The sequence below is a fragment of the Ctenocephalides felis genome, unplaced genomic scaffold, assembly GCF_003426905.1.
Source record: "Ctenocephalides felis isolate EL2017-DRISC unplaced genomic scaffold, ASM342690v1 CF-g0.4_SCAFFOLD_01492, whole genome shotgun sequence".
Classification (NCBI taxonomy): Eukaryota; Metazoa; Arthropoda; class Insecta; order Siphonaptera; family Pulicidae; genus Ctenocephalides; species Ctenocephalides felis.
In genome coordinates this window covers 46,895,907-47,037,733 of record NW_020537646.1, presented here as the reverse complement: position 1 = coordinate 47,037,733, position 141,827 = coordinate 46,895,907, and the positions used below count along the sequence as shown (strand labels likewise).

Below are 141,827 nucleotides of genomic sequence, written 5' to 3'. Positions count from 1 at the left end.
GCTCCTGGCTTTCTCCATGGCTTATCTTCTAAGGAGTCTATACTAAATTCATGTACTTGTATTCCATTAATAATTCCAGCTTGTTCAAAATCATCAATATAAATTTTCCTTGTACCTGTTTAGGTTTATCGCATTCGGAGCACCAGCAGCAAGTAGAGGTGCCCTTTGCTAAAGGCATTGTTGGTGTTATAAATATAAATAAATACACACACACGCAATATATATATATATAATATATATATATATATATATATATATATGAATAAAGTCTAATAATAAGGCATAATATCATAAAAAAAACATTTTATATCAACTTTAAACATTTATTTTTTATTTCACTATCCATAAGATTTAGCTATAATCCCAGCCTTCATTCAGTGGAAATACTTGCTAATCTTAATGCTAAAAGCAGAAAAGTTAATAACCATGGCATGGGATATGTTAATACACTACATAAAAAGTACAAACAGAAACATGAAATAAGATTATATTGGTTGTTGGGAAAGGACTTCGTTTTTATAGACATTTTGTCAAGTTATTTTCATATCAAAAACAAATAAATCATGTATTGGCTGTTCTGATTGAAATTTTTTTGTCATATTTCTGGTAGTAGCATAATTCCTATACCATAAACTTTTTGGTCGTTATTGGCAAAAAACTGATCAGTGTTTTTTGAACTCATTTGAGGTAAATGTTTTACAGCTAACATTTTTTTTAGTGACCAGAACAAATAATGGTCCGATGATGCCAGGTTTGGAGATTTGATGGATGTTGCAATGAACGTTTTTGGCGATGAGCAAACTTATGTGAGGTGGTGTGTCTTGCAATACTATACTTAGCAATTGCTTGCTTCATCAGCAATTGCGCGAAAAAAATTGATAATTTTCATGACTTTTCAGACGGGGAACGCGGACGCCAGTGCGGCGACACAGGTTTCTTTCTATGAGAACCATACATGGAGCTTCAAGAAAAATTCCATATCTTTTAAGTGGTGATGTATTATTATAGGGTTAAGTATAATGTTAGCTTGAACAAAATACAATGAATCCTCTGTTGTAAAAAAAAACAAAGTGGCTTTCCGAACAACCTTATATATTGACACAGTTTTTTTCTTGAGTCAATTTTTGTTGTTATATAAGTATTTACGTCTATTATTTATAAATGAGTTTATAATGTTCATGGGGATCAATATGTTGATATCATTTTCATCAATTTCTGTCCATGAACATTTTTGACTGAATTTTGTTTGAGATTTTTTGCTGAACATATTTGGTTAGATATTTGATGGATTTGAAGGAATTAAACTTTTCCCAATTTGATCAATTTTCTTTATTTTATTTTTTCACAATGTGGCATTCAAAATACATGTAATTAAATTTTCCACATTATGTAGAAATAATGAAATTTATTTTGACAAGTAATTTGCTGTTGTTTCTAAAATAGCTCAAACACCAAACATTTGCTATCTACTATAATAAAAAATGGCATTTTTGTTCAGAAATGATTGGGCACAGCTAGTAATTATAAATATTTTTTCAATATTTAACTATGCAGATGTAAAAATAAAATTAAAAAAAAAAAGGATAGTCAATACGTCAGGTGTATGTATAACGCACTGAGAGATTCGTTTTGACTATAAACAATATCATCATGCAATGTTTCATTAAAATCCAGTTGTGTAAACCTAAATATCAGTTGTTTTAATTGATTTAATTTTAAGAAAAGTTGTGAAAATAAGTTTGAAAAATTACAACTGATTGTAGCTATAAAAGTAATAGATAAATTATTTATACCTTCACATTTATCCCTGCATATGAAGGACCTGATTTGATATCTCCTATAACAACATTAATATCATCATCGGATTCACTATCACTATCTGCATTTGAATCATGTTTGCTTTCTTCTTCTCCATTCTCATTATCTCTCTGGTCAATAGGTTCCTGAACATCAAAGTGTTCCTATAAATGAAAGTATTATAAGGTTACTATGGTTTTTCTCATCATGAAGAACAGGGTCATATTTTCCAAAATATAATTAATTTACCCAATACTAGGGAGTACTCAATACTAGATATATATACCCAGTAAAAACCGGGCGGCGGTAGCAATCTGAAGTACACATTGATTATACATGGGTGTCACAGCACCGAAGGAATGCTTGGAGATTTCACAGTGCCGACGCTCACGTCACACGGTGTTTACTGGGTATATATATATATATATATATATATATATATATATATATATATATATGGAAATGGGAAAAACTCTCACACTACTTCTTTCCTGAATCGAGTCGGAGTTTGACTCAGCTCACGGACCTGCCCTAGGGCAGCACTACCCATTATTATTATTATAAATATATATATATATATATTATATATATATATATAAATATAAATATATAGTTTTCTTAAAAAATATTTCATAAAATAGTTACTATTTACTATTGACGACTAGATAGTGTTACAGTAAAGCTGTAATTTTTAATTACTTTAGTTCTGTCACTATTCCCAAAGTAAATACTCTCAATTTAAATTTAATTAAACCAAAATAAACTTTAAAACTGCACATATTTTCCACCTCACTGAAAGGTCGTTTATCATTACGAGCATGGTACTGAAATTATGATGGTAAAATATATGAAGCAAAAACTAAAAACATTTACATGACGTTAAAACAAATCTCAGTTAAGAAATTTTGGCAAAATTAGTTCCAGAATTGTCAATGATAGAATTAGTTACCTCATCTACATGTTCATTATGTGACTCTTCTTTCTCCTCCACAGGTTCTCGCTCACAATTATTTTCGTTTGTTTCTTCTTGATTTATTATCATTCTCTTTTGCTACATGATCTTGAGAGTCAGCATTGGATTCCCCATAAAGCCAGCTATCTTCTTTCCTGAATCATCAGCCATCTCCAGAGAAATATGACTTATTCCACAACTTAACACATTTTCAGAATTCAACAAATGCACTTTTATTCGCCCCGAAAGCTACAAACTTTTACTAATGTTAGAGCCCTAAACAATACTAAAATTTAATTTGGTAAGAGCCAATAAAAGCGGCAAAACTGCCGGTAATGCTAATTTATGTCTGACATTAACAGACAATGTAATAATGCTTTTGCCGATATTTTCATTTGCAGGGTTACCAGAAAAGAATCGCTATGTGTGTGACAATGAAATTGTATAATGGCCCGTCTCCATAGATAAGTAAATATAAGTAGATCGCTATCTGAGGCCATTTGACATTACCTCCATTTTAATATTTTTAGCGATCTGAAGAAGGCAGCACTTGTTCAGTATATAAATCAACCGCTGGTACTATTCCTAGATATGGTTCGCATACGTAATTCAAAATAAGAAAACCTAAATAATTACTTATATTGGAAATGAGAAAAAAAACATACGAAGTACAAAATATATTTTCAAATATATCACAAACATTTTTACATAACAATTAAAATTTTTATAAATGTAATAATCAATATATACATAATAATAAGTATTATAATTTTACAATTATAAGTAACTAAAAAAAGTATTCACAATGGTATGATAAATTTACAAGGAACGATCAATATGAATTACTTAATGATCAACAATATATAACAACTACACAGAAATATTGTAAAAGCTTTCATAAGTATAATGAATTTACACGAACTGACTAATATTCATTTCTTACTGACTAATAATAATATATTAAAAAGAGAAGAGAAAAGTATAGAGTCTAAGTATGTATAGTTTATAGAGTATATACTATAGATAATGGAATAGTATAATTAGAAGAAATGATAAATAATAAAAAAATTTAAAAAGTTAAATCCTACAGACATAAAATATATATATTGATATCAAAATTGATGAAAAACTAAATTCCAAGAATTAAAATTCATTTATGAGTCATTCTTCTTTAACATTAACTTTGCATTTGATAGTTATTTTGCTTTCCAATCAATCATTAATAAAGCTGCATTCTACAAAATCTTGAATTTCTTATGATTCGATTGTGTCAATAGAACAGTGCAGCAGTTCTTTTGGCTGGAATGTTAAGAATATTTCTGAGCATCTTATACTCTGTTGCAATTTATACCTTGAATTGTTGCATTGTTTGTCTATCCTTCTTAACTCCCTCAACATATAATGGATGTGTCATACATTTTGCATGCCCTCGGCATCCTTAGTCACTAGATTCTGCTGCAATTTGTATTCCCAAGAACATCTAATAAACATAACATGTAATATAATATCAAGTCGTAATAGCAAATGGTATTACAATATTCAGAATTATTATTACCCTTTCCACTGGAGTTGCAGAGTGTTCTCCTGGGCATATATCAGATTGTCTTTCTCTTCTTATATCACTAATATTACTATACTGTGAACTATAGATATGAGAACTATTCTGTTAAATATAATTGGACATTTCTAATTTGTTTACTTCATAAAACCGGAAAAAAGTGCATTTTTTTATTAATTCTGAAGTTACTACAATTTGGTGCGTTACATTTTCTTGTTATTATCTCTCTATTTAATAGTTATTTTGCTATCTATTCGATCCATAGATAGAAGAAGAGTATCAATGAATCAATCATTAATAAAAATAATTTTAATAAATTAAACATACTAAATACAAAATATATTCTCAAATATATCACAGACATATTTTTGAAGAATTATAAACTAAACAGAAATAACTGACTACTATTAATTAAAGTATATTACAGACATATTTTTAAATTACTACAAATTAAAGAGAAATAACTTATTAATATTAATTACTTAATGACTAATTAGGTAAGTAATTAATATATTATATATTAAAAACTTAAAAACTAAGAAGTGAAAAGCGCAGGAGTATTGACGGTGGAATGACAAATTTAGAAGGAATGACAAGTAATGCAAAAATTTAAAAGCATAAAAAGAACAGCAAACTTTTAAAAAAGAACCAATACTTCCCAAAGAAAATAATCCTAAGAACAAAAAATATATATATTGATATCCAAATTGAGAAAAAACTAAATTACTAGGATTAAAATTAATTTACGAAACATTCTTTTCTATTATCTCTCTATTTAATAGTTATTTTGCTATCTAATCGATCCATAGATAGAAGAAGAGTATCAATGAATCAATCATTAATAAAGTTACATTTGACGAAATCTTTGAATAGTTTCTGTGTATGAGTGTGTTTTAAACATCACATTTACCCATTTTATGATCATGATGAATACTTTAACACTAAAACTTCCATAAAAGATAAAAAACTATAAAGCCAGGTGTTTTCAATAAACAGAATAAAAATTTATGCATTTGATGCCTTTGCGGACTTTTGGACAGTTTCAAAGCAAGAATTATGTCCTTCGCTGTGAACTTTTTTATTTTCCTTGCTAATGGTATTTAAAATTAAAATTACTTGGCCATTTTACTGGATTTGCACACTTTTGTGGTTTTGTTTACCCTCTATCAGAATTATCAGAATGTTTTCCTAGTCATGACTGTGTGAGAGAAGAACTCTTTCATAATTCCCGTAAAGGAGATTTGTCTAAACTAAAGCTCAAAGAAGCCTAAACAAGAAGCATATTATTATATAAATTATTACAAGAAAGACAGATACTTGATTTAAAGATACAACCACATTATTCAAAATCAATATCTAAGCAACTTGACCCTGGTAGAGTTGTTCTGAAGTTTTCTCGCGAGCAAGTTCGGGTTATCAGCTAGGCGATTTCTATATTTGTGTGAGTAAGCGATTATTTCATCCTTAACTGTGCTAGTGCCTGTGTCTTGGTGTATTAACCAATTTGGAATATACTTTGGTGCTTTCAAAATTTCTTTTAATAACTTGTTTTGAAATCTTTGAATTAAAGGAGATTTGTCTAATCTACCTACTTCCATAAAGCTCAAAGAAGCCTAAACAAAAAGCATATTATTATATAAATTATTACAATAAAGACAGATACTTGATTTAAAGATACAACCACATTATTCAAAATCAATATCTAAGCAACTTGTATTTAATTACCTGAAGTAAGATTACTATCCTTCGACAATCTGTCACTGCTTCTACGTCATTTTTACAAATTGACATTGATACACCAAGTACTAAAATAATTATTATTAAAATACATTCATATAGTACAAACCCGGCATATTTAAGCTCCGGAGAACGTGAACTTTAGGATGCTTTATTGAATTGATTGAAAAGTGTTAGACTTCTGACATTTTCATCGTATTATTATAATACATTTTCATTATATAAATAAATACAATATACCTGGCCATCACTTGCAAGAAAGACGAGCAATTCAATATTCATTAATTGAAACAACTTGGTACGTGACCATACTAAATTTATTTATTAAATATTCACTAAAACAGAAATATTTAGCAAGAACACGGTTATACAAACATAGGTTTTTTTATCATTTTAATAATTTTTACAACTGTCCTGAAACGGACAACAAGTAAAATATTTGACATGAAACTGAAGGCGTTGGCAAAATACAAATCATCTGACCATTGCCAGTGATTTGTCGAAGGTCTTATCTATTGTTGATTAATGCAGAAGAAATTTTCTTTTTAATCGGGCCCTGGTAGAGTTGTTCTGAAGTTTTCTCGCGAGCAAGTTCGGGTGATCAGCTAGGCGATTTCAATATTTGTGTGCGTAAGCGATTATTTCATCCATAACTGTGCTAGTGCCTGTGTCTTTGTGTATTAACAAATTTGGTACTTTGTGTATAAACATACTTTGGTGCTTTCAAAATTTCTTTTAATAACTTGTTTTGAAATCCTTGAATTATTGAAGCGTTTGAGTTGGAAGTTGATCTCCATAGCTGTATGCCGTATGTCCAAATTGGTTTAATGATGACTTTATAGAGGTAAAGTTCATTATGCGTGTCAAGTTTTGATTTTCGTCCAAGGAGCCAATGATATCTTCTTCTTATTTCTTCAAGCTGCTTCCTCTTTTTCTTAATGTGTTCTTTCCAGGTTAGTCTCTTATCCAGGTGTAAACCTAGATATTTGTCTGCATCTGTTTGATCTATAATTTCGTCATTAAGTCTTACTGCAGGACAACTCCCTTTGCAAAGAGTGAAAGTAATGTGCTTTGACTTGCTACTGTGAACTTCTATTCTCCACAAGATTAACCATTTTTCTATCACGTCAAGATGATCCTGCAGCATTTTTGATGTGATTATGGGATCTTCATGTGTTTCCATTATGCCTGTGTCGTCTGCATATGTTGCTGTCAAAATGTCATTTTTCTGTGGTAGGTCCGCAGTGTATATGAGGTATAATAGTGGCCCAATGATTCTACCTTGAGGCACTCCCGATCTGACAGAATGTGATGAGGATGTTTTACCCCTTACACTAACGAAGAATGTTCTACCTTCCAGGTAGGACTTTATTATTAGGTATATATCAATCAATAATGCATTTTTTATTTTGTAAAGTAGGCCGGGGTGCCACACTTTATCAAATGCTTGACTAATATCGAGAAAAACAGCTGAACAGTAGTTCTTGTTTTGGAAAGCCTTGTTTATATTGTCGACAATTCTATGAATTTGCTCTGGTGTGCCATGTTTTTTTAAAATCCCAAATTGATGCTCAGGGATAACGTTGCTATCATAAATAAAGGGTTTTATTTTACTAATTAGGACCTTTTCAAATATTTTGGATAACGTTGGAAGTAAACTAATTGGTATATAACTTTGGACTTCATTCGGATTTTTACAAAGCTTCGGAATAATCATGATTTTAGCTATTTTCCATTGATCGGGATATGATTTAAGTCTTATTATACCGTTAAACAGGATTGTTATAAAACGGTAAGCTTTGTAGGGTAGTTCTTTAACTTCTTTAAGTATGTTAATATTAATGTTGTCAACGCCAGATGCTTTTTCAGATTTTGCTCTTCGGGTTTCATTAGTAATTTCTGATTATGATGTTTGATGAAAAATTTGACTGAACTTCTTTCAAAGAATAAATTTTTCTTCTTGTTCCGAGGATTTTAAAGAATTTGGCGTAAAAACTTTCTTGAAGTAAGTCGAGAAATATTTTGCTTTTTCTAAATCACTGCATGCCCAAGTGTTATCAGGTTTTCTAATTGGAGGTATAGTGATGGCAGGATGTTTTAGGTTTTTTGTGGCTTTACAAATCGAATGATCTGATATCGTTAAATGGGATAAAAAGTTTTGAAATTGGTCATTTTTGAACGTTGTTATCTGTTGTTTAATCAATTTAGACATTCTGTTCAATTGCATTTTGTCTTGTGGAGATCTGGTTAGCTGCCATCTTTTTCTTAGTCTCTTTTTCTCTGCAATAAGAGCTTTGGTGTCTATGGAGCAAGTGTGGATTTTCTTTTTAATTTGTGGGAGGGGGGGTACTTTTTCTAGCTGCGTCTATTACAATTGCACTAAATTTATCAACAGCATTTTTCAAGTCATGTTTGTTATTCAATGGTATATTACAGTTAAGACTTTGCTCTATAATGTTTCGGGATAATTCCCAGTTTGTATACTTATTAGTTATAAAATCATTTTTCTTGCCTTCTAAAATTTTTGTACTGTAGGTGACTATTATCGGTGTGTGGTCAGAACTTAGATCAAGACAAGATTTAGCCTAAATGTGTTCATTTGCTATACCTTTCAAGACGCAGAAATCCAATAGATCAGGTAATTTGCGCAGATCACTCGGCCAGTATGTGGGCTCGCCAGTGGATAGGGTCGTTAGCCCGTGTTTCTGGACGGTTTTATAAAGTTCGTTCCCCCTTGGATTTGCCAATCGAGATCTCCAAAAGGTATGATTCGCAATAAAGTCACCTCCCGCAATGGATTTTCTCTGAAGTGTTCCGAAAAAATTTTCAAATTGTTCATGGGTGATCTTGTGTTTTGGTGGATAGTAAATTGCAGATATTGTTAATTTTTCAGTTTGTTGTTGAATTGTTAGTGACGTAGCTTGTATAAAATGCTCATTGACAGATTTGTTTTGGTAATATTTGATGTTTTTTCTTATTATTATAGCAGTTCCACCGTGAGCTTTTCCATCCGGATGATTAGTATTGTAAAAATTATAATTGTTTAATTTGAAATAGTTTAAGTTTGTTAAGTGGGTTTCTGAGATCAACATAATATCTATTGAAAATATTTCTAATTCTTGCCTATGTTGAGCAGGACCATTGGCATTTCAGATTCTAATTATTAATGAGTTATTATTCATTTTAATTTTTTACTAAATTTATTATCATAGATTTTATAGGTTATCATATATTATAGGTTGCAGACATTTGGATCTGGGACAATTTGGTCTATTGGGTTTGTGGCTTGCGCGTACGATTTATTAGATTGAACATATGACGGTCTGTTTATAGTATTTTCTGTTGGATAATATCTGGTTCGAATTGGGGGAAATCTTTGAGCAAATAATTGTTTGTATTCCTTACAACCTTTGTAGTTGGCTGGGTGGTTTTTATTACAAAGTGCGCTTTTGACGTTTTTGTTGATGCGATCTGTCCATTCCCATTTTTTACTGAGATGATCGCCAGCACATTTCACACATCTTGCGTCTCTGAAATAATACGATTTAGTGTGACCATAACGTTGACATTTTGTACACTGTACAATTTCTCTTGTTGGATTTTTAGGCTCAATATTAACTCTAATTCTATTTAAAAATTCTATGTTGAAGATATCTCTGTTGTTAATGTGTTGTTCCAATTCTACCATAAACAGTGGTAGAATATGCAGTGGAGCACGTGTAAGTGTAATTCTGTCTTGAGGCAATTATGGCATCGTGCCTTAAGGCAAATTGCTGGAACTTTCCGCACCGTAACAAAATGTTCGAGGAATACTGAATGTTTTCAAATAGCTTAGTATAAATATTGTAACATTGTCTAATATTTATAAGAATTATATAAACTGAATTGCAAAGTTGAAATTATTTGTAAAGTATATTAGAACTATAGTCAGAATTGAAAATAAAATCTGAATTATTTTCAATATACAAAAAATTAAAAAAAAAATTGAAACAAATTTTTTTTCCAAAATCAATTATTTTGTTAAGACAAGCAGAAAGTTCTTTGAATCATTTAAATCGGACGCTTAGTTCTCTCAGAAACTGCCATTTTTTACATATTTAGCTCCGTATCTTTGAAATGGCTGGGCCTGCCTTTGCCAAAAACTAATAAACACTTCTACCAATCATTACTAATTGAATGTTTTTTAGACAATTCAAATCGAATACTCCGTTCTCTCAAAAAGTCGATTTCTATTTTCTGCACTCTTTGCTCCATATCTCCGAAATGACTGGACCTGACTTTGCCAAAAACTAATCAGCTCTTTTCCCTATCAATAGAAATCGAATGTTTTTTGAACCATTCAAATCGGTTGATCCATGCGCCCGAAAACGTGACTGGAAATTTGTATCCATGCATACATACACACACACACACACATCAATTTTTTCTGAGGTATGCCAAAATGTTCAGAAACCTTCAAAACGTCGAGAAATGTAAAAATTTTCAATTCCGATTTTCGGCCCATTACAATAACTTACCTTACGGGAAGTTAAAAATTGGCGGTGGTTTTAAATCTACTTCTTTCTCCGTTGGCTCTTGAACTTCATTCAAAATTTCAAAGGAATTGCTGGTTAATGTAGGGTTTAACCAATATTCTGCAGGTTTATTTGCTTCATGTTTTTTGTACTTAACCTCGATCTGTTCTTTAAAGCTCATGACTTTTGATCCTTGTTTGGAGATCGATGGTGGTTGGTTGTGTGAAATCGGCACAGGATGAACATTGTCTAAACAAGATAAAGAATCGTTTAAAAGTGAGTTTTCTGTTAGGGTCCGGGTTGTGGAATAGTTTGTTCAATATCCATATTTTCTTGACAATTAATCACATTTCCGTTTAAATTATTTGATAAATTGAGACGTAATTTTTCTGTGGTTTGATCCAAACATGTTTGCAAATATTCATGTAATATATTATTTGTTTTGGTAAGAGAAAGTTTGTTCATTGTGCCTCCATAAGGGTGACACAAAAATATGTTATGTCAACACACTAATTAATATACAAGTTAAGTACACTGTTATAAAAAATCACTTATTTAATGTTTGTATAGGAACAAAACAAGCTCAGAAAAAAATAAACTACATTAATTTCATACTTTGATTATGGTTTACACACACAGTATAATAATTTGACGCGGGAGCATTCACTTTCACACGTCCGTTCGCGTCGAGGGTTCAACTTGAACCATATTATATTGTCTAGGACTTGAACTGACAAACATAGGTTATTCGCAAATTCGTACAAAGGCTGTGCGCGAACGAGCGTTGTTGAAATTGAGCGTATATAAGCCATCTATAATCAAAGTTTGGCAATACTCAATGTCAAAACACGGTAAAGCGTATTTGTTCAGAGATAACCCCCTATGTATAATTGCGCAACCTGTGACTTGCGCATGTATTCTGTAGCATCTGTGGGATGTTTTTAGCGCAACTTGACAGACTGGTACACATGGGGTGCCATCTTCGAACAAACGCGCGTTGCACTGCTTTGTTTTTAAGTAGTGTCAAATTTTAAAAATAATTAGCTCATGTGTGCGCAATTTCAACTACAAATTGTTTTTGGTTCGTACAAGTAGTATTATTTATCTAGAAGTCTTATTTATCTATGCTGTCAAGTATTTGATCGCTGTACGAATAACCTAATTTTGTGAACTCGTGTTGTTTCTAACTAATTAATTATGTTTAAGTGAACATTTAAGTGAAATTCAATATGGCAAAGTGTTTTTATAGTACCGACACTTTTTTCGGTACTTTAAAATACCAATACCAGTTCCCGCAAAGGTATTTTTTTATAATAAATGCAGCAATAATTATATATAATCAAATATGATATTACAACATGTTATTATAATGAATAGGTGTCTTGAGGATACCTGCAAATTGCTGCAAAATATACGAATAAGGCGCAGGAGTACTTTTGATGTCAAAAGTACTCCTGCGCCTTATTCGTATAAGTTTTAAATATGGGCCAGATAAGCCATACGTACTCCTGCTGCTAGGTACTGTGCTGCTAACTATAAGCACGTTTTGTCATCAAGGAATGCATGGCACTTTCAAAATTTCATTCGGAGAGATAGGATAAGAAAGATTCATAAACAATGCAATAATTTAAGGAATAAATTGTGACAGAGTATTAAATGTTCTAAGAAGTGTTCAAATTTAAAAGGAAGAAAATTTACAGCCGAGGACATATTTCTTGCTTTCAGTCTGTACAAATAGTCTCCAAAGGCCTACTATTTCTGGAGACAGATATTTATTTTTATTGCATTCAGAGATACAATAGTATAGCGGTATTAATGTGTGTGTATTTAAAACATTAAGTTCAGCTATTTCTCTTAAAAAGTATTAGTAGCAAATACTGTGTTTAGATGTTTGATGAAATATCATTATCTTCAGAATTATTATATGATTGGATTGAATCTCATATTGTTGATGTTGCAAAACAGTTATTTAGTATTGGTTTAAATGTTCATGGACGTAAGTTCATTGTTATATTTAATAAGATTATCTATTACATTAGCAAATGTAAAAACTTATAAAGCGAGGTTATACCATACATAATATTTTAATGTATTTTGATTGAAAATTAGTGTAATAATATTCTCCAAATAAAACTTGAGCAATATCCCAATATAATGTTTAAATTTAAGATATATTTGTTACCGACCTTAGGAATCAAAAATATTTCTTTGATCTTTCAATTGATAAACAATTGTATGTGCATAAAATATTATTCTGTTCATTGTAAACACTTTGTTGATCTTTTATGGCAAATGCAATGAATATGTTTTTATAATGAAACATGGTTAAATGTAATTTTATAAAATACTCATACAGAAACTATTCAAAGGTTTCGTTAAATGCAATTTTACTATTAATTCATTAGATAGCAAAATAACTATTAAATGCAGAATTAATAAAGAACAATTTCCCATAAATGAGTTTTTATCCTTGGAATTTGGATTTCTCTCAATTTCGATAACAATATATATTTTATGTTTCAGGACTTTTTTGTTTGTGAAGTGTTTATACTTTTTAACAAATTATCTGTTCTTTTTAACCTTTTTAATTTTTGTATTATTTGTCATGACTTCTAAATTTGTCATTTCATAGCGTGCTCCTGTGCTTGTAGTTTCTTCTTAGTTTTGAAGATTTTAATATATTAATATTAATCATTAAGTGATAAATATTAATCAGTTATTTCTGCTTAGTTTAGTTAAATACTTCTGTGGTTTTCTCGACTTAGATCATTAGTTTTTGAGATATTATTTATGCATAATTATGAAATTATAATACTTATAATTATGTATAATAAATATTATATTTTCAAACATTCCATAACTTTAATTATAATTGTTAATATAAACATAATTTTAATTGTTCTTTAAACATATGTAATATGATTTGTTCTTATTTCCAATTTGATATATTACCAATTACCAATAATAGTTTGTTAACAGTTTATGTACAGAGATAGCTTATCGCGACAACTACCCGGGACCGACTGCCTGTTCTCTTATCCGTACGCACTATCCGGCACAACCCTTAACATAGCGACGTTGCCATACGCCTACAGTACTCCCCTCTAGTGACGAAGTTCACGAAAATCCGGCCTGCCAAAAATCCAGAAACCGAACTCGGCGTCCTCGTCTTGTTGAAGAGTTTGGTTGTGCAATTGGCTCAGGCTCTGTCGGGCTCAACGGCTGAGATCTGCTGTTGTTAACAGATTCCAGCTGGATTGTTCGCGGAATCTCCTTAGACTGCGACGGAACGGATTCAGCATTTTCTTCTGGCGCTAGTGTGTATGCTGGTTTCAAACGGTCGATAGATATGGTGACATCTTTGCCACGCATATATACCACAAAAGTCTTTGCTGATCTGGATTTCACCTCAAAAGGACCTTCATAAGGATTCTGCAGAGGTCTTTTTGGGCCGTCGTTTCTAACGAAAACGCTTTCCGCAGTCGATAAGTCTTTAAATATAAATGTTCTCTTCTGGCCATGTCGCGTTCCATTGATGGGACATATCTTTTGCATGTGATCACGCAAGTTATTCACGAAGTTTCTTTCGCCGTAATCACTTGTCGGTGTTAAGTGTAGCATTGGTCCAGGCACTCGCAAGGATTCGCCATATACCATTTCCGCAACAGTAACTTGCAGATCCTCTTTCCATGCTGCACGAATTCCCAACATAACCGTCGGTAATATTTCTGTCCATCTTTCACTGCTATGGCATCTAATAGCTGCTTTGAGCTGGCGGTGGAATCTTTCAACCATCCCATTGGCTTCGGTATGGTATGCCGTAGTCTTGTAATGACTCGTTCCAAGCAGCTGATTCAGTTGACTGAATATTCGTGACTCGAACTGCCTTCCCTGGTCTGACGTTAGCCGCAGCGGTATACCAAATCTTGCAATCCAATTAGAATTGAAGGCTCGCGTTACCGTGGAAGCTACTTGGTCTCTAATTTGAATTGCTTCCGGCCATCTCGAAAATCTGTCGACGCATGTCAGGCAATACCGATATCCTTCTGACAATGGCATTATCACTATATCGATATGCACGTGCTCAAATCTACCTGTTGAAAGTTCAAATTGTCCAGTTGTGGCCTGCACGTGCCTACTGACTTTTGCACGCTGACATGCGATGCAACATCGAGCCCACTCGCGGCAACCCCGTTTGATGTACGGCCACACATACGGTCTAGCTGTTCGCGTAGAGATGTCGCACAAGACTGACACGTCTTGGTCCTCAAATCGAATAAGTTTCAGTTTGAGCGACGTGTTGTTTTCGGTGCGCAACTTAGCTATTTCTTCATCTATTCTCTGCTCCGCTGCTAATAACTTCATATCTATTCCGGCACTTCTTAGAGACTCCACCCGCGATTATGCGTCGGCGACGACATTTTTCTCTCCCGACATATGACTTATATCGGTCGAAAATTGGGCGATAAAGTCTAAATATCGGAATTGACGAGGCGAACACTGACTATCCTTCTTGACAAATGCGAACACTATTGGTTTATGGTCAGTAAAAATTGTAAAAGTTCTTGCCTCAACCATGTGACGAAAGTATTTCACCGCTTCATACACTGCAAGTAGATCACGATTGTAAGTTGCGTATTTCCGTTCCGTTGTGCTCAGTTTTCGCGAAAAGAATGCCAAGGGTTGCCAGCTGTTAGCGACCTGCTGCTGTAATGAGGCTCCAATAGAATGTTCCGAAGCGTCGCAGAAGATAGCTAAATGAGCATTAGCGCGTGGGAGGGATAGTAGTGCTGCTTGAGCCAGACTCTCCTTACACGCTTCAAACGCAGCTGACGTATGCGGTGTCCACTCTACCGGGGTTTTGCTCTTCGGATCTCCACGCAGAAACTCATTTAACGGTGCTTGAATTTGAGCGGAATTTGGTATGAACCATGGGGAGTTATCTTCGAACAAATGCGCGTTGCACTGTTTTGGTCTTGAGTAGTGTCAATTTTTAAAAACAGATGGCTCATGTGTACTCATTTCAACTACAAATTGTTCGTGGTTCGTGCAAGTGGCTGTCAAGCATAGACCTTATACAATTTCAATGTATTGTATAAGGTCTATGCTGTCAAGTATTTGATCGCTGTACTGTACGAATAACCTAAGCATAACATAACCTAAGTTTGTGAACCCGTATTGTTTCTAATAATTTAATTGTGTTTAAGTGAACTTTTAATTGAAATTTAATATGATAAAGTGTTTTTATAGTACCCAAAAAAATGTCAAGTGCGGGTTAAAATATTCAACTTTTCCAATACCAATTCCCGCAAAGATTTTTTTTTATAATAATTGCAGCAATTATTATATATAATCAAGATATTTCAACATGTTATTATATTGAATAGGTGTCTTGGGGGTACCTGCAAATTGCTGCAAATGCACGAACAAGGCGCAGGAGTATTTTTGACACCCAAGGAATGCATGACGCTTTCAAAACTTTATTCAAGGAGATAGGATAAAAAGAATTCATAAACAATGCAATAATTTAAGAAACAAATTGTAACAGAGTATTAAATGTTCTAAGAAGTGTTCAAATTTAAAAGGAAAATTCACAGCCGAGGACATATTTCTTGCTTTAAATCTGTACAAATAGTCTCCAAAGGCCTACTATTTTTGGTGACAAATATTTATTTTGCCATGTCCTCAAACATTGAGAAAGTTGCATTCAGAGATGCAAAATCAGAGATACAATAGTATAGCGGTGGTAATGAGTGTCTATTTAAAACATTAGGTTGAGCTATTTCTCTTAAAAAGTGTTAGTACCAGATACTGGTGTTTTAATGTTTGATGAAATATCATCATCTTCAGAATTGTTATATGATTGGATTGAATCTCATATTGTTGATGTTGCAAAACAGTTATTTAGTATTGGTTTAAATGTTCATGAACGTAAGTTCATTGTCATAATTACTAAGATTATCTATTACATTAGTAAATGTAAACACTTATAAAGCGAGTCTATACCATACATAATATTTTAATGTATTTTGCGATTGAAGATTAGTATTATAATATTCTTCAAATAAAACTTGAGCAACATCCTAATATAATGTTTAAATTCAAGATATATCTGTTACCGACCTTGGGAATCAAAAATATTGCTTTTACCTTTCAATTCTTAAACAATTGTATGTGCATAAAACATTATTCTGTTCATTGTAAACACTTTGTTGATCTTTGATGGCAAATTCAATGATAATGTTTTCATGATGAAACATGGTTAAATGTAATGTTATAAAATACTCATGCAGAAACTATTCAAAGGTTTCGTTAAATGCAACTTTTCTCTTTGAGATATAATTTATTCATAATTATGGAATTATAATACTTATAATTATGTATAATAATTATTATATTTTTAAACATTCCATAACTGTAATTATAATCGTTAATATAAACATAATTTTAATTGTTCTTTAAACATATGTAATATGAAAATATATTTCGTATTTCGTATGATTTGTTCTTATTTCCAATATTAAAAATTATTCAGGTTTTTTGGGCTGTATACGATATGTACAAATTTAGAAGTGATATTAGGGGTTAATTTAAATATTGTACATGTGCTGCCATCTATGTTTAAAAATTTGTATTTCAATCGAGGTAACGTCAAATCGCCAGATATAGCGATCTATTATACTTGTTTATCTATGGTATGAACCTTCTATAAAAGTTTAGCATGCCCAAAAACCGCCTCAGCTCTTGCATTGTCGCTGGCTTTGTGAATGTCCTAATAGCTTCAACCTTCTCTGGCAAGGGGCGAGTACCCTCAGCCGAAACCTCATATCCCAAAAACTTTACACTTGTTTGGCCGAACACACATTTAGTTGGGTATATTACCACTCCAAATTCCAGAAGTTTACCAAACAGTGTCTCTAGGTGTGCCATATGTTCTTCCTCGGACGACGAAGCTACAAGAATATCATCGATGTAAGCGTAACAAAAATCTAACCCTTGCAACACCTCATCGATAAATCTCTGGAATGTTTGCGCGGCGTTGCGCAACCCAAACGTCATGTACGAAAATTCATATAGTCCAAACGGTGTTGTAATAGCGGTTTTTGCGATATCTTCTTCCGCCACCGGAATTTGGTTAAACGCCTTCACCAAGTCTATAGTCGAGAATATAGTTTTCCTGTCTAAGGCTTGGGCGAAATCAAGAATATGGCGTACTGGATATCTGTCAGGCTTCGTACGCGCATTCAAACCTCTATAATCGCCATATGGACGCCACTCATCACACTCTTTTGGAACCATATGTAGCGGGGCTGCCCAACAACTTTTCGATGGTCGAGCCGTTCCTAATTTCAGCATAGCTTCAAACTCGTTTCTAGCAGCAATTAGTCTGTCCGGAGCTAATCTCCGAGATTTTTGAACTACCGGCGGTCCAGGACTGGTTTCTATATGGTGCTGCGTCGCGTGCTTGCGTAACCTAACAGCGCCGTCTGGTCGTGTTAAACCAGGAAACTTTTCAAGCAACTTATGGTACGCCGTTGAACCCGTTACCACCTTTATAGTCGCTATTGCTCCCGCTGTAATATCCGCCTGCGCCGTTAATCCTGTCATAGCATCCGTTATTTGACGACTTTTCACATCCACAATCAAACCGTAGTATGCGAGAAAATCTACACCAATTATTGGTTGCGTAACGTCTGCTATAATGAAGTTCCATGACAGGTCGCGACGTAGCCCAAGATCAACCACCATTGCCACCGTACCATAAGTTGCAATCGTCGTATTATTTGCGGCGGCTAGCTTATATGCAATATTCTTCCTATTTGGATTGCATAATAATGAGCGCGGAAACGCTGAAACGTCTGACCCCGTATCAATCAGGTACGACACCTGACCCTAGACCTTATACAATTTCATGGACTGCTAGTCCCCATACATTTCTCAAGTAAAAAAGTGTCAAAAGATGTTCTATGGTATGAGGGCAAACGAGGGTAATTTTGCGGCCGAGATATGTCAAACTCAATCGCTTGAACGTCAAATGAAAGTCCGTGTGTTCGAAATTGTTGGGAAAATATTATATAATATACAATTTATGTTAAACTAATAAATGTAATGAACTATTTATATATTTATTTATTTTTTTTAGTTATACAAAGTGTTTAAGGAAAATAAGAAAAAAAAATTAAAAAAATATTTTACGTATTATAAAATTCACTATTTGTGAAGAGCTATTATGGGAAATTAGAAAGAAATAATGAAATATTTGTTTAAATGTAATATATTTATTATTGATGTTTAAAAAGCACAATTTTTGTATGAAAGTGGCGTACATATTTATCAACTTTGCTTTTTTTATGTTCTTCATGGTAAATTCTAATTGTTAAATACATTTTTGCGACAAAGTTGATAAGGTCATGATAGTGCTGGACAAATTGCTGGAAATGGCTTGATCTAAAAAAATGTGCAAGTCCCAAGTCATTCAACTTTCGGAGAATCGTGCTTTCATATGAACTTTTGTACATTAAATTTAAAGAATTTTGAATTAGGGTTTCTATATATAAATATAATTTAAACATTTCATCGGAAGGATATGAAAGATATCCTCGATTTTTTATATCGATGAATGTCGAATTTCCCGGAATACTTGCGAAGCATTTAGAACAGGTTTTACTGCAATCAGGAACTTTACCACAGACCAAACACATTTTAGAAGACATTTTACTTTTAACAATTTTACAACAGGTATATTTTTATCCTCTTTTAGTTTAAAAACCCGAGCGATCAAACATCACGCGAACCCAAGTAACTGTAAAATTTAAGCGATCGATTGCATTCGACTAATCTCGGTAAAGCTCGTGTTCGTATTTGACATATCTCGGCCGCAAAATTACCCTCGTATGCCCTCATACCATAGAACATCTTTTGACACTTTTTATGCGCTCAACTAGCAGTCCATGTATTGTATTCGCTCAGAGCGTGACTGCAGCGCCCATGCAGCGCTGGAATAAATATGAACTAACTAAGGCTATCAGTGTGTGGTTTTTATGGGTTTTATATGTTTGTTAAAGAAAAAAGATATTAAATAATTGTTATAAATAATAATAAACATTATACAGTAATAATGTGAACGCTCAATATTTATTGAAATTATTAAATTTACTTCAACGCACTTAAAACATAGTTAAGTGTAATGATTAATTTAAAAAGGAAATGCAGTAAACATTTTTAAGGTTAAGTGCCTTAAAGCATATGTCATGAGCTCGGAATAGTTCTTGATAAAAACAATATAATAATGATAAAAATATGTTATCAATAGAATAAGTAAATAATAAATTAATTTACTCATTTTTTTATTGTTTTTGGTCAAACTAAAGACTTAGACATTATTATAAAGACATGATTTAGGCATTATTATAAAGACAAGACCCATCAAATAAAATTGCAGGAAAAAAACGACTTTAACTTTTCGAGTCTTGTAAATTGAAGGAAATATTACATTATTGCAATATATTACAATATATTGCATTATTTCAGCATTGTATTATTTAAACTGATTGTATAATAAACATTTTACGCCTTTTATTTTTCTTTTAATCACAAAATTACATTTATTATATAATAACATGTAATTAATAGATAAATAATAGTTACACATAATCAATATACAATATATAAATATATATTTATCATTATTTCAGCCTTGTATTACATTGTTTGCAAAACATTTTTTTCTAGTAAGCATTAAATTTTGATAAAATAACAATTTATTGACTTATAATTTTTCTTTTTGCTAAAAAACATAACAATTTTCCAACTATTCACAGTACTCCGAATTGAATTTTTATAACTATAAGGTTATGATACTTACTTTATTCTTCTAACCGCAGCGATCCACTTTTCCCATTGATTTTCTTTCCACTTAGCTGTAGAAAATGTATAGAATTTGCAGTCACTTTTTCTGCTAGTATTTCTACAACCCACTATACAACAGCTTTGGTGGCTTATTTTTAATTATCTTATTTAAATTTGAAATAAACCAATATGTTATGTGTTTTTGTTTAAAATTTCTGTTATAGTAGCTTACTTTAATGCTCAAAGTAGCCACAACGAACGCTTCGGTCGATTTGACTTCCCCTTCCATGCCTTCGCACATAGCCAATAAGGTCTATGCACCTGACTCTTTCTGTCACTTAGGCAAACACGGCGGCTTATCTGTCTCTCTGGGCGTAAATCGTTTGCCGCTAATAACGATGGCCCACGGAGTTTTCCGAACGCATCTGGCACGGCGATCGGCATCGCGTTGCGTTCCGACCAAACCGTCGATGATCTTCGCACAGCGTTCGTACGCGCTCTTCCGAGCCTGACCGAGCGCTCGCGGGCGTACGCGATCTGCGCCTACGACGAAGGGATGAACCGTCTCGTCGGCGCTCTACCTGCTTCCTCAGGTCAGAAATCTCTGCTCGCATATTCCGCAAGTCCGACGCGATGTTGCCGTAAAAATCATCCGCGTGCGACGATGTGCTTGCAAACGCCATTGTTGTTGCACCCGATGCTGTCTCCAATTCCATAATTCTGTCGGCGGCTTTCGCATTCAAATCTATGTCACTGTTTTCCCCTACAGATATTAACGCTTGCACAAGCATAGGCAAGCGCGACGACCACATTAAGTTTAGCATTTCTTTTGAAACAGCTAAACCCGCTAATGAGCGTAGGTGCCGTAAAAATTGTGATGGGGTTCTATCACCCATTTCCTGACCTTCCAACAATTGGCGTAGCTTTGTTTCATCGAAAATGCCATACCGTTTCAACAATTCCTTTTTCAACACACTATATGGATTATCTTTAGGGGGTTTCAGAATTATATTGCGAACTTCCGACGCATACCGCGGGTCCAACTTACTAACGACCGTATGAAATTTTGAACTTTCATTCTTCACATTAGCGTGTGCAAACACACTTTCCGCTAAAGCAAACCACAATTCTGGGTCCTGCTCGTAAAAATGTGGCAAATTTACGTTATCGCGGGGCACTACTACTGGCGTACTCATGTTTTCCACTGCACTTAACTTTTTCGCACAAGAATTCATTTGAAATTAACACACACACACTAAATCACGTCGGGGTCACCGCTTTGGTATATTACCAATGAAATGCGTATGCTAATTTATAATAATAGTTTATTAACAGTTTATGTACAGAGATATCTTATTGCGACAACTGCTCGGGACCGACTGCCTGTTCTCTCATCCGTACGCACTATCCGGCACGACCCTTAACATAGCGACGTTGCCATACGCCTACACCAATATTAAAAATTATTCAGGTTTTTGGGGCTGTATACGATACGTACAAATGTAGAAGTGTGTAGAAGTAATACAAGGGGTTAATTTTAATATTATACATGTGCTGCCATCTATTTTTAAAATTTTGTATTTCAATGGAGGTAACGTCAAATCGCCAGACATAGCGATCTATTTCTACTTGTTTATCTATGTTTTACAACTTCAATACAATGACTCTGACCGCACGCGGTTTTTCCTGTCAAATTAGTTTTATGAGATTAGTTTTATGTTTATATATGTTGATTGCTCTCTGTAAGCTTATTCTGTATTCGATATAATTTAACATCTGTTTTAGACATTTATAAACGATTTTTAAATCTCTAAAATGACAGCTTTACTAAAAAAAAGAGCTTCGGCTTTATATTCGCAAACTGTACAGGTATTTATTTAAAAGTGTTAAATCCATCTGATTTATTTTATTTAAATTGTATAAAAATAATGACTAACAAAATTTACTACGAAGTATAATAAATAATATGTTCTTCAATCTTAAGTCTGCAATTTTTTCCCAGGAATCAGCAAAATCGTCTCCTCATAAAATTAAAGTAATAAGAAAATCTGTATCTAATAGCAGTTCTGGAGCAGTTTATATAAATCTTTTAAAACAAAGCAAAAGTAGCAATGAATCATTGCAATTACTTTTACGGGTTTCAGACAGTTTACAAATTGACGAGTCAGATATTCCTGATATTTTACTCAAATTGAGAGAACAATATCTAAAAGAGAACGAATCAGCAGTTAGAGTTAAAATTGTATCATTGATAGGTGACATAGGATCTCAAGCAGTTACATGTATAAAGGTTTTAATTGATGAGACGATAAATTTACTACAGAGAGAAACATCAAGTAAAGTAACAGCTCAAGGACTTACAACATTATTGAGGTACTTTTTATTTGAGATGATTATTATTGAATAATATTGCATGCTGCTTAAAAGTACTTATTGATGTATGTTAGTTGTTATAAACCTTTAATGTATACCTATCTCCGTTTTCACAGAAGATATGTTTCATAAAAAACTGGGTAATTAAAAATAAAACTATTTTAAATATTGCATTTTTTTAATAAATAAAAATAAAAATTGGTTTGTAAAGATATAACCTTTTTTTACTCTCTAGTTTTTATTTTCATCTTTGTTGAACAATAATTTTTTTTATAATTTACAGATTTTGTAAAAAATCATTCTACTTGCCCACTTTAAATAAATTTATGCTATCAATTATGTCAAAATACTAATTAAAACAAAGTTTAAAAACAATGATGCTCTTTATTTTGGTATTTCAAACATACTAGCTTATACACATATAAAATTTAGTTTTGATCATAAAACAGTGAGTTCCAGTCTTATATACATATTTCCATCATAGCATAAACTACTAAGAACTTGCAACTGTAACATGTTGAAGTTTGATACTAAACGCTCTGTGTCTACTATGTCTATGTATATATGTTTCTCTTTTGTTTTGTGTGAAACAAGTGATTGTTAATAATATTTGTAATGCATGTGATTAGTTAAAGAATATATAATCAGTCAGTCTGTTTTTATCCTTCTGCATGAACAGTTATATTATTATTCACATAAACTTTTAACATAAATTCTACAGGTTATGGGCCCAGATCCCATGTTTTTAAAGTTTATTGAATAAGAGTTTAGTGCTTTTTTAATCATTATGTCGTCGGGATACTTAGTAAATGTACCGAAGTTAAAAGGGCGTGAAACATATGACGATTGGGCGTTTGCAGCAGAAAATTTTCTAATCTTAGAAGATTTAGCAGAATGCATTGTAGAGCCAAAGCACGGGGCAGCACGGGAAATTGATGTGATCAAGGATAAAAAGGCGAGAGCAAAATTGATATTAACATTAGATACAAGTTTATATGTACATGTAAAAGAAACAAAAACCTCAGCCCAGCTATAGTGATTCAGGTTTCACTCGAAGAATTAATCTCTTAAGGACATTAATTTCTACTAGATTAATTAATTGTGAATCAATGAGCTCATATGTCAATCAAATAATAGAAACAGGGCAGAGATTGAGGGGAGCGGGATTTAATATTGATGATGAGTAGGTAGGCTCTTTGCTCTTGGCAGGATTGCCAGAAAAGTTTTCGACGATGATTATGGCGATTGAGCATTCCGGTATAGCCATTACAACGGACGCAATAAAAACGAAGCTGCTGGATATAGGAAACGATGTTGCGGTTAATAATGATGAGAGCGCCTTTGTAGCAAAACAAAATGGCAGGTACAAGCAGTGCCAAGATTTAAACTCGAATAATTTTGATACTAAAAAGGAAATTAGATGTTTTAAATGCAAACGACTTGGCCATTATAAAAATAAATGTCGTTTCAATACTGTGAATAATGAGCCTGATGAAAATGCATTTAACATAGTTTTTTCAACTGGTACATACAATAAAACAGATTGATATATTGATTCGGAAGCCAATATTCATCTTGTGAATGACAATAACAGTTTAAGAGAATACAACAAGAAACCTGATGTGCAGGAAGTAAGGACAGCTATCAATATCCAAATGAAAGTAGTGTCTTGTGGCAGCGTTTCTCTTAGGACAGAGGTTTATGGTCAAGTTTATGATGTTGAAGTACAGGATGCTCATTATGTACCACAATTGTCAGCTAATTTATTATCTGCTAGCGCTCTTACCGGAAAGGGTAACAGGGTTGTATTCAATGATAATAAATGCAAAATTTATAACAAAAATAACACTTTGGTTGCAGTGGCGGTACTTACAGGTGGAGTATATAAACTCATAACAAATAATATTAATTGTTTGTTAGTTACAGATCCTAAGTCAGGAAATATATGACATAGACGGTCAGGACATATAAATAAAACAGATTTGTGTAAATCGAGTAAAGGCTTAGTGAAAGGACTCACCATATCCGAGAAGGCAACATCAGACATAAATAATTGTATAGTTTGTTGTAAAGGAAAGCAAACTAGATTGCCATTCAAACACAAAGGATCAAGAGCAGTAAAAATTCTAGAAAATATTGAAGATGTGCCTAGCAAGAACCCAATAGAACCAGTAGTGAACAGTGTTTCAGTCGGGTTTAATGAAATGCAGCCTGTAATGGAAGAAAAGAATCAAAATGCTGGCAATGATCATGAACAAAATGTCATAAAAACACGAAAGTCTAAAAGAAAAAGAAAGAAGAAAATGTTTGACGATCATGTCACATATGCGTGTAACAATTTTCAGAGGCCGAGTGCATGGCAACGACAGGTGCTTCCAAAGAAGCGATATACTTAAAAAGTTTGTTAATGGAATTAACGGATATAGATGAGAGTGTATGTTTTTAAATTTAAGAACGATTCAGAGAATTTAGTAGGATATACAGATGCAGACTGGGCAAGTGACAATGTTGATAGAAAATCATACACAGGCTTCTGTTTCAAATTCTCCAATAGTATTATATCTTGGGAAAGCTCTAAACAGAAAACTGTAGCATTGTCAAGTACAGGAGTCGAGTATATGGCAACATCAGATGCTTCCAGCGATATACTTAAAAAATTTGTTAATGGAATTAATGGATGTAGATGAGAATGTACGTATTTACAATGATAACAAGTCAGCACAAAAACTCTCATACAATCCAGTTTTTCACAAAAGATCAAAACACATTGATGTGAGACATCATTTCATCAGTTTCTAAAGCTGTCAGGTATGAGTACACAAGTTGTTTAGTATAGTGGGGGTGTTGAAGTTTGATACTAAACGTTCTGTGTCTACTATGTCTATGTATATATGTTTCTCTTTTGTTTTGTGTCAAACAAGTGATTGTTAATAATATTTGTAATGCATGTGATTAGTTAAAGAATATATAATCAGTCAGTCTGTTTTTATCCTTCTGCATGAACGGTTATATTATTATTCACATAAACTTTTAACATAAATTCTACATAACATACATTTTTTATTGTTGTATTTTGACAGTAAAACAATGAAAATGTTATTGAAGAAATAAGCAAATTAAAGTTCAGTGTTTATAATTACTTGTCAACACAAGTTAGAAAATTTGGTTAAAAAAAATATTTTCAAAAACCTTGTAAGATTGAAAATATGTAAAATGAGTACTGTGTAAAATGGGGTATAGGTATAATATCAATAAATCAGTAGTAATAAAAATTTAAAAGACAAATAGTGTAACCTGAGAAAGACCACTGATTATTTAGTTTTGTGTGACTATCAGTCAAGTGATTTCTTTGTAATTGGCAGAAAAGAGTAAAAAATTTTATCAACAAAAATCTTGAATCGATTTTAAAAATTAACTAGTGGGGTGCATGGCATCATGTCTTAAGGCAAATTGCTGAAACTTTCTTTACAGTAATTAAACATTCGAGAAATGAAAATAATCAATAATTGTTTTAAATAATTTTAAATAGTTTATTATATATTTTAAATACATACTGTAAATTTATAAGTGCTTATTAAATTGGGCGACGACCGTATTCTACAATTTATGAGTCTGAAATTACAAGATGTTTGTTAATTTTTTTTTTTTTTTAATTTGAATTTTTTGATTTTAACTTTTTTTCAAAATTTTGAAATTTTTTTGACCCGCACCGTTTACACAAGCAAAAGGTTTTATGAATCAATCTAATCGGATGATCCGTTCTTTCAAAAACTGCATGACTGATTTTACACCCTTTGCGCTCTATTCCTCCGAAACGTTCCATACCTTCGAAACGTGCCTTTTGCAAAAACGTTTCGCGATCGAGTACGAACTGAATGTTTTTTCAATCATACAAATCTGTTATTCCGTCTGTCGAAAATGTCGAGGACATTCTTTATGCCTTAAGGCAAATTGCTGGAATTTCAAATGTTTTCAAATAGATTATTATAAATACTATAACTTATATGTGTTTACAGAAAAGTAAATAAACAAAACTTCAATTAATAATCGAATTTAAAATTAAGGACATTGTCTAATATTTTTAAGAATTAAGTATATAAACTGAATTGCAAAGTAAAAATTATTTATTTGAAGTATATAAGCAAGCTTTAGAACTTTAGCTATAATTAACTTCCCGTGCAAGTTATAGTAATCGCAAAAAAATCGAAAATGAAAATTTTTATATATCTTTACGTTTTCAAAGTTTCTGAATATTTTAGCATACCTTAGAAAAAATGGATGTATGTGTGAGTGTGTGTATGTGTGTGCGGATACAAATTTTCGTCGACGATTTCGGGAACACCGATGAACCGATTTAAATAATTCAAAAAACATTCGATTCGTATTGATAAGGAGACGTGCTGATTAGTTTTTGGCAAAGGCAGGTCTAGCTGTTCCCAAGATACGGGGCAAAAAGTGCCAAAAATGGTAACTCGGTTTTTAAGAGAACGGAGCGTCTGATTTTAATAATTCAAAATAACATTTTACTTGTATTAACAAGATGAAGAATTGATCAAATTTTCATGAAGGCAGGTCTAGCTGTTTCGGAGATCTAACAAAAAAAGTAAAAAAAATGCCATTTGGCGGTCAAAAATGAACATTAGGCATATGCACATCAAATTATCAGATATTTTATAGAGATTTTAACAATAAGTATAAATTTTGTTTACATTCCTATGGGTTTCGTACCAATGTTTATCCGTTAGACGGCGACGCGGCGCTTACGCGCTTTGACGTTTCGACGTTTCGTGTTCTATGCGAAGCAATGCGATTGCTTTGAAAAAAAGTTCAAAATTTCCAAAATATGTCAAAATAAAGAAGACATTTTTTCTCAAAAAAAAAGTAATTTTTTGTCGAAAATATAGTTTCTCAAAAATCTAATTTTTTCGAAGTAATTTTTTTTCAAAAATGTTAATCGTTTTTAAAAAAATAATAATATTTGTATGGGAAGTTCCAGCAATTTGCCTTAAGGCACGATGCCATGCGCCCCACTAGTTAAATTTAAAATACGAATTATTTTCGATATACAAAAAAAAATTATTTGGAAAAAAATATTGAAAAAAACCCTTTTTCCAAAAGCAATTGTTTCGTCAAAACAAGCTGAAAGTGTTTTGAATCATTCAAATGGGATGATTTTTAGCTCGGTATCTCCGAAACGGGTGGACCTGCTTTTGTTTTTTTGGATCATTCAAATCGGATGATCAGTTCTCTCAAAAACTCGATTTCTATTTTCTGCATTCTTTGCCCCGTATCTTCGAAACTGCTGGACCTGCTTTTGCCAAAAACTAATCAGCACATCTCCCTTATAATAGGAATCAAATGTTTTGTGAACAATTCAAATCGGTTGATCCGTGCGCCTGAAAACGTTGACGAAAAATTGTATCCATATATACATACACGCGCATCAATTTTTTTGAGGTATGCAAAATGTTCAAAAAACTTCAAAACGTGAAGAAATGTAAAAATTTTCAATTTTGTTTTTTGGACGATTACAATATCTTACCCTACGGGAAGTTAATAAAATATGATCGTGTTAATAAAATATTAAATCGTGCGAGCCACCCGACTGATGGACTAGTACGACGCCTGACTATATCGTTCGACTTATATGACTTAAGTCACTTAACCGAATCAATCGACTTCAAACGACTGATTTTGAAAGATGATGGGAAATGAACAATTTGGTGCGATAATACTTATAATCCCATAAAAAATTTAATTCTAACACTGCAACATCTCGGCATCTGCTCCGTTTTTAGATCTGCTCCAATGTGGTGTTTTGAGCAGTTTTGCACGGAAAGTTATATAAGTTACCCAACTAAATTTAAAATAATCAAAAGCGATTTTGATTTAGATTATTTAATTACCGGAGCGGATACAGTGTCGCAGTTACATACTAATAAGCAAAATTTACTAAATATTTTTAATCAAGCATTCTACGTTAAAATTATTAATAATAACTTAGATTGCTCAGTGCAATTTTTAGCGTCAAAATTAAATATTACATTACCACGATTGTTACAATGCGCGAATTAATTATTTATTATACAAATTTATTAATGAAGTTAAAAATAATTTTGAAACTTCGATTAATCGCGAAATGCTTTGTAGCAATTTCAAACTAATATTGGCATGGAATAATACTGCCAATTTAATTTTGTTATCGGGAGATTTAATTAATAGAAATTTGTTTGATACGTCGTGGTTAAAAACTGCTGGCAAACTTACTCTTGACGTTGTCAACCTTTTGGAAATCAAATATGAAATTGAATAAGCAACAATAACAGTAATAGAGCAAACCACAAATATTATATTTAGTATATATTCATCGTTTACAAAATGAATTAGAGTCATCAAAAACTTCGCTCGTTTATTTAAATATTGCACAGGCAAGGAAAAACGTACGCAGGGTGAATTAACTATCAACATTTATGAGGCTCGTTCAAGAATAGTTATATTAGCAGGAACCATAATTTTTAAAATCGAAATATAATATATATTAAAAATGTTACTTATAGAACCTAAATCAAAATTAATGTTGTATAACAAGGGCGAGCAACCTTTTTAACCCACGGGCCAATTTAAATTTTAAAACTTCATGGCGGGCCGCACGTAATTTATGTATATACTAGCTGATCCGTCAAACGGTTTGCCACAGAAAATATTTTTAAAAAATCATTAGTATAAAAAATGGCTGATAAATGTATAATAAATGAAAGGGTCAGCTAACACAAATTACATTGATAATTTGCCCAACGAAACGCTAAAATACTAACATCCATATTTGATTTATGTTAACTCTGAAAAAAAATCCAATTTTCTTTTAAAAACAGTTTCATCTTCTGATTTTAATATTCAATTTCTAATTTTTTTTGCTAAAATTGTTCCTTTTGCAAGGCATTCAAAAACTATGTACCTACTTCTTATGCACATCGAGAAATATTTGTACAATAGGATAAACCTGCAAATCAGTTTTATCGGAGGTAACCATTTCGTTGCCAATATCTAAGAATTGTTTTTAAAATGTTGCAGCAGATAGAGCGGATAAATTTACGCTTTTCTATATGTTCAGAAAAATCTTAATCGAATTTCAAATAAAAACGTTCACAAAAAGAACGATAATTGTTAATTGATCAATTATCGAGCTAAAATGACTTGTATAAGAAGATAGTGAAAATTGGAGTTGTATGTAGTTTTCTATTCCGCATTAAAAAAATTAAAATAAAGAACAACGTTTACAAAAATGGTTACGGTTGTACAACCCATAAAATAATAAATTGCTTTTTCTTTTTGAATAAAATTGAAGATTTTTCATAAACTCAAAAGTCTGAACTAATATTAAGTCAAAAAGATTTTTTGATTGAGCACGGGAATAATGTAATTGCAACAAAATTACAAAATTGCAACAAGAACAGAATAAATATACAAAGTTGAAAATAGTATATATATATATATTATATAATTACGAGTGTATATTATAAGTGTAAATAAATAATAATATAAAGTGAAAACACAATAGTTAAACAGAAAAACTAATTTACTTGAAAACTTTAATGAGAAATTTGGCACTGCTTTTTTATATAAGCTGATCAGTATCAACCATTTTTTTTAAATATTGTTCTTTATTTTAATTTTTTTAATGCGGAAAGTGGCAACGTGTATGCAGCTTTGATATGTTTCACTCAATTTTGATCGGTGGATCGGTAGATGGATCGAAATTAACACAGATCAAAAAAAAAGTTGTCTGGATTGGGTGTGTGACATATGTTTTCTAATGTACCTTCTGCCGCTGAAGATAAATCTATAGTCAAAATTGAGACGCAAAATATTTAAAAACTGGCACAATCTTCAATCTATACATTTTTCTAGATGAATTAATTATTTTCCATCGACTGTTCTTTTGTGGACCTGTGTAATTGCCCGCACACATACGTGAATCCGAAAAAATAAATTATCATAATTTTCTTTGCGTTTTTTCTCAAAGGAAAAATTTCTCAGAGCTGACATGAGTTTTATAAAAAAAATTCGATGTTAAATGAACAAATACATTTTTTAAATCTGCATTATTTTGCATGCTGATCACTTTCTGTGATGGTTTTCATAAAGTGTACCTACATCGATGTTAAATGGCAAAGAAAACACCTGACTTGCTAGCTTATTTCCTTTTTCTAAATATCGAAAGTGAAACGCAAGATTCTGCAGAAGATATTATTCTTCATTACCAAAATGACGAAAGTACTACAATTATCGCCATATACATCTCTAAATTGTTCACGAATTCTTTAAATTTACGATGATTTAACTCTCGCGACTTTATAAAACATACTTATTTAATTATTTCAAATATGGAAATGCGTTACTGCTATGTTCTCGGACATGTCCTCAATTTTTCTTGCAATATTATTAAACTAATATTCAAATTAATATTTATTTTATCGGGAAATACTATTTCTGCGAACAACAGTTTTTACCAGTATTTGACTTACAACAAAATTAGCCTTTACAGCAGTATTTGTTAAAATATCTAGTAAAATAATCTGTAGTTGTAGTTGAAAAACGCCGCAGAAAAAAATCCGGCGGGCCGCATGCGGCCCGCGGGGCGCGTGTTGCTCATCCTTGTTGTATAAAAAGGTTGCACGAAGCTGTTTAACAAGTTCGTGGTCAATTTTTCCACCTTTCTGTTGATGGAAGGCTTACCGAAAAACCGCGTGAAGTTGCTATTATCGTTCTCGAATTGGGAGGAGGACTTCTAAAGACCGATTATTTTGAGAAATCGTGGTGGAAAGGCTTTATAAAAATCGAAGCATTCGTATCACTATTTTTATACACCCAGGCCTCGCTATACGGCCGCTCTTTATACGGCCTTTCGCTATAACGGCCCTCTTTAATTAAGGTACGTTTTCGATATACGGCCTAAAATGTTTCGCTATAACGGCTTTTTTTCTCTATGTCGATATATTGCGCAATCTCGGTTTTGAAGATTTAAACGAATCTGATGTGCTGGATCTACTTGCAACTTGATAGGGAACCCCTTTCATATGAGGAACTCATTCAGTTGCAAGCAGAGCCGGCAATTGATGAAGATACAGAACCTGTTGTATCCAAACAGCTAACATCAAAAATCATGTCGAGCGCTTTTTCATATTTTGAACAAGGTATAAACATCTTCCTTGAAAACGATCCTGATATCGAACGTAGCGCTTATGTGTATCGAGGAATTAACTCAGCCATTAACTGTTATAAATCACTAAAGGAAAAAATAGACAAGAAGGCAAAACAAACAAGACAAATTTTTCAACCCACCAGCGCAAAATGATGGTGACAGTGATCTGTAGGCAGTAGTAGGCGTCGGCGGTGTCGGCGACCGCCGACGGCCTCGCGCCTGGGGGGGCCTCGCAGGAGGCCCCGGAAAAATTTTAATTATTTAAAACTTAGTTAATTTTCATACGGATGTGCGAGTAAAGAAGGTGATTAGTGGCATAGATAAACAAGTATAAAGAAAGAAATGTATAAAGAAACAAGTATAAAGAAAGAAAGTATAAAGAAGGTGATTAGTGGCTTACAGGCACTATCATTTTACTCTCTTATCTTTTATGGACATTATCTAATATCGTCTGTCAACACTATAGATTTTTAAATCAAAACAATTTCGCGGGAGCTAATTCTCTGGTTGTTTATATTTGAGTATTTCTTATGTGAGCACAATGTAAATTGTAAATCATCGTTCTTTTTGGGAATACATACGAGTGGGAATCTTAACGTATCGAAACAGTAATTAAATAGGTATTCGAGGAATAAAAGTAATCAATGATCAATATAAATTGATCAATGAGAAATAACAATGAGATAATAACAAAAACTGTTAATTTGAAAAGAATCATTGTTTCACACCGTCAACACAAGCAATATATTTTTTTAATCATTCTATTGGGATGATCAGTTCTTTCAAATAAAATTGATAACCTTTTAAACTTTTTTGTATCTCCGAAACCGCTGAGCCTGCCTTTGACAATTTATCAACACGAATCGAATGTTTCTTAAATCCTTTAAATTGGTTGATCCGCTCTGATGTTGTCGACAAAAAATTATAGACTCTTAAAAAAATGTCATTTTGACATTTCTGAACCAATTTTGAAAATTCAAAAACTGATCGAAAGTTTTCAGTTGGCATCGTGCTGAATAGTTTTTCGTCAAGATCGACCGCACAGTTTCTTCGCAATTTATTGTAACAATCTTTTTTTCAAAAAAAACTTAGAGATAAAAATTATAGTCCCATCTAACATAAATTTTATGGAACTACGATAAATGATTAATTATAACAAGTCAATAAATTTTAGAATAATGGGACGAGCTTTTAGACCATGTGTACCTACTATGTGATGTGCGGATTTGTGCACTCAAATTAGTGTGATTATAGATTTTTTAAATCTAATTAATCACTTGCAGATTGCAAAATTTTGTCTAATTAGTTATTAAGCCAGTGATTTCCAACCATTTTTCATTCATAATGATCGAAAAAACATAAAATTTGCTAATCAAATGGCAAAAAAGAAACTTCTTCGGGATAATTATTTAATTTTAGTGCTTTTCTAATAGCTGGAAAACAAACCATTTTTGCCCAAGAGTTTGTTTATTTTAACTTGTATAATTTTTGTTTATTTCAATTGGTCTATTTATCTGATTAAAATTAAATCTCATATACAGTTATAGTAATCGCAAAAAATCGAAAACAAAAATGTTTATATATCTTTAAAGATTTCTGTACATTTTGGCAAATTTTCGTCGACGATTTCTCGCACATGGATCAACCAATTTGAAAAATTCAGAAAACATTTGACATGTATTGAAGTTAAGAAGACGTGCCGATTAGTTTTTGGCAAAGGCAGGATAACCCGTTTTGAAGATACGGGGCAAATGTGCCAAACTGATTACATTTTTAGGAAGGCAGGTCTAGCGGTTTTGGAAATCCAGTAAAAAAGCACAACAAAACCCATTTGGCATATGCACATCAAATTATCAGATATTTTATAAAGATTTTAATTAATAGTGAAGTTAAGTTAGACTGCAACGCGGCGTTTACGCGCTTCGATATTTCGTCTCTAAGCCGCTAACGCAACGTGATTGCTTTGAAAAAAAGTTCAAAATTTTCAACAAAATATTTCGAATTAAAAAAAGTCAATTTCTTTCACTTTACAATTTTTTTTAAAGCTTTTCAAAAATTTAAATTACGGCACGAAAAGTTTCAGCAATTTGCCTTTAGGCACGATGCCATGCACCACTAGTCAACTTGCAACTGTTAAAAAAGGGGGGCCTCGCAAACGAATTTCGCCGACGCCCACAAATGGTCTAGCGCCGCCACTGTCTGTAGGTTTTAGTTGTTTCATTTTTATTTGAAAATTATGTAATGTTTTTGAAGTTTTTTATTTTATGTAAAATTTATGTTCTTGTTAGATATGTTTATAATTTAAACAAAATAAAAAAATAAAATGCATTTTGGATGAAACCATATTATATATTTATTAAATTTGGAACCGATCCCATTGAATTTGTATGAATACGTATTAGAATAATTGATTCATTATACGGCTTTTCGCTTTACGGCCAAGTTTTGCGGAACGTATCTAGGCCGTAAAGCGAGGCCCCAGTGTATTTTAGTACGCGAACTGTTCTGTTAAAAGTTCTATCAAGTTTTATGTTAGAAAGTTTTAGCTATGCTCAGACGACTTATTATGCGTCAGAAAAACCTACTAGCATTAATTCAGACAACGGCACAAATTTTGTTGAAGCGTCGTTGACAATTAACACGTTGCCGCACACTTTTAATTTGACGATCGTGCTTAGAAACACACTATTTTCTCATAAGTAAAATTTTTAACTACTAGCTGACCCGGCAAGCGCTGTTTTGCTAAGTAAGGCGTATTCTAAACAATTTCTAGAGAATCAAAGAAATAAATACTTTAAGTGTATAAGGATGTGTTGTTTTAATGCTATATACAATGAGGTATTATAAAAACAATAAACCCCATTAGTTTGTCTATATTTTCTCTTTCTATAGAAAAGTCTTTTTTGGTCTTTCGACTTATTGATTACGTTGCAAGTTTTTCAGATTCTTTTTGGATTCTGGATTTTGTGTATAATTGTAAATAATACTACTGAACTTATATAAAATTTTCAAATGTCTGCGAGGAGAGATAGAAAATGAAATAAGTATTGTCATGGATTCCCTTTTATTTGTCATGGACCCCTTTTCATTTATTACTATTCTCCTTAATTCATGCTCTATTTTTTTGTTATGGTTTGTACATTCGCGGTCTCTCTACAACCTTACTCTAACATCGCGATCCTGTAAGAAACTCACTATGCTATAGTTACTAATAATGAAAAGGCGTTTGTTCGTTATTTAATTAACTAACCTATATTTACACATAATAATTGCTTATTCTAAAACATTACTTATTCTAACATGCAACTTATATCTACACTTATCTGTAACCCACGGCGCAACCAGTGTCCAATACCTATCCATACATCGGGCCCGATTTGCATTAATCACTTAACCATCACCTTTAGGAATTTTCACTAATTCTACTTTCTGTTGGGGGACAGCCTCCGAAACGCTGTCCCCCCATAACGTCCTCTAGGCTCACATTAAAAACCTCTTTCTAGACTGCCTCGAGCCTTCGGACACACTCCTCATCAGGGACATCGTTTACACGCATATAGGGAGAGGGGTAGTTATGGGGCCCTCCCCCACACATTCGTAACAGCATTTCCTCTTTGACCTGCTTTTTGAAAAGTTTCAAGTAACATTCGATGAATTAAAGTAAATTTAATGAAAAGTATATATGTAAAGCAGGGCGGGGCACAAAGGTCCAATTTGAATCTGAGCAAATATAAACTATATCATAAAAATCAAACCAATTATATCACAACAAATAACACATTTCAAACGAACAATTATCTGACTAAGTTCAGTAAAACTGCCAGCTCCTTCATCGTTGTAGAAATGCGATTTTTTGCCGTCTTTCAAAAATTTGTTATCTAGACCTTTTTACCTTATAGGCGAGGTAACTTGAAACGGACAGGTGGCAAAAAGATTTAAAGCCTTATTATAGTTTTAAAGGTATTTTACAAAATAATTACATTTTTAATTAATGCTAAAAAACTACCAACGATAAATTCTGGGAAATTATAACTGAGATAATGTTATTCGACAAAATGTCCATTTGGTCGATACGAAATTTAGGTTCTGAATTTGAATAACATAAATAAAAAATAATATAACCTAAAAAATGTTTTATAAATACCAATAAGTATATAATTATACAAATGAGATCTTTTAGAGTACCGTGTTCGAAAAAAGTATGATTTGCAAAAAGATAGTGTTACAACGCCAAAAAATGCATTTTCATATTAACATTTCAAAAAAGTTGATATTTTGAGTTTCTAGTAACACTTGCGATCCGTTTAATAACGTTTTTGTATATAAATATAACTACGAACAAAACTACTTACTACAATTTAATCATAATTAAATAATATTCACGTAAACATCTTATTAAACGTAATTGAACATCATCTGTCAAAAACGTTTGACATTTCACGTATTAACCACCGTCCATTGTTTTACTCAAATTACGCTTCTACAAAAAATTTCAAATTAAAAATGTAAAGTTTCTACGCGATTTTGAAATATTATCTCACCTTTCCGACCTTCTCTGGATTGGCACGAATTTTTCAAGACTAAGACTGGACAAATCGGTTTAGTCGTTTTCCTCGCCGCATCCCCCTTTATAATTATTTTATTAATTTATCCTTACTATAGAACCATTTACCATTTCCAAAGAAATTGACAAAGTTTATTGCTATCATCTGTATTAAACGTATTATAGAAATTTTAGTAATTTTATATTTGTATTAGTATATTGTGAACTCCCCCTTCCAGGCAGTTTTTATCATTTTTATATTATGCTTTTAAGTTTATAAATTTAGAATTCAGTAAGTTGTGAGACTAAGCAAATCTTGAGAAATTTACATCGCACAAGTTACTCAACCATTTAATAAAATAAATGTTTCTATTTTTTTTTCACTCTTCTAAGTGTACACAAGTATTTAAAAGTGCAGTAATTAATTTTTCTATGAAGTGATAATGGTGAAGGCACATTAAGGTGTATTCGACGCCTTAACACAGCTTTTAAATCTTTTGAACGGAATTAGGATGTTCTGAAAGAACGAATGAAAAATTGCAAAAAAAAATAATATTGCTTCAGTACATTTTTTTGAAAACTTTATAAGTTTTTGAAGTATTTTGAATAAAATTAATTCGTGATAAATTAAAAATAAAAGTAAAAGCAAAGCATATATCACATGTATAATATAATTCTTTATAATTTTGCATACAAACACATTTTGATAAAAGTTTAGTGATACTAGTGGTGTTGTCGAGCCCGGAACGCGCCGGAACGTCGTGCCGGCAAATCAGTTTTGGGCCGGAACACGTTCCGGCAAAAAAGAAATGAAAAAAATTGCTACATACAGAAAATGATTGATGAGTGAATTTTATAATTTATATTTCAACTAATTTTTATTAAATGTTCCTATTATTGTAATAAACATACATATATATGCACAAAATGGGTTTTGTAATGATTTTTGTTTCTTTCCTTTTCGAACGCAACTGGAACAAACATGAAAACCGGTTTTTGAACAAATTTTTCAATATTAGCATTCCGGTAAAAAAAATTTTAGCACAACACCACTGGTGATACCTACACATAAATGATGTATTTAAAAAATATGAAATATAAATGCTTATAAATTATTCATACTTTTAATTTTTTTATACTTTGCGATGAATTAATTCAAAAATTTCTAGGCTCGGAGAATTATGTGAAAAGATTCCACTACATTGTATAAGTAGCATTGAATTGGCCAATGATATTTTAAATGGAAGGAGTAATTTAGTGAGCAAGCATAATTCAATTGTTCAAAAAAATGCATTGAAATTACTTTCAATTTTGTTACCGGTATCTGAGGCAGCAGAAGTTATGAAGCTTTTTGCAAGTTTTGCATATTCACAAGTAATATTTTTTATCAATAGCTTTGGTGAATATTTTGGTGTATTTTATTTTTTCTTCAGGATGCAAGAGTTCGATCAGCTGCAATAAATTCTATGTTAAAGTTACATTCTCGCGGAGCTATATTGGATCCAAAGTTATTTTTTATTGCAACTGAAGCATTAAAGGATGATTATGAATGTGTCAGAAAGGAAGCTCTTAACATAATAGCTGAGTTGGGAAACACACACCCCGAGCAGTAAAACTATTCAGTATATTAAATCTTTATTTTTATAAACCATAAACTATTTATGCTTAATTTATTTGCAGCATGATATTGGTGCCTGAAACAGATTCTGAATTGAGATTAATTGATGCAGCGTTTGGTCATGTTTGCAGTGCGGTTTGCGATTTAATTGTACGGTGAGAATATAATTTAAAATTAAAATTAAATCTGGATTCTTGATTGAAAATTAACATGAAATCAATTTTATTTATTTTAAAGGATTCGTGTACAAGCTGCGGGTTTGCTAGGAACAATGATAAAGGTTGGACCTACCTTTTTGATTCAAACTTTAGATAAAAAATTAATGAGTAATATGCGTGTAAGTATTAGTACTATAATTTAAGTTTTTAAATTATCAACTAATTGTTTCTAAGCTTTTAAACCAAAAGCCATCACTTTCTTCAAAAAAAAATATTTTAAAAATTTTTGAAGGGGACATTTCATATCCTTGAACGTCGAATAAATTAATAATTAATTTTTCAACACTTTTTTTATTTTTGCAGTAAATTTTTGTTTTTAATGCTGCATGGCATCGTGCCTTAAGGCAAATTGCTGGAACATCCTGTACCGAAATATAAAATTTTTGAAAAGGTTTTTTCATTCATTTTTTAATATGCATTTTTAGCAATTAATATTAAACAATGATAGTGTATTTATAATAATCTATTTGAAAGCATTTAATATTTATAATATCGAACATTTTGATACGGTAGGGGAAGTTCCAGCAATTTGCCTTAAGGCACGATGCCATACACAACTAGTTAATACTAAGTTTATCTAAAAAAATAAAAGTCGATTACGCAAAGCGTCTTTGTGAGACTTTTGACTCGTGATAAAGAACCTTCGCGTCATAAAAATTGAACGTATAGTTGTTTAGATTTAAATATTCTGTGATCATTGCTTTTGATTTTTGTGTTGAGTTATTGTCGTGTTGTTTTAAACGTTTAATAAGGTTTTGTCCTGTTTGTTGCATAATAATCGTAGATTTGCGTTATAAAAAAGGATCAGGTTGGGGTTAATTATTTTGTTTTTTTTAAATAGTGAGGGTGTTGTTTGTGATGAATTTTATTAGATGTGGGGGGATAGGAGTTATACATGAGGGTTTTGAAAATTAAATCTTTAAATAAATAATTTAATTAAAAATTAAATCTTTAAATAAATAATTTTAACTTTGCAATTCAGTTTATATAATTGTTATAAATATTATACAATGTTCTTCATTTTAAATTCGATTGATTAAGTTTTGTTTATTAAGTTATTTGTAAAGATCTGTTCACACGACGCTTGTTTCATTGCTTTTTTGATCGGCTGGCTGGCATGCTGATTATCAAGTAGTCAAAATGACGAGTTTTCGATCTCTATTGGTTTTCAGCAAGCAAGATTTTGATTCTTGACACGACTCGTATGATTCGGGCCTTTTTCATAGGTCTATGATCCGTCCACAAAAATAGCGCACGTTCTAACATCAATATCTCGCTTGCTGAAAACCAATAGAGATCGAAAACTCGTCATTTTGACTACTTGATAATCATCATGCTTGATTTTTACGTATGATTTGTTTTAGCTTGTTTGGTTTTTGAGTGTGATTTGTTTTGAATTGATAGATTTTTGAGTGAAATTTGTTTTAGTTTGCTTGATTATCAAGTATTATAAATGACCAAACATGACCAAATAGCGCCTCCCTATTGGTTCGAACGAACAAATCTCTCTAACAGCATGCAAGCCAGCAGACCAAAAAAGCAAAGAAACAAGGCTCGTGTGATTAGGGCTTCGATCGTGCGCTATTTTTCAACTTCTTGTAGGGTAGTTACAGTAATGGGCCGAAAATCGAAAATGTTTTTTTTGCATTTCTTGACGTTTTGAAGGTTTCTAAACATTTTGGCACACTCCAGAAAAAATGGATGTGTGTGTGTTTGTGTTTTGTGTTTTCGCATTTTTAACTTCCCGTAGGGTAAGTTATAGTAATCGCAAAAAAATCGAAAATGAAATTTTTTATATATCTTTAATTTTCAAAGGTTTCTGAACATTTTGGCATACCTTAGAAAAAATGGATATATGTGTGTGTGCGTGTATATGTGTGTGTATTTGGGCGTGTGTGTGTATGTGTGCGGATACAAATTTTCGTCGGCGAGTTCGAGAACACGGAACAACCGATTTGAATAATTTAAAAAGCATTCGATTCGTATTTATAAGGACACGTGCTGATTAGTTTTTGGTATAGACCGGTCTAGCCGTTTCAAAGATACGGGGCGAATAGAACCAAAAATGGTAATTCAGTTTTTGAGAGAACGAAGCGTCTGATTTGAATAGTTCAAAAAACTTCTTATTTGTATTAAACTAAACAAAAAAAACTTTTCAAATTTTTGGAAACGCAGGCCCAAATTTGAGAATATTTCGAAATTTTCAAAAAAAATGAATATTTTCAAAAATTGCCAAATTCTCAAAATAATAAAAAAGACGTTTTTTAAAAAAAAATTCTAAATTTTTAAATATCTAAATGATCAAAAAAATCAAATTAAAAAAAAAGAATAAATTTTTTATAAACATATACAAAGTTGTTTGTAGAATACGCTCGTCGCTCAATTTAAAAAGCTCTTATAAGTTTACAGTATGTATTTATAATAAATAATCTATTTTAAATTATTCAAGCAATTATTAATTGTGAAAACATTTGTCGCGTAAACAGGCCTTAAGTTATAGTATTTATAATAATCTATTTGAAAACATTTAATAATCCTCGAATATTTCATTACGGAACTGGAAGTTTTAATTCGATTCAAATGATTCAAAATGCATTCAATTCATAATGATGGCGAGAAGTGCTGATTACTTTTTGGTAAAGGCAGGTACAGTCGTTTTGGAGATACAGAGTTAAATGAGCAAAAAAAGGCAGCTTTTGAGAGAACCGAAGCATCCGATTTGAGTGATTCAAAAAACCTTTTGCTTGTATTGACGAAACGATTGTTTTTGGGGCAAGTGAAAAAAAAACATTTTTTTTGAATATCGAAAAATAATTTGTATATTTCTTCATTTTCTCCTTCAGTTGAAAAAACAAATTTTGAGATGTTTCATTTGTTCTTGAAGAAATAGTGTTTCTCGAGAGCGAAATATTTTGAATTTTTGACTTTTGAAATAGAAATGAAACATCGGCAATTTTCAACATACATTCTTTAATAAAATCATTATCAGTAAAAGGTAACGATCTTTTTGCGATTAACAATATTCGTTTGTTCATATATTATTGTTAATGCAATCAAATTGGAAATTTTATGCATTTTCTATGGAAAACTTGATATAATCCAATCCATGTTTTTTTTGTCTTTTGACTTATATAGTCATTACAAACCCCAATCAATCAAATACTGAGTTTGTAGTATAATTGTAAATTATACCACTAGGCTCATACAAAATGTTCAAATTCCTGCGAGCAGAGGTAGAAAAAGAATAAAGTATTTCTTCTTTGACTTGCTTTTTAAAAAGGATTTCGTAACATTTCATGAATTAAAATAAATTTGATAAGAATTATTGGACACAAAGGTTCAATTTGACTTTGAGTAAATATTTTATAAATTATATTATGAAAATCAAACCAAATATATCACAACAAATAACACATAACAAACGAACAATTATCTGACTATGTTCAGTAAAATTGCAAGCTACTTCATCATTGTAGAAATGTGTTTTTTTGCTGTTTTTCAAAAATTTGTTATCTAGTCCTTTTTACCCTATAGGCGGGGTAACTTGGGATAGCCAGATGGCGAACAAAACAAAAGTGTAGTTTTTACACAGATGACACTGTAAATAACCTTGATCTGGTATTTTGTCAGGAATATGCATCAGCAGAGTTGAAATAACTATTTATACAATCTATATTTTGTAAAATTGCTTTATTTAACTTACTTTTTATTTTTTACACGTCTGCATTGGTTAATGTTCAGTTTATATATAACCACTTCAAAAATTTACCTCACCTGGGTGAATATAAAAAAAACTATTGAATCTCACTTAAAATTAATATTACATTTTATAAAACAATTAAATAACTTTTAGTTAAAATTTCTATTGAGGTCCCGTAAACTAAATATACACAGGAGTCAAAACCCAAAAACCTAACAAGGAAAGAAAATACTTTAGCTATAGAAATTTAAAGATAAACCGTTTATCTATCCGATAGTAAAGTCGTAAGAATCAAGGTGATGGCTGGTTATAATTTTTTCCCTCTACTTTCAAATATTGTTTTTGAATAATTCTTAACTGGTTTTTGATATATCAGAGGTAGACTTTTTTAAAGCCAGACCTTCATATTTTTCTATCCATTATTCAATAAATTTATAGCAAATTGTGCCAGTTTATTCTTCAAAACTAGTGGTAAATAACCATTAGTGAATTATATTTTATTACCAAATGGTTTAATTTAATGCAAACGTTCAGAGCTGGAGGAGTGCAGTAATTTGTAGAGTAATTTATTGAGACATAAACGATGCCTGACTGTGTCTAAAATAGATTTGGACATATTGCTTGGAAGGAATTTCTTCAAAATTGTGAATCATTTTTCTGCTAAACTCGTTTTAATATGGGAACTGTTTATACATTTAATACAATGCCAGCATAATCAATTTTCAAAATATTTTATTCCAGAGAACTTGTAGTTTTGTGCATTGACATTTTTACAGCTGGGTATTCCAGAGTTATATATTATCAACCGAATGTTCTTATTTAAATTATTGTCTGATATAACTGGGAATATATCGACAAAATGTTACCTCTGATCGATTTCAAATTTAGATTATTAATTTTAATAACATGAATTAAAATATAATATAATATAATATAGAAAATGTTTTACAAATAATGAGTATAAAATTATACAAATGAGTTCATTCATAGCACCGAGTTTGAGAAAAATATAACTTCCAAAAAAATGAAGTGCTATAATGCCAAAAAGTGCATTTTCATATTAATATTTTTAAAAAGATGATGGTTTGAGTTTTTAATAACACTTGCGGCATGTTTAATGATGTTTTTGTGTATAAATAAAATTACAAACAAAACTACTTACTACAATTAAATAATTATCTAAAAAATTTAATTAAACATCATATATTAAAAGCATTTGACATTTGACGTATGAGCCGCGTTCTATTGTTTTATTTAAAGTACGCTTCTACAAAAAATTTCAAATTAAAAATGTAAAGTTTTTACGCTGTTTTGAAATAATATCTCATCTTCTGCACGATCTTTGGATTAGCACGAATGTTTCAAGACTAAGACTGGCCAAGTCCGCGTAGCTAACATGATATCGAGCTCCAATTTTATATATAAGACTTGCTGACCCAGCAAACGTTTTGCTAAGTAAGGTATTTTTAATAATTTCTAGAGACTCAAAAAATTAATACTTTATTTTCAGTGTGTATTGATGCTATAGACATTGAGGTATTATAAATGTTATCCCAGTGGTGTAATTTTATTTCCCGTAGGGTAAGTTATTGTAATGGGCCGAGAATCGAAATTGAAAATTTTTACATTTCTCGACGTTTTGAAGGTTTCTGAACATTTTGGCATACCTCAGAAAAAATGGATGTGTGTGTGTGTGTCTGTATGTATGTATGGATACAAATTTCCATTCACGTTTTCGGACGCACGGATCAATCGATTTGAATGGTTCAAAAAACATTCGATTCCTATTGATAGGGAGAAGAGCTGATTAGTTTTGGCAAGGGTAGGTCTAGCCGTTTCGGAGATACGGTGCAAAGAGTGAATAAAATAGAAATCGACTTTTTGAGAGAACTAAGTATCCGATTTGAATGATCTAAAAAAACATTCAATTAGTAATGATTGGGAAAAGTGTTTATTAGTTTTTGGCAAAGGCAGGCCTAGCCATTTCGAAGATACGGAGCTTAATATGTAAAAAATGGCAGTTTTTGAGAGAAATAAGCGTCCGATTTAAATGATTCAAAGAACTTTCTGCTTTTATTAACAAAATAATTGATTTTGGAAAAAAAAAATTTGTCTCAACTTTTTTTTTCAAAAAAAATTTTTTTTGTATATCGAAAATAATTCAGATTTTATTTTTAATTCTGACCATAGATCTAATATACTTCAAACAAATAATTTCAACTTTGGAATTCAGTTTATATAATTCTTATAAATATTAGACAATGTTACAGTATGCATTTATAATAGTCTATTTGAAAACATTTAATATTCCTCGAACATTTCGTTACGGTACGGGAAGTTCTAGCAATTTGCCTTAAGGCACGATGCCATACACCCCACTAGTTTATTTATTTATTTATTCAACTTCCAAGTCAATAATATAGTATAATTACATTTTTAAATATGTAACACTAAATAGAAACTAATAATAATAAACATTTAATAAACTATAAATCACTACTTAAAACAGTAATTTAAGAAAAAAAATTCTGGCTTGATTTTTTATACTTGTCACAGAAAGACCAAAGATATCAATCTCAGAAGCAAATTCATTTATTATTTTTGATATTCTGAACATAGGTGCGCGTGAAACAAATTTGGTTTTAACTGTAGGTATTTCCAAAGTTCTATTGTAACGTAACTAAACGTTAGGTACGACAAATTTGAAACGTGCCAGAAGTTCATGCACTTCTAAAGAACCTTTCACAATATTTACTCCATAGCAGAAGGTAAGGTATTTTCTTCTAGCAATGTTAAGATGGTTGTATATTTGGGACCGACTTATCTGAAAATTGTTCGTATATTTGCGGAATCTTATGTGATTGACAATTTTCTTTCTGGACAGATTCAATTCTGTCAATCCGATATTGAGAAATCGCGTCCTAAATTATACATACATTATACTCTAAAATTGGTATAACTAGGGTATCAAATGGTACACGCAGGGTAGTATCATTTTGAAAATCTCCACTGTTTCTGAGCAGACCACCGAGTGTACTATTTGTCCATGCCTAGTCCCTTGCTAGCTTTCTATGGGGGCGTCCATTAATCACGTCAGGTTTTGAGGGGGAGGGGGGGTTTGACAAAAAATCACGAAATATCACGTGGGGGAGGGAGGGGTATAGCAAGATATCACGTGCATTTATTTTTTTTTACTATTTTTTATAAAAAAGTTCAAACATTTAAAAAAAAAAATTACAAATTTTACAGTTTTTTTACGTAACTAAAATGCACGTGATGTTTGGTGGGGGAGGGGGGGTAATTTTGAATATCTCCAAATATTACCAAGGGGCAGGGGGGGTCTAAAAATCCTTAAAAACTCGCTCACTCATTAATGGACGCCCCCTATCTATAAATACTCCCAAATCATGGATACCATCGACCTGCGGAAATACTTCTTCTTCTATCAAATATCGAAGATTAGAGTAGCTTTCACTGCCGAGACAAAATTTATTAACTGCGCATTTACTATATATATATATATATATATATATATATATATATTTTTTTATATAAAATCTAGAATTATTTATTTAAAATCTAGAATACTTAATAAATTATAATAAATAATTTAACTTAACTAGGGATAAGGAGACACAAAAAGCATATTTATTTTGCAATGTGATATCAGTAGAAACAATTAACCGATTAATAATTCTGCAAATTAGTAAATAACAGCTCTGTTCCGCAATTTTTTCTTTGTTTGAAGTTACCGTGGAAGAAATTATCTAGTTTTCAATCCCATAAGCGCAAACCTGCGAAAGATTAAATTAATTGTTGGGCATTATTGACGAAAAATTGCGAGCTGATTTAGTTGAATCGGAACTTGTAAAAAAATATAAACAAAATATAAAAAATGGGGAGTCAGTGCTTAGAAAATGACTTGTTGATTCTGAGAAATTGAATTGTAATTTTTGCTTTTGTTGCAAATGTTTCGCATCTGTTGAACTTTGAATGTTGAAGACATGCGTGGAATAAATATGAAAAATGGAAGCAAAATTTACTTTGGAACAAAAATCTTAAGGCTTGTTTTATACCTAGTGGTGTCCATACTCTAAATTTAATAATTATTAACTATACAGAAATAATACATATCAAATATAATAAGTTTTTTTTCAATATTGTTCAAGAAATGTGTAATTTCTTTGCATTTTTTTTCTGAATTTTGAACAATACTTCTAAAATACGTTAAAAATTCAACTTTAAAACAACAAGCTGATACTCTGAATATGACAGTTCTTACGATATCGATAAGAAGAAGTTCACACAGCAATTTTGGATATTGTAAATGATGAAAAATTAAATTAATTTAAAATTTAAAAAATCCAACATGAATTACTAGTGTTTGAATATTACATGCTAGTTTTTTTAAATATTAATATTGCACATACTTTAAAAATAATTGAAAATTTCAAAATACTTGATTATAATCAACCCCCAAATCGCCTCGATTTTCTAAATAAATTTAAAATCAATATATTTTATACGCTTTTAGATTATATCTAATTTTTGGTGCACTAAATCCAGAATAATTAAAAATTAATTTATTTATTTCACTTAATATTCTTGTTAAATTAAAGTTATAGAATTTAAGAAATGCATTTCAAAAATAGTATTTATTATTTTGATATCAAGATCTTTATATTAAAATAATAAATAATATTTCTGAAATGCATTTCTTAAATTCTATAACTTTAATCTAACAAAAATATTAATTCTTTTGGTATGGTAGTCGAACTTACATCCTTAACCAATTTACTACATATTGAATATTACTAAAATGTGATATTATGACAGGGATTATTTTATTTATTGATATCGATAATAATAAATAAATTTAAAATCAATATATTTTATACCCTTCTAGATTATATCTAATTTTTTGTGTTCTTAATCCAGAATAATTAAAAATTAATTTTTAAAAAATATGTAAATATTTATATAATTTTAATGATAAACTGTTAAAACGGTAAAAATTAATAGGAGGGGCGCTAGAAAAAAAGTTGCATGCGGGCGCTAAGGACCCCAGGACCGGCCCTGCAGGGCCGGTCCTGCCTTGCATGCGATGCATGCAAAAAATGCGGGCGCACGCCTTAGGGGGCGCCAAAACGAGATTCGGAAATAGAATTTATAATATATTTTTTTTAATATATAATTTAGAATACTTAATAGATTATAATAAACAATCTAACTTAATGGATACGTAGACACAAAAAGCATATTCAGTTTGCAATGTGATATCAGTAGAAACTAGCTGTGAGTGGAATTCTGTCTTAAGGCAATTAAGGCATCGTGCCTCAAGGCAAATTGCTGGAACTTCCCGTACCAAAAATTATTATTTTTTTAAAAACGATTAACATTTTTGAAAAAAATTTACTTCGAAAAAATAAGATTTTTGACAAATAATTAGACAAAAAATTACTTTTTTTTTTAAAAAAAAATATTATTATTAAATTTTTTTTTTTGAAAAAAAATGTTTTCTTTATTTTGACATATTTTGAAAGATCTAAACTTTTTTTCAAAGCAATCGTACTGCTTTAACTGCATAAAGACGAAATATCAAACCGCGTAAGCGCCTCGTCGACGTCTAACGCGTAAACATTGGTACGGAACCCATAGGAATGTAAACCAAATTTATACTTATTGTTAAAATCTCTATAAAATATCTGATAATTTGATGTGCATATGTCTAATGATCATTTCTGACCGCCAAATGGCATTTTTTTTACTTTTTTCGTTAGATCTCCGAAACCGCTAGACCTGCCTTTATGAAAATTTGATCGGTTCTTCACCTTGTCAATACAAGTAAAATGTTTTTTAAATTATTAAAATCGGACCTCCGTTCTCTTAAAAACTGAGTTACCGTTTTCGGCACTTTTTGCCCCGTATCTTCGGAACGGCTAGACCTGACTTCGCCAAAAACTAATCAGCACGTCTCCTTATCAATACGAATTGAATGTTTTTTGAATTATTCAAATCGGTTGATCTGTGTTCCCGAAATCGTCGACGAAAATTTGTATCCGCACATACATACACACACGCACACACACACACACACACATACATCCATTTTTTCTGAGGTATGCCAAAATATTCAGAAACCTTTGAAACGTCGAAAAATGCAAAAATTTTCATTTTCGATTTTTTTGCGATTACTATAACTTGCCCTACGGGAAGTTAACAATTCATTACTCTGCAAATTAGTAAATTATTGTTCTGCTTATTGTTTCATGTACTTATTAAATTCTTCTCGTTTGATGTTTGAAGTTAATGTGGACTCAAAAAAGAAATTGTCTAGTGTTCAAACCCATAAGCACAAACCTACGAAAGTTTAAATTATTGGGCATTATTGACGAAATACTACGAGCTGATTTAGTTTGAACGAAACTTGTTAAAAAAAATAGATACAAATTATAATATAAAACATGGAAAATTGGAAGTCAGTGCATAGAAAATGGCTTATTAAATTAAGACCGAGAAACTGAATAGTAACTTTTGTTTTTGTTGAAATGGAGCAAATATGAAAAATTGAAGCAAAATGTACTAGAAACAAAAATCTTGAGCTTTTTTTGGACACCTATTGGTGTCCGTACTAATTTTACTTATTAACTAAGCAGAGATAATACACATACAAATATAATTGTGTTTTGTTTTCAATATAGTTAAGGAAATATGTAATTTCTTTGCATCTTTTAATAAAATACGTTAAAAATTTAACTTTAAAATAACAATCTGATATTCTGAATCAGATGGAAAAGTAAATATGAATACAATACGATAACAATAAGGAGATAACAATAAGGAGAAGTTTACGATACAATTTTGGATATTGTAAATAATGAAAAAAAAAATCAATTTAAAGAATTTACGTAAATATTTATATAATTTTAATAATAAATGCTTAAACAGTTAAAATTATTGGGGGGGGGGGGCGCTAGAACAAATCTTGCATGCGGGCGCTGAGGACCCCAGGACCGGGCCTGCGTATTACACATAATATGTGAAATACGTAAACATATTATGTCTCCACATATGTATTTCTGCTATAAATCACAAAGGCAGACGATGAATTTTTGTGTGATAAATTTGGAAAATTGATGTTTTAGTCGTGAATAAATAAAAAATATTTTATTTATACATCTACATCTACAGGTATGACTAAAAATATTGGATAACCGTTGGCATCAAAATAAATTGAGCTTGAATTGTTCAGTAAATTGCAGTGTATAGATATATACAGTGTATAGTAATATTTCTAATATATTATTTTATTGAACATTTCAATATTTGTTTGTTTGATGGTTTTACGTGGCTGATTTTAATTTCACAGTATAATTAAAGAGTTAAGTGTGGGTTCTGAGACTCATCATTTTATTTAAAGCAGTTGTACATTTAAGATCACCCATATGGATGTATGTACATTCAGTGGCGGATTAAGCTTTCTGCCGCCCTAGGCCCTATCCGTTCTGGCGCCCTTTTTAATAGACAAAAATTTAATTTTTTATTTAAACAATTTATTTTAAATTATTTAGATATAATTTTTAACTTTGCGTTGGGTAAGTTATAGTAATTGCAAAAGAATCGAAAATGTTTTTTTTATCTTCAAGTTTCAACATTTTGGTATACATGGTATCGTGCCTTAAGGCAAATTGCTGCAATTTTCCATGCCGTAATTTAATTTTTTTTAAAACTTTGAAAAAATTTGGAAACTGAAAGAAATTGACTTTTTTAATTTGAAAACTGTATTTACCAAAAACTAATCAGCACATCTTTCCGACAATTGAATCATTCAATCGGTTGATTCGTCTCAAAAACGTCAACAAAAAAATGCAACAGCAAATATACAATCATACATTTCTTTCCTAAGGTATGTCAAAATGTTCAGAAGGTTTTGAAACATAAATATTTATAGACAATTGATTTACGTTTTGTTTTTCGAATTACTATGACTTACCCGTGAAGGTCATGCCAATGGGTGGTGAAAAATCATCAATGAACATATGCACACCAAATTGGCAGATATTTAATTTAGGTTCACTTTTATCTCATAGATGTCATTTTAACAAAAAAAACTAGTGGGGCGCATGGCATCGTCCTTTATGGCAAATTGCTGGAACTTTCCGTACCAAAAAATATTATTTTTTTAAAAACAATTGACATTTTTTAAAAAAAATTACTTCGCAATATAAATAAAATGTTTTTTGAATTATTAAAATCGGACGCTCCGTTCTCTTAAAAACTGAGTTACGATTTTTGGCACTTTTTGTCCCGCATCTTCGGAACGGCTAGACCTGCCTTCGCCTAAAACTAATCAGCATGTCTCCTTATTAATACGAATCGAATGTTTTTTGAATGATTCAAATCGGTTGATTGGTGTTTCCGAAATCGTCGACGGAAAATTGTATTGTATCCGCACATACACACATACATCATTTTTTTAAGGTATGCCAAAATATTCAGAAACCTTGAAACGTAAAGATATATTTATATAAATTTTCATTTTCGATTTTTTGTGATTACTATAACTAACCCTACGGGAAGTTAAAAATATACACGAACAACGAAATAATTATATTATCATAAAATAACAATTAATATATTATGTTAATTTCCGAACTAAAATAAGAAACCATTTAAAACCATTTTAAAGCGTTTTGTATGTAAGATTCACCTTAACAAAGTTGCAAGAAATGAACAAAGCTTCAATATTTCTTCCAAAAAAGCTTATCAATTTGATAATTTTTATTTTAAAAATTATCAAATTATTTATTTTCCCAAAAATTTTATTTTATTAACTTCCCGAAGGAGAAGTGGGTTTCGTCAAAAAATCCGAGTCGCTAATTTTATGTTTTCTCGAAGTTTCAAGCCATTTTGTATCGAATGAGACCAAATTTGGAAAAAGTATATGTGTGTGTGTGCGTGTGCGTGAACTAATTTTTTGCTGTAAATCGACGTTTTCTCAAAAACGGCTGAACCGATTTAAAAAATTTAATTTACCAAAACTAATCGACCTGATTAGTTTTTGGTAAAGATCGGCCGGGCGCGATTTTCATGAATTTTTTTTTGGTAATAGATATCATGGTCTTCTAGATCATACTAAAATATCACGGCCCTACGACAAGCCGTTTAATTTTGAAAATTCGTCAATGTTTGCAAAAATTAGTATCGTGTTTTTTTATCGCATTTGTCAAAATTAAAACTTTAATCGACGTTTGCTCAAAAACACCTGAACTGATTTCAGAAATTTAAAAACCATTTGATGTATCTCAATGAGGATTATCGTTTGTCAATTTTATGCGACGATTGGCTGAGCCGTTTCTTTGTAATTTGGAAAAAAGTGTTAAACTTTTCGTCCACATTTAAGCTTATACTACCGAATCGATTTTAAAAAATCAAAAACTGTTCGAAAGATATTAGTTGGGAATAATACTGATTAGTTTTAGGTGAAAATCTACCGAGCCTTTTCTTGTAATAAACTGTTGAAAAAAAAATTTAAGACGATTTTTATGGAACTTTTTTGGCATATATCATGGTCTTATAGAACTTACTGAAATATTACGGCCTTGTGACAAGTAGTTTAATTTGAAAAATTCATCAAAGTTTGAGAAAATGAGTAGTTTTTTGACGTTCGTTAAAATTAAAATTAGACGATTTACTTGGTATAACGATAAAGTCTTAATGAACATACTGAACCATTAAAGTCCTACGGAAACTGGTTCAATTATAAAAATTGTTGATTTTGGAAAATACTCCGAGTTAACGTGTTCGTTCGTTTTCATGTTATGTGTGATAAATCCACTCGGAATACATTTCTTCACTCATAAATTAATTTATTGTTTATTGATTAAGTCGATTATTTACACATATCGGGAAGTTCATGTAACTTGCCTCAAGGCAAAATACCAATACCAACTAGTTTTTATTTTATTTCTCCCAAAAAAGCTTATCAATTTGATAATTTTTATTTTAAACATGATAATGAGGCGCCCTTGAATAAGTTTGATTAGAAAACGAATAACATTTCTATTTCATAGAAAATTATCTGTATCAGGATCAATCCTTAAAATAAATTGCCGTGACAATTTTTCGGGTTTAAAATTTTGACATTCGGAAAAATTTGCCGCCCCCCAAATTGTGCCGCCCTAGGCCCGGTCCTCACGGGCCTATGGGGTAATCCAGCACTGTGTACATTTCGGTATAGACTGTCGTGCAAAAAACATAATAATTTTCAACTAATTGGTAAATATCAGTATAGGTTATTAAAAAAATTGGAACTTTTGAATTTTAGACATGAGTACAGGATAACGTCGGTTGAGCCATCTAGTATGTATATACATATATATATATATATATATATATATATATATATATATATATATATTGAAGTATGTCCAATTCTAAATAACTCATCAAAAAATATATATATATATATATATATATATATATATATATATATATAATATAATAATTTTTGTTGGATGGTGATAAATATGATGATAAAACAAAAAACTTTTTTAACAAGCATCCATCCAGATAATAAATAGAAAGAAAACTAAGATATATTTCCTAAAATAAATTTAATAGATCCGTGCATTTCGGGTCCCAATTTGACTCTTCTTCAGCGGAAACAAAACTACAAAAAATGGCAAAATAAAAATATTTATTTTAATATGCGATAAGAAATCAATAAATCCGTAGGATAACACATAGATAGTGTAGCTATGCAATCATCCATATGATTTGTAGGAAGCACCAACTTTAAATTTCAAAATTTCATGACAATCCGACGATTAGTTTACAAGTTATAGAGGTTCAAGTGACGCTACTATTGAGTTTTTTGAAACCATGAATTCAAAGCAATTTTGTGGGTTGATGTATCATTATTTTTCGTTGGGGTAAATATAATTTGCTGCGAAAGTATCGCTCGATAAGTGTTATCTGGTCTGGACTCTGCCAAATCGTGGCAAACGTGCTGGTTTTAATCGTGGCCATACAGATAGTCCGAGAGCCAAGTGCAAATTTGGTTAATTATTTCTTCAGAAACATCAGACAACAGTATCATAAAGCCCTATGACCGTCAGCTGCGGCACAGTGGGGAGGATGAGTAATTGTAACCTCCCACGCTTGAAGAAAAAAAAAATTTACTCATTTCCTCTCGGCTAAAAGTTTATCAAATTATAGCTAACCCAATACCTCAACAAAAAGTCAGCTGACATTCACGAGGCTTTATAGTTCGATTTTCTGATGCGTTTTACCAATTATCACTTGAGATCTTGAGATGAACTTGGTCATATAAATCTGTTACTGGCTCTCGGACTAAAACACTGACTATGCTGAACGCTCTGGAAGGCCAATTGTGGTGGTTACATCGGAAAACATAAAAAATCCACCAAATCGTTCTGGAAAACTAAAAAATAAAAATGCCTGAGACAGCTAACACCTCAAAGATATCAATAGCATATGTTTGATATATCGTTCGCGAATATTTTAATAGGAATAACCTTTGTGCTAAATGGGTGCCACGCCAACTCACATTTGACCAAAATCATAACGAGTTAATGATTCGTAAGAGTATTTGGAGCTGTTTAATCAAAATAAAACTGAGCCATTGCATCAAATTGTCACCATGAATATGACTTGGATTCACCGCTACACTCCGGAATAGGAATAGTCAAATAGACAGTCAGCCGAGTGGACTAGACACGATGACGATATGACGAGAAAAATGCAAACAATCATCTGCCAAGCTTATGGCTTCAGTTTTTTCGGATTCATATGTAATGAAGTTCATCAACTATCTTGAGAAAGATCAGACCATCAACAGTGACTATTGTATAACGTTATTGGAGTATTGGAAAAACGTAATCGGAAAAATGGCCCCATTTGAAAAAGAAAAACTGCTGCTCCATCAGGACAACGCACAAATCACAAATCCATGAAAATAGTGGCAAAAAAGCATGAATTGGGCTTTGAATTGCTTTTTCACATACTACATTCTCTAGATTTGTTCTTAGATCTCCAAAGAATGCTCGCTGTGAAGAAAATTTTTGCCAAATGATGTGATGATAGGCGAATATTATGGCAAAGTACTAATAGTACTACAAAAATGGTTTCAAAAAGTTCGAATTTCGCTAAAATCAGTATAAAATTATATTGAATAAAATAAAATAAATTTGACAAAAAATTAGTTAACCTACGTACTTATTGAGTGAAGTGATACAAAAATCGGCATAGCCGTTTGATCGTCGCACAAAACTGAGAAACGATAGTCCTCATCGAGATACATCCAATGGCTTTTAAATTTTTGAAATTGGTTCAGGCGTTTTTGAATAAACGCCAAAAAAACGCTTCTAATTTTTTCAAACTTTGACGAATATTTTAAATTAAACGGTTTATCGTAGAGATGCAATTTGTTATAGACACACCAGAGTGAAATGAGTTAAGTTGAGATGACAGTAAAAAGCAGTCATCAATAGAATTTATTTTGAGACATAATTGGAGATGATCTGCAATCACTAGATGACAACTAATAATTTCTGTAATAAAGATAATATATAGTAGTGGACCAAGAATGGATCCCTGAGGAACACCTGAGCTGTCATTTTCAAAATTGCTCAAAAATCCGTTAAGATAGACAAATTGTTTACGATTATGAAGATATAACTTTTATAAAAATAAATAAGTGAAGAACTAAGATCAATCTCAGATAATTTAGTAAGAAGAATGTTATGATCAATTTAGTCAAAAGCTTTACTGAAGTCAGTGTAAATAACATCAACTTGTCCATTATTGTCAAGATTCTCAGCTATAAACTGTTTAATAGAGATTAGATAAGTAATTGTAGAACAGGCATGAATTCATGTTGATTTGTAGAAATTAAAAATTTCACAGATGGAATTATTTCTCTATACATATTTTGTTCAAATACTTTAGCAAAGTTTGACAATAGTGATTTTGGTCTTTAATTAGTAATATTTGATGATCACCTTGTTTATAAGTTAGGACTAATCGTGCAAGTTTCCAACAATTTGGAAAAGTATTTGTTTACAACAGTGGCGTACCTAGAACTTTTGCCGCCCGGGGCGATCTCCAGATTGCCGCCCTTTCAATTATAAGTCAGTCAAATAGTAGTTTTCATAAATTAATACAAATAAACTAGTGGTGCATGGCATCGTGCCTTAAGGCAAATTGGTGGCACTTCCCGTACCAAAACATAAATTTTTTAAAAAAGATTTAAATTTTTTTGAAATCTGAAAAGAATATATTTTTGAGAATTTCGACAATTTTGAGAAAAAATGACTTTTATGAAAAAAATGTTTTTTTACATTTTGAAATTTGTTGAAAATTTGTAATTTTTTTTTTTTCAAACCAATCACGCTGCGCAGCTGTTTTGGAGACGAAATATCGAAGCTTGTAAGCGTCGCGTTGCAGTCTAACGGATAGACATTGATACGGAACCCAAAGAAATGTAAATTTGTTCTTATTATTAAAATCTCTAGAAAATATCAGATAATTTGAAGTGAATATGTCTAATGATCATTTTGGACCGCCAAATGTCAGTTTTTTACTTTTTCTTGTCTGTTACTTACTGTTGTCGATATTGTTGGGTTTGAAAAAACAGTCGGCTTTCTTTTTATTACTTCGGGCTCACTTAAACAATGAGGCAAATTTGAATTAAATTTTTAAAAATAATAATTATGACAACACTTGTGTGGTGAAAACATGCTGAAATAATAATTTTGGTTACAAGTTTTTGTTCGCGTTCAGAGTATTAATGATTTATTATGTATGTTCCTACTTCGTAACTTTACCGCACTTTTCGCGTCCTTGGCGCCACTAATACCCCTCTCTATCTCGGAGCTTTTTTAAGTCTTTTCATTTATTAACTTCCCGTAGGGCAAGTTATAGTAATCGCAAAAAAATCGAAAATGAAAATTTTTATATATCTTTACGTTTCAGAGGTTTCTGAACATTTTGGCATACCTTAGAAAAAATGGATGTATGTGTGTGTGTGTGTGTATGTGTGTGTGTATGTATGTACGTGTGTGTATGTATGTGCGGATACAAATTTTCGTCGACGATTTCGGGAACACGGATCAACCGATTTGAATAATTCAAAAAACATTCGATTCGTATTGATAAGGACGTGCTGATTAGTTTTTGGCGAAGGCAGGTCTAGCCGTTCCGAAGATACGGGGCAAAAAGTGCCAAAAACGGTACCGTTTTAAGAGAACGGAGCGTCCGATTTGAATAATTCAAAAAACATTTTACTTGTATTGACAAGATGTATAATTGATCAAATTTTCATGGAGGCAGGTCTAGCGGTTTCGGAGATCTAATGAAAAAAGTAAAAAAAAATGCCATTGGGCGGTTAAAAATGATCATTAGACATATGAACATCAAATTATCAGATATTTTATAGAGATTTTAACAATAAGTATATTTTTTTTACATTTCTATGGGTTCCGTACCAATGCTTATGCGTTAGACGGCGGCGCGGCACTTGCGAGCTTTGACATTTCGTCTCTATGCAGTTCAAGCAGTGCGATTGCTTTGAAAAAAGTTCAAAATTTCCAAAATATGTCAAAATGAAGAAAACATTTTTTTTTAAAAAATTTTTTTGTTTTGAAAAAATAATTTTTTTTCTCAAAAAAAAAAATTTTTTTTTTTTTCAAATAAAAATTTTTTTTTTCAAAAAAAAGTAATTTTTTGTCTATTTTATAGTTTCTCAAAAATCTATTTTTTTTTAAGTAAAATTTTGTCAAAAATGTTAATCGTTTTTAAAAAAACAATAATTTTTGGTACGGGAAGTTCCAGCAATTTGCCTTAAGGCACGATGCCCTAATTGCCTTAATACAGAATTCTATTTATTTATTATTATTTTTATTTTTTTAACTTCCCGTAGGGTAAGTTATTGTAATCGTCCAAAAATCGAAATTGAAAACGTTTGCATTTTGACGTTTTGAAGGTTTCTGAACATTTCGGCATACCTCAGAAAAAATGGATGTTCGTGTGTTCGTGTGTATGTGTGTGTGTGTGTGTGTGTATTTTGTGTGTGCGCATTTTTTCGTTCACGCTTTCGGGCGCACGGATCAACCGATTTGAATGGTCCAAAAAGCATTCGATTCCTATTGATAGGGAGATGTGCTGATTAGTTTTTGGCAAAGGCAGATTCTGCAGTTACGGAGATAAAGAGCAAAGAGTGCAGAAAATAGAAATCGAGTTTTTAAGAGAACGGAGCATCTGATTTGAATGATCTAAAAAACATTCAATTAGTAATGATTGGGAGAAGTGGTTATTAGTTTTTGGCAGAGGCAGGCCCAGCCATTTCGAAGATACAGAGCTAAATGTGCAAAAATGTCAGTTTTTGAGAGAACTAAGCGTCCGATTTGAATGATTCAAAGAACTTTCTGCTTGTTTTAATAAAATAATTGATTTTGGAAAAAAATAATTTTTGTTTCAATTTTTTTTTCAATGTTTTTTTGTCAAATAATTTTTTTGTATATCGAAAATAATTCAGATTTTATTTTTAATTCTGACTAAAGTTTTAATATACTTTAAACAAATAATTTCAACTTTGCAATTCAGTTTATATAATTCTTATAAATATTTAACGATATTACAGAATTTATAATAATCTGTTTGAAAACATTTAATATTCCTGGAACATTTCGCTACGGGAAATTCCAGCAATTTGCCTTAAAGCACGATGTCATGTGCTCCACTAGTTTATTTAATATTTTTGAAAAAGTAATTGTCATATAACTTGTTGTTATATTAATTGGTGTATCATATTTTTTTCGTGTTTTTTCTGTGTTTTTCTTTAAATTATTTGTATGATGAGTTATTGCATATTATTTATTTTTAGTTTTGTATTACATATTAGTAGTACATATTTTTTTCGTGTTTTTTCTGTGTTTTTCTTTAAATTATTTGTATGATGAGTTATTGCATATTATTTATTTTTAGTTTTGTAGTCTACGTTTATGTTATTTATATATTTTTGTTAAATCAACAAATTATTATCAAATTATTTAGATTTATTCTATTTCACATGTTTATAATTATATTTTTGTAAATTTTTAATTTTTTATATCTATTTTTAACTTGTAACCAAGAAATATTTTAAAGTAGCACTGAAGATGGGTCAAATGAGGAACCGAAATGTTTGATACTACATATAAAGATATGTTTCCTAAACTTATTTAATTATTAGATGGATTCTTAAGAACAACTTTATATAATATTATATTAAATTATTTACTTATTTAAATTTAGAAAAAACGCAGTGCTCATGAAAGAGCCAAGGAAATAGTTTCAAGTGGCGAATGGTCTTCCGGAAAACGATGGGGCGAAGATGCACCCAAAGAGAAAATTAGTGCTGATTCAGTAAGTCTTATGGGCAGTGGAGCCTGCGGAGCTTTAGTTCATGGCTTAGAAGATGAGTTCTTAGGTAATGTTATTTAAATTAAATACCTGTATACACACACACATATATATATATATATATATATATATATATATATATATATATTTATATACTAGATGACCCGACAGACGTTGTCCTGTACCCACATCCACGTTTTTTTAATATCTTATAGTAATATTTATACCGTTCAGTTAAAAATAATCATTTATTGGTTTTAGCATTACTATTTACACCAATATATGAGTGATGTTGAATGTAGAACTGTTTCAAATAAAATGATTATTCTCAATTCCCACAGTTAACACTTTAATTTTCCATTTATCAAATATTAAAAAATGTTCAATAAAATTGTCTATTGAAAATTATACACTGTGATTTATAGACCAATTTATTTTCAATAGCTCAATTTATTTTATTGCATTTAAGGGTTATATAGTTTTTTTTATTCATACCTGTAGATGATAAATGATTTTTTGTTTTTTCACGACTAAAACATTGATTTTCCAAATTTATCACACAAAAATCATCATCTGTCTTTGTGATGTATTTATTGTAATATCGTAGATACACGTGTTGAAAATTGAAATCTTTTAACAAATTCAGAAAAAATTAATATATAGCATGCGCAGTAAAGGTACAATATCACCTTAGATTTTTCTACCCAAAATAATTACTTCAATAATGTTGCCTATAATTGTTATAATTTCGTACCATATTTTAACTGGCTTCTAGTATTTAAATATCTAAATTACATTTTTCTCACTAATAATTCAATATACATTGTTACTTAAGTTCATATTTGAAATGAATTAATTGACAAATTAATTAATCCTGTTCACATGTGCTCTATTCAACCTACGATCAACAAATTTGTTGCTCTGTGAATTTTTTTACTGTGCTCCAATTTACTTGATATTTTGGAAATAGGCTAATCTTTATCTTAAGTTCAGAAGTGAAAATAATTTGCACGTCACCGTCACCATCCACCGCATTAATTGGATTATTACTTTTTTAATTCTGATTTTATCAGAACTTGTAATACACTATTTTAAAGGTGATTAAATGAGCTACAACTCTATCATAAATTTTACCGTATTTTCTCTTATTGTAAAACGGCGAACGGTTAAAGGGCTCGAAAGACCTCTGGTTGGACAGCCGCGCACTTCTTAATTAATCATACCTCTATCAATATTTGTGTAACGGAAAAATAATAAACAACAATAATTAGTCAGAAAAGTACCTCGAATTTTCATATATATATATATATATATATATATATATATATATACTTTTATACGTATTCTTTCAGAGATATTATAATGAGAAATTGGTTGTTCTTTTAAATCATGAGTTTTTTGAAAATCGTTTGTACTAAAGTTGTGGTATTTTTTAGAATCCATCAAGATCTCTTAAACCAAGTTAATTCTAGATGGAATACGATTATTTTTAATTTTGGTGGAAATGGCTTTCAAACTATTCGATTTAAATGAAAAAACATTGTATGCGTCTTTTATGCTAGTTTACTCATTTTACACGCAGAAGTACTCATTTTAAAGCTTATTTTGAGCACTATAAAAACCCGTTTTCATATCTAGCCTAATAAAGTTTCTAAAACACTATAAAATAGCGATTTATTAAGATTTTAATTGATATAATTTTGTTCATTACATGATTTTCGTTAAAATGTATATTTTTGAAGATATTAGCAAAAAATGATGAAAAACGCAAAAAAGAAACAAATTTTCAGTAGCTAGTAACATGCTAGTAACTTGAAACGTATTTGTTTTTTTGAAAAACATTATTAAACATTTTTCTATTATAATTAGTTCTTTTAGCGATACCCAACGTTATTTTGAAAAAAGTAAAATTACACCACTGAAAAGAAATGTCATCCTCCCGAGAAGTGGCAAAAGAGTCTAAATTGTTTTCACTTCTGAACTTAAGAGTAAGATGAACCTAATTCCAAAATTCCAAACGCTCCATTGAAAGCGCTCCATTGAGTAAATATTCCGTACCCAATACCAAACATATGAATTTTTGACACAATGAAACTTCTAAACATTTTTTTTCGTATTGTGACTTAGTATAGTAAGGCAAAACGACTGCAAATTGAATATGTTTGAGCGCAATCACTTATGGGTTCGTTCCATCCGAGCCCAACGTGGATACACCCAACGTGTTCGAACTCGGAGTTCACTCGATAATAATAATAATTATTTTTTTAATACATAAATATAAGTTTAATATATATATATATATATATATATATATACATAATTAATATTTTGCATTGGTTCAATAATGTAGCGTAAAATCCCTTTAAAATTTAATAGAAGAAATTGCATCTGTTTGCCCCCTGATTGTCCCACTTTACCCCGTATGTCAGGTAAAATGGTTAGTAAGATACCAAATTTTAAAAAAATAGTAAAAAAATAATATTTATATAATTAAGAATTATGTGAATTTTTTTCTGTACATAGTTCGATAGATGCTTGTTTGATGTGTTATGTGTTGCAAGGTTGATCATTGGGTTTAGAGAGTATAATTACTGAAAGTCAAATTGGACCTTTGTGCCCCGCCCTACTTTATTAAATTTTAATGTGTCATTTTTATTTTTAATTAAAATGTATGTATAGGCTTTTCTTTTAAATTACTGAAACATGTAACATATATACATATTAAAAAGTTTTTCTTCAGTATGCTTTGTATGACGACCGGTTAGTATGACGAGATTTCGGCGTCCCTTCGATGTCATACTAAGCGGATTCTACTGTATATATATATATATACTAGCTGACCCGGCAAACGTTGTTTTGCTAAATAAGGTATATTCTAAACCATTTCTAGAGAATCAAAAATATTAATACTTTAAGTGCATAATGATGTGTTGTTTGAATGGTATATATAATGAGGTATTATAAAAACAATAAACCCCATTAATTGGTCTATATTTTGTCAATACAATCCAACTGCAAGTTTTATACACTTTCTATAGAAAACATCGTATAATCCAATCTAAGTCTTTTTTGATCTTTCGACATATTGATTACGTTTCAAGTTTTTCAGATTCTTTTTGGATTCTGGATTTTGTGTATAATTGTAAATAATACTACTGAGCTTATACAAAATTTTCAAATTTTTGCGAGGAGAGATAAAAAATGAATTAAGTATTTCTTCTTTGACCTGCTTTTTGAAAAGTTGCAAGTTACATTCGATGAATTAAAGTAAATTTAATAAAAAGTATATATGTAGAGCAAGATGAGACACAAAGGTCCATTTTGACTTTGAGCAAATATAAACTATATTGTGAAAACCATAACAATTATATCACAACAAATAACACATATCAAACGAACAATTATCTGACTACGTTCAGTAAACTGACTTCTACTTCATCATTGTAGAAATGTGCTTTTTTGACATCCCTCAAAAATTTGTTACCTAGACCTTTTTATCCTATATGAGGAGTAACTTGTAACGGGCAGGTGGCAAAAGGTTTAAAGCCTTATTATAATTTTAAAGGTATTATACCAAATAATTACATTTTTAACTAATGCTAAAACGATTAACGGAAGAAAATACTTTTATTATGGATTTTCAAAGATTACCGTTTATCTCGCCCATTTCAAAGATTATCGTTTTCAAATCAAGTTTGTAGCTGGCTATACATCTTTTTTCCTCTACTTTTAAATATTGTTGTTAAACAATGCTTAACTTTACTGATTTTTGGCACATCGGTGGTGGACCTTTTTAATCCCGAACCTTCATATATTAATATCTATTCTGCGATAAATTCTGGGAAATTATAATTGGAAAAATGTTATTCGACAAAATGTCCATTTGATCGATACCAAATTTAGGTTCTGAATTTAAATAAGATAAATTAAAAATAATATAACCTAGAAAATGCTTTATAAATACCAATGAGTAATTAATTATAGAAATGAGATCTTTCAGAGCACCGTGTTTGAGAAAAATATGCCAAAAAGTGCATTTTCATATTAACATATCAAAAAAGTTTATATTTTGAGTCTCTAGTAACACTTGCGGCCCGTTTACTAACGTTTTTGTATATAAATAAAACTACAAACAAAACTACTTACTACAAATTTATCATAAATAAATAATATTCGCGTAAAACATCCTATTAAACGTAATTGAACATCATCTGTCAAAAGCGTTTGACATTTCACGAAATTGGCACCGTCGATTGTTTTATTTAAATTACGCTTCTATAAAAATTTTCAAATTTAAATTGTAAAGTTTCTACGCGGATTTGAAATAATTTCTCACCTTTTGGACTTTCTCTGGATTGGCACGAATTTTTCAAGAATAAGACTGGCCAAATCGATTCAGCCGTTTTCAAGTTTTATTCGGACATTTGAAAGAGAGCTCCATTTTTATATATAAGATATTGAATGGTAGAATCTTGGATTTGTGTATATTTTGTAGAGTTTCGAACAAGAATCCAAAAGTAATAGAAAAACAAGAAAAGTTTTTAATAAACAATTTCTTTATTTATTTATTTATTTACTGTCGACGTTTCGGAACTACATACTTGATTCACGTTTCGGAAAAACATACTTGATTCACATTAAAAAAAAATTCTCTTGTATTAGGTGAAGTTATTTATGAAGACAATTCAAAATTGTTACCAAATTAGGCAATTAGAAAGAGAACTAAATAGAAGAGAAGATTCCTTGAGGATACATTCTCTAATTCATCATCAGTTATCTGCGCGTATTTTTCAGAATATGATCCAATATGCTTGGTTTGCAAGCAAACTGGCTAATACAAGAGAAATTTTTTTTAATTAGCGCTATGGTACAGCGCGCTGCTAAAATGCAAACTTTAATTAATTTTTATAATTAAACCGCTTTTCATAGGCCTCTAATGTTTTACCATGGTCAGTTTGGGCATAAAATCTACAACTGAGCCAAATTTCATCAAAATCCGAGACGACCAATGCGCGGGTTCTCCTTGTAAGCGGTTTTTGAGTTACAGTTGTCACTGGTTCAAAAAACATAGTTTTGAGAAAAACGCGTTTAAAGTTTCACATTGGATTTTACAGAAATTCGAATTATTGAATTACTTAAACCGAGTCATCTATTTCTGGGCCATATAATAGTTCATCAGTCCTTGTGCAAGTTTCCAAAGTTTCCATTTGCTGTTGCCTACGAAGCATTCTGGCCTCCCGAGTGTTCTCGTTGGCGCGCTGAATTGCCACTTTCACACGTGCAGCATCCAATTTTTTAGCATACCAATGGGAATTATACCAACAATTAGGTCCTAGGGTATCCATAATCAATAATAATGATATTGTATATGTAGTCAGCAATTTGTACGATAGTAGAACTAGTATTCACGGTTTTTTACACTAGTTGGTTGAAGCTTTTAAATTTTTCTGATTATGGATTCAATCTAGAACTACACATTAGAGCTGTCAAGAACCGTCATTTTCAAGAACCGGTTCCAAAGTCCAAAAAGGACCCGGTTCCAGAAGAACCGTGAACGGTTCCAACGCGGAAAAGTCCGGATCGATCCCGGAAAATTCCAGACCGCTCCGGAAAAAAGTTATTGTAATGGGCCGAAAATAGAAATTGAAATTTTTTACATTTCTCGACGTTTTGAAAGTTTCTGAACATTTTGGCATACCTCAGAAAAAATGGATGTGTGTGTGTGTATGTATGTATGGATACAAATTTTCAGTCACGTTTTCGGGCGCACGGATCAACCGATTTCAATGGTTCAAAAACATTCGATTTCTATTGATAGGGAAAAGAGCTGATTAATTTTTGGCAAAGGCAGGTCCAGCCGTTACGGAGATAGGGAGATTTTTTGAGAGAACGGAGTATCCGATTTGAATGATCTAAAAAACATTCAATTAGTAATGATTGGGAGAAGTGTTTATTAGTTTCTGGCAAAGGCAGGCCCAGACATTTCGAAGAGCTAAATGTGTAAAAAATGGCAGTTTTTGAGAGAACTAAGCGTCCGATTTAAATGATTTAAAGAAAATTCTGCTTGTCTTAACAAAATAATTGATTTTGGAAAAAAAACATTTTGTTTCAATTTTTTTTTTCAAAAAAATTTTTTTTGTATATCGAAAATAATTCAGATTTTACTTTTAATTCTGACTATAGTTCTAATATACTTCAAACAAATAATTTCAACTTTGCAATTTAGTTTATATAATTCTTATAAATATTAGACAATGTTACAATATTAATAATAATCTATTTGAAAACATTCAATATTCCTCGAACATTTCGTTACGGTACGGGAAGTTCCAGCAATTTGCCTTAAGGCACGATGCCATACACCCCACTAGTTTTTCTATTCAGTCACAAACATCCGTTTCAAGCTACGTGTTTCGCTTTTTGTTCTTGAAATTTTTTTTGTAATCCTTTGAATGTTTTAATATAATTATAATTAATACTTTTTTGTGCATTACTATTTAGTTATATATTTGTTTGCCATGAATGCAATTCTCAAATTGGTAATTGTTCATTCGAATAACATTTAGTCTGCATTCATTATTAGGTTATATGTAATTTTCATAGACTTTTAAATAAATAATTATAAACTTTTTCATAAACCAATAAATTTGAAGCATATTTTTAGTTTCTTTAGTTTTTAGTTTCTCAATTGAAGTTTTCGATATCCATAGCAAGAGGCGGTTTCTTTTGATCAGGAGAATTTACAAAACTGGCTGCATATAGTATTAAAAAAAAATAACATATTAAAAGTATTACAACAAAACGCCTTAGTTTAATTGAAATAAATAGTTTACTTCATAAAAAGTAATTTTATTTCTAAATTGTTAATTTCATAAAAATATAAAAATTTCATACTTTGCTAACCTTATTTTTATACCTAAGCTCTTCCCATTATGTAATTCGACTCTTGCAGTCAGAGAGCAAGTGGACCTTATGATCATAATATTAGTAAATGTACTAATACATATATATCTAAGGATTTCAAAGCAGAAGCGTACTTTTAGAGCCTGGCGATTGTACTACATCGACTCATAAATCGTAAAACAACAAATTTCAAAAATTCCTTCTAGTTTGCTAATTAATTTTGAAATATTGCATATTTTAAAATAGTGTTTCATATTATATAACAAATATATAGAATAATATATACTTGAAACATAAACTAATATATGTTACATAAACTGATTTTATTTTTTTAAAAAAATGACAATTTTAAAAGTAGAATAGAAATGTTTGTATTAACTTCTATATCGTTTGAAATGTTGTTGAAATGGATAAATATTTAGTTTCAGAAATAATAATTCAGACGGATTAACGAAATGCGGCTCTTGTAGTCGAGTGTTGTCTATTGAAAATAGTTGGGTTTCTTTCTGAAAACGAGTGTCAAATTATGATTTGGAGAAGTCATTAAAATCAATATTTATGGGCTAAAGACTGATGGCTCGCAATGAAAAGATTCAGGCTAATACATATAATAATGTTTAATTTTTTATATTGTGTCGCAACACGTCTTCTTTCCCTATCTATAAACAAAAAAATTCTTCGCATGTGATCTGTTTATCTGTGTTGCGAATGCTTTAAAGGACATAATATGCGATGAACAGCGGCAGTTCATCCCTTATTCTGTCCCTTTCAAGCATTCGCAAAAGTTCCGATCTCTCTTTCTGCCCAAATACAAACTGTTGGGTACAATTGTACATAAGTTAAGTATACATATTCGGTAACCATTTATTAAACAAAATTAATAAATTTATAAATTCTTAAAGCTGAATATTGAACTGAAATGTACTTAATTTTTAAATTTAATTAATTAAATAATAAATTTAATAAATAATTTAATTAAAATCGTAAATAAAAATATTTTAACGGTTGATTACGAAAAAAATACCCGTTCGATATACTAATCAGTACATTCCCAAATTTTTCGAATAGTAATATTCAAAATCGATTTAAATTTTTTTAAGAAAAGGTTTTGGATGAACAACAGCTCAGTTTGTGAGAAAGTGAAAGGTAAACTAGTAGTGCTTGGCATCGTACCTTGAAGCAAATTGCTGGAACTTCCCGTACCTAAAATCATTTTTTTAAAAAAAATTTTTTTTTAACTTTGAAAAACAGGCAAATGTGGTCTATAACAATACAGAACGACTTATTAGCATAATATAATCCAGTCAGATTTTCTGGCTAAAACAAAGTACTCTTTCGCGAAAGTTATAATAGGTTTAACTTCTTAATTCGAATAAGGTAATCAATTTTGAATCGAAATTAGGCTTTGCAATGAAAATAAATAATATCTAGAGTTCTTATATTTGAATATTTGAAATGTTGAGTTAAAATTAATGAGAATTAGAAATAATAATATAGGATATAAAAATAAAACGTTGTAGGTGACAAGAAAAATTAAAACTAGTGGGGTGTATGGCATCGTGCCTTAAGGCAAATTGCTGGAACTTCCCGTACTGTAACGAAATGATCGAGAAATATTAAATGTTTTAAAATAGATTATTATAAATATTGTAACATTGTCTATTTATATTTATAAGAATTATATAAACTAAATTGGGAAGTTGAAATTATTTGTTTAAAGTATATTAGAACAGAAATAAAATAAAAATCTGAATTATTTTTAATATACAAAAAAAAATTTTTTTGGAAAAAAAATTAAAAAAAAAAATTTTGAAGCAAAAATTTTTTTTCCAAAATCAATTATTTTGTTAGAACAAGCAGAAAGTTTTTGGAATCATTCAAATCGGACGCTTAGTTCTCTTAAAAACTGCCATTTTTTGCACATTTAGCTCTGTATCTCCGAAACCGCTAAACCTGCTTTTGCCAAAAACGAACCACCCCTTCTCCCCGTCATTACGAATTGAATGCTTTTAGGATCATTCAAATTGGACGCTCCGATCTCTCAAAAACTCGATTTCTATTTTCTGCACTTTTTGCTCCGTATCTCCTAATCGGCTGGACCTGCCTTTGTCAAAATCTAATCAGCACATCTTCCTATCAATAGGAATCGAATGTTTTTTGAACCATTCAAATAGGTTGATCCGTGCGCTCGAAAACGTGGACGGAAAATTGTATCCATACATACATACACACACACACACACACACATCCTTTTTTTCTGGGGTATGCCAAAATGTTCAGAAACCTTCAAAACGTCGAGAAATGTAAAAATTTTCAATTTAGATTTTCGGCCCATTACAATAACTTACCCTACGGGAAGTTAAAAAAAAATGGAACCGTCGACGGTTCCCAAAATTTGAGAACCGGTTCCAGAACCGGAACCGCGCTGGACCCGGATCCGGTTCACAGCTCTACTACACATCTTGAAAGTAAATTATCATTGCTGAGATCGTCGTAAATCGGTTTGAAAGCTTTTAAAACATCAGGAGGTGAGGGAGAATAATCTTGAGTATAAGTATCGAGCTCTCCGCTTTCGTCAACGCGCTGGTAAGAGTCCAATAACTCAAAAAGTAATCATCGGATCAACTTGAAATTTTCAGAGAACATTTTCAAGTTATCACTTAATGAAAATGCAAAAAAATAAAAATCTGTTTTTCAAAAATTCCAAGTACCCCTAACCCCTTAACAGATTTATTTGCTAAACTTAATGCGGTTAATTTGCAATTACAAGGCGACAGTTTAACTTTGATTTATTGATTAAAACTAAATCGATTTTAGCAGCATTCCGATCAAAAATGAAGCTAATGAAGCAATGAAGCAAAACATTGTACGAGGAGAATTTTCACAGTTTTCTAATTTATCTCAGACAAAGTATCAGGAAGAGGACGTTTCAACCTATGCTGAACATTTAAATGCCCTCTATTCTGAATACGAAACCAGATTTGAAGACATTTTGACATTAGTAATACCACCGTGGATAACAAATACATACGGTGGGATAGAAGAAACGAATGTTATGATGCAAGAGGAATTGGCCGAATTAAGTACCAATGAAGAGCTTAAAATTGGATTTCGAAAAGGATATCAGAAATTCTGGCTGCAAAAAAGCATACCCGTCGCTTATCCCATACTATGGAATATTGCAAAAAAAATTTAATTTCATTTCCGTCGTCATATTTAGTAGAAAAGGGGTTTAGCGCTGTCACTAATCTACAAACGAAAAAGAGAAACAGACTAGACATTATTAAGCGGGGAGATTTAAGATTATATCTTTCTAAATTGTCGCCAAATGTTGACAAATTATTATTAAAACATGAAGTTCATCCTTCTCATTAGAACATTAATTTTTGGTTTCTTTATTTTGATATTTTATTAAGTTATTAGATTTTAATTAATAAATGTATAAACGTAGAATGCATTTTTACCTAAAAAATTTGATACTTATCAATACATTAACAAATTTATATAAAATAAGCAATGGGTAAGTAGGGAGTCCATACCACATCCAAAAGCATTGCAAGGGGTCCACGATACAAATGAGTTTGGGAACATATGCTCTAAACACTCGCCACATGAAAAGAGGCAGTACGTGGAAAAAAGTGAAACTACACTATTCACTGTCAAGAAACTACAAGATGCGGCGAAAATCATAAAGACAGGAAAAGTACCAGGCACTGATGGCATCCCAGCCTCAGTGATCAAGACTGTAGGCCTGGAATTTGCAGATATTCTTCTGGATGCCTACAATGCCTGCCTGGCAGCCGGAACTTTTCCTACAGTCTGGAAGCGGCAAAGATTGGTCCTAATAGATAAAGGTAAGGGAACCCCTACAACACCATCGTCGTTTAGACCACTTTTAATGTTACACATTGCCGGAAAATTGCTCGAGAAGCTCATTCAAAGCAGACTGCGCAACGACATTGACTGCGCCGGGGGTTTTGCCAATAACCAACACTACTTTCAAAAAGAACGATCGGCGATCGGCGCTATTCGGAAGGTAACGGAAGCAGCAAGAGAAGCATGGCGTGGTAGTCTTAAAGCTCTTCCTTACATTTGACGTTAAAAACGCCTTTAACGTGCGAATTGGGCGGATATTTCAAACACCCTAGAAGAGCATAATTTTGACGTGAAAGCCAGAAAATCTAGGGCTGATGGATTACTACCTCGATGAAAGAAAGTTGATAGTGGAAACGACGGAAGAACCAAGAGCACGATGTTATAGCTAGTGTGCTTCAAGGCTCAATTTTGGGGGCCGATTTGTGAAACGCTGCCTTCGACGAGCTCCACCTTTGCCGAAGCAGGTGGAGCTCACGGGCTTTGCGGACGACGTTGCAGCTACGATCGTAGTGGACAGCACTGCCACTGTGGAGGCAGAAATACTAGTTCGAGAAACCGTCGATGCCATAGAGACCTGGCTTGAGAAACACCACCTAAAACTCGCCAAACAGAAAACGGAGATGGTTGTCTTGACTCGACAAAAATGGTTTCCAAAGCCATTCACTGTAGACATAGGAGAGACAACTTTGAAGTCAACAAGGGCTTTGTGCTACCTGGGGGTAATGATAGATGAAAAGCTATCCTTCCGTGAACACCTCGATAGTGAATGCATAAAAGCCAGCAAGACGGTATCCAACTTGTCAAGTTTTATGGCCAACTGCATGGGACCACGAACCCGAAAGCGGAGTTGCATAGCACGCCAATGCGCAAATACTGTCCGGAGAAAATTGGAAAATCCACGGACTGGATTGATGTAATGCTAACGCGGTTCCAATCCAGTCCTCTCTGTGCCATCTGCGGGGAGAGGGGAGAGAAGTGTTTTTTTAGTGGGTAAAAAATCTCCACACTACCGTCCATCGTTATCTGCTGTGGGATGGACAACGGAGTATCAACGATGGCAGTGTCTTATGAAGATTTTTTTCGCATCTCTGTAAAAAAAAATAGTGGTGTGTATGGCATCGTGCCTTAAAGCAAATTGCTGGAACTTCCCGTGCCGTAACGAATGTTCGAGGAATATTAAATGTTTTCAAATAGATTATTATACATTCTGTAAAATCGTCTAATATTTATAAGAATTATATAAACTAAATTGCAATGTTAAAATTATTTGTTTAAAGTATTTCAGTGAGTTTTAGAACTTTAGCAAGAATTAAAATTAAAATCTGAATTATTTTCGATATACGAAAACATTTTTTTCCAAAAGCAATTGTTTCGTCAACACAAGCAGAAAGGTTTTTGAATCATTCAAATCGGATGCTTAGTTCTCTCAAAAATTGCAATTTTTGGTATATTTAGCTCGGTGTCTCTAAAACGGCTGGACCTGCCTTTGCCAAAAACTAATCACCACTTCTCCTCATCATCACGAATTGAATGTTTTTTGGATCATTCAAATCGGATGCTCCGATCTCTCAAAAACTCGATTTCTATTTTTTGCACTTTTTGCTCTATATCTCCGAAACGGCTGGACTTGCCTTTGACAAAAACTAATCTCACATCGCAAATTTCCCTATTAATAGGAATCAAATGTTTTTTTAACCATTCAAATTGGTTTGATCCGTGCGCCCGAAAACGTGGACGATAAATTGTATCCATACATACACACACACATCTATTTTTTCTGAGATATGCCAAAATGTTCAGAAACCTTGAAAACGCGAAGAAATGTAAAAAAAATTAATTTCGATTTTTGGACGATTACAATTACTTACCATACGGGAAGTTAAAAACACGCATGCACACTCACATACATCCATTGATATGCCAAAATTGAAGCGTAAAGATATTTAAAAAAAATTATTTTCGATTTTTTTTCGATTTCTACAACTTACCCTAAAGGAAGTTAAAAACTAAGTTTGTGTACAAAAACAAGTTTGTGTAGTTGTTGAAGTCTAAGCACTAAATGAATTGTGTTTACAAAGATTTTTTGAAAAATGCGACAAACTGGTAAAAACGTTTAGTTTTGGGAAGAGGTAATCATTTAGTTTCGCAAACTGGTAAAAATATTTATTTTTGCTATCAAGTTTCTTGTTGATTGCTTTATTGTTTAACGATATTAGACAACCTTCACTTAACCTTCTTCTAAATATATTGCTTTCAAAATCTAATATACTCCGGTTTAGAAAATCAATGTTATGTTGAAGGTTATTTATGTGTTCTGTGAGCATTGTTTTATTCTGTTTCTTATTTTTTAAATTATTTCTGTGTTGAGAGATTCTTTTGTGTAGATTTTGGCTAGTTTCATCATTGAAAAACCCTTGGCAATTTAATTTGTATACTAAATTACTTAAAATTTTCGGATCAAAGGGTATGGGCATGTTTTCATACAGAATCGACCCCACCCTGGTATTTAAATGATGCCAATTTATAGGTCTTTTCGTAAAAATGCGATATACCAAATTTCAACTCCCTGGCTTACCTTTTTGGCCGCTTTTATTATTGAAAACACGTGAACGTGGCACGTGATCTTGTCTATGATTTTCATAACGATTCCTGTGAAAAAATTATTTGTTGGAGCACTAAAAGGTAAAAATATATTTTATTTCTATTTCCTACAAGTGCGGCTCTTTGGACTTCCTTTAAATTAGCATTATTCGAAAGCCTGTACATTTTTTCTCTGTAGTTTAAAATTTTATTTAAATCTAACAAGAAAACCCTCAGGTTTACTCTTCTGGGATTTTGATGAAACTTTGCATGGTGATAGAGTTGATAGTCAAACCGAACCCCAAAAAATATAATAGGACTATGATAAGTGGTTTAATTATAAAAATTAATTAAAGTTGTGAAAAATGCGCTACGCGCTATATCTCCGCGCAAAGCGTTTTCCGTTAATGTTTCGAGACGGCTGAGCGATTAACGTTGCCGATCAAGTCCTTTTTTGTAAAAGTCGAAGGCTGATATGCGCTAGTTTGAACTCTGAGTTAAATATTTTTAACTTCCCGTAGGATAAGTTATTGTAATGGGCCGAAAATCGAAATTGAAAATTTTTACATTTCTCGACGTTTTGAAGGTTTCTGAATATTTTGGCATAGCTCAAAAAAAATGGATGTGTGTGTGTGTATGTATGTATGGTTACAAATTTCCAGTAACGTTTTCGGGCGCACGGATCAACCGATTTGGATGGTTCAAAAAACATTCGATACCTATTGATAGGGAGATGTGCTGATTAGTTTTTGGCAAAGGCAGGTCTAGCAGTTACGGAGATAAAGAACAAAGAGTGCAGGAGAGAACGGAGCATTCGATTTGAATGATCCAAAAAACATTCAATTAGTAATGATTGGGAGAAGCGTTTGTTTCGCCAGCCATTTCGAAGATACGGAGCTAAATGTGTAAAAAATGGCAGTTTTTGAGAGAACTAAGCGTCCGATTTAAATGATTCAAAGAACTTTCTGCTTGTCTTAACAAAATAATTGATTTTAGAAAAAAAAAATTGTTTTCAACTTTTTTTTTCAATTTTTTTTTCCAAAAAATTTTTTTTTGTATATGGAAAATAATTTAGATTTTATTTTTAATTCTGACTATACTTCTAATATACTTTAAACAAATAATTTCAACTTTGCAATTCAGTTTATATAATTCTTATAAATATTAGACAATGTTACAATATTAATAATAATCTATTTGAAAACATTCAGTATTCCTCGAACATTTCGTTACGGTACGGGAAGATCCAGCCATTTGCCTTAAGGCCCGATGCCATACACCCCACTGGTTAACTTCCCGTAGGGTAAGTTATAGTAATCGCAAAAAAATCGAAAATGAACATTTTTGCATTTTTAGACGTTTGAAAGGTTTCTGAATATTTTGGCATACCTTAGAAAAAATGGATGTATGTGTGTGTGTGTGCGTGTGTGTGTGTGTGTGTGTGTTCGGATACAAATTTTCGTCGACGATTTCGAAAACACCGATCAACCGATTTAAATAATTTAAAAAACATTCGATTCGTACTGATAAGGAGACGTGCTGATTACTTTTTGGTGGAGGCAGGTCTAACCGTTCCGAAGATACGGGGCAAAAAGTGCCAAAAACGGGATTTTGAAAATTCAAAAAACATTTTACTTGTATTAACAAGATGAAGAATTGATCAAATTTTCATGAAGGCAGGTCTAGCGGTTTCGGAGATCTAATGAAAAAAGTAAAACAAAAAGCCATTTGGCGGACAAAAATGATCATTAGACATATGCACATCAAATTATCAGATATTTTATAGAGATTTTTACCATAAGTATGAATTGTGCTTACATTCCTATGAGTTCCGTACCAATGTTTATCCGTTAGACGGCGACGCGGCGCTTACGCGCTTTGACATTTCGTCTCTATGCAGTTAAAGCAGTACGACCAAACTATGCCAAAATAAAGAAAACATTTTAAAGAAACTTTTTTTTTCAAAAAATTTTTTTTTGTTTCTCAAAAATCAAATTTTTTCGAAGTAAAATTTTTTCAGAAATATTAATTCCTTTTAAAAAAAATAATTTTTGGTACGGGAAGTTCCAGCAATTTTCCTTAAGGCACGATGCCTTAATTGCCTTAAGACAGAATTTCACTTACAGCTAGTTTTATTTTATTTTTACATATATCTGATTAATTATTAGAATGAATAATAATAATTATTAATGTTAACGCCTTACTCAACCCTGGTCTAATTATATATTTTATTACCTTCAGCAATAATAAACTCTCATCCCTTATTATATAATTTAGAACTATAGAATAATCCCTTTCATTGTCATGCATCCTGTCTCTAAATCTATTATCATACCATTAATCCATTTTTCTAAGAATCTTAATCACCTGTCCCTAAATATATCATCCTGCAATTAATCACAATTCCCAACCAATATCTTTCGAACAGTTTTTGAATTTCCAAAATAGATTCAGAATTGCGGGCTAAAACGTAGACGAATTTTTTTTCATTTTTCTGCGATTTATAAAGAAACGACTCGGCCGATCGCACAACTGAGAAACGCTAGTCCTCATCGAGATACGTCGAATGGCTTTTAAATTTTTGAAATCGATCCGGTTGTTTTTGAGAAGACATCGATTTACGGCAAAAATTTGTTCAAATACACACACACGCATACATACTTTTTCCAAATTTGGTCTCATTCGATTCAGAATGGCCTTAATTGTCGAGAAAACATAAAATTAGTGAATCGGATTTTTTGATGAAAACATAAACTTCTCCTTCGGAAAGTTAATTAATATTTGCTCAAAGTCAAATTGGACCTTTTTGCGACGCCCTGCTCTACATATATACTTTTTATTAAATTTACTTAAATTAATCGAATGTTACTTGAAACTTTTCAAAAAGCAGGTTAAAGAAGAAATACTTAATTCAGTTTCTATCTCTTCTTGCAGAAATTTGAAAATTTTGTATATGCTCATTAGTATTATTTACAATTATACACGAAATCCAGAAGTCAAAAAGAATCTGAAAAACTTGAAACGTAATCAATAAGTCGAAAGACCAGAAATGACTTGGATTGGATTATACCATATTTTCTTTAGAAAGTGTATAAAACTTCCAGTTTGATTGTATTAACAAAATATAGACAAACTAATGGGGTTTATTGTTTTTATAATACCCCATTGAATAATAGCATTCAAACAACACATCCTTATACACTTAAAGTATTAATATTTTTGATTCTCTAGAAATTGTTTAGAATATACATACTTTACTTATCAAAACAACGTTTGCCGGGTCATATAGTATATATATATATATATATATATATATATATATATATATATATATATTAAATGGTATAGACTTGGATTTGTGAATATTTTGTAGAGTTTCGAACAAGAATCGAAAAAGTAATAAAAAACAAAACAAAAATTTAATAAACTATTTATTTATTTATTTACTGACGACGTTTCGGAACTAGGTACGTTCCATCTTCAGGACATCTGTCAAGACACATGATCTTGTTCAGATTTAAGCAAACAATATGTTTAAGAAAAGAAAATGGATTCTTTAATTAATAAAATATTTGAAAAACTAATGTACAGAAATATGATAATATGATCAAAATGAATATGATAAAAATAAATGAGTGAATTATATAACAGGATATTAAAAATGATAAAAAATTTGAAAGTTTTGGAAAGTTTTAAGAAAAAGTTAATTCAATTTTGTCATTAACTTTTTCTTAAAACTTTCCAAAACTTTCAAATTTTTATCATTTTTCTGTCGCAAATCTGACTTTGGCGTTCCAAGCAGCTTCACTTGTCAGCATCACTTCAACAATATTTCCTGGGGTAATTCTTTGTCTCAATGACTCTTCCAAATTTTAGAGTCATACAATTTAGTAGAGCACCAAATCGCGGGAACACGAAGAACACATGCTCAGCATCTTCGATTTCGCCCAAACAATATGGGCAATCCGGCGAGCTATCGTGCTTGAAGCGATGTATAGGTAGGCGCGAAAACAGCCGTGCACAGATAGCATTTGCGTAGTATAATAATTTATTTTTCAATGCCCGCGACTTAATCAGACTTTGATGTTTGCACAACCAATTCTTAAAGCACTCAGGAGATATATATATAGGTCATGCCATTCTTCTCGATTTTTGAGTTTTGAGAGCATCAGCCCATATGGAGATACCATATGTAAGCACCGAAGTAACCACTGACGATAGTAATATTCTTCTGGTTTGTTTAGGGCCTCTAACATTATGCATTAGTCGAGCAAGTCTCTTCCTAACTATTGACGCCTTAGCACTAACTTGTTCCACCTGTTGATTGAAATTCAATCGAGCATCAAGCATTACGCCAGGTAACAGATGTGAGATTTTGACGTGATCTCTAGATCTCCATCTTCAGCTTGATGGACTCTATTATTTTTCTACTCGTGATAAGAACAGCTTCACTTTTTTGTTGTGCTAATTGGACTTACGATCTGGAGACAACTACCATGGCGACATTGTCTGCATATGCTACTAGTTTCACACATCCTGGAATCTCAAGTCTCAAAAGGCCATCATACATAATATTCCACAGCAAAGGGCCTAGAACAGAGCCATGCGGCACACCTCCTGTTACATTATATTCTTATGTACCATTGCGTGAATCGTACATTAGAATTCTGTCTGTAAAGTAGCTTGCGACTATATTGCAGAGGTTTACTGGCACGTTCTTATCCCGGAGTGCATTCATAATGCAATCCCAGTTTACAGAATTGAAAGCATTTTGTATATCCAATGTAGCTACAAGACAGTACCTCTTCACACCCCCCTTTTATCTGGTTCCAGCAATTGCTTCCTTGGCGGTATTAATTACCAAGTTTATAGCATCGATAGTTGATCGCCCTTTGCGAAAACCATACTAATTGTCTGCTTTGGGTCAACTACTGCATATATTCTTTGGTGAATTATTCTTTCAAAAATTTTACCCGCTGTATCTAGCATGCATATCGGACGGTAGGATGATAATTCATTTGGTAGTTTGTTTCCTTTGGGAAGGAACACTAATCTTTGCTGTTTCCATTTTTGTGGAAAAACTCCTTCTTTTAGTCATGTATTATAGGCATTAAGAAACATTGTCGGAGATGTCATAAGTGATGTTTTTAAGGCAATAATAGGGATTCCATCTAATCCCGGAGCCTTACTATTTCCAACCCGATGACAAGCTTCCATCAGTTCTTGCAGTGTTATAGGTCGAATATTATTCTGTTCTACATGTGTTACCTGGTAGTTTAAATTAGGTTGTCGTGGGAACAAAGTATTTACTATTTTATTTAATAGTCGTGGGCAAGTTGGTGAAGACATTGGCTGTCTTTTGAGGCGAGACATTACAATCTTATAAGGCCTTTCTCATGGGTTTTCTAGCACCTAACTTTACTATCTTTGATAGCTTCATTTAATTACCGTTATTTAGTTTCCTCTGACAAGGCTATTGCTAACATAAGTAAGGTCTATTATTGAACAACATCAATTGCATTAAAGGCTTCTAAAAGTGCTTTACCTCTTGCATTAGTCTTCCTACGTCCCTAGTCTACCGCCCATGCGTTAAAGTCACCGGCTATCGCTACGGGGTGGTGTCGTTTTGCATCCTCTACTAGACTATCTAAGAAATCAACAAAATCTGCCAAAGAAAGACTAGGTGGAGCGTAACAGCCACCTAAGGATGCTGCTACAAATACAGCGTTGCTATTGTTAACAGCATTCTGGAAACAGAATTTGCCACAGGACCAAAGAGCAGCTTTGGTGATACTGTCCGTTTTCCATGGCCAATCAGTTAGTTGTTTGTAAGGTTCTGATAAGAGGGCTTTTATTTTTTTAGTCGTGTGCAGCCTCACAATGATTCATGTTTAGCTGCATTATCTTCATGCTTTTGCGTTCATTATTTTCTCCATGGCCTCCCTATATACAGGACATCTGTGAGTGCCAGCATGATGTGCAACATTTTTAGAGTTTCCATTTTCAGCGCATAGTGCACATTATGCTGCATTTATACAGTTTGCTATTTTGTGACCTTCTTGTCCACATCTAATGCATAGATTGGTCAGATTCACTTCGCTCTTGCACTGTGATCCATAATGTGCGAATAGCCAGCATTTAAAGCATCGGATTGGTTTCTTGGTGGTTTTTATTCGGCAGTTGATCCATCCAATCCCTCTGAGCAGATCGTGTACAATTGCCGCTGGTAGAACTATTGTAGCAATCTGGGTACCTCTGTATGCCTTACTAATCTTAATTGCTTCTGCTGGTGTGTTGCAGGCTCCTCCGGTTGCTTTTTGTAGTGCTGACTGGATATCAATTTTTGATGTTTCATCATCAATATTCCTTATTTCTATAGTTTCTTGGTGTCCCTTATAGATAACTTCGGCCTCATCCTTTAACACACCTGCAATAATCTGTTGTAGTCATTGGACTTTGTCCGCACTTTTCTTGGAAATGGTTATCAACAAGTCTTCATTTCTGGTTTTATTTATTTTGTCTACTGACGTATTTACCTGGTCATCAGGGACATCATGTTTGATACGACGTAAGCTTTCGGAATAATCAACTTTTTCGGTAGGCCGGATCTATTAGGCATTTGGTTTTGGAAAAATTCTATGAATATTTATCATTTTATGGTTAGAGTCCTGTTTAGGCAGAAGTACCCTTACTTCCCTTTTTTCTGTTTTCTCGGCTGAACTTTATGCCAGCATTTACTTCGATTTGTCCTTCGTAACATACGAGGTCTGTTCAAAAAGTACCCGGAATTTTCGTTTTTTCAAAAAAATATTTATTTATTCGTCTACATTAATGTGGTCCCCTTCAAAGTAGTCCCCCCCAGATATAATACACTTATGCCAGCGTTTTTTCCAATTTTCGAAGCACCCTTGATATTCACTTTTTGATATGTCCTTGAGCACTCTCAGCGATTTTCTTCAATCGAGGAAAACCGCCGTCCTTTCATGGGTCTCTTCAACTTTGGTAATAGGAAAAAGTCACACGGAGCCATATCTGGTGAATTTTTGCACTTTGCAACACTTTATTTCATTTTTTACGCAAAATTTAATACAAATTCTTTGACTTTTCAATTCTTCCATTGTAAAAATCGCCGAGCTCAGAAAAACACGTCGAACCTTAGCGACTACCACAGACAAAGTAAACAGTGAATATAGCTGAAAATTTCATCATACTTTATCAGACACTCCAGACCCGCGAAATTTAATTATTAGTAATTCCGGGTACTTTTTGAACACACCTCGTATTTCTATGATTGACTGACGTTTTGGCAAACCATTTTTTTCATTAACCTGACTATTTCCTATATTTTGTGAGTTTCGGTTTCTTGAGGCTTCGCTCGTGCCCCGCCGTACACTTTTTTCTATAGGGGCTCTTTCACCATTTTGCACTTCATTTATCATTACTTTCATATCTTCCGTGGTTTGGCCTTTTTCCTCTATCAATTGGTTGTCTAAATCAATAAATCTTTTAATTACAGCCGCTAAGTTGCCTGTTTTTATTTTCGCTTCTTTATGTATGCTTGACTTTGATTTGACAATCAAGTGCAGTTCATTTATCAGTTTTTCAAGGATCTTCAATGACATATTTCGTTGTAAAATGATGTTTTCTGAAATTATTTTTGACAGCTCGGCCCAGTTCAGCCATTGGTTCTACTTTTGGGTTTTAGGCTACATCTGATAAACTTGGACATAGCGCTGTGTTCAAATTATTTGATGCACTGATTTTATCAACAGCTGCATTATTTGACACTATGTCCCCTATGATGGGGAACATTTTAACAAAAATTTTACCTGCATCCAGAGGCGAGGTTCACTCAGCTCACTAACTTATAAATAACTTATTAAAATGATAGAACTATTATAATTTTTTACGACAAAATATCTAATTTCTGAGGTGAGACAACTTAGTTTTTTGAAAAATGGATGTGTGTGTGTGTATGTATGTGCGGATACCAATTTTTGTCGACGATTTCGGGAAACAATTTGAATAATTCAAAAAATATTCGATTTCTATTGATAAGAAGACGTGCTGGTTAGTTTTTGGTAAAAGCAGGTTCAGCCGTTTCGAAAATACGGGGCAAAAAGAGCCAAAAATGGTAAATTAGTTTTTGAGTGAACGGGATCCAATTCCATTAATTCGAAAAACATTTTACTTGTGTTGGCAAAATGAAGAATTGGTTATTTTTGGGAAGGCAGATTTTATTAATAAGTACAAATTTTGTTTACATTTCCATGGGTTCCGTACCAATGTTTATCGGTAATACTGCGACACGGGGCTTACGCGCATTGATATTTCGTCTTTCGATAATAATATAATGCAAAAATATAATTTCATTGTATAATAGTCTTGCGTCAAATTTGGTAAACATATAAGTTATTTTTTTTATAAACGCGATATTAGTTTTGCGGATTAATATTACAATTAGAGTAATGTATTTTACTCAATTTTTTTTTTCAACATAAGACCTTGTGGATTTGTTGGCGAAGACAACATCGAATTCTATCTACGTATTCTATTTATATTTTAAAATAATAATTTTATTATGCAGAATTTATGGAATTAAATACAAGTATGTTAAATAATTATTGGTAACGCGTACATATTTAGGTAAATGAATTTCATTATTGCAAAGAGGATTTAATATAATTAAGTGATTAAAATAACGGTTTTCATTGTTCATACAGAACGATATAAAATTAGCGGTTACTGAAAGGTGAAGAAAAACATAAGTTAAAAATTTTGGATATGTAATGTAGATATTATAATTTATTATACGCATAAAGTTTATATACATTTATTTATATATTGAAGAGATATTAATTATTGGTTCTCTTCTTGATATGTTAAAACAAACACTTTTTAAGATATATAGATTTTATTTCAATTTGGTACCTTACATTATTGAGTGTTGATATTTTTAATCTGTCCTTGTTGGCGGTTCAAACAAAACTAACTTCCGCTCAATAATAATCAGTTTTTACCTGATTCGACCCTTATTGTCGAATAAGGCTCGATTTATAAAAGTTTTATATAAATGGTACCAACATACGAGATTAAATTACAAACATATTTTAATGAAAATGTGTTAAAATAAAATATTATAATAAATACATAATAATTGTCACCACCTCCCTTGCAAGAATAAAGCCGTCCTCGGCGTATATTACAGAGAAAAATTATTTTTACCACTTTAGAATATAAAATACTTATTAAAATATTAAAATATTATAAACATTTACAATAATATAAGGGTTACCATATCTAAGATTTAAAATTTTTATTAAATAATTTATGAAATTTAAACTTAACACATTGATATTTACACTTCATTATGAACTAACTCCACTAACATTACTATCCTATGATTTTTATTATTGATTACTTCATTTATTTTATTTTTTGACTGTTTGATAAAAATTGCGAAAATCAGGGGTCTCTTAATCATTTTCTCTAATTTTTTTTCAGTTTATTGTTATGGACTTGTACCGGCTTATTATGAACTAAAATTGTACTATTAATATTATCGGAATTTAAAATTTTAAAAGGCCTTTTCCATAATTTTTTGTTTGTTTTTAATTTCAATATTTATTACAACTGTTAAATAGTTAACATCTAGTAATATTGATAAATAATAACATAAATTTAAATAAATAAGAGTGCAAAGGATAGAACTTACATGAAAATATCCGTAATATGATGATTTAATATAAAATAGAAGCAAATAATAATAAAAACTAGCTGTAAGTGGAATTCTGTCTTAAGTCAATTAAGGCATCGTGCCTTAAGGCAAATTGCTGGAACTTCCCGTACCAAAAATTATTATTTTTTTAAAAACGATTAACATTTTTGAAAAAAAAATTACTTTGAAAAAATAAGATTTTTGAGAAACTATAAATTGGACAAAAAAATACTTTTTTTTAAAAAAAATTGTTTTTAATTTTTTTTTTTAAAAAAAAATTTTTTTTTTTCTTTATTTTGACATATCTGAACTTTTTTTTCAAAGCAATCGTACTGCTTTAACTGCATGGGGACAAAATATAAAGCGCGTAAGCGCCGCGTCGCTGTCTAACGCATAAGCATTGATACGGAACCCATAGGAATGTTAACAAAATGTATACTTATTGTTAAAATCTCTATAAAATATCTGATAATTTGATGTGCATATGTCTAATGATCATTTTTGACCGCCAAATGGCTCATTTTTTTACTTTTTCCTCCATATCTCCGAAACCGCTAGACCTACCTTTATGAAAATATTTTATCGATTCTTCATCTTGTCAATACAAAAGAAATATTTTTTGAATTATTCAAATCGGACGCTCCGTTCTTTTAAAAATTGAGTTACCGTTTTCGGCACTTTTTGCCCCGTATCTTCGGAACGGCTAGACCTGCCTTCGCCAAAAACTAATCAGCACGTCTCCTTATCAATACGAATCGAATGTTTTTTGAATTATTCAAATCGGTTGATCCGTTTTCCCGAAATCGTCGACGAAAATTTGTATCCGCACATACATACACACACGTACATACATACACACACACCACACACACACACACACACACATACATCCATTTTTTCTAAGGTATGCCAAAATGTTCAGAAACCTCTGAAACGTAAAGATATATAAAAATTTTCATTTTTGATTTTTTTGCGATTACTATAACTTGCCCTACGGGAAGTTAATAATATTAAAATTAATATAAATAAAAAATAATATAAATAAAATTTCTGAATAATAAAATAATACTAGAAAATTAATAAAATATAACAAAATAACAATAATAGAAATAGTAAGATAATAATAATAACTAGTGGGGTGGGTGGCATCGTGCCTTAAGGCAAATTGCTGGAACTTCCCGTACCGTAACGAAATGTTCGAGGATTACTGAATGATTTCAAATAGATTATTATAAATATTGTAACATTGTCTAATATTTATAAATATTATATAAACTGAATTGCAGAGTTGAAATTATTTGTAAAGTATATTAGAACTATAGTCAAAATTAAAAATAAATATTTTCGATATACAAAAAACTAAAAAAAAAAAAAAAAAAATTCTTTTTCCAAAATCGATTATTTTGTTAAGACAAGCAGAAAGTTCTTTGAATCATTTAAATCGGACGCTTAGTTCACTCAAAAACTGCCATTTTTTACATATTTAGCTCCGTATCTTTAAAATGGCTGGGCCTGCCTTTGTCAAAAACTAATAAACACTTCTCCCAATCATTACTAATTGAATGTTTTTTAGATCATTCAAATCGCATACTCCGTTCTCTCAAAAATACGATTTCTATTTTCTGCACTCTTTGCTCCGTATCTCCGAAACGGCTGGACCTGTCTTTGACAAAAACTAATCAGCTCTTTTCCCTATCAATAGGAATCGGATGCTTTTTGAACCATTCAAATCGGTTGATCCGTGCGCCCTCAAACGTGACTGGAAATTTGTATCCACACATACATACACACACACACACACACACACATCCATTTTTTCTGAGGTATGCCAAAACGTTCAGAAACCTTCAAAACGTCGAGAAATGTAAAAATTTTCAATTCCGATTTTCGGCCCATTACAATAACTTACCCTACGGGAAGTTAATAATAATAATAACTAGTGGGGTGGGTGGCATCGTGCCTTAAGGCAAATTGCTGGAACTTCCCGTACCGTAACGAAATGTTCGAGGATTACTGAATGTTTTCAAATAGATTATTATAAATATTGTAACATTGTCTAATATTTATAAATATTATATAAACTGAATTGCAGAGTTGAAATTATTTGTAAAGTATATTAGAACTATAGTCAGAATTAAAAATAAATATTTTCGATATACAAAAAAAAAAAAAAAAAAAAAAAAAAAAAAAAAAAAAATGGAGAAATTTTTTTTTTTCAAAATCGATTATTTTGTTAAGACAAGCAGAAAGTTCTTTGAATCATTTAAATCGTTCTCTCGTTCTCTCAAAAACTGCCATTTTTTACATATTTAGCTCCGTATCTTCAAAATGGCTGGGCCTGCCTTTGCCAAAAACTAATAAACACTTCTCCCAATCATTACTAATTGAATGTTTTTTAGATCATTCAAATCGGATACTCCGTTCTCTCAAAAATACGATTTCTATTTTCTGCACTCTTGGCTCCGTATTTCCGAAACGGCTGGACCTGCCTTTGCCAAAAACTAATCAGCTCTTTTCCCTATCAATAGGAATCGAATGTTTTTTGAACCATTCAAATCGGTTGATCCGTGCGCCCTAAAACGTGACTGGAAATTGTATCCACCACATACATACACACACACACACACACACACACACACACATCCATTTTTTCTGAGGTATGCCAAAACGTTCAGAAACCTTCAAAACGTCGAGAAATGTAAAAATTTTCAATTCCGATTTTCGGCCCATTACAATAACTTACCCTACGGGAAGTTAATAATAGTGTTTACAAATGTCTATTTCCTTTCCATAATGGTAAAAGTAATCCATATCTCTGCGGATATGGAGTTTTGTCTCTTAGATTTTGTGGATTTAAATTTTGATCATAATGTGATTTAGTTTGTTCCTTACTATGTATTAAATTTTCACGAGCAAGTTTGTTAGCATGTAGCAATCATGGATTTCAATTCATGAACATAAGTGTCGTAATTATATTGATAATTGTTAGATTTTATTAAAGACAAAGGTAACTCTATTTTTCTACCAAAAACAATTCGAAAGGCGTGTAGTTGGTTGCGTCATGAATAGTGGTGTTATGAAAAAAACGGCATACTTAATGCATCTATCCCAATCGGTTTGAGTTTTATTAATATATGTTCTTAAGTTTTGTACATAATCCCTATGTATCCTTTCGCATGAGCCATTCGACTCTGGTCTATATGGAGAAGTTGTTAACCTTTTTATTTTTAATAATTTGCAAACATCTTTAAATAAGTTGCTAGTGAACGTAGTTCCCTGATCGGACAATATTTCTTTCCGAAGACCGAACTTTAAAACAATTTCTGATACAACTGCGTCTGCAACCGTTGCGCTCTCTTGGTTAGAAATGGGTATTGCGCCCGCAAATTTAGTGAGATCGCAAATGTATGTTAAGAGTCATTTATTTTCCGACTCAGAAATTGGATACGGACCACAAATGTCAATGCAAATTTTTTCAAAAGGTTCTCTAGCGGTAGTTGTAATTACTAAGGGTTGTTCACTTAATCTAGATCAGTGGTTCCTAACCTTTTCAATTTCACTACACCTCTGAACAAGTATGGGATTTGAGTTTACCCCTAGCTAATTTAAAGTTATTAAAATCGCACAAATTTGAACGAAAATATGTTTATTATCCAACTTCATTTATAGAACAAATGTTTGGTCTTTAATTGTTGCAAAATATTCTTCTTTTTTGTGTTCTCTGATTTTCAAGAAACAATCCAATTTCTTCTCGGAATTCGTAAACCCTACTTACAACTTTGCCTCCTGATAACCAACGTACGCCTGTACGCACGCCTTAGGGGGTGCCAAAACGAGTTTTGGAAATTAAATTTATGATATATTATAATACTTTTTATTATTTATATAAAATCTAGAAGACTTAATAAATTATAATAAACAATCTAACCTAACTAGGGATACGGAGACACAAAAAGCGTATTTATTTTGCAATGTGATATCAATAGAAACAATTAACAGATTAATAACTCAGCAAATTAGTAACTAACAACTCTGTTTAATGCTTAATCTGCTTATTCAATTTTTTCTTTGTTTGAAGTTACCGTGAAATTGAAAAGGAAATTATCTAGTGTTCAATCCCATAAGCGCAAACCTGCGAATGATTAAATTAATTATTGGGCATTATTGACGAAAATTTGCAAGCTGATTTAGTTTAAACAAATTATAATCGGGAATATAAAAAATGGGGAGTCAGTGCTTAGAAAATGACATGTTTATTCCGAAAAATTGAATTGTAACTTTTGTTTTTGTTGCAAATGTTTAGCATCTGATGAACTTTATGAAGGTTATGAAAATGTAACAAACATGAAAAATGAAAGCAAAATTTACTTTAGAACAAAAATCTTAAGGTCTTTTTTTATACCTAGTGCTGTCTATACTCTAAATTTAATTATAATTATCATTAGACATATGCATATCAAATTAACAGATATTTTATAAAGACTTTAACCCTTTCCACTCGCGAATTCCGAGATTTATATGAATTTTTCATACAAATCTAGGAAAATTCATGGAGCGGGGGCTTCCAGTGGAAAGGGTTTATAATAAGTACAAATTTTGTTTACATTTCTACGCGTAAAAATGTAAAACCGTAAATGGCGCGCTTACATATTTCAAATTAAAACATATTTCAAATTTAAACAAATTAATTTTTTTCAATTTTTTCAATTTTTTCAAAGCTTTTAAAACATTTAAATAACTTCTCCTTCGGGAAGTTAATAATTAGTAATAATAAAGTACATAATTATAAATTACAATTAAACACCATTTGTCAGTAGGCACTATTTTTTTAATATAATGAGAAAAGTCGACTGCCCGAGGCCAATTAATTTATGTAATTAAATTCATTACATAAGCTAAATTATCCTCGGTATTAAACTAGGTTCGTTCCATCTTCAGGACATTTGTCAAGAAACATGATCTTGATAAGATTTAAGCAAACAATATGTTTAAGAAAAGAAGGAGAAGATGGATTTTTTAATTAATAAAATTTTATTAATTTGCTTAAATCTTATCAAGATCTTGTTTCTTGACAGATGTCCTGGAGATGGAACGTACCTAGTTCCGAAACGTAAATAAATAAAAAAATGGTTTATTAAAAAACTTTCTCGTTTTTATTACTTTTTGAATTCTTTGTTCGAAGCTTTACAATATATATATATATATATATATATATATATATATATATATATATATATATATATATATATATATATATATATATATATATATATATTGCTCTAATATTTAGAAGTTAGAAATGCAGCGGTCGATTCTATGTGCATATTAGCGCTCCATAATTCTGAGTTTGCTGAAATGTCTTTGGATTTTCTTGTTGATATGTTTAATGATGAAATCGAAGATGTTAGATTGAAAGCCATAAGCAGTTTGTCTAAAATTTCTGAAAATATTGTACTGAGAGAAGATCAATTAGAAACAATTTTAGGAGCACTGGAGGTATTTTGTTCATTAAACATAGTCATATTTAAAGTTTTAAATAATATTATTGTCTGAATTTAAGGACTTTTCAGTCGAGGTACGAGAAGGGCTGCATGATATGTTGGGGTCATGTAATCTTGCAAGTGCAGATTGTTTACAAATGCTCTTAGAAAAATTATTGGACACATTGCAAAAGTATCCACAGGTTAATATTTTATTATATTTAATTAGACTCTATCTAAAAATCTTCAACAAAAATTTTCAACCGATTTTACATCCAGGATAAAGTCTCGACTTGGGGCTGTACAATGCGCGTTGGATCGAGACACCCATCATTTGTTTTGATGTTAGCACCTCAATTAATTCAGGTGCATCCTTTTCTCGAACAAGCAGAACCAAATATAGATGATCCTGCATGTATCCTTATAGTTTGTGTGTGTGTTTGTTTAATTGTACCTTCATACAATTCATCTGTTTTTTATGATGTCAGCTAAGTTTTTGGTCAGTTATATTTTTTAATTCATTGCATATAGTTTTAGTGAAAAACTACATATTTGTAATACTTGTCATATAACAATAGATTGTTGATGTTTAATAATAAACTTTGAAATAGATTAATTTATGAATTGATCTGTAGCAATAATTAAGGAATAATATTTCTATGTATTTGTAGCTTAGTTTAGCATTTCTAATGAGGACATTAGTTTCTGATAACCTTCTGTAATATATTTTACTTAATGCGTAATTAGATGTTGCAGTTTTAATAATGGTTTTGAATGCTGCACAATTTAGTAGGCCTTTGTTAGCCCTTTTTCCACAATATATTACTTGGCACTATGACTATTTACGAGATACAATGCCTCATAGAGTTCCACGGTTATTATTCTCCGGAGGCAACGACATTGAACGAAAATTGAAGGCGAATGTTGACTCACACAAGTTTCTTAAATTATTTATTGAACAAATTGATAATGCAATGGAAAACTGCACAAGAGAAAATTTGATATTGCTATTCAAAAGGGCGCAAACAGACCTTGAGAAGTATTGTCACAAATACTAGTTATACTAATTATTTTATTTAATGCATAATATTTTTAGATTAGCTGAAATTGATCTCGATATTTCTGGGCCAGCACAATTTATGAATATTTACATAAATGCACAATCTTTATTGATTAAATCATTAGATTGTCGTGAGGTTTATACAACTAATGGGCCTCCGACATTTATTATACTGCTTCTACAAAAATGTCAACAGTAAGTAATTTTTTGTTTTAAGTCATATATATATATATATATATATATATATATATATATATATATATATGTGTGTGTATATATATGATAAAATTGTTTCTTGGGAATCCATCCAGTAATTAAAAAACAGTTTTATTGAAAAATGTTTTTATTTAGAGAACATACGTTTCGGGTCTTGATTTGACCCATCTTCAGTGCTAAAATTAAATAATTTAGGGTTACAAATTAAAACAATATAATAATACATAATTACAGACAAAAATAAGTAAAACCAATGTATATGAAAGGTATATATGAAAAACAACCATAAAATAAACAATTGTAAAGAAACTCACGATACAAATACATTTTGAAAAATAACACAAAAACACACAAAATTGCACGAAAAAATAAATATGTTACAAAAAATTGATAAAACGTCGTGTTATGAAAATTTTTAAAAAATTGTAAAATTAAAATAAATAATATATTTTCAAATTTACTTTCAAATTCAAGATTCAATCATTCTTTTAATATGTCAAAAAAATCCTTCATAAAAAAATTCAATACTGTTTATTCAAAAAAGGCAAACGAATCCAAAATAAATATAAACCCTGATATCATCAATAAATGGGTAAAAAACATTTCCGATTTAGACATCCCATCCAATGTTTTGAACATTTTAGCACTTGGTCCTATATTTTCCATTCCACAACAGAAAAAATCGTTTAATTTTGTCAAAACACTTAGCTCTTTAGAATATAGTTTACGTAATTTAAAAGATATCAATGAAAAAAACCGCATTAAATCTATTTTTTGCAACCAACATAATTCATTTTTCAGATTTGACATTTCTAACATTTATCAACATAAAGAATTACTCAAAGACATCCACTTTTGCAAATCCTTTATCAAATAACACCCAGAAATTATTGTTACCAGGGCAGATAAGGGTAACATCACGGTTATCATGAACAAAATTGACTATATTTCCAAATCCATGTCCCTCCTAGCTGATGTAAACATTTACGAACCTATAAATTCAGATCCCACTGACCTTATAAATCGGAATACTTTGAAATTCATTGATTCATTTATAGAAAACAAGCAAATCCCCAAACCTCTCTCTCTACAATTAAAAACCTACAATCCCATTTCCCCAAAACTTTATTGTCTTCCCAAAATCCACAAAGATGGTTTTCTTCTTCGACCAATAGTTGCTGACTTAAATTCCCCTCTTTGCAAATTATCCAAATTCATTAGTTCAATTTTATCAATATCACTCATAATTAGGTATTTGATTTTTTTTATGTTTTTAATGGAAAGATCATATATAAGTTTTATAACAAAGTTTTTTTCTTTTGTTTTTTCTCGCAATAATTAAAAAGTTATACCAAATTAAAATTTGAGTTTGAATTCGGTATCGAAGAGCGCCGACAAATCCCGAACGAAGCCAAGCGCGTGTGATGTCATTCTGTTACGGGTGATCCATAGTAGTATACAGCTTTGAACATGTGCTATGCTTTGAGCTTTGTATAATATCGTTCTGTCATTGTTAAATATTCAAAAATATATAAAAAATGTCAAATGTAAAATGTTATCGCTGTTGTTTTGTACCATTATGTACAAATACCAATGAAAGAGTTTGATTTTCTCAAACCTCATGCGGTTGTTAATCATAATATGGTACCTTTAATATTTGTTATCATCGCAGCAGCACTAGAGAATTTACAAACACCTATAATTTCAAGTTAAATTTAGAAGAATAAGAAGAAGAATATTTAAGAAAATTTTCATGACAAAAGAAATGGCTAAATGTATATTTCATATATTTATTATTTTATTTGTTTATTATACATTTATCGTTTATTGCATTTGTATCATATCATCAAAATATATTGAATAATAACTAATTAAGACTTTAACTTTATTAACTTTCTACAGAGTTGAACAGCTTTGGGTATATATTTTTGGACCAGAATACTATACATTTTTTAATGAGATCTTGAGTGTTTGCATCATCATATTTCAATACGCTAACATATTTTTTTTGATCGTCTCAAAGTTTTGATCGGCAACACAAAAGATTCCCTTTCTTATACCTGTCATTAACAATTGCAGTTGCATTTGAGCATTACACTTTAAGCTTATTTTGCCCTTCGGCATTATATTCGGCATTATATTATATCGAAGATGAGCGTGATTTTTGACTCATTAATTATTAATGTAACTAAATAGGCTTTGCTTCGAACTCGATTTTCTGGAGATACACGTGCTTTTAAAATACAAATTCCATTTTTACGACTAAGTTGAGCATAACCCACAGCTTTGTCGCCGTAACTTTCACGCGATGCTCTAAAATTAATTTATTAGGTAATTATATTCAATATAAAATTAATACTTAAATATTGTGATTTATAATATTTTTTAACAGACTTACATGAATGCCTTGGCGTCTCGAACTTCCGCAGAATTAAACCGAAAATCATTTTTTAAAAATTCGGCTACCATAAATATATCAATATTAGGAACATTATCAGAATTTGCTTTTATAAATCCTTTATCACACATAGTTGAACTAAATTAACTTCAACAAATCGTTTTTAAAGGAAAATTTACCACGTGTTTATCAAGTTCCGTAAAATATAGTCGTAAGCTGCACTAATAGAGTAACGGCACTGCGCTGTTATGAGGTTGCAATTACAATCTGACGTCACAGACACGGTAGCCAATCGTGGCGCGTTACGGTCACATGACTAATTTTTGAATTTAATCAATTTTTAAACGTATCAATAAATTTAATAATGTAGTTTTAAAGCGCATAAAAATAAATATATTTGTTTTTTCAAATTCCCAATTCTCCCCATTTTTCAAAAATTCTTTCGAACTCATTCCCAAACTTAACTCCCTCAATATCTACCATCTGATTTTTCCTTTATAAGTTTAGATGTTGTTTTCCTCTTCACTAACATTTCACCTGAACTTATTCTCTCTGCCATAGACCATAAATGGGTTGATATTAGCAAACACACAGATTTCAATTTTTCTTGGTTCCTGAAATGTATTAATTTCATTATTTCCAATACTTATTTTTCGTTCAACGACTCCTTTTTTGAACAAAAATTTGGCACTCCAATGGGTTCCAGTTTGAGTGCCCCACTTGCTGAACTTTGTATGCAGTTCCTAGAGAACTTTACTCTTAATACCTTGTCTTATGCACCTCTTTTTTACAAACGTTACGTTGACGACATTTTAACTTGCATTCCTACTTATAACATAACCAATTTCCTAAATTCTTTTAATAATTTCGACACACACCTTTGTTTTACCTTAGAGACTCAACTTAACAACTCCATTAATTTTTTAGATATCACCCTTTTTATAAATAACGGCTCCATCACTACATGTTGGTATCAAAAATCCACTTGGTCTGGACGTTATTTAAACTACCAATCCTATCACCCCAAATCGACTAAGATTGCATCTATCATCAACTTACTAGATCATGCCATCCTTCTTTCTCATCCATCACATTGGGAAAAAAATATTAATTTGATATATTCTACCCTTCAAAATAATTCCTATCCACTACAACTTTTACGCTCAGTATTAAATAATAGGTTACCTTTTCTTCGTAATAAATTCCGTACATCTTCCTTATTTACCTCCCAATCAGAACAAAATAGTAGCATTTCACAAACCCTTAACCCTGTTCCTGAAAATTCACTATCTCTCAATTCCTTCATCTCATTACCGTACATTGACTGCCTTTTTCACTCATGGAAAAAACTTTTTTCATCCGCTGGTCTGTTCGACTGGACTCTCACAGACTTATACACTAATTTAAAAACTCCTACCCCTATTTCCCGCACGTCAAACGCCGTATATGTCATTGATTGTAATGATTGTTCAAGTTGTTATTTTGGCGAAACTTCACAATTTCTCTCAAAAAGAATGCACCAACACGAACTTAATAGTTTAAACAGGAAACAAAATAAAACCATGATCACCGAACATGTCTCCAACTTTAAACATTCTTTTAATTTCACCAATCCAAGAGTTATTCATCGAGAAGCCAACACTTTACGCAGAAAGTTCGCTGAGAGTATTTTCATACAAATATTACCTGCTATTAACAAACGTTTTGATTCGGCTTCTCTTTGCAATATTAACCGCGATGCTTCGAATAATTTTTTCAATATGCGCAATGCATCCTAACACTTCTTTTATGCATATATATGTATGTATGTGTATATATGTGTATATGTATGTGTTTGCATATATATGTATGTATATATGCATTTATTGTTTTGCGTATATATTAATACATATATATGTTATGTTATAATTTTTTGTATAATAACTTGTTCCATAACTAATACCGTTTTCAGTTAATATCTTTACTTTTTCTTAAGAAATTTCTCTTCATCACATATTTTTTCATTTTTACATTGTCTATCATGGTTTTATTATGTTGCTATATTTTCATTTTGATCCACATATTATGTTTAACCGTTGATTATGGATTGCTTACACATTTGTATTTTTTCTATGTTCCTACTGCGCATGATCGCTGAGAAAATCTTTGTAATATGAAACCACTAAAATTCTCTCTATCCCGTTCTCTCATCCAATGACGATACAGTTTCCACTATTTTCCGCAAACACTTAAGGTGCGTCCACACCTAACGAACGAACACGAACGAACATGTCGAACGAACATGTCGAACAAGAAAATACAAAGAAGAACGAACAGGTACACGAACGAACGCAAAAAAATCCAAACAAACGCCTCAAAGCAGTGAGGGCTTGAATCTTTTTGTTCGAGGATGTACCGTGAAACGTCAGATTTATTATTTAAAGTGGCGAGAAAGAGCAAAATTATTTAAAGTCATCAATTTTACAAGATTTGTCAATAACATCAATATCTTATTATAAACACAACAAAAACTAATGCAGGACTGCACATTTTTACATCAAAAAAGAAAAATGTTTGTCTACATTCGTGGTAGCGTCCACACTGCACATACGAGAACAAACATGAACGAACAATTCCCTTTGATGTACCGACAAGTTGCGGAACATTGCTCGCCATGTTTGTTTATGTTCGTTCGTGATCGTTGTGGCGTCCACACTATGCTGTTGCCGTTCGTTCTGGTACGTTCATTTATGTTCGTTCGTGTTCGTTCGTTAGGCGTGGACGCACCTTTATAATAAACACAACATAAACTAATGCAGGACTGCACATTTTAACACCAAAAAAGAAAAATGTTTGTCTACATTCGTGGTAGCGTCCACGCTGCACATACGAGTTCAAACATGAACGAACAATTCCCTTTGATGTACCGACAAGTTGCGGAACATTGCTCGCCATGTTTGTTTATGTTCGTTCGTGATCGTTGTGGCATCCACACTATGCTGTTGCCGTTCGTTCTGGTACGTTCATTTATGTTCGTTCGTGTTCGTTCGTTAGGTGTGGACGCACCTTAACACATTTTCCAAACTGACAACATGTTCGTTTGGGATAAGCTTTTTTATAATAAAATATATTATTTATTTTAATTTTACAATTTTTTAAAAATTTTCATAACTCGACGTTTTATCAATTTTTTATTACATATTTATTTTTTCGTGCAATTTTGTGTGTTTTTGTGTTATTTTTCAAAATGTATTTGTATGGTGAATTTCTTTACAATTGTTAATTTTATGGTTGTTTTTCATATATACTTTTCATATACATTGATTTTACTTATTTTTGTCTGTAATTATGTATTTTTTATATTGTTTTAATTTGTAACCCTGAATTATTTAATTGTAGCACTGAAGATGGGTCAAATCAAGACCCGAAACGTATGTTCTCTAAATAAAAACATTTTTCAATAAAACTGGTTATTTCATGGTGAAATAATATGATAAAATTGTTATTATATATATATATATATATATATACTAGTCTTTAATTATGATTGACTTTTATAATCTCTGATAAAATCGTATACATAATATTTTTGATAAATGTTTTGTTATAGTTCATTAAATTTTACTCATAATCATTTAATTCATAATAGTTTATATGTTGAAAGCATTTGATGTATCTTAGTTCAGAAACGTAATTATGTTTGTTAAATTTTTCCATTCTTTGCCAATTTGAAACTGTAGGATTAAGTATGAGCATTTATTCCAGTTCTATTTTTCATATTGATTTATATCTTTTTAAGATTACAGCATATGTTTGCTGGGTTATCCATAGAAATGATGGGATATGTCAGGCAATTGTGTCTAAAAGCGTGCGCCATGCATTTAGCTGCAACTGTTCGAGATGATAAATACTCCGCGCTCTCATCCTGCCAGACATTTCTAACATTATGCAAAGACATTAAACAATATTTAATGCAATATAGTAAGTTAAAAAAGTATTTAGAAAATTCAATTTATATGATTTGAAAGTAATGGATTTATGGGGTGTATCTTCTTATATATAAAAATGGAGCTCAGTATTATGTTATGTACGGTAAAACGTTAAAATGGCTGTACGGATATGTCTTAGTTTTAAAAAATTCGTGCTAATCCATAGGTTGTGGGAAAGGTGAGATATTATTTCAAAACCGCGTAGAAACGTGGCATTTTTAATTTGAAAATTTTTATCGTAGCATAATCTAAAATGAAACAATGGACGTCAAATGTAGTGCCATAACAAATGGTTTTGGCAGATGTTCAATTACATTTAATAGGATGTTTTAGAATATTATTTAATTGTAGTAAGTAGTTTTGTTTGCAGTTTTATTTATACACAAAAATGTTATTAAACGGTCCACAAGTGTTATTAGAAACTCAAAATATCGACTTTTTTTAAATGTTAATATGAAAATGCACTTTTTGGCGATAGCACTCTTTTTTGTAAATCATATTTTTCTCTTTCTCAAACTCGATGCTCTGAAAAAACTCATTTGTATAGTTTCATACTCATTGGTATTCATAAAACATTTTCTAGATTATATTATTTTTTTATTTAGGTTATTTAATTAAAAACCTAAATTAGGAATCGATCAATGGGGAACATTTTGTCGAATAACTTATTCCCATTTATAATATAATATTCCCAGACCACAATTTAAATAAGAAGATTTGGTTGATAATATATAACTTTGGAACAAACGCCTGTAAAAATGATAATCCACAAAATTACAAGTTCTCTGGAATGAACTATTTTGAAAATTGATTATATAGATCGCATTCTATTAGACGTATCAACTGTTTCAGTATTAGAACGAGTTTAGCAGAAAAACTAGCTGTAAGTGGAATTCTGTCTTGAGGCAATTATGGCATCGTGCCTTAAGGCAAATTGCTGGAATTTCCCGTAAAGTAACGAAATGTTCGAGGAATACTGAATGTTTTCAAATAGATTATTATAAATATTGTAACATTGTCTAATATTTATAAGAATTATATAAACTGAATTGCAGTATATTAGAACTATAGTCAGAATTAAAAATAAAATCTGAAATATTTTCGATATACAAAAAACTAAAAAAAAAAAAATCGGAACAAAATTTTTTTTCCAAAATTAATTATTTTGTTAAGACAAGCAGAAAGTTCTTTGAATCATTTAAATTGGACGCTTAGTTCTCTTGAAAACTGCCACTTTTTACATATTTAGCTCCATATCTTCAAAATGGCTGGGCCTGCCTTTGCCAAAAACTAATAAACACTTCTCCCAATCATTACTAATTGAATGTTTTTTAGATCATTCAAATCGGATACTCGGTTCTCTCAAAAATTCGATTTCTATTTTCTGCACTCTTTGCTCCGTATCTCCGAAAAGGCTGGACCTGCCTTTGCCAAAAACTAATCAGCTCTTTTCCCTATCAATAGGAATCGAATGTTTTTTGAACCATTAAAATCGGCTGATCCGTGCGCCCTAAAACGTGACTGGAAATTTGTATCATACATACACACACACACACACACACATCCATTTTTTCTGAGGTATGCCAAAACGTTCAGAAACCTTCAAAACGTCGAAAAATGTAAAAATTTTCAATTCCAATTTTCGGCCCATTACAATAACTTACCCTACGGGAAGTTAATAATTCACTATGTTCATATTTTTAAGTCCTGACAAATGTCCTACAATTTTGAAGATTTTATTTTCTAACATATATCAAAATCTACGCATTTTAGACACAGTCAGGCATCGTTCACGTTTCATTAAATTAAGTAATCTACAAATTGAAAAAATTAAAAATCTCTGGAAGTATTAAATTTGATAATGCAATGTAAAATATAATTCACTAATGGTTGTTTTCCATTAATTTTGAAGAATAAACTGGCGAAATTTGCTATGAATTTATCGAAGAATGAATAGTAATATATGAAGGTCAGGGGTTAAAAAGGTCCAACATCGATATTTCAAAACCCAGTAAAGCTAAACATTGTTTAACAAAAATATTTGAAAGTAGAGGCAAAAAGATGTAAAACCAGCCATTGCCTTGGTTTTTATGACTTTTTATGGTTTTATGGTCCGGTTTTATGACCGGAAAATAAACAGTAATCTTCAAAATTCCATAACAAAAGTATATTCTTTCGTTAATTTGTTAGGTTGTGAGCACAGCACTGTTGCTTAATATAATTTTTAACTATACGATATTTAATTGTTTTATAAAATGTAATGTTAATTTTAAGTGAGACTCGACAGTTTTTTATATAACCATTTTAAGGGGCACAACTAGTGTGAAATTTTCAAACAATCAATTTTTTCATTTTTTCATATATCGATAGGTTATACCTTTAAAAATAACATACCAAAATTTTAAATCAATATCTTAAATAGTTTTTGAGTTACAGTCATTTAAAGAGTATATATATATAGTATATTATATAGTATAACGATCATTTTATCTTTAAACGCGTTTTTCTCGAAACAGCATTTTCCGAATTTGCTGCAGTGATTACTCAAAAACAAATTATCCGATCACTACTAATTTTTTTGCATGTTCTATATATAGTTCTCCGTAAAATGAACTAACGATTATTTGATCGGATCAAAAATCGAATTTTGGCAGTTCAAAAACGACCAAAATTTTGGGTAAAATTCGACTTTTTTCTTAATACGCTGTCATTTTGTTCATTTTTGATCTTTTTTTTATCGTAGTTCATTTTACAGACAATATTATCTAGTTTAATGAGTTTTTTTTTAAATTTCATCCACGTAGAAGGCCGGAATCACTGCAGTGAAGGGCCTTTTTTTCGCGCCGTTGGAGATCGACGATAATTTAAAAAATATTTAATTTTTTTCTTCAAAAATTTTACTATGTATTCTTAAAGCATGTGTAAATATATTCTTAAAATTTTGAAATGATTGATAAAGTTTTTTTTTTTTAATATAAATTCCCAAAAATCACCTTTTTTAGGCGATTACACTAGTTGTGCCCCTAAAAAGCTTACACCTGAGCGGGGTAAAAACGACCAACTGAACAATAACGCTGGCAAAGGTGTAAAAAATAAAAAATAGAAAATAAAAAAGTAAATTAAGGTAAATAAAGCAATTTTACAAAGATTAATTATTATAAATAGTTATTTCAACTCTGCTGATAAATATTTCTGACGAAATACCAGATCAAGGTTATTTGCAGTGTTCTGTGTGTGCAAAAATTGCACCAATGGAACCTATACTTTGCATTAGATGAATAATGTACTTATTATTAACTTTCCGTAAGGGCAAGTTATAGTAATCACAAAAAAATCGAAAATGAAAATTTTTATATATCTTTACATTTCAGAGGTTTCTGAACATTTTGGCAGATCTTAGAAAAAATGGATGTATGTGTGTGTGTATGTGCGTGTATGTGTGTGTGTGCGGATACAAATTTTCGACGGCTATTTCGGGAACACAGATGAAGCGATTTGAATAATTCAAAAAGCATTTGATTCGTATTGATAAGGAGACGTGCTGATTAGTTTTTGGTGAAGGCAGGTCTAGTCGTTGCGAAGATATGGGGCAAAAAGTGCCAAAAACGATAACTCAGTTTTTAAGAGAACGGAGCGTCCGATTTGAATAATTCAAAAAACATTTTGCTTGTATTGACAAGATGAAGAATTGATCAAATTTTCATGAAGGCAGGTCTAGCTGTTTCGGAGATCTAACAAAAAAATTAAAAAAAAAATGCCATTTGGCGGTCAAAAATGAACATTAGACATATGCACATCAATTTATCAGATATTTTATAGAGATTGTAACAATAAGTATAAATTTTGTTTGCATACCTATGGGTTCCGTACTAATGTTTACGCGCTAGACGGCGACGCGGTGCTTATGCGCTTCGATATTTCGTCTTTATGCAGTTAAAGTAGTACGATTGCTTTGAATAAAAGTTCAGAATTTCCAAAATATTTCAAAATAAATGATTTAAGATAGAATGAATTAATATGGTTCGAAATTTTATTAAAAGTTTCAAATCATTGATCAACTTTTATTGTTTATTATTGATTATTTTTAATTCTCGAATTTTGAATTTCGGTACAGGAAGTTCCAGCAATTTGCCTTAAGACACGATGCCTCAATTGCCTTAAGACAGAATTCCACTTACAGCTAGTTTGTAAATAATTCGAGTGCTAGACACGGTAGTGTTAACATCGATGAGTTGTTATTATCAAACAGTGGCCATTTTCAATCCGACCACAGTGTACACCTGACTACAGTAAACCCTCGCTTTACGCGGCAAGTGCGTACCGTGCAGTATGTGAACCGTGCTATGAGAGGCTCAGAGTTAGTACAAATCGCACCATTTTTATCGTGCTGTATGGAGATCAGGAAATACAACTTGAAGTAGGAGTAATGCGGACGATATGACATGTATGACATTGACACCTTATTCAAAAATTGGCGCGACACAGTCAGCTCAAACGTGTTCTTAGGCAGCTATTATATAATCAGGCATGTCTAAAAGATAAAAGTCGATAACAAAATTTACATCAATACCCGTTTGCACAACGAACTTATGGGCTGTTGACCAAATACCGTGTAATAAGAAGTCCGTGTAGTCGGAGGGATGTCGGATTTTTAGCTCCGTGTAGTATGGGAACCGTGTACCCAGAGTGCCGTGTAAAGCGAGGGCCTACTGTATTTGCATGATCCCCTTGCGGGATCATACACAATAGTGTCAATAACAATACCGTTACTAATGGTCTGAGAGCTAGCAACGTTTTCGAGAAAGCATTTTCAGGATGATTTTTTGGTATGTGGTCCTTGGGGCTCTCTCGGTTAGGGCAAGGGCCGTCTGGCAGCTGGGAGTAGTTGCGTATATTATTGCGCACCCAATTTGTGCATTGCGATTTTGAAATTTTGAAACCATTTTAGTCAGTCCAATTTTCATTAAATCGACTTCGATTAGTTTTAAATAGACTCACATTTTTTGTTACCAGACATTGTGGGCGCTGCCAAATATGTGCCAGACGCCATATTATTTATTAATTTTTTTTTAAATTTTAAATCATTTTAGTCTGTCTGAAGTTTTAATATTATGTTCGTTAAGGGTAAAAACACATAAAATAAATTTGTCAGACATTTCTGCGGTTTTTAAACATGTCTGGCAATGAACTAGTGGGGCGCATGGCATCGTGCCTTAAGGCAAATTGCTGGAACTTCCCGTAGCAAAAATTATTTTTTTAAAAAGATTTTCTTAGGTGTATACACCTAAGTCTGTTTTTACACGGTCTTTTTGTACACGGTTTTGATATAACACGGTTTGAAAATTGAATATTTTTAATTTTTTTACACTATTTTATTCCATTTAGCACGATTTGAAATTTTATGTACTTACATTTATTTTGTCAAATTTAAATTTTGCGAAGTATGTTCATATCACAAAAAAAGTATTTATGAAAGAAAAAAGTCTGAAACCATCGATAGTATCGATAGTTTGCGAACACTAGCTTAAAGATTTAAGTGAATTCCCCTTTAACGGGCACAAACAATTTTTACTGGTCAAAGCAAATGTGAATAGCACTAATTTAGGGGAATTCCCTTTATGTGCATACAATAAAATTTACTGGTCAGATTTAAGTGAATTCCTCTTCAGCGCGTACAAACTATTTTATTTTATTTTTTACCTTAAAAATTGAATAACCTATTCTTTTCGTTTACAACATAGTTTTTTAGATCCTGAACTTGCCATACATTTAATTTATATTACTTTTAAGATTAGAGTGCATATCTTTTTTATCATTAATTACTATGCTTGTGAAAATAAGCATTATATATTTGATTTAATAAAATAAACATGAATTCTTGTCCTTAAAAATTCTTTTTTTTCACTAATTTTAATAGGTTTTAGAGATTAGGAACAAATCACCCATTTTTGTATAAGATCAATGTCCTTTTTTACACGGCTTCTTCTGGAACCAATCTACCGTGTAAAAACAGACTTAGGTGTATATATATTTATACAAGGCCCATCCTGGGGTTCTCAGCGCCCGCATGCAATTTTCTTTCTAGCTACTTATATATATAAAATTTTCTTTGATAGATATAGTTCCAGATGTTTTCACAGCCCAAGTATTTGAACAATTAACCCAACTGGAGAATGATTCTCGTGGTACTAAGGCACTTTTGCCAGGACCAGTTGGCAGAGCACTTATGCCAATTCTACAAAATAGTAAACTTGACAAATTACCAATACCTGAAAGAAATGTGAGATAATAAAAATGTTTTTGCTGTAAGTACTTTATTTTAAAATATTATTTATTTTCCAGATACGTATTACTTATGCAAAAATGTATAAGCCAACAGGACATTTAGATGCCACAATACAAGTAACGGCAGGATTGATAGCATCTGTTGACTTACATGCTGATGTATATAATATTGTTGATATAAACAGTTTGCGAATATTTGTTAAATATCCAGATCAAAGAGTGCACATGTTACAACCAAGAAAAGGGCACATCAAACCGTTGCCAGAATATGAAGGTATTGAAAGTAAAGAAATATTTTTTGTGTTTAATAATTGGCAATAAAATTATTTATTTTTTAGGATCTGGGTATCGTGTGAGAACTACTGCTCTCCTATCCCATGGAGTTTGGTCAGAATCATGCCATGTCAATGTCGGTTTATGTTTGGCTCCACCGTATTTATTTGTCAGTCAATTAACGAGCAACATTGCAACACATGAAGGTTTGCAATTATGTCAGCCTGTGCAAGTCGGATTATCTCCCAAACCCATCAAAAGAGGAATTTAAAATGTATCTTATCACCTGAAATAAATAAGTCAAATAAAAAAACTTCTTTTAATACATTTACATCGGAGATACATTTCAAATTTACAATTAATTTACATGATTCATAAATTGTGATATAAACCATAATCAACCAAAGAACACGGTTTACAGAAAATTGGAATGTATAATTTGTATCAATGCTTTATATATTTGACTCCTGACAATCTTAATTATACACCTACACATAATTTTCTATACACTATGGCTAGGCTTCTCTCAAACTCTGATCCAAAGTTTAGGGATATATGAAATCACGTCCATCATTATTTGAATATAATTAAAGTTTGTGTTTAAAATAAATTCAAATAAAACAATTCAGGAATATATACAATTATATATAATATAGGGATGGTAGTTTCCATATTTGCAAATTGGAAATAAATATTACTATGATTTATTACATTAAAAATAATTCAACAAAAAAAATTCAGATATGTAACGCACCTGTACACACAATTAGCAATAGGAAAATCTAGCCACAAATATTTTTAACAATTTATTTAATACTTATGTTCTAGAAATACAAAGTGTAAAGTTCAAGGTTTGTATAGCTTAATAAAGTAAACATTTTAAAATGTAATGAATTTATCTGCAAATAGTCAAAATCAAAATTACTATATAATGATTATTGAAATAATGCTTTTATAGATTGCATTTCAATCTGTATTAAATTGTATGTAAATCACAGCACAAGATCTAACACACAATTCATCTAACAGAAAGAACTAAATAATTTTAATGTTATTAAAAATTACATATAAAATAACTTTTACAATAAAGTAACCTTACATGAGATGTGTTGATTTCAGATACTTTTCATACAACAGTGCTTTCTGTATAAACAATATAATATAAATAACGGTACAGCCACTATATTTTTAAGTGTGAGTGGCAAAAATAATAGACAGACTGCACTGCTGCATATATATTAGGGGATTTGGGAGGCAGGCGACTTGTGTATCTTGAAATCCATAATAATTTGTTTATTTGGTGTAGAGGTAGATGGCTACGATAAGACCATATAGACCCAATACTTCAGCGAAGATCAGGATCAAGATCATTCCAACAAACAGACGAGGTTGTTGGGCTGTTCCTCGTACTCCAGCATCACCAACGATTCCAATCGCAAAACCCGCCGCCAAGCCGGAAAATCCTACGGCCAAACCAGCGCCGAGATGTATGAAGCCCCTGAAATAATGCGTTATTTAGTAAGTTTCTGTAGTTAATAATTGGAGAAAAATTGAGTTTTTGCACAAAAACTAAAAAATGGCTTGTGCACACTCCATTTATAAGTTACAATTTCCAAAAGCTTATAGTTGATTGTAATTTCTGGTAAATTTTCTTTGGTAAGTAAATAGACTTTAAAAAGACAGCAATTTTACTGAGCAATTAATTTCAATAAGACCAAATTGATGCTGAATATTAAATTGAAACATAAACCTCTAATAATCTATATGTATGAAACTTTCTGAATTCAATTCAAGCATCTTTCCTCATTAAAAAATTTCCATTGAGTTCAATAAAATTCATTAACATGATAACTCTCAACTATAAAAGTTGAGATGAAGATATAAAAGTTAATTCAAAATAAATTCTTCAAAATTTTATCTGTCAATATCAAGTATCAGAATTTCAGCACAGTGATAAGTATTTGTAGCTTACAAGGACAAAAGATTTAGCAATAAAGCATAGTATAATAACTGCATTACTATATAATTATTTGCAAGAGGAGTTATTATAAGAACTAGATTCGATTCAAATCAACACAACTATTTGAATAAGTAAACCAATTTATATTACTTATAAAGTGAGTAGGTTTTTGGTTCCTCCAGAGCACCCGCAATCAGTACCGCAACAACCAGGCCGTAGATAGCAATGATACCAGCCATAACAACTGGAATGATTGATTTCATGATCAATTCAGGTCTCATCACGGACATAGCGGCGATACCAGTGCCGGACTTGGCTGTTCCATATGCGGCACCCAGTGCTGAAAAACAAAAATATTTTAAGTTCCAATGTTTCATGAGCATGAAACAAATACATACATATGCATCCTATATTCGGATCCATGTACATGAGAGAAACTATGAACAAGTATCAGATGTAGCAACATGAAAAGGGTACATTTTTTTTCTTTTTGTAAAAAGTTGGTAGTACTAACAAAGTAGTGCATTAATAATTGGTAGTCCAATGGCGTTCAAATGTCGATAAGACATGGTTGTCATTAACGATGAAGTTTTAAAACCAATATTGGAATATAAATTAATATAGCCTTGTATACAACAAGATCTATACCAAATAATGAGAAACTGTGTGCTTGTGTTAAAGGTAAAATATATATCCATACATGTAAGGCAAGTTAATTATAATTTTCTTATCAGGACTATTACTAAAGATAAAACATATTCCTGTTCATAGAAGCAGGTTATCCATAACACAAAATTAGTTTTAATTATTGACTCACTACAGATAGATATTCTCAACAAATTTTATTTATGAACATTTTTTATTAAAAAATAATTAACGTTTTATGTTCTGTAAAAGAGAATAGCAAGCGAAGCTTGCTACTACATACATAAAAGTAAGTCCTAATGGCCCACAACCTAAAATAATTTTCATAATTAAACCTCTTTTCGAAGACCTATATTGTAAGACGTTCGTTTCATTAAAATCAATAAAAAAAAATCAACTATTATAAAGAAATGACTTGACCAACCTTTACCAAACAAAGTAATTTAAAATCGGTTCAGGATTTTTAGCGAAAACGTTTCTACTGTTAAAATTATGAAGTGTCAACCGATAAATGTGGGGTAAGTAAAATTATCAAATTGGATTTTATACCAAAAATATAAATTTTAACTAATAGAAGTTAATTGGTCGTCGTTTCAAATTCATAATTTCTACCATTTAAATAACTGGTAAGATTGTTTTGTACATAACTTATACTAAAAGACTTTAGTTAAACCTATATTTGCAATACAATACTATAGGAATAATTGTAAAATTACTTTAGATATATACTATAATATTTATATTCGGAAATATATTGATTGGCGATGAGTTTGCAATGAATTGTGCATTAACTTATGTAACTTGAAATTAATTTAATAAGAATATTGTTATTGATCTCGCATAGTAGATATACGTTTAACTGATTCATTTGTGACAAACTAGTTTAGCAATCACTAGCAACTAAATTTAGACAGTACCGTTACACTGTTATATTAAAGTGGACTCAAATCTATAAATAAAACACCGTTTCTCATGATTTTAATAATACAAACAAAATTTTACAGGCAAACATTCTTTCATAATAAACCTTGCAAATATATATTATGTAATATACACATATATACCCATAAATATTGTTATGCACATACATACACCCGCAATATTTATCTATATAAATAAATACATACATATAAATATAATGAATCAGCGTGTACGGTAAAATTTATTTAGTAAAACAATGGGCAAAACTGGTTCAGCATTAAGGTTTAAGGATATATAACAAATTAGTAGATTCTTGAAACAAATGCAATAGTGTTGCAAACACTTACAAATTATACCTGCAAGCTAAAACTGGAATGACAAAAATATTTACTTGCGAGTGAATACAAAATCACGCACCTACAGGGCAGGGTAAGTTATAGTAATCGCAAAAAAATCGAAAATGAATTTTTTTTATATATATTTACGTTTCAGAGGTTTCTGAACATTTTGACATGCCTTAGAATAAATGGATGTATATGCGTGTGTGTGTGCGGGTACAAATTTTCGTCGACCATTTCGGGAACACGGTTCAACCGATTTCAATTATTCAAAAAAACATTCGATTGCTGTTGATAAGGAGACGTGCTAATTAGTTTTAGGCATAGGCAGGTCTAGCCGTTTCGAAGATACGGGTCAAAAATGCAACAAACGGTAACAGTTTTTAAGAGAACGATTTTAATAATTCAAAAATCATTTTACTTGTATTGACAAGACATTTTCATGAAGGCAGATCTAGCGGTTTCGAAGATCTAGTGAAAAAAATAAAAAAAATTCCATTTGGCGGTCAAAAATGATCATTAGACATATGCACATCAAATTATCAGGTATTTTATAAAGATTTTAATAATAAGTATAAATCTTGCTTACATTCCTATGGGTTCCGTACCAATGTTTATCCGTTAGACTCTATGCACTCAATTGCTTTAAAATAAAGTTCAGAATTTCCGAAATATTTCAAAATAAACAACTTTTCCAAAATGTTTTTTTTCAAAAAAAGTAAATTTTTATCAAAAATTTATGGTTTTTCAAAAATCTAATTTTTTCAAAATATTTTTTTTTTCAAAAATGTTTCTTTTAAAAAAAATAATTTTTCATATGGGAAGTGCCAGCAATTTGTTGGATAAAATTAGTAAGTATGTATATGCGTACACATGAAAATTTAGCTTTTTTGAATATAATCAAGTAGAAGTATTTGATAGTTTCAAATAACTTATTTTTATTGCCATAAATTAAATTTAGAATCCTTTATGACAACAACAACCTTTTACAGTGAAAATGAAAAAAAAATGAACATACTATTATTCGACGGCTTATAATATAAAGCTAACATAAAATTAATCATTCCCCATAAAATGATAAGGATGGTACAATACTATAGTAATTCTTAAAAGAATTTTAAATGATATAGTTTATTCATACATTTTGTTTTAAGTTAAAATGATATGAAAAAAATGTTACATCAAAAAGGTTTAATTTTAAAATAAAATCTTCGTTCATTCCGAGCGATATGCAAAGTGTGTCGTAATTTGATATGTATTCAGAGTATACAAAAAAAAAAACATGTATATTAGTCCATTAATATATTTTGTTTCTGAACTGAGGCAGCAAAAGCCACTTGAATAGATCAAGTACCAAACGCACAGAAAACAATGCTAAATCGAGTGATTTGAGTCAATAGAATGTAAGCATGCGTATATTTTAAAAGTAATTTGTTTAAGAACTTCTGTATTTATTATAAAAGAATATAACAACTTTTAAAATTGCTTAATGCTTTCCTTGAGGCTTAATACTTGCTTTTGTGAGTAATACAGTACTTAAGGAAACGGTATTTGTGCTTATTGTTTGTTTTATAGATATTTTATCAAATATCTAATAGAATAGGAATTCTATAACTGTAAACAATTAGTTTTAACTCGCAATAAAAAAACAGCCTTTCCTTGTTGATTTGAAATTTCGTATTCCACGAACCTTTTAATTCCTCCAAAGATGATGCAATCAAAATATTATGTCAACGTTTGAAAATATGCTTACAATTTCATACTAAAATTTTCAATCAAATAAATATTACTATAATTCAATAAAATCAGGTGCGTCTGATACTGAAGTGGCAAAAATAAAATTTTCAAAAAAAAAGAATGAATGCCTTATTTTTAAATAAAAAACTTTAATCAAACGCTGAGTAATTAATACCAATGTTCGTGCAACAAAGCTAATTAGTGCATGATAAACAAATATATCCAAGAAATTAGACATTACAATAAGCACAAACGTAGCAATTGCGACAATAAGATTAGTAGTCTTAACTATCAAATAGAAACCACCGCATTAATTTTAAAATTTCTGAATCAGCATGGTGACACATTCACCAATAATTGGTAAATATAAAATGCAGAATTGATTCTATTATATATTCATTGCGAGAATTTTAACAATTCACTATTCGATACATCTTGCCGATAATCAAAAGTAACTAATAAAATCTTGTATGTAGTATTTATAATAAACTTACTACTATGCCTTTAAAAAAACGGAATCAAATCGGATTATAGAAAATTATATTATCCATAATAATTATATTGTAAAGGCAAATTGTCCAATATAATCTGGATTTTCTAGGCAAACAAGAAATAAATGGCCCTTGATCAAGTAACGTATTATAAAGACAATTTGAACGATTTTTTAAGCAACAAGTCACATGTAAAATTATCCAGCATTTGGTTACGCAACCTATTTTACACACGTGATTGATATATATGACAATACTGATAATGCACATAAAAACGCGTCACAATCATATCGATTGGGATTGAACACCTGGGATTCTGAAAAGCAACAATTTTTTGTTAGGCTGGATGTTCATTATGACTTGGAATAAACTCATTAAATTTTATGACATTTTTTTTTAAATGTAAACCAAATACACGACTGCTAAAGCCATCGAGTGTTAGTGAGGGACCGTGCTATTTTTAATTTTATTAAAACGTTTCCAAAAGAAGCATGTATTAAGCAAGTGTAATGTTCCATTATGCTCAGTACTTATGTGAATAATTTAAATAAGCATATAATATATATATATATATATATATATATTATTTTAGTAGTTGCCGAATAAAAATATTAGTTAATTTAATTCAATAAATTAACTGATACACTAAGTAATCGTACAATAATCACGAGAGCGTCAGGTAAAATATCACAAGGTGTAAACACGAATGAGGCTCACATGACACCGCGTGACGTGACTACACCCAGATCAATTGTGAAAGAATAAAGATTCACAAGAATTAAATGTTAAAATACCACACATTCTGTATGAAAAGCCTACATATCTTATAAAGCAATGATTAGTCAAATCGACTAACAATTCAATGCCTTATAAGGATCAAATATAATAAAATGTCCCTGTCTGTCAAACTGAACATGTGATGTGTCATGGACTTGTGATCTTATTTTCTAAATCGTACTTTAATAAACGAAGAATAATTAATTGCAATGCATAAAAACGGATTCTTATTCGTTGTTTCCATATTTCGGTAATAATTATAACAGCGTTAGCAATTTATAGAATTGTGCAAATACCCTCATATCTATGAATTAACCATATATTTAAGTTTCAAGCTTAAATTCATCAAAAAAGTAATTTTGAAGCATGAAAACATGCAATAAAATATGTTTAAAAGTCTATAAAGGCATTCGCTCTCATTAAATCGATATTTTACTCATGGATCAAAATGAAAAGACCTACCGCTGAAAATGATAGCCGACGCTGCGCCCATGACTCCAAAGAAAGGTCCATAGATTGGATTTTCTTCTGGTAGAACTGATGAAGACATTTTGTAATTTATGCGGAGTATTTACAGGTCCAAGAAAGAATCTGATTGAAGTATCTTCACACACTCACTTCACTAAACTAGCGAACCCACTGTCAAAAATGGCCTGCTAGACACAGTTCAGCAGAATGGTCATATGACGAACTGTTCATGTGAGAATGTGAAGACGAATTCTGATTGGTCCGAATTTAATCTATAAGTCCCCACTAGGCCAATCACGTGGCCTTTTCATGGCGTAGTTTCACTACATTCCGTCGATTTAGCAGGTTTCCCACCTAAAAAATGATTAGTAAAAAATTAAAGATTTGTCAAAACTAAACCTTTATTTTAATAAATTTCTTTAGATTTTATTTAATGCGTTATATTAATTTATTGATTTTCAATATCGCAGGAAAATTATATTACAAAGATTTCATACGAATATCGTAGTTTAATTTAATTGTTGTTGGCGGCAATGCCGATGGTATATTAGAGCGCTTTATTTGATTTTATAAAATTATCTTATTATAGTATAATAGTTATTTTCAACCATATAATTAGACATGTTTTATTATAAAATGACATAATCGAATTAAATGCATGTGATGTGAATAGCATTTTTCCACTAAATACAATTGTGTTAATTAGTCAAATAAACAAAAGAGTGGGCATTGAAGTTGTTGAATGGAAAATACAAACTCTATTACATAAATATATTAGATATTTATATAAGCGCAAATTTTTAATATTAAATGAGACAATTTTACTGCTAACAAACCTGTCAAATAAATTAACTATTACATCTATCAAAAACCTTTTCAGTTTTATATGAAAACAAGTATCATAGAATGCTTACAGAGTCAATTTCTGATTTTTTATAGAAGAAACATAATTTTTAATCTTTTAGAAGTATTCCCACTACAACAATTATAATAACATTCATAAATGTAATATTGAAGTCAATGTAGTGAAAAATGAATAAGAGCTTGTCTATTAACAAATTTACAGTGATTTTCAAATTAAATGTAAATATATGTGATTTTTTAAGGCATTTTGATCTTCAAACTATAAATAATTAATCTGAAAAAGCATCGATTTACACTACCTGAACATTAAACACAATACTGAAAAAAAAGAGTTAAAATCAAAAAAAAAATTGAGGTACTAAATTATTTATTAATAATAATTTTAAAATTTGAAATAGCATATAATAAAACATTCACAATTAATTAGTCTAATGCTTTTCTAAAGCAGAAGTGAGCAATTCATTCATTGAAGTTAAAAGAATCCTTGGATCCAAAACTAGGCCTGCTCCAACCATAGCATTACTGAACAACTGCAATTTAATTGGATTAATAATATGTTAAAAAATAATGTACAGCAAAATATAAAATATTTTATGTCACTAATGGATCAATTATGATTTAAACAATGGTATTTCCATATTTTGAGGTAATTGTAATTAAATATAGTTGTTATAACAATACATTCTGTGCAGAGTCTGTATAGAAGTCTATTTTATTAGTAACATATGAGATAAAAAAAATTCTTTTGAATTTCATACCTGTTGTATTACCAAGTCTGCCAACATTGGATTACTTGTTGTTAATTGGTGCAATTTTTTTATTAATGGATGTCTAAAAGAAATTTTAAATATAAAAACCAAAACAAATTATGAGAATATTATCATTATTATGAATACTTTTATTAAATCATTTGAAATAGCATTCCAATAATAAATATTTAAAATGGACCCTTACTTTGCATTAATTTCCAGCTGTGGTTGTAAAAGTGAATATCTTCTTTGTTCAGGTAACTGATGACTTTGTGTCCTAATAAAATGTCTTGCTGCAGCCATTTCTTCTACGGTCACTACACATGGATGTTTATCGAGTCTGTTTGTAATCTTTACAGAAAAAACTTTGCCTGATAATTTTTCTTTGATCCATTTTATCAATTCATCTACTTCACTGCGTTTTAAACTATCTTCTCCTGCAATATAAAAATATATTGCAAGTTTCTTAATAGATTTGATAAGTAAAAGGATAAATTTTCTTTACAGATTCGATTTCACAAATATATTTTAAATACCTTTAACAAAGTAATAAAAAATTACAAATAACAATATATAATAAAAAAACTGCCAATCAGAAAAATAAAATGTTTAGGATCTGCAAATTTGCTGCTAAACAAATTTACATGACTGTAAAAATTAAATTGATTTTGTTGTCAAATATATCATGCATATTAAAAAGTGGTTTAGGAACAATATTACATTATTTTTAATCAAAAATTACCTATAAACTATCTAATCAATTTCATAAAATTTTAAAAATGCTTAAGAATAGATTGGATTTTCAACACATTACTTACCTAGTTGAGACATATCAGCAGATGCTTTGTCTTGATGCATATCTTTTTCAACAGAAGTTAATGTATGCCCTAGAAAACCTTTCAACTGCATTAAAACAATTTCATCATAAGGTTCAAAACAAAACAGGACTTCAATTCCCTTCTTTTTAAGGGCCTCAAAATATGGTGAGCTTTCAGCTAAGATTCGACTGTAAATAAAATATATATTTGTAGATTTGTATTTAAATTGTATGAACAATTCGATTTGTCATACTTACTTTGGCGCTTCTAAGTAGTAAATTTCCTTTTGACCTTCTTTCATGCGAGAACAATATTCTGCCAGACTTATTCTTGTTTCTGGATCAACATTGGATGACTCAAATCTTAATAGTTTACCAATTTCTTCCTGAAAAAAATAAAAACACATTCAGAATTGTTTTATTCAAATTAACAAACATGACAATTAAGTATTAATCCTTTACCTTTTTATTTTTAATCTAAAGTTTATATATTGGGCAATAAAAGTTAAATCTCATAAGCTAGAAATCTAGAAATTACCTTTTCCATTTGTTCATGACTCATAATAATTCCTTCTTTCAAAAATAAACTATAATCTGTATAGAAGTCATCAAATTCATCTTTATTTTTCACCGATTGATCATGTAGAAATCGGAGAATTCTGTTTGTAATTACAGTTCTTAACTTCCTAATAAGTGCACTATTTTGTAATAATTCTCTGCTCAGGTTTAAAGGTATATCTTCAGAATCAACAACACCTGCAATAAACAAATGTTTAAATTCAATAGAATATAATTCAATAAAAATATGATGAACTTTATCCTACCTTTAACAAATCTCAACCATTTAGGCAATAATGTATCAGTCTTATTTTTTATCAACACTTTTCTTGAATAAAGGGCTACACCACTTTCTTGATCACGGCTCAAATCAAATAGGCCAGGCTTCCCATCAGGAAAATATAGCAAAGCTCTTATAGATAATGGAACATCGGTCTTGTAATGAAGAACAAATCTTGGCTTATCATAACTATTTGCAATAAAACGATAAAAATCATTATGTTGCTCTTGTTTCACATCTTTAGGTTCCATGAGCCATAAAGCCTATAAAATATTATTTTATATCAATAATCATACAATTTCTCACAAAATCAAAATACTTGGGGTTTAGTACCTCAATATTATTGGCTTTTTGTCCATTTAAATATATTGGATTTCCAACAAAATTACTGTACTTCTTAATAACCTCTGTAATATAATATGTTCACCATTAATATTTTAAATCTGAATAAAAACTATATTTTCATCATACCATAAGAAATGCTATTTCTAATAACTTTACGTTTTTATATTGAATTAATACACCATTTCTGTGATCTTTTAAAAATATAATTTGTGTGCTCTAATGATTTTATTCAACTTGTAATGATGTTATTTTGTTTTCATCTTTACATTTATCATATTACCATTCAAACAATTTAAACACGAAGGTAAAAATATGAGTTTAAAAAAGAGAATTAATCTAGAGCACTTAAATATATTCATATTATATATATATATATATATATATAAGTGTGTGTGTATATATATATATATATTTCAGCAATAATTAAAATTTAAATTGAGATTTAATTTGCTAACCGCTGATCGTTGTATCATCAGCATATTCTCGACAATCAGCTTTAAGAGTTATGACTATTTTGGTTCCCAAATGGACTCCCTCTGCTTCCTGTATTTCATAACTTCCAGAGCCATCTGAACTCCATTTTAGTCCTACGGATCCGGATTTTGATGATTTGGTATATACATCAACCTGAATAATTAATCTTATTATTTTATAACTCATTTCTATTTACAATGATATAAGTTTTTAATTATCAGATTGTTGCTTGCAAATCACTATAAAAAAAGCAGAAATAACATAAATAAAAAAAAGGTGTTTCTTAGAACTAACAAAGCGTTGTGTATAGATTGCTTAATAAAATATAAAATAAATATTTAAAAAGCGTGAGTAGTAAAGCATATATTTGTTCAATATTTGAAAATGTTTTACCTTATCAGCAACCATGAAAGCTGAGTAAAAACCAACCCCAAATTGTCCAATAATATTAGATGCATTATTAGAACCTTCATTTTTCAGTTTTTCTAAGAAGGCTTTCGAACCAGATCTTGCAATAGTTCCTAAATTTGCTATAAGTTCATCTTTTGTCATCCCAATACCCGTATCCTAAAAATAACAGTTATTATCTTATGTATTTGCAAATTGAAATAGCCTTAATGCTATAATCCCTGCATTATTAGAGAAAAGTTTGTTTTAATAAATATCCATGTTAAATAAAATATGTATTAGATTCAATTAAAAGAAAAGCTAATATTTAACATACTTGTATAGTTAAAGTTCTTGCATTTTTATCACACCCAATGTGAATTTCTAGTGCTCTACTGGAATCCTCTAGGTCAACATTATTTACACGTTCATACCTAAATTTCTCAAGGGCATCACTTGCATTAGAAATCAATTCACGAACAAAAACCTATAATTAAAAAAAACGTAAGTAATAAAAAAAATTGCCCATATAATGACTTAAATAATTTACTTCTTTTTCTGAATAAAGTGATCTAGCAACTGTGTCAAGAAGCATTTTAGTATCTGCCTGAAATTCATGCTTATGCAGGTCACCAACACCTTTTTCAGTATCTTTAATAATAAAATTATTTTCTTTTGCAGCAATATGTTCATCTGGTTTTACTTCTGTGCTTTCATGTCTTATTAAAAATGTGTTATGGACTGCGGAAACAAAAATTGTTATGTTTGAATTTGCACTTTCTTTTTTGACGTGCATAATTACCTGTTAAATGATTTTGTTTGTTTACTCGTGTAATTTGCCTGCATATATTTTTGCGTAAAATATACTTTCCAGTCTGAGATAAATTTATAAGTTTCGTTAGAGAAGACATAATTTTATTTAAAAGAAATTTAGTTTTACGTCAAAAAATGTTTGAGCGATCGAATTTTGTTTAAATTTAGTTTGGATGCACACTTTTAATCATTTATAAAAATTTCTCGAACAATTTTGGCGCAACAATACGTTCTCGGCTATTTTCTCGAACAGGTTATCTTACTGATTTCTTTCAAATTTAATTCATAACTATTTCATAACCTCACATTCTTACAGCATTCATAGTGGGGGCACTAGTAAACTTAAACATATTATTTATATTTTTGCTGACCACTTTTTTGTAGACAATATTAGAATATGATGTATTCATATGCCATCAGGGTTTTTGACATGAACGATCAACTTGATATTAATAAGAGCAGGGGCGTAGCGTGCCTTGGCGGCGCCTCGTATCAAAATTTGTTTGGAGGCTCCCCTCAAGAAGAAATTCTCTTTTTACAAAATATAAAAATACATAAAATTAAAAGAATATTTATTTATCATTCTTATTATTTATCTATCTAATTTTCTCCTATATTCTGAATTTTTCACAAATGATTGCAGATATATATTCCCATCATAAGAAGAGTATATATTTTTTTGAAAAATTAAATTATTTAATAATCTTCAAATTTTATAAAGATTCCGTCACTAGGAACATTCAGGTCTGGTTTTAAAGTTCCTAAAGTTTTTACGTAATTTTTAATTAGTTTCAATTTTAAAAATTTCTTTTAGCAGTTGCGATTGTAACTGGAAGGGCCAAGAGAAAAATGCATGCTGCTATTTCGTTGGGAAAACTGGATGCAAGCCTGCACATTTCTTAGATTTTTGAATTCAAACCTATTTCTAGAGCCATCAATTGGTCATGATCTTATGAGATATTTTTATAGTATTTCTTAGCTGTAATTAAATCGACAGATTTCCGGAAACGTTTATTAATTCTCCATTTCAAAAAGACAAATGTTGCTATTTACGTCGCGAAGTTTTTGAAATCCTTGTTTGGTTTGTGAAATTAATAGATCTTGTGATAACTCATCATAATAACTTTGTGATAACTCATCATAATAACGCTTCATTATCTTTTGTCTTTTGTTCTTTGAAATAGTTACTGCAATCCATCTTTTTTGCAAAATATTTCGACTTCTTTAGCTAACTAATTCACTAAATTTTCATGTTTTATAAAACTATAATTTAATTGTACAAAATTATAATTTGCACAGTCTATTCAAAAGATTACTTAATAAAATGCTAGTTTTTTATAAGTCATATTGTAAAATTTTATAATTGAAACTACTTATATAAGGAATTTTGCAAGAGATAAATTAAATTAATAGGTTTTACCATTCATCAGCAGAGATTAATATTTAGGTATAATATTTGTAAAAACGTACTAATGAAATTTGTATTTGGCATTGGGTAAATAATGTAGCTTTCATTTTTGAAAATTCCTCATAATTTAAAATGAGACATTGGGTGTATTTGCACCCTATGGGGTAAAAGAGTAGAAAAAAGAAATTTTTTTAAAAAATGGCAAATAAATATATTTCTATACTTGGGCAATAATGGAAAATTTTCTGAACATATTTTTATAATTAATTTTTTCATATGTGTTATGTGCTGTATATTATTTAGGTTTTACAGCATAATAATTTGAAACAGCGAAGAAAGAAATCTAAAAATGATTTAGTTGATCTTATTTATCAAAATCTAACTATATTAAACTTGCGCGTCATGCAGACAATTCAAGTAGTAACAAAAACAAATATAAAAATGTTACAAATATAACTATAAAAATTTCAATTTTCGATGAAGAATGTATAAACTGGATTAGTTTTATAGATTTGTTGACAAGAATATTAAATTATCGTATGTGCGAAAACTTTACTAATTGAATTGATTGCTAGAGCTTGCAGAAATATTGCAGCAGAAATGTTCAAGTTCAATACCTCTTGACAGTGGCGTCGGAACGAAATTTTTGATGGGTGGGCTCGTCTTTTTTTTTTTTTAGATAGCCAGTGGTCCCGTTTTTTTTTTTTTTTTAGAGATATTAGCCCATATAATTTTTTGAAATTGATGCCCACACAGCCCACGCGGTTCCGACGCCACTGCCTCTTGATAACAAAAGAAAAAGCAAACTACCTTAAAATTATTCAATTTAAAAAAAATGTTGTTTTGATTTCTAATTGCGCTCGTTGCCCCCCCCCCCCAGCTCAGGAACCACGTATTTTTGATACGGCTGATTTGGGTTAGTTACGCACCTGAATAAGAGAAAATGGGGTTCCATGATATTGGGCCTCAGCACCACATGTTAATATCTAGTTTTACTTATCTATGATCTAGTTACTTATATTTTACTATAATAAAAAGTAAATATTTATAAATGAACCTAATAAGTAACTATAGTTAAAAGTGGCGTTTCGCTTGAGGCAATTTGCATGAACTTCTCGAAATGTGTATTTCGGATTTAATCAACCGAATTTGAGATTTAGATTTTTAGATGAGCCGTTCAGTGCACACATCGACTAACTCCAAAAAACAGAAAGTGGAGAAAAGCGATGAAGTAATGCACATTGCTTTTAAAAATTCCTGTAATAATATAAGTTGGAAAATATAATGTAGAACGTATAAATACATATATAGCTTACATGTGACGGTATATAAGGTTAATTACAGTAAATAGTGAGTAAATAATTATAATTCAAGTTAAAGATTTGATATGACTTGTGGAGTTAATCAAGTTGTCAACTGAAAAAAAAAATAATAAACCTAATTCTTATATATTTATGTTAAAGCATTTTCATAAAAATAAATGTTAATTGTTGTAATATATTATTTGTGATTAATCAGCAATTCTATAAATAATATTTTCTCTATCAGCTGTATTCTATTATGATTAGAATAATTTCTGACAATTTTTCGTAGTGGGGGGAATGAATTTTAGCAAGTCCTTTATGTCTCTCAATTTTTCCTTTTTTAAAGTTCTAGCTTTATAATATAATAATGACTATTGTATATTATTCAAACATTTTGGTCAACCTGGTACAGACTTTCTTATATTAATAGCTTTAAAATATCTTCATTATAGACACATTTAAATTATATGAGATTGGCTTATATAAGATTTCTAACTTTATAAATTTACTGGACACTCTGTAATGGTTACTTTTCTGTTAGTGATTGTTCTAATGGCTTTGTTGATAAAAAATCTTCGTGGAATATTTGGATTAGCTAAAATGGCACTTTCCTTTTACATGTTTTTATTATATTGTACCAATTATCTAGTGAAAAAATGTCTCGATTTTTTTGCACGTGACTCAATAATCTAGAGTCAATAGGTAAATAGCTATTTCCACTGACCAGAAATTTCATTTCAATTGACTTAGCTCTTATTTCCGTATTTTAAACAAGTTTCAATAAACTTAACACAGTTTTAATATTTCTGTTTTGCCGGGTACACGAATTTTAGTATGTAAGTTTGTAACATCCTTGAGACTCTACAGTTTTTTGCCAAACAATCTTAGGGTTTATGTTTTTATCAAATCCTTATTTGTAATTCATGAAACCCGAAAACCGGTCCAGCCGGAACATATGCACTACAAAATGGAGTTAATCAAAATGTCTTCTGAAATAAATGAGTTATTATTCAGCTGTTAAAAAAAAATTATGTTTCACAGTGTTAATTTTAATTATTCCGAAAAGTCATTATTATCACTAACAGTTATGATTACACTGAGTACTTTCGCACTAATATCTCAGTTTTTTCAAAAAGTCGACTGAGCGGCTCAGATAATATTTCAACTAAGGTAAACGTACCATATTACGGGATGTTAAGGAACGTTTGACTTTAAAGACGAATTTTAGAGAAAATAGGAAAGTGGACGAACTAAATCTGTTATATTTTATTAATTAGACCTTTAAGATTACTATAAAACAAGATTTTTTGTCGTAGAACGTCATTTATAGAAATAATCGGCTTTGATCACAAAAGCAACTTTTGATACAAATTTTGACTATAATATTTTTTCAAACTTTGATGAATTATTAAAATTAAACTACTTGCCGTAAAAACGTAAAATTGTTCAGGATCATGCTATCTATTGACATAAAAAGTTTCTCTTTTAGATACCATAGTCTTGTCGATCATTCTAAAATATTACGGCCCTACGACAAATCGTTTAATTTTAAAAATTCTTCAAAGTTTGCAAAAATTAATATTGTTTTTTTGGCATTTGTCAAAATTAGACTTTTGATCGACGTTTTCTCAAAAACGCCTGAACCGATTTCAAAAATTTAAAAACCATTTGATGTATCTCAATGAGGACTATCGTCTGTCAGTTTTGTGTGACGATCTGCCGAGCCGTTTCTTTGAAATTTGAAAAAAAGTGTTAAACTTTTCGTCCACATTTAAGCTCATTCTACCGAATCGATTTTAAAAAATCAAAAACTGTTCGAAAGATATAAGTTAGGAATAATACTGATTAGTTTTAGGTGTGTGGGAGTTGTGTGATTATGATAATATATTTAATTAGAAACTCCCAACATAATAAAAAAATATAAATTTATTAACTGTAAAAATATTTCGATATCAAAAATATACATGACATGTCCGATTGTTTTTTTACAAAAAACCAGCCTGCTTGATATCGCCACACACTCCCTGCCCAGTGTTGATCTCACAGTTTAAAAAAAAAAATACAGGGAAACACGTTATAAAAATGTGGTGGGAAAGCAGATTATAGCAGACCAGTGTTGTAATACTGGTCAATTACAAATTTCCATGTTTCGTCAGCAGATCCACCGTATGTGGTGATTTGACCTGCCATCAACTCCATATTCTGCATAATGTTCTCGATCTAATGGGTATTAGTTATATCAGAATAACTTAATGTTTAGAATGCATAATTTATGGGTACAGTTTCCATTTCTGCAAGCGTTGCATTCGTATCTGATGAGTTCCGATCAGAGAAAGAAGTTGGCTCTTTATCCAAATCAGGATCATTGGTTTCTTTGACATAAGAGTCCAGAATTGTGGAATCCAATAAATTATGTCAAATTTTGTTTTGATTCGTCGTTGTCACCGATGTGGGAGTTGTAATGATTATGATAATATATTTAATTAGAAACTCCCAACATAATAAAAAAATATAAATTTATTAACTGTAAAAATATTTCGATATCAAAAATATACATGACATGTCCGATTGTTTTTTTACAAAAAACCAGTCTGCTTGATATCGCCACAGGTGAAAATCTACCGAGCCGTTTTCTTGTAATTAACTGCTTAAAAAAATTTAAGCCGAATGGTCTTATAAAACTTACTGTAATATTACGGCCTTAAGTAGTTTAATATTAAAAATTCATCATAGTTTGGGAAAATTAGTAGTTTTTCTGTTAGCCAAAATTAAAATTAGATTTACTTGGTATAATCATTTAAGTCCTACGGAAAGTGGTTCAATTATAAAAATTATTGATTCTTGAATATTTGCTTTTAGAAAATACTACGTGTTAATGTGTTTGTTCGTTTTCAATTATGTATAATAAATCCACTCGAAATACTTTTAATCACTCATAAATTAATTTATTTTTTATTGATTAATTTGATTATTTACACATATCGGGAAGTTCATGTAACTTGCCTCAAGGCTAAATACCAATACTAACTAGTTAATTTTGAAGTTCATTTATATGGTTCAAACAATTGTTATTGAAACAATTTAAACAATTTAAGCCATAGATAAGGAAATGATTTAAGCAATTGTATTGAATAGCCGATTTGTATGATTGAAAAAACCAAAATCAAAATTTTCAAAAAATTCTAAATTTTGAAAAATTTCAAAAAATATCAATATTAGAAAAAAAAACGTTTTCTTACAAAAATTTGAGAATAATTTGAGATTTAAAAAAAAACGAATATTATCCAAAATTTCCAAATTCTCAAAAAATTAAAAAAAATGATTTTTTCCAAAAATTTGAACTATTAAAAAAATTTCAAGATTTTAAAAAAAATTGTAAAAATGCACGAGTCGTTTGTAAAATACCATTAGAATACGCTCAATTTAATAAGCATTTGTAAAAAATAATCTATTTGAAATTATTTAAAATAATTATTGGTTATTTGCATTTTTTGAATGTTTAATTACCGTACGGGAAGTTCTTGAAATTTGTTTATTAATAATATTTTGAGTAAATTTTTCGACCATAGCTCTCACTGTAAACTACAGATACCAAATCAAACCATTTGCTGTCAAATTCTGAATACGTGTTTGACTTTTTGACGTGGAAGGAGATATCGCTTCATAGAAAAAAATGCAAATTGCTTTTTAAATTTACAATATATAGGAAATATGAAAGTCTTAACGTTTATAAGTTTATTTATATTAGCGCTTATAATTCCTACATTAAATGGACAATCCAAAACTCGAAATGTTTGTATCGCAAATTAGCCTTTATAGTTAAGTACTAAGAATTAAATAATTAATATTTTCAGGGATTAACCATGTCTGAGAGAGTACAACAATTATTGGATATGAATACAAAAAAATCTGTGATGAGATTTAATGGCAATAAGTTTAGAGATTATATTAAGACCACCCCTCGAAACTATTCAGTTGTCGTAATGTTCACTGCTATGGCGCCTGCCAGACAATGTATGATCTGCAGACATGCTAGTGATGAATTCACTATTATTGCTAATTCTTATAGATATTCGCAACTGTATTCTAGTAAACTATTCTTTGCAATGGTGGACTTTGATGAAGGATCTGATGTCTTCCAAATGGTATTAATTTTTTTACTTTTATTTTATATATATGTATATATATATATATATATATATATATATATATTTAATCAGTTTTATTTTAAGACAACATGTTTTGCATTATCTGAATTTAGTCAAATATGCTTTAAAATACAGTCTAATCTGATAAAAAGATCAATAACTGATTCTCTAGTCCTCTCTTGAAACCAAGCGCACGCATTTGATTATGGTTAATTTCATAGTTGCAAGCTTCCATCTTAGTCTTTACAATTAAGTTCAGCTTTGTTTGTCTTCGAAATATAAATGACCTTAATAAAATTAACTATCGGTTAATGCCAGCATACTCTACATTTCTTCATACTAAACTATACTATTTCTGAACATACGATGTCTATCAACTGTTTTTGTCATACTTTTGTTCCAACCTTCACTGTTTAATGCGGACTTTTTTTTTACAAGATGTACATTTTTTGAGTGAGTTGATTTACAAATTAAATATTAAGTGAATATAAAAATATATTCACTTATATATATATATATATATATATAAATTAACTTAATATTATTAAGTTCACCTTTGCCTAATTTACATATTACACTATTTTATATTAGAGGTGACCATATATAATGGTCATTGGGGATGATATAACAAAGTATAAATTAAAATTAAAAAATGATGATATAAAAAATCAAGTGGGTGCTTGCTTATTAATACTAGAACAAAATGAATCTATGTATGTAGATATATGTATTGCAAGCCTGTAATTCATTGCTATTCTTATTTTGTTTGAAATGCTAAATTTGCATAAATAGTATATATGATACTATATATATATATATATATATATATATATATATATATATATATATATATATATATATATATATATATATATATATATATATATCCACAATTCTTCAAAAAGGAGAGTGATCAATTGACAAACCAGGTTTCTGTTATTTATTCATAAGCAAGCTATAATCAATAATAATGAATATTATTTCAGGATTTTCAGCATAATGTTTTTGTAGTCTAACATATGTATACAGTGGCGTTGGAAGCAAATTTTTGATGGGTGGGCTCGCGGCAGCCAATGGGCTTGTTTTTTTTTTTATTTTTCTAAAGACATTGCAGACAATCTCATATTTTCAGATTGATGGGTGGGCTTAGCCCACACGGTTCCGACGCCACTGTATGTATACATGTTTATTGTATCATTTATTATAATTGTAATTACAGCTAAGATTGAACACTGCTCCTGTCTTCATACATTTCCCTCCTAAAGGCAAGCCTAAGCCTAGTGACACAATGGATATACAACGAGTTGGATTTGCTGCAGAATCTATTTCAAAATGGATTGGAGAAAGAACTGATATTCAAGTATTTATTTTTTATTCACTGGAGAGATATTTTTATCATTAAAATTTTAATTCGTATATTAATTTATAGATTCGTATATTTCGTCCTCCTAATTATTCTGGAACAATTGCAATGATTTTGCTGTTTGTCTTGGTATCTGGATTCCTTTATCTGAGAAGGAACAATCTAGATTTCTTATATAAAAAACAACCTTGGGCTTTAGGTGCAGTTGTGTTTTGCTTTGTTATGGTATCAGGACAAATGTGGAATCATATTCGAGGCCCCCCCTTTGTCCACAAAGCCCAAAATGGGGGCATAGCTTATATCCATGGATCATCCCAAGGGCAATTTGTGCTTGAAACTTATATAGTTTTAGTCTTAAGTATCCTTTTGAAATATTTTATTTTGATTTATAGCACCTATGCATAATTTGCTTTACAAAATGTACATCTCTTGCAATTCAAACATCACAAACAAGTGAAAATTTTTTAAAAGTCATATATATGATTTGAATCATATATCTGATTCAAATAATATTAAGCTGCATGTTTTCTTTAAATTAACTTTTCATATAATTGCAAAAATAGAGTTATACAACAAAAATAAAGAGTTGTATTCAAGTCCTTAACAACTTTTTAGATGCTTGTGTTGTTTTAGGTATGATTTTAATGATAGAAGCAGCACAAAGAAAAAGTGATATTCGGAAGAGAAGAATATTTGCAATAGCAGGGCTCATTCTAGTAGTTGTATTCTTCTCTCTTATTTTAAGTGTGTTTAGATCAAAGGCCCAAGGATATCCATATAGGTAATAAAAAAAACATATGTACCTATAAAATTATAAAATTAAATTATATATTTATATATAAATATATTTTTATTTTCAGTTTCTTATTCAAGTGATAAAGTTTATAAAAGTATAAAATACACATTTTGCATTATTTATAAATCTAAAATATTGTATACAAGGTCATAAATAAATATAATTATTTTATACTTCTATTATGCATTTTAATCAGTCATGCATTTTAAGTGTTTGTTCTTTTATATAATTTTTCTTATAAAACATAGGGATAAATAGCTTTCCTAACCTTTGGATAATCATTGAATTTTTCTTTGTACCATTGATGTGCAAAAACGCCTGATGATGTCTGTTGAAACAAAATCAATATTAATTAAAATTTGTTATGTCTTGTAAGGACAAATTAATTGTTTTTGTAAATCATAACTTTCAAAATATTAAAATATTAAAAAATATCAAAATACCTGATTTGACAAAACCCAAGCCATTACAAACCACCACGAGAGGTTATTGTGCAAAATTATACCAAGAGATATATACATCAATACTTCAAAAAACATATGCGGCGATGAAACAACTTCAAACCATCCTCCATTTGGAACAACATGTTTGTGAGTTACAACACATCCTGTAACCAAAGTTTAAATTTTGTATTATTATCTATTATTGAGATATATATTGTTAATTGAAGAATCATTTAGCAAATTTTTAGTCTTACACAAATAGCTACAATCAAATAATTTTCTTATAAATATCACATTTAATGCTTCGAAATACCAGAATTTTTATCTTTCCGCAAGTTAGCTAAAGTGATATTCGCTCTGAATTGGTTAATCCAAGCATATAGAAACAATCCAGCAATTGCAATATTAAATGTGACATCAATTGCGGTAGTAGTATTTCTTTCTAAATCATCTGAAATAATCAATAATTTGTATATGGCATTTATTTATTTTCATAAAGTAAATATACATTTGGTGAATCCACTAGCTCTGCTTAAAATAGCTAGGACTGCCCCAAAGTAATGAAAATGGCCAACAATATAATGAGAAATATTCATTTTGCCCATTGGACTAAAAACTTGAATACAATGGGTTTCATATAATCTCCGCAAACATTGCAGGTACAGAAGTAGTAATGCAAAAAATGTAGATGTCCTCGAAACTAAAATAAAATTTAAATCAATAAAACCCAATTTTAAAATATATATGATTTTACCTGTGGCAACTCTTTCAGAACAGCACCAAAAATTTAAAAATCCCAGGAACCATTCTGGAGTCACTCCATTAAAACAATAAACATACATTGCAATACAGAGAGCAAAAAACGAGCAAAATGTTGACGAGATATAAAAATGCTTGAAGTATGACTTCGGTATTTCGATCCAAGAAACCCATGCACAAGCATTTCCATTGTATCCGAATTTTCCATACCGAAAACCTTGCCTTATACAAACAGGCACATAGGGCTCTAATAAATGTAACAAATTGCCAAAAATTACAATGACCAAAGCAAATTGTATAAAAATGGCATCAATAATACTCAATTGAAACATTTTCAATATATCTCATAAGCAGTACGTTGAAACTATATGATAGTAACATGCTGTGTAGAAGCGAGGAGCCATTAATTTCTGCTAATCGGCCATTTAATTTTGACCGTACTTCAACTGTCAACAGTAGAATCGTACACCAACTGTCAACAAGTAGCATCAACTGTCAGCGTGTCAAATAATATGGCGGTTCGTTTCCGTCCGTGTCGTTTGTTGTCAAGTGAACTTTTTCTTGTTTATTAATATTATTACGTTGTTTTTAATTAATTATTTTTTCTATTTACATTCATGTTTACTCTTTTAGGCTTTCTCGTTTATTATATCACTCCGTATATTCCATATATTAAGATTAGTATACATTTTAGTGTAGTTTCAATTCGGTATATTTAGATTAGGATACATTTTAGTATAGTTTCAATTAGGCTTAATTATTTTTTGGATCTTTTTAAGAATATTTAATTACTTTTTATTATTATTCGTACTTCTTCACGTTTTTTTAACGCCTATTTTCTTCCTTATTCTCAAAGTTTAGGTTAGGTTAGGCTTCGATTTTAGGTTAGGTTAGGCTAGGCTTTTTATTATAATTTATAGTTTAGCATTATTTGTTATTACGTATATTCTATCATATTCCTTCAATTATTATCAAGTTTGCGCCATGAATATTGAATGAGATTCTTTTTGTCGAGAGTGCCAGATACCTTGCGCCACTCGCGGGTCTTTCTTTTGGCACATGAGACAGAAACATGGTTTAAAACCTGAAGAGCCTAATATTTGGTCATTACACAACAACACATTTAAATAGAAATCGTCGTTAATAAGGCATGTTAAATATATTCACAACTGTATCTGTGCTGCTACCAATAATGTATCTTCATTACCCTTTGTTTCTGCCAAATCTTGTTCTTCAGCAACCCATTCATCTGCGAGATCTTTTACACACTTCAATTTAACTTTTTTCAATTCACATATGTCCACATCTTCGACATTACCCTCCAATATCAATTTCATTGCTCACCTAGGCTTTTCTTCAGATCCACATAGTTCCTCGCAAATCCTTTCCTTCACGTGCACATTTTATTTCAACATCTTTTACACACTTCAATTTACCTTCTTCCATTTCACATGTCTCTACATCTTAACCATCACTTTCCAATTTCAATTCTTGGGCTTCACGTCTTTATCTCCACAACCTTCTATCATCAATTTTAGCTCCCTACAAGTCTTTATTTCTACAACCTGCTTCATCATCAACCTCAGCTCTCAACATGTATTTATCTTCACAAACTGCTACACCGTCATTTTAACATTAATCCATCTTCCATTCCCAATTCTCCACTCAGCTCGAGAAAACATTTTATAGATATGTAGTGCTTTATATTTACTGATTATTTGTATTCTGTATTGTATAACTTGTAAATTGTTCTTTTAGGTACACAATCAAGAACCAGTATATTATGATCTTTGCTTGATAGGATATTATAATATGTTGCATCGACTAATCATACAAATGGATTTAAATAGAGAATAAACCCAATTGTATTGGCATCATTATATTTGATTTACATCAATTTGACAATACATATGACTTTCTAAGGTAGAATGACCTGCAGCTTTTGCAAATATAATGTAGCTATATGCACATGAATACATTTTATCAGTTGTCATGGTTTTTCAAACTGCGAAAGATATAGAAATATTATTAATTTAACAATATGGTTTTTGGATGGTGAAAGTAGTATAGTTTTTAAGTTTCCACCTAAATTCATCAAATTTACTGAATGTCCTTTACTGGACAGTTGTAAATAAAAGAGTTAATAATAAAAAATCTAAATATTAAGCAATCAGTATCTACTTCTTTCTGTTTGGCTTTGGCTTGCGATAATTTTCTCATGCTTCATATCGTTTGGATGTTATTATTGCATGGTTCATATTGCAAATAATATAAAATGTTTATATATTATTGATTTTTAATAAAAATGTTAAATAAAATAAGTACTATTCTTTTTTTATTCTTTGAAATTATTAGTATTTGATCTAAAATAAAATTGTTTAAATATAATTTTTAGTAAAATTATTCATTGGGCTAAATGATATTATTGAATTTGCTATCATTTACACTAGCTATATTGTTAGCAAAAATAATCTCATGTTTATTATTTACACAAATTTGAAACATGTTGCTTTATTCCATTGAGTAGTGCAAGTACTAAAAATGTATATAATTTGCAAAAGGTGGGTGCAAATTTGATTGTTTTATTTGTCCTAACGCCAGTAGGCTATATTATCACATTCAATCCTAGTTTGAATTTATTTTGTTATTATTATTAACGTCCTAGCCTTTATTTAGTAAAAACTAACTGCAGTCAAATGAGACCCTACTCATGACAAATTTGAAACTTGATCTTATAATACTTGAATACCAAATCAAAGCACTCCGTAATGTTGGTTTTAATATGTTCTGGAATAACTATATTTCGTTCTTTCTCAAATATTTGTCATAGAGATTAAATATGAATAATTTGTTATTGCAAATTCCTAAATCTCGACGTTAAAGGCCAACATCTTTGCAAGATTCGATCCTAGACAATATTTGAATATGATATCTCCATCATATATTATTATATCGTATAGGATCTTCATATTCGGTTCTCAGGTTTAAACTACTCTTTTCGCCGAACTATTCTTGTCGGCGACAACTTCATGTCGTCCGTGAAATGTACAATCAATTTATGACAGCTAAACACTCGTTCCGACGCCAACTTCATAGCGTCCGTTAAAAGTACGATCAAAGGTCAATGACCTTTGTATGACCGCCAAACGTCAAAATTAGCATGTTTTAACGTCGTGTTTATCACACGACTCTAAACACCGGATTAACAAAGTGCTGAAACGAAAAAATCACGGTACCAACATTCAAAAATCAGAAATTCTTCTGAGCAGGCATACCAACAGCAGAGCATTCATATATGTCAAAACATTTGTCGCAACTGTCGAAACTTAACCTCAATTTCTTATTTTGGTGTTTAGTAATAATTCAGTCAGAAATTTGTTGCAATATTGGATTTTTGTTATGTATGGTGATTTCAATTGAAGAACACTGGTAAACGTGAACTATTTTGTGTGCATAAATTTGCTTGATCACAAAAATGTATAATTATGTAAGCCAAATACTGCTACATTTACAATCTTTCGTATTTATTATATCAAGACTACGTGTATGATACAATACCAAAATTAAATTTTTTTACCATTTCTTATATCTGTTCCATACTAGTGTGCAATATAATTGTTGAAAACTTCAAATATTGTTGACTACAAATGATTGAATTTTAGAACACAATCTTTATTATCAGAATAAGTGCATTATTCAAATCCAGGACTGTTCCAGTTTGTAAACTGTAGGATGCAACATTGAATAACTGAAAACTTTTAGATCACATAATTTTTCTACTGAAACAAAGCTATTTTTTTTAAAAAAAGATAAAGCATAATTGTGGTAATATTTTTTATTGAATGTGAATTAAATACATAGTTATTTACAATAAATAGTTTACGAGTTAAAATCTATTTACACAATGTTAATATTAATGAGTAAAGCATGGCGTGAAAGAAAATTAGAAAACAAATTGTACCACATACCAGTAGAACACACAACCACATACCAGTCAAACACAATTCTTCATGATTCAAAACTTATTATTAGTAATGTTATAATAAATAAATCAAATATTCACAATTTAAAACCTATCACTATAAAATGTAATAATAAATAAATCATATTTACAATTAAAAACCTATTACCATAATGTAATAATAAATAAAAAATATATCGACAATTCAAAACGTATCACCATAATGTAACAATTAATATCATATTTACAATTTAAAACCTATTACCGTAAAGTAACAATAAATAAATCATATTGACAATTCAAAACCTATTACCATAATATGAAAAGAAATATGTATGATTATAATTCAAAACTTATCTCCGCAATATAGCTGTTAATAAATGTTATTCACATTAGAAATTTGAAAGATAGAATTGAAATGATAATATAAACAAATGAAACCAAATACCATAAATTGTGAGAGAAGAACTTTGTTGCATCATTAGATACACAAAATGCTCATTTCAACAATAGTGAATTATTACACAAACACACCACTCAAGTTGATTAAAAAGTAAAGCAACATAAATTATATAACATTACAGGTCAAATCCAACTTCAAATAAATCATAATATAGTTATAATTAGTCACAGAGTTATACATTTAATATTAGCAAAATAACATGTTTTATATGTTTATGTTTAAATTTACTGCTTTTGAATATAGTAATGCCAATATATGAATGTTCATTTTCTCATTGTAAAAAAAATAATGATTATTATTTGAAGAATTTGTGAATATGAATATATGAACATTTTCATTGATATTTAGATGCAATATCAACTTGAAAAAATAACAGTTAAAACATATGATGATATTGTAAGTTGATTATTAATTATACTTGGAACAATAGTTTCCAATATCCAACACCCATTTCCAATCCATTCCTTTTGGATTAATTCTGTTTATGATTAATGTATATATTATTTTTTCTGTTACTTATCATATCACAGATATTGTTGAAATAAGACTGAACTGATGATATTTTTCAATATTCACCTATATGTTCCAATTCTATTTATGTCATATGCCAATAGTTGTAATCATAAATATTGTGTATTTTATGGTTCACAATACAACTACTCGATCGATTATTTAGTAATCAATTTTTTGTAATATGTCCTAGTACTATTATTAGAGGTTCTTCACAAATTTTAGTGTAGCTATTTTGATCTATTATTGTTAATGCAAGTATGTATTATGATGTGCTGTGTATTATTAGCTTTTTTTATTTTTGCCATTCTGATCTAATATTGTGAATGTATGTATGTATTAATACCAGTATGTATGTATAAAACCAGTTCAAAAAAATAAGAGCTTCGAATAATACACAGCACATCATAATTATGATGTGCTGTGTATTATTCGAAGCTCTTATTTTTTTGAACTGGTTTTATTCTCTTAAATATAATAACAATTAGGAAAAGAAACTATGGTGCAAGGCATCAAACCTTAAGGCAAATTGCTGGAACTTTTTGCACCGAATTAAATATTCGAGGAAAAAAAATCAGTAATCAATAAATATTGATTTTTGATTATAATAATTGTTTTAAACATTTTCAAATAGGTAATTATAATCCTATGTATTTTATATACATCTTTTTTTTTGTAAGATTTAAGCGATTAAAGTAAACTTAATCTAATAATCTAAGTGATTAAACTAAAGTTAAGAATCTAAGTGAATAAAGTAAATTAATCAATAAAAGTGATAGGGGCTGAAAATAGAATGAAACTAAAAGCTAATGAGATGAAGAAACTCGCGTCTCTTGCTGAAAAGAAACTAACCTTATTCCCTAAAGAAGCTCTTGAATCCCGCAATAAAACAACAAATATAAAATGTAAAGAAATAAAATAGCGCACAATCAACAAAAGCACAAAATGATTAGTACACGGAGCAAAAAAACGTAATGAAAGAAAACGCGAATAAAAAATATAAAATACGAGACGACCGAGTTACACCGAGTAATCGTAACAGCGAATCCAACATAAAAAAGTCGAAAGCACAGTGCAAAAGATTTGACAAATCTGTAATGTGTTACAGCTAACTTCAGCCAGCTTTCTCAGCACTTTGTTATCCGGTGTTTAGAAACTCTAGTGTTTATCCTCTAGAAAATATTACAAATATTAGAATTAAAGACGTTTCTCTCGCCCGATTTTTACGTTCAGAAGGGATACTTAAAGGGTCCTCCGCTCAGAAGTGATGGCGTTGCTTTTGACATTCAAATTTATGGCGCAAAATTTGAAATGAAAATTAATAAACAATCGAATTATGTTTTGTAATAATACAATAATAACAAAAATATACTTGATATAATTATATTATAATAAATATACAATCAAATCGAAATATAAATAAGTGGTAATCCAATTTTATACAGCTGGAAGATTTCTAAATCTTTTGTCTTTCTTGTAGAAGCATATACATGATTGCATTACACAATTTCCTACAAATGGTCTTTTTCCTTAAAGTATAATATGATTAGACTAATCTGTCAATGCATTAAGCCCGAATCACACGAGGCTGGTTTTGTTGCTTTATGGCTCTGCTTGCCAGGTAGCTGGCGGTCGAGGGTCCAAAATGACGTCATAGCGATCTCGGTTTCTTGCCAGCATGCTGGATTTTGACATTAGAACGTGTGCTATTTTTCGAGATGGATTTGCCCGTCCGGACCAATCGGGAAGCAGTATTTTGTCACATGGTTCATCATGTGACTGCACTGCTGTCAAACTTGAAGAAAGAGTACGACATATTTTGGAAATAGTTATGAAATCAATGTCAATTGATCGGCCTCGGACAAAAACATATAGTTTTTTTTTAAATTTTATTCAATTTAGATAATTTAAAATATATAAACGTAAATGATATCCAAAACATTTTCTATTTTATTTAAGTATAAACATTTTTTTATAATAGAAGCATTTTGATTTTAATTTATTTTAATTATTATAGGAGAAATATTATTGAATATTATATTTCTAAAATTCACAAAAAAATATTTAAAATTAATTAATATTTAAAATTAAAATATATATTTATAAATTTTACTAAAACAATAATTAAATTTTTACAATATTTTATTATTTGTATTCATTATAATAAAAATGATTTTATTTATTTTTACTAATAATGTTTCAATAAATAATTTTAATTCAGATTTATGAAAATTTAAATAAATTATATAACTTTCCAATTTTTTTTTAAATTATTATATTAATTATCTCTTTTCTATATTAATTTTATTGAATTGTTTTTATTAAAATTAATGTTATTTTCTATGGCCCGTGTTAAATAGAAAAAGTAAACTGAAAGTACTGTTAATCATTTGTGTTGAATTTCGAGGTTATGTCGCATGGCATCTATTAACCACCGCTTAAAATCTAGCTCAAAAACAAGCCTCGTGTGATGCGTACGGCTAGAAAAATATCATGATTTACAGCGCCGTCATCGGCAAAAAAATCAAGCGGGAAATCCAGCGTCAGAAAACAAGCCTCGTGTGATTCGGGCTTTACGTATTATTTATGTTCTGTATCTGAGTTTGAAGCTGTTCTAATCACTTTGTCAAAAGGCTATGCGGGCTATGCATTTAAGAGCAATTTCATAATGAAAACTTTATTAACAAATGTACAAACACAAACGAAAAGAGGAAACACATAATTTGTCAACTGATACAAAAATAACACTGACGTTGCTAAAGGTGCGCCACACCTAACGAACTAACGAACGAACATGTCGAACAAGAAAATACAAAGAAGAACGAACAGGAACAGGAACGCCTCAAAGCAGTGAGGGCTTGAATCTTTTTGTTCGAGGATGTACCGTGAAACGTCAGATTTATTATTTAAAGTGGCGGGAAAGAGCAAAATTATTTAAAGTCATCAAATTACAAAATTTGACTGACCACCCAGTAAACCACAAAACATAACAAAGCCATGAACGTTACGTAACGCTGCCACGTTCGCACGAAGCAGGTACGTAACCTGGGAGGCACACAGAAGTATCTATTTCGCGGGCATGAACGTAACGGCTGTTTCGTTGCACACTAAAACACTGCGGTTGCATTTTTGCTACGTATCAAAGTTGAATAAAAAAGCGTGTAGGTGTCTTTTATGTTACATAATTATTTAATTAAATTTCCTGCAAATATAAAATCAATTTCGGATATTTAGTAATTTTATTAAATAATATCATTTATATACAAAATTTACATATTACATAGTTGCAACATTGGAAAACTAAAATTTGATAGTCCATAAAATGTTAACCTATAAAAATAAATATTTATTTATTCATAATATGTATTATGTTTAACTCTCTTGGCAACTTCAGTTAAATCAGACTTGGCAAAGTTAAGTCTTGCGTTAAATATGCTCAACTCACTTGCATCTGTTAATGTATCTGAAATAGAACGAAACATCTTAGTAATATTGTAAACAAATTTTTAATTGAAAATATTGTGAACAAATTAGTCATTTGTGAACATTACCTCTAAACATACTCCTTATTTGAAGTTGATGACTATGTAGTACTTACAATCATATGACAGAGATAATTATTCGATGAACACACTTAATAATTTTCTTGCATTGATTTTATCCTCTTAATTTTTAAGACGTGAATTTTCTAAAAGTAAAACATTACATATTAGTACTAAATCATATTAGTTAAAATTCTCTTCATGTAGAACCTTAATATACCAATTCTGTAACACAAGATCATCAGACTCGAAATACTCAACAATTCATGTTCTCTTCAACACTTAATCCATATAATGTGTGATATCCGGTGTATTCTTTGTTTTCCTTCTCGCATGCTTTTAAGTCTTGCTTGTTTCTTTGATGACAATTTATCTTCTTGATTAGAGCAAATTTCCCTAGTTTGAAATCCATTTTGACATAACCCATAAGGGTTATGAGCAGTCTTTCTCTACAATTGAAAAGCAATTTATATCAGTTTTTGCTTAACTGAATAGTTCTGATGGAATTATAAAGAATATGTATAATACCATATATATTACACTTATCTACCTATAATTCATATCATATCACTGAATTGAGGTTATGTGATTTTTGACTGGTCTGTCAGAAATTTCAATAAATATGTGATAAATCAATTATCACAATACATAAACAGAATTTGCATTGAACACGACCTATATACTGAAAATAACTAATTAATCATTAATATAATAATTTGTAAATTTAAAAAAAAATCCGCACAATTATACTCACCTCTGGCGTTTTCGTATTAAATATATCACTTTCCTAAAAGTAAAACATTACAAATTAGTACTAAATCATATTAGTTAAAGTTCTCTTTGTGTAAAACATTAATATACCTATTCTGTAATACAAGATCATTACTTAAGAAATACTCAACAATTCATTTTCTTTTCAACTCTTAATCAATATGTGTTCTTATTTATCGATATGTGTTCTTATTTTTCTTCTTGCATGTTTTTAAGCCTTGCTCGTTTTTTTTGGTGACAAAGGATCAATAATTTCTAATATTTTATCTAACTTTGTATTTATCTTCTCTATTGGAGCAAATTTCCCTAGTTTGAAATCCATTTTCGTAAGGGTTATCAGCACTGTAATTTTCTCTACAATTAAAAACCAACTTATATCAGTTTGTGCTTAGATAAATAGTTCTGAAACTAATGGAACTATAAAAAATGAATATGTATAAAACTATATAACTTACTTCTCTTTATTCATATATCACTGAATTGAGGTTATATTTCTGACTGGTGCGTTAGAAATTTCAATATTGCATGATAAATCACTTATCACAACACATAAACAGACTTTGCATTGAAGACGGCCTATACTATACTGCAAATGACTAAACATTATTATAATAATTTATAAATTAAAATATGTTTCAGTACAATTAGACTCACCTTATTTGCCGGTTTCATATTAAATACTTTTGCAGCTGACTGTTTAACTAATTTCTACAACTGATTTCGCACTAAATATAAAAGCAATTAATAAATAACGTTTCAATAATTGAAATATCTTGCATTTCAAACATACACGATAAAATACTCAATTCTGTGTCCACGATGCACTAACTGAGTTAACCTATAATTAATTTGACGTTTCGCTCATAAAACACTTCACGGCTATTTCAAAGGCTAATCTATGTGACAATGCAACGTACCGCGCCACGTACCGACAGAAACGCGTCGACGGTGGTTAAAGATCACAACTATACGTAACAGCATCGGTTTTTTTTACTTAACATCAGTTTCGAAACGAAAGTTACAAAATGAGTTACGTAGATTTAACTTCTGTGGTTTACTGGGCAAAAATACACGAAGAACTCTAAAAGGGTGTGACCAAAAATTTTAGGTGGAAACGCCGCTTAACTGATTTTAAGTGAGGACTAATATAATACATACAATATTTTTATTATACCTTTAATATTTTAGTATGATTCTTCCAGACTGCAAAATCTATCAAAATCATTAAGAAATAGCCCGGCAGATATTCACCGAAAAATATTAAGTACGATTACGAACCATTATTTTACTTCGAATAAGCTACGTGGAACAAAAATTTTACACTTTTTTGCTAATTTTGGCCGGCCACCTCGCGCCAAACTATGATCAACGTTAGTCCTTATCGAGCTCAATCAAGCTACATCGAATAGCTTTTAAATTGAAGTTTTCCAGCCGCCCTTTAGAAAACGTCGACAAAGTGTTAAAAAATCGGCTCACATACTTTTACCAAACTTAATCTCATTCGATTCAGAATGAGATTTGAATCAATTGATATTTGAAGATCATTTGAAATTAAGAAATCAGATTTTCTGGCGAAAACTCGGGAAGTTAAAAAAGACAATAACTTTAATAACCACATTTGATGATTCAGTCGATCGATTGAATCGATCAAATCTACTGATCAGTAGATGTGTGATCCTGGTAAAAATGTATTCCGAATATTTGCTTTCAAAATTAATAATGATTAATAATGATAGATTAAATTTCCATACGATGTTTTTGTTTTCTCTTCTGTCATTAAAAACATAAGATTTTTGAATTCAAATTAGATTAATCAGTATCAAAATTATGTGAAATTTAAAGAAATCAAAATGTCAAATATTGCATCGCAGCGCATAAAGCGCGAATTCAAAGAAGCCAGCAAAAATGTAGGCAATTCTTCGGAAACAATAAAAATAGAAATGATTCACGACAGTTTAACAGAACTTAAGGGAGAAATCATCGGACCACCGGACACACCTTATGAGGGAGGACATTTTATTCTTAGGATTGATATACCCGAATCGTACCCTTTTAAGCCACCGCACGTGCAATTTGTCACCAAAATTTGGCATCCGAATATTTCTTCTGTGACAGGTGTTATATGTTTGGATGTTTTGAAGGACGAATGGATTGCGGCGATGACTTTAAGAACAGCCTTGCTGTCAATACAAGCGTTGTTATCTTCAGCAGAAGCGGACGATCCCCAAGTAAATAAAAGATGATATTAGTCTTAATTGTCTAATGCGACAGCAATAAATATCATAGATATTAAAATTTTATCGAAATCTTATACAATATATATAGAATTCGAATAGCTACAGAAAAAAGAGTACAAGATACCTTTGACAGTCAACTTCATATTTTCATTACTCATTATTATGTTTTCTTCAAATAATATTGTAACTTGCTATTGAAAGTCGGTGTATAACTATGGGAAACTAAATCACTTGCAACAGATTATAATCTCATTTAATAAGTAATACAGCAACTCTTATACTACTCCAGAGATTTTCTCGTTTAACACGTTCGCGGCGGGGCCGATTTTTTGGTATGTTTTGCTGTGTAGCCCGCCCCGTGCGAGTCACGTGTTAAATAATGTCATTTATATAAATAGTAGAGTTTAACTCTATATTTTCTCGATGTTTAAATCTAATTTGCACTGACGACTCCAAATCTCTTGTAGAATCTGTTTTTTCTTAAACTTCATTCTTCTTTTGTACTTAAAGCAGTTCATGTCTTCCAAGGCTGGATATCATAAGGGTATCGTCATCTTATTCTGACATCATTTCTTATTCAGCAGCTTTGATTGTCATGAACCATGATTTATTTTTCAATAATACCATGAGGTCAACGGATTTTTCAAACTGAATTTACCACCGACTTCAAGTGCTTCGCTGACCAATCATTCCCCACATAAATTAATTAATATAAATAAAACTAAAAATTGCTTTGAATTGGGTCGTCAAAATTATATTCGATATGGTTCCTTTTAAAAAAGTTTGATAAGATAAAATTAAAGACTATTTGCCATTATATTATATAACCTTGTTCTTATTTTTAGGACGCAATGGTAGCGAAACAATTTAAACGGCGACGTGATCTTTACGAATTAACAGCCAAACATTGGACAAATGTCTATGCCGGTGGGCCCCATATTTGCCCAGATTGCGATGAGAAAGTTCGTAACTTAACCGACTTGGGATTTGCAAGCGATAATGCGAGAAGCATGCTCTCATGCTGTGATTGGGATATTGAAAAGGCTCTGGATCAACTATTTGGCTAAACTCAATATATCATTATTTAATTTTTCACAATAGAAGTATTGCAATTTGATTTATATAGTGTGAAAGCGTTTTATATTTTATAATAATCAGAAACAAAAATAAATATTTCAAAAAATATATATAATAAAAGTAATTTATTTTTACATATTAATAAAAGTAATTCATCGATCATTATGTATTTTTTATTTATTTAAGTATGAAATCATTTGGGAAGGTCAAGCAGAGAAGAATGTAATAATAACAAAATCAGAAGAATCTAATAAACTAGGTGGTCATATTTTCATTGGATCTAAATCTGAAACTTATCAAAAGATTTAAATCTGAAACATATATTGCTTTTAGAAAAACGCGCGACACAAGGAAACCTGGGACTGTCCCAGCCAAACCGGGACGTGTGGTCACCTTAAATAATTCTATGTTTATAACACATCCGCCTGAATTATATAATTATATATAATCATATAAAACCATAATAAATTACAAATTTCAATTTAATCAATACATATAAATATAAGTATTTGATATTTAAATTTATTGTAATGATTTATGTTTATGCAAAACAAATTTTGAATGATTGAACGCTTTTTCATTAATTCTCATTTTGCTATAGTTTTATCTTTTCATATTTTTCAATTCATTGTCTATTATTCAAAAATGATGGAAACAGTACACAAACAATATTTGTGCAAAACTAAGAGTGACAAGATTTTGGGTATTGTACTAATATAATAATTTTGACGACTCACAGCAAAAACTGGATGGAACCTAACAAAATTAATCAACTGATATCTGTGTTCGATTATGAAGCAATAGATTTCCATCAGTGTAAAAATTTGTTTGAAAAATATGGAAAATAAACCATAATTTCTTGATATATATTGAAAATCATTGAATTTCAAATATTTAAAAAAAAAAGTAAAATTTAAGTTACTTAATTTTAATAGTTTAAGTTTTTTCATTATAAAATAAGTATTACAAAATGATGCCCCAATTAAATAATATTTTAAACCTGCATTGACTCCTCTTTCGGTGTGTCAGTTATAACTAGTTCCCTATTTTCATAAGCTAGAAATCCATGTAACTCTATAAGAATGCTGACAAGAGTATCACCTTGTTGGCTGAAATTTTTTTATTAGAATTTATATTTTAAAATAATATATAATAAATTGATGCAGTCATTCCATATCTTTTAAAAAAAATTAGGTTTCTAAAGAATTCTTAACATATCAAATTAATCAAAATAATTTTATTACCTGTTTATTATATCCTTTAGTGTGATACGAGTTGGATCTTCAGGCTTAACCATATCAAAAATTTCATCCTTTATATTTTCAAATAACACAGGCTCTGCTCCATGTGCTTGCATTTGTTCTTGTATTGACTGAAATCAACACATTAATAAAAATATTTGAATAAAAATTGGAAGATATATCCACATAATAACATATTTATTTTGCGTGTATTTATAATTAACCTATTTATCCAAGTTTACTTTATAAAATTTTATGAATTGATTAAAAACGTGTCAATTCATTTGCCTCACACGATCATTTCAAAGTATATTGCAAACCCAGTAAGTATAGAATATTTATGATTTATGCACTTTTATTTTAAATAATAATATATGATATATTATGCTTTAATAACCATGATTATACAAGTTTATAAACGAAAAGTATAATTACCTTAAAGAAGTAATTCAGAGTAAAACCAGTAAGATATTTCTGGGAATCAATATCAAGTATTTTAAAAAAATATTGCAAGCTCTGTGGTTCATGCCTGTTTTCCATAGCTAGCACAAAATCTAAATATGTTTTGTAATCCATTTCGCCTTGATATGTCATACATTCTTGAAAAACTCGGTCCAAAAATGCTGATGTTAAAGTACCTGAGCCATAACTATATAAAAAAAATTCAATGAATATGATAGTTGAAAAATTCATTATATAAATATATATAGATAATATGTATATAACATAATAAACAAATATTATATAATATTATATTATATATTATATTATATATTATTATAAGATATATATGTGTGTGTGTGTATATATTCATATACATATATTATTTTTTAGTTAAAACATATAATTATGTTTCTCGTAAAAGACAGTTAGTACATATGCAAACAAAGGAAATAAATTTATCTGAAATTCAAATGAAATGCTTTTGAATTTATTTTTTGGCTAAAGTTGTACAAAATTATTTGGTTACTGTTAATTTCAAAGAAGCATTTCGATTGATCAAGACACTTTTGAATTGAATTTTGAACTGAAAGAATTTTTTTAAAATAATATAAAATAAATTTACTACTAAAACTTAATAATGGGTCATTTCGTAGATTCCCTAAATAATTTCGTAGTTTTTATATTTGTTCAATAATCTTAAAAAAAGAAGAGAAGAAGAAACCAATCAGATGCCAGTCATCATTACTTTTTTAGTGCAAACTTTTACTATGAAACTCAGGCAAAAGGTAAAATTTACTGACACCTAGCCACAATCACTGGCACATTTTCTAATTATGCCTAAAACAAAAATAGTTACAGTATATTTCTGTTATTACGTAAGCTAATAATAAAGTTTTAGATGAATATTATATATGTGCTTGTGCCCTATTTTGCATTGAACGTACAATTATATGAGAATATTATTAAACAAACCTGGACAACTCGTCTTTACTCAACATTCCATTGTGATCTCGATCCAGTTTTAAATAATGACCATAAACCTGAAGTGCTGATGGAGCTGAAAACCAATTTGTGTCTTGGGATTCTTTTGGCAGATTATTATCACGCAACTAACAACAAAATATTAGATATATATGTCAATTTTGGAACAAAGGATAATATTTAAAACGGTATTTTATAAAACAACAATAATACATACTTCTAGCAGTTCCTCTAGAAAATTTGAAGCTAAAATATTATCAATTAATACTCGACCAGTTCTCAAAGGATCTAAAAAAAACATAAATTTACGAACTGCAGTACATACATAAAAACTGTAAAAAGAACTTTCTAATCCCTTTAATTGTGGTAATGTAGGTATCAGCTCTTGAATATAAGCCTCCAACTCCTAAAAAAAATATACAAATATAAACTATATAAATAAAATAAACACTAAAACAAAGGTTTGAAAAATACTATAATTGATGCATTTATCCATGATCCATTGATCCATTAAATAACAAAGGTAAATGTAAATACTCATTATGTAAAGGTTTTAAAATGGGAAAACTTACATCAAATTATTCAATAAGAATAATGAAAATAAGAACATTTAATTATAATTCAAGAAATTTGCAAGAAATTCTTAGTATTTATAAAATAAAACTTAGTTTATAAAACAAAAAACTGATAGTTTAACATATGAATAGTAAGAATTATCACATTTAACAATACAATAGTAAGCATGAATAAATTCAGTATTATCATTAATTCTGTATTTTTAACAAAAAAAACTTTATTATTCTCTCTCAAGGTACAACTAAATCAATATATCCACTAGCTGTGGAAAATTATATAATATAGGTCTAGTTACCGCTTCATATAGACTGCCTTGCCCAGATACATCATAAAAATTCAGACCAATTCGAGATTGTCGTAGCCAAACTAATCTCATTATATGATTAAATAAAGTCATTATGTTAACAAATCCAGGTAAATCATCTTCCTGCAACTGCACAAAAGAACTTATGGTTAAATAATGCCTGCAACAAAATATAAATTTAAATATCATTATATTAAAACATAAAAAATTATAAATACAGAATTGATATTATTACTCAAAGCAATAAAATCAAAAAGAAATAAATATGCATCAGTTATGTATGTTTATATCACCATAAAAAAAGGCAATTTTAAACTACTCTCAAGTGACATTTTGACTTCTCATTTCATGCAATAATATAATTGTTAGTCTTTGTTTGTTAAAAGACCAAATAATATTTGAAGAAACATAATCAATACAAGTTGTGATTGATATCACTTAAATGGTTTATGATAAATTATGCTTTAAGGTTTTAACAATTAAAATAAAATCTATTTCTAGTGCTACGCATTTTTTATAAGACTATAATAATTTGTAAAAACATTAGAATATAAATGCTAGAGTAATTCTAGAAATTATTTCAGTTTTATATTGAAACACTTTTTAGATTATTAGTTAATTCAACTTTTTGTTTTATATTTTAATTTTGTTTAGGAATAAGAAATTTGCGCCTATACTGTGCATGTACACTGTCGCATTTTTATCTTGTATTGGGACAAGATTCGCTCCAGATATAAATAATACAGAATATTGTGTTAACAACGTAGATACAGTAGAAACTCGATTACCGGACTAATTGTTGCCTAATCGAAAATCCGGATAATCAAATGTATGAAATATAACATTGTGTATTTATTAAAAATAATAAATACATACATAGATATCAACGTAAATCAAAGTTTATTAAGAAATTAACTTTTACTTATGTATTTACATACATATTTTTTTAGATTACATTAAATACATTTACTAAACTCAATAAATTGCAGCATCAATCATGCAAAAATTCGACTTATAGGTTTGTACATATTTATAAATTGGTCACAGTTAGTATTCCGGATAATCACAAATCTGTATAACTGAGGTCCAGATAAACATGTTTCTACTGTATATGAGAATTCTACAAATATAGCTGTGTATAATTGACATAACTTCATTTAAAAAAATACAATCAAAATGTTACAAACAAATATACCTTGCCCTTTTATCTGCTAGCTCCATAACTCTGCAATATCCCTCATAATTTATAAATTGCTCTTCACCACAATTTCTTGTGTGGTATTTCTCCAGTAAACCATATAAAGATTTTAATTCATTATTATTAAGTACTAATGAACTTTTTTCTTGAATAAATAATGAACGGGATTCTTCATTAAATTTCTTAATAAGGTCTGATGATTTATAGTCATCACACATTATTTTGTAAAATTTTGGTATTTTTTGATAGGCACTTGAATCTTCCTTTGATAATTTTAATTTGCATTTGTCATAGCATAAGTTAAAAGTATTTTCCTCCAAAGTTTGTGAACATTCTTTGTTTTGTTCGGGATCATTCACGGATAATTCTGAAACAGATTTTTCTTAAACTATTATAAACTATTGAAAGATAAAGTAGAAACTTATTAGATTTAT

The 141,827-nt window shown here is 30.4% G+C and overlaps 9 protein-coding genes and 2 long non-coding RNA genes across 12 annotated transcripts in view; 3 read left to right on the top strand and 8 right to left on the bottom strand.

Annotated features, from left to right (window-relative positions):
• Nucleotides 1-93: 93 nt before the first annotated feature.
• On the bottom strand, nt 94-2,839 carry LOC113371309. The gene is made up of 3 exons (XM_026611943.1): nt 2,747-2,839; nt 1,794-1,961; nt 94-168 (listed from the first exon to the last, which is right to left on the bottom strand). Exons 1-3 carry the CDS (start codon nt 2,837-2,839, stop codon nt 94-96), a joined length of 336 nt encoding a protein of 111 aa, XP_026467728.1.
• Nucleotides 2,840-20,796: 17,957 nt separating this feature from the next.
• On the bottom strand, nt 20,797-21,603 carry LOC113371308. Its single transcript, XM_026611942.1, has one exon. It carries the CDS (start codon nt 21,601-21,603, stop codon nt 20,797-20,799), a length of 807 nt encoding a protein of 268 aa, XP_026467727.1.
• Nucleotides 21,604-22,142: 539 nt separating this feature from the next.
• On the top strand, nt 22,143-102,517 carry LOC113369765 (integrator complex subunit 4-like). The gene is made up of 16 exons (XM_026610337.1): nt 22,143-22,276; nt 22,410-22,780; nt 37,695-37,899; nt 37,959-38,134; nt 38,206-38,298; nt 38,381-38,480; nt 58,379-58,553; nt 86,854-87,059; nt 87,124-87,246; nt 87,323-87,458; nt 87,791-88,082; nt 88,140-88,298; nt 94,496-94,677; nt 100,802-100,965; nt 101,028-101,244; nt 101,309-102,517. Exons 1-16 carry the CDS (start codon nt 22,223-22,225, stop codon nt 101,512-101,514), a joined length of 2,859 nt encoding a protein of 952 aa, XP_026466122.1. The 5' UTR covers nt 22,143-22,222; the 3' UTR covers nt 101,515-102,517.
• Nucleotides 101,558-108,765, bottom strand: LOC113369766 (V-type proton ATPase 16 kDa proteolipid subunit). The gene is made up of 3 exons (XM_026610338.1): nt 108,575-108,765; nt 103,354-103,543; nt 101,558-102,741 (listed from the first exon to the last, which is right to left on the bottom strand). The coding sequence occupies exons 1-3, from the start codon at nt 108,660-108,662 to the stop codon at nt 102,537-102,539; spliced, it is 483 nt and encodes a 160-aa protein (XP_026466123.1). The 5' UTR covers nt 108,663-108,765; the 3' UTR covers nt 101,558-102,536.
• Nucleotides 108,766-109,801: 1,036 nt separating this feature from the next.
• LOC113370045 (heat shock protein 75 kDa, mitochondrial) lies at nt 109,802-114,209 on the bottom strand. The gene is made up of 13 exons (XM_026610702.1): nt 113,857-114,209; nt 113,605-113,795; nt 113,392-113,541; nt 113,061-113,234; nt 112,649-112,820; nt 112,182-112,255; nt 111,835-112,111; nt 111,549-111,766; nt 111,269-111,396; nt 111,012-111,199; nt 110,399-110,630; nt 110,203-110,275; nt 109,802-109,974 (listed from the first exon to the last, which is right to left on the bottom strand). Exons 1-13 carry the CDS (start codon nt 113,963-113,965, stop codon nt 109,873-109,875), a joined length of 2,088 nt encoding a protein of 695 aa, XP_026466487.1. The 5' UTR covers nt 113,966-114,209; the 3' UTR covers nt 109,802-109,872.
• A 5,991-nt stretch (nt 114,210-120,200) lies between these two features.
• LOC113370046 (tumor suppressor candidate 3-like) lies at nt 120,201-122,981 on the top strand. The gene is made up of 6 exons (XM_026610703.1): nt 120,201-120,371; nt 120,434-120,724; nt 121,947-122,087; nt 122,157-122,448; nt 122,706-122,871; nt 122,951-122,981. Exons 1-6 carry the CDS (start codon nt 120,291-120,293, stop codon nt 122,964-122,966), a joined length of 987 nt encoding a protein of 328 aa, XP_026466488.1. The 5' UTR covers nt 120,201-120,290; the 3' UTR covers nt 122,967-122,981.
• An 80-nt stretch (nt 122,982-123,061) lies between these two features.
• Nucleotides 123,062-124,477, bottom strand: LOC113370047 (polyprenol reductase-like). Its single transcript, XM_026610704.1, has 5 exons — nt 124,084-124,477; nt 123,838-124,029; nt 123,643-123,780; nt 123,330-123,493; nt 123,062-123,214 (listed from the first exon to the last, which is right to left on the bottom strand). Exons 1-5 carry the CDS (start codon nt 124,418-124,420, stop codon nt 123,122-123,124), a joined length of 924 nt encoding a protein of 307 aa, XP_026466489.1. The 5' UTR covers nt 124,421-124,477; the 3' UTR covers nt 123,062-123,121.
• A 7,883-nt stretch (nt 124,478-132,360) lies between these two features.
• LOC113371645 lies at nt 132,361-133,010 on the bottom strand. Its single transcript, XR_003366643.1, has 3 exons — nt 132,785-133,010; nt 132,574-132,710; nt 132,361-132,485 (listed from the first exon to the last, which is right to left on the bottom strand). It is a non-coding gene; the product is annotated as an uncharacterized LOC113371645 (long non-coding RNA).
• Nucleotides 133,011-133,660: 650 nt separating this feature from the next.
• On the bottom strand, nt 133,661-134,131 carry LOC113371660. Its single transcript, XR_003366646.1, has 3 exons — nt 133,990-134,131; nt 133,791-133,921; nt 133,661-133,689 (listed from the first exon to the last, which is right to left on the bottom strand). It is a non-coding gene; the product is annotated as an uncharacterized LOC113371660 (long non-coding RNA).
• A 970-nt stretch (nt 134,132-135,101) lies between these two features.
• LOC113370634 (ubiquitin-conjugating enzyme E2-22 kDa-like) lies at nt 135,102-136,639 on the top strand. Its single transcript, XM_026611326.1, has 2 exons — nt 135,102-135,563; nt 136,418-136,639. The coding sequence occupies exons 1-2, from the start codon at nt 135,186-135,188 to the stop codon at nt 136,637-136,639; spliced, it is 600 nt and encodes a 199-aa protein (XP_026467111.1). The 5' UTR covers nt 135,102-135,185.
• A 985-nt stretch (nt 136,640-137,624) lies between these two features.
• Nucleotides 137,625-141,827, bottom strand: part of LOC113370513 (serine/threonine-protein phosphatase 2A regulatory subunit B'' subunit gamma-like) — a 4,337-nt gene continuing 134 nt past the window's right edge. Inside the window, exons 2-9 of one of the 2 annotated variants that reach the window (XM_026611188.1) lie at nt 141,391-141,760; nt 140,187-140,355; nt 139,661-139,721; nt 139,533-139,603; nt 139,307-139,443; nt 138,326-138,539; nt 137,894-138,021; nt 137,625-137,758 (exon numbers count right to left, since the gene is read on the bottom strand). In XM_026611188.1, the coding sequence (XP_026466973.1) occupies nt 137,644-137,758; nt 137,894-138,021; nt 138,326-138,539; nt 139,307-139,443; nt 139,533-139,603; nt 139,661-139,721; nt 140,187-140,355; nt 141,391-141,760 (1,265 nt within the window). In that variant the 3' untranslated portion in view covers nt 137,625-137,643. Of the gene's footprint in view, nt 137,759-137,893; nt 138,022-138,325; nt 138,540-139,306; nt 139,444-139,532; nt 139,722-140,186; nt 140,356-141,390; nt 141,761-141,827 lie in introns of both variants that reach the window. The other variant, XM_026611187.1, reaches the window with a different exon arrangement.

Coding starts and splice junctions, on each gene's coding strand:
- LOC113370047 (XM_026610704.1), bottom strand. CDS start 124,420: ATGTTTCAATTGAGTATTATTGATGCCATTTTTATACAATTTGCTTTG. Junction 123,494..123,642: donor GCGGAAAGATAAAAATTCTG/GTATTTCGAAGC, acceptor CTTTGGTTACAG/GATGTGTTGTAACTCACAAA. Junction 123,215..123,329: donor CTTGGGTTTTGTCAAATCAG/GTATTTTGATAT, acceptor TTGTTTCAACAG/ACATCATCAGGCGTTTTTGC.
- LOC113370045 (XM_026610702.1), bottom strand. CDS start 113,965: ATGTCTTCTCTAACGAAACTTATAAATTTATCTCAGACTGGAAAGTAT. Junction 112,112..112,181: donor AAAAAGCCAATAATATTGAG/GTACTAAACCCC, acceptor AATATTTTATAG/GCTTTATGGCTCATGGAACC. Junction 111,397..111,548: donor GTCATGAACAAATGGAAAAG/GTAATTTCTAGA, acceptor TATTTTTTTCAG/GAAGAAATTGGTAAACTATT.
- LOC113370634 (XM_026611326.1), top strand. CDS start 135,186: ATGTCAAATATTGCATCGCAGCGCATAAAGCGCGAATTCAAAGAAGCC. Junction 135,564..136,417: donor CAGAAGCGGACGATCCCCAA/GTAAATAAAAGA, acceptor TCTTATTTTTAG/GACGCAATGGTAGCGAAACA.
- LOC113369765 (XM_026610337.1), top strand. CDS start 22,223: ATGACAGCTTTACTAAAAAAAAGAGCTTCGGCTTTATATTCGCAAACT. Junction 58,554..86,853: donor CTTAGAAGATGAGTTCTTAG/GTAATGTTATTT, acceptor TCTAATATTTAG/AAGTTAGAAATGCAGCGGTC. Junction 100,966..101,027: donor TACCAATACCTGAAAGAAAT/GTGAGATAATAA, acceptor TTTATTTTCCAG/ATACGTATTACTTATGCAAA.
- LOC113371308 (XM_026611942.1), bottom strand. CDS start 21,603: ATGAGTACGCCAGTAGTAGTGCCCCGCGATAACGTAAATTTGCCACAT.
- LOC113369766 (XM_026610338.1), bottom strand. CDS start 108,662: ATGTCTTCATCAGTTCTACCAGAAGAAAATCCAATCTATGGACCTTTC. Junction 103,544..108,574: donor GTCGGCTATCATTTTCAGCG/GTAGGTCTTTTC, acceptor TTTGTTTTTCAG/CACTGGGTGCCGCATATGGA. Junction 102,742..103,353: donor AAAACCTACTCACTTTATAA/GTAATATAAATT, acceptor GCATTATTTCAG/GGGCTTCATACATCTCGGCG.
- LOC113371309 (XM_026611943.1), bottom strand. CDS start 2,839: ATGATAATAAATCAAGAAGAAACAAACGAAAATAATTGTGAGCGAGAA. Junction 1,962..2,746: donor ATAATGAACATGTAGATGAG/GTAACTAATTCT, acceptor TTTCATTTATAG/GAACACTTTGATGTTCAGGA. Junction 169..1,793: donor ATGCAGGGATAAATGTGAAG/GTATAAATAATT, acceptor CAATGCCTTTAG/CAAAGGGCACCTCTACTTGC.
- LOC113370046 (XM_026610703.1), top strand. CDS start 120,291: ATGAAAGTCTTAACGTTTATAAGTTTATTTATATTAGCGCTTATAATT. Junction 120,725..121,946: donor GATCTGATGTCTTCCAAATG/GTATTAATTTTT, acceptor TTGTAATTACAG/CTAAGATTGAACACTGCTCC. Junction 122,088..122,156: donor GAGAAAGAACTGATATTCAA/GTATTTATTTTT, acceptor ATTAATTTATAG/ATTCGTATATTTCGTCCTCC.